This window comes from Drosophila bipectinata, chromosome 3R (genome assembly GCF_030179905.1).
Source record: "Drosophila bipectinata strain 14024-0381.07 chromosome 3R, DbipHiC1v2, whole genome shotgun sequence".
Classification (NCBI taxonomy): Eukaryota; Metazoa; Arthropoda; class Insecta; order Diptera; family Drosophilidae; genus Drosophila; species Drosophila bipectinata.
The window spans coordinates 21,541,339-21,670,302 of record NC_091739.1 but is presented as its reverse complement, the minus strand read 5'-3'; the positions used below and the strand labels follow the sequence as shown (position 1 = coordinate 21,670,302).

At 43.6% G+C, this 128,964-nt stretch overlaps 10 protein-coding genes, 1 long non-coding RNA gene and 6 other non-coding genes across 23 annotated transcripts; 8 read left to right on the top strand and 9 right to left on the bottom strand.

Moving 5' to 3' along the window:
* The first annotated feature begins 4,524 nt into the window (after positions 1 to 4,524).
* On the top strand, positions 4,525 to 21,682 carry opa (odd paired). Its single transcript, XM_017237379.3, has 3 exons — positions 4,525 to 5,852; positions 19,802 to 19,971; positions 20,072 to 21,682. The coding sequence occupies exons 1-3, from the start codon at positions 4,856 to 4,858 to the stop codon at positions 20,795 to 20,797; spliced, it is 1,893 nt and encodes a 630-aa protein (XP_017092868.2). The 5' UTR covers positions 4,525 to 4,855; the 3' UTR covers positions 20,798 to 21,682.
* A 283-nt stretch (positions 21,683 to 21,965) lies between these two features.
* Positions 21,966 to 23,214, bottom strand: LOC108122603 (uncharacterized). The gene is made up of 3 exons (XR_011443252.1): positions 23,057 to 23,214; positions 22,736 to 22,914; positions 21,966 to 22,179 (listed from the first exon to the last, which is right to left on the bottom strand). It is a non-coding gene; the product is annotated as an uncharacterized lncRNA (long non-coding RNA).
* Positions 23,215 to 26,970: 3,756 nt separating this feature from the next.
* Positions 26,971 to 30,193, bottom strand: laf (labial associated factor). Its single transcript, XM_017237207.3, has 2 exons — positions 30,083 to 30,193; positions 26,971 to 30,033 (listed from the first exon to the last, which is right to left on the bottom strand). Exons 1-2 carry the CDS (start codon positions 30,083 to 30,085, stop codon positions 27,049 to 27,051), a joined length of 2,988 nt encoding a protein of 995 aa, XP_017092696.2. The 5' UTR covers positions 30,086 to 30,193; the 3' UTR covers positions 26,971 to 27,048.
* A 17,291-nt stretch (positions 30,194 to 47,484) lies between these two features.
* On the top strand, positions 47,485 to 51,020 carry Gnf1 (germ line transcription factor 1). The gene is made up of 4 exons (XM_017237368.3): positions 47,485 to 47,681; positions 47,747 to 49,101; positions 49,158 to 50,000; positions 50,056 to 51,020. Exons 1-4 carry the CDS (start codon positions 47,673 to 47,675, stop codon positions 50,831 to 50,833), a joined length of 2,985 nt encoding a protein of 994 aa, XP_017092857.2. The 5' UTR covers positions 47,485 to 47,672; the 3' UTR covers positions 50,834 to 51,020.
* A 2,254-nt stretch (positions 51,021 to 53,274) lies between these two features.
* Cdep (Chondrocyte-derived ezrin-like domain containing protein) lies at positions 53,275 to 86,879 on the top strand. 6 transcript variants are annotated; one of them, XM_070280736.1, is made up of 13 exons: positions 53,282 to 53,878; positions 60,596 to 61,299; positions 66,637 to 66,869; positions 66,925 to 67,146; positions 67,207 to 67,450; positions 67,509 to 67,669; positions 67,732 to 67,806; positions 69,603 to 69,709; positions 69,949 to 70,064; positions 70,128 to 70,377; positions 84,281 to 85,555; positions 85,792 to 86,266; positions 86,326 to 86,879. In XM_070280736.1, the coding sequence occupies exons 2-13, from the start codon at positions 61,063 to 61,065 to the stop codon at positions 86,402 to 86,404; spliced, it is 3,474 nt and encodes a 1,157-aa protein (XP_070136837.1). In that variant the 5' UTR covers positions 53,282 to 53,878; positions 60,596 to 61,062; the 3' UTR covers positions 86,405 to 86,879. The 6 variants fall into 6 exon arrangements, with proteins under 6 accessions (XP_017092793.2, XP_070136834.1, XP_070136838.1 ...); XM_017237304.3 differs by lacking the exons at positions 84,281 to 85,555; positions 85,792 to 86,266; positions 86,326 to 86,879 and adding exons at positions 70,867 to 76,667; positions 76,725 to 84,037 and having other exon boundaries at positions 53,275 to 53,595; XM_070280733.1 differs by lacking the exons at positions 84,281 to 85,555; positions 85,792 to 86,266; positions 86,326 to 86,879 and adding exons at positions 70,867 to 76,667; positions 76,725 to 84,037 and having other exon boundaries at positions 53,275 to 53,878.
* Positions 86,880 to 87,040: 161 nt separating this feature from the next.
* LOC122321662 (U1 spliceosomal RNA) lies at positions 87,041 to 87,205 on the top strand. The gene has a single exon (XR_006246191.1). It is a non-coding gene; the product is annotated as a U1 spliceosomal RNA (small nuclear RNA).
* Positions 87,206 to 89,227: 2,022 nt separating this feature from the next.
* LOC108122602 (U2 spliceosomal RNA) lies at positions 89,228 to 89,423 on the bottom strand. Its single transcript, XR_006246199.1, has one exon. It is a non-coding gene; the product is annotated as a U2 spliceosomal RNA (small nuclear RNA).
* Positions 89,424 to 90,565: 1,142 nt separating this feature from the next.
* LOC108122569 (larval serum protein 1 beta chain) lies at positions 90,566 to 93,203 on the top strand. Its single transcript, XM_017237198.3, has 2 exons — positions 90,566 to 90,849; positions 90,917 to 93,203. The coding sequence occupies exons 1-2, from the start codon at positions 90,640 to 90,642 to the stop codon at positions 93,080 to 93,082; spliced, it is 2,376 nt and encodes a 791-aa protein (XP_017092687.2). The 5' UTR covers positions 90,566 to 90,639; the 3' UTR covers positions 93,083 to 93,203.
* Positions 93,204 to 93,330: 127 nt separating this feature from the next.
* LOC122321664 (U1 spliceosomal RNA) lies at positions 93,331 to 93,495 on the top strand. The gene has a single exon (XR_006246193.1). It is a non-coding gene; the product is annotated as a U1 spliceosomal RNA (small nuclear RNA).
* Positions 93,496 to 94,227: 732 nt separating this feature from the next.
* Positions 94,228 to 94,423, top strand: LOC122321667 (U2 spliceosomal RNA). The gene has a single exon (XR_006246196.1). It is a non-coding gene; the product is annotated as a U2 spliceosomal RNA (small nuclear RNA).
* Positions 94,424 to 98,598: 4,175 nt separating this feature from the next.
* On the bottom strand, positions 98,599 to 98,794 carry LOC122321669 (U2 spliceosomal RNA). Its single transcript, XR_006246198.1, has one exon. It is a non-coding gene; the product is annotated as a U2 spliceosomal RNA (small nuclear RNA).
* Positions 98,795 to 99,526: 732 nt separating this feature from the next.
* On the bottom strand, positions 99,527 to 99,691 carry LOC122321663 (U1 spliceosomal RNA). The gene has a single exon (XR_006246192.1). It is a non-coding gene; the product is annotated as a U1 spliceosomal RNA (small nuclear RNA).
* A 127-nt stretch (positions 99,692 to 99,818) lies between these two features.
* Positions 99,819 to 102,465, bottom strand: LOC108121531 (larval serum protein 1 beta chain-like). Its single transcript, XM_017235675.3, has 2 exons — positions 102,167 to 102,465; positions 99,819 to 102,105 (listed from the first exon to the last, which is right to left on the bottom strand). Exons 1-2 carry the CDS (start codon positions 102,374 to 102,376, stop codon positions 99,940 to 99,942), a joined length of 2,376 nt encoding a protein of 791 aa, XP_017091164.2. The 5' UTR covers positions 102,377 to 102,465; the 3' UTR covers positions 99,819 to 99,939.
* Positions 102,466 to 102,949: 484 nt separating this feature from the next.
* Positions 102,950 to 106,817, bottom strand: Ubc6 (ubiquitin conjugating enzyme 6). Its single transcript, XM_017235879.2, has 3 exons — positions 106,602 to 106,817; positions 104,667 to 104,952; positions 102,950 to 104,606 (listed from the first exon to the last, which is right to left on the bottom strand). The coding sequence occupies exons 1-3, from the start codon at positions 106,643 to 106,645 to the stop codon at positions 104,481 to 104,483; spliced, it is 456 nt and encodes a 151-aa protein (XP_017091368.1). The 5' UTR covers positions 106,646 to 106,817; the 3' UTR covers positions 102,950 to 104,480.
* Positions 106,818 to 107,272: 455 nt separating this feature from the next.
* Jhbp3 (Juvenile hormone binding protein 3) lies at positions 107,273 to 109,003 on the bottom strand. The gene is made up of 3 exons (XM_017235679.3): positions 108,852 to 109,003; positions 108,200 to 108,289; positions 107,273 to 108,138 (listed from the first exon to the last, which is right to left on the bottom strand). Exons 2-3 carry the CDS (start codon positions 108,267 to 108,269, stop codon positions 107,468 to 107,470), a joined length of 741 nt encoding a protein of 246 aa, XP_017091168.2. The 5' UTR covers positions 108,270 to 108,289; positions 108,852 to 109,003; the 3' UTR covers positions 107,273 to 107,467.
* A 1,426-nt stretch (positions 109,004 to 110,429) lies between these two features.
* Jhbp2 (Juvenile hormone binding protein 2) lies at positions 110,430 to 114,545 on the bottom strand. Of its 2 annotated transcripts, XM_017235664.3 has the most exons (7): positions 114,509 to 114,545; positions 114,032 to 114,110; positions 113,007 to 113,125; positions 112,824 to 112,945; positions 110,930 to 111,063; positions 110,715 to 110,867; positions 110,430 to 110,655 (listed from the first exon to the last, which is right to left on the bottom strand). In XM_017235664.3, exons 2-7 carry the CDS (start codon positions 114,096 to 114,098, stop codon positions 110,501 to 110,503), a joined length of 750 nt encoding a protein of 249 aa, XP_017091153.1. In that variant the 5' UTR covers positions 114,099 to 114,110; positions 114,509 to 114,545; the 3' UTR covers positions 110,430 to 110,500. The 2 variants fall into 2 exon arrangements, with proteins under 2 accessions (XP_017091153.1, XP_070137160.1); XM_070281059.1 differs by lacking the exon at positions 110,430 to 110,655 and having other exon boundaries at positions 110,740 to 110,865.
* Positions 114,546 to 117,624: 3,079 nt separating this feature from the next.
* On the top strand, positions 117,625 to 120,123 carry Jhbp1 (Juvenile hormone binding protein 1). The gene is made up of 4 exons (XM_017235885.3): positions 117,625 to 117,854; positions 119,001 to 119,110; positions 119,403 to 119,817; positions 119,877 to 120,123. The coding sequence occupies exons 1-4, from the start codon at positions 117,791 to 117,793 to the stop codon at positions 120,026 to 120,028; spliced, it is 741 nt and encodes a 246-aa protein (XP_017091374.1). The 5' UTR covers positions 117,625 to 117,790; the 3' UTR covers positions 120,029 to 120,123.
* Positions 120,124 to 128,964: the final 8,841 nt, after the last annotated feature.

Below are 128,964 nucleotides of genomic sequence, written 5' to 3'. Positions count from 1 at the left end.
TAAAAAATATTTATGAAAAATGTTTTACCGACGTTGTTTAGTACATGTTTCTGGGTACCTAATTAAATTTTTTCATAAAAAAATATTACATAACAAAAATGTTATAGCCGAATTCCCGAATCGTCTTTTTTCGATGGTGTCTTGCGGTGGACAGGATTTCTCGAAAACGGTTCATCCGAAATCCAAAATTCAAAAAAGTTTAGTTAGTATATTGTATTGTCTAGTCCGTGAACGAGGGATTTTTAAAAATTTTGATTAAAAAAAAAATGGCTACGTTTTTAACAAAAAATGTACTTTTTCAAGGTATAAGATTTTCGTTTTTTGTTCTTTAAAAAAGGAGTTTTCAAAAAAATGGAAAATCCCTCGTTCACGGACTAGCTAATATCATAATAAATAAGTGGTCAAAATTTGGTGTTGATCGGATTAGTATTTTTTTAGTAATCGTGTCCACCGCAAAGGTAATTTCCCAAAAAAAAGATTCTGAGATAATCGCGTTTAAAGTTTCAAGTTTGTTCAAGTTTTATATGCAGATAGTGCGCTATAAATAGCTACAGCTTCGGTTCTAATGCTCCGATCATTATGCATTTTTGTGAGAGTATTCCCAATAGAATATACTTTAAGAATATGCAATAAAAAAAAAATCGATTTTTTCATATATCACAACTGTATATAACCCCTTAAACCTTTGTTATAGTATCTAAATAAAAATACTCCTTAAACGAATACGAAAAAAACTATACATCACTAAAAACATAAAAATTAAACAGAATTTGTTAAGGCTTTGCCTTCATTTCAACGTTAAAGGCATAAAAATAGACCTCACCTTGAAAACAATTTTCCAAATACTCTAATCCTTTTACTCCTTTTTTTAAACAAAGTCAGGACATGAGCCCTAATGAAAACTAAACTATTTAACCAGAAGTGGTCAACATAATTGGCTCAAAAGAGTTAAGGACGGAGAAACTGTAACGCCCTACCTACGTGGATTGGAATGGTATGCGAGTTGGAATGCCAGCCCGTATCCGTGTCCCTGGCCAGGTAAAGGTGAGGTGTTTGTGCGGCCCAGAGAACAACGCCCACAATAACAACTTGACTCGGGCAACGGCATAATTTATGCTGGCGAAAAATGCCCGATGTTCGAGAAAACCTCGAAGCAAACAGAGACAATCGCAGTCGCAGTCACAATTCAAATGAAAATCCTGCCCATCCTGGCTAACAGCTCATAAATCACAAAGGGTATCCGAGTGTCCGGGATAGAAAGTTGACTGACTGCTTGACTTGGCCAAGGCACTTACCTGCCAAACTGCTAACTGCTAACGTTGGCAATAAAATTCGCCTCAAGGCCGATAGGTTTCCGTTTGCCTTTGTTTTTTGCTGTTCAATGGAAAACGCATTGCGGAAAAAGGATGTGAGCTGATCCTGGTTCTCCTCACCTTGAGGTTTATGACATGTAAATATTTATGGTTGACATGACCTTGTCATGTCAGGAGGCATCCCTGCCCGTATCCTTCGGTTTCGTACTCCTCCTGTCACGCATTTTTTTTATGGTTCCTCCGAAGCAAAACTGTTTCGTCCGCTCTCCAGATAAATCTTTATGAGGCATATAATTTTCCCAAATTTTATTTTTTTCCTCAGTCTGGGCCGTGTGTGTGTGCTGGTTATGTTGCCTTGTTCCGGTATCTCATGGCATGGTCATAAAAAAATTGACTTTCCTAAGCTATGTTTCCCAAGGCAATGGTTAATCCTTGTACTACCTTCCTCGATTTCTGGATTTTATCACGCCCCTCCACTAACAATGCAAATTCCTAATATTTTTTGCGGGTTTTGCGAATTTTCAGATTTTGCATTTTCCTACCTGATGGGTTCGGTTGTGCAATGGCCAGTAGGTGGATTAGGTTATGCAAATTATGGGTACTTGTTCACTTTTAAAAGGCAATATCCTTTTATTTATATAAATAAATAAATAAGTTGATTTTAATAGAGTCTTGTATAGGGTGGGGTAGGTCCTTCAAAAGGACCTTTCTATGTAATAATTTTTAATGAAAACACCATATTGTTGAATATTTGAATTCTATTTCCCCCATTTTCCTATAACAACCACACATCCATCAACACCATCATGGTATGGAAAAGAAAATGCCAGACACCTGAAGAAAACCAGTTGAATGAAAAACTCCCACGCTCCCACTTCACTTCTTTAACACTCTCTTCCCAGCTCTTTCTCCTTTTCTCTGCGAGAGTTCTCACTGTCTCTGCATTCACTTTGGAACACTTCAGTCTCGAGACTCGAGTGAACCCCAGGCAGAGGGACCTGTACAGTGCACACCGCTGTGATCGCGGCATGTGCCAAAGGCGTCCACGCCGGGTTACGGTTTGGATTTGATTTTTCCTCGGGCTTTCATGACACGGAATCTTGGCCATTTGGCAAGTCAACGCCCACTGTTTACCCATTTTGTTGTGGCCAAAATAATTAAGCACAGTCTTGCCACCTTGCTGGGGATCGTAAGATTGGAGATTTGGAGTTTAAACTAAGAAATCTTACTCCATTCCCCAGCAAGGTTCCCATTGGAGTTTAATTACGGGCAATAAAAACCAATTTGGTTTTTTGCTAATCTAGTAGACAAATAATTTCTAATAATTTTTTTTTTCAAGTAAACCATAGCAGGAAAAAGGAGAAAACATTTTAAAAATTTAAATGAGGTTAAATATATGTAAGTACTCCTTGTTTTTTAGCTTTACTGTATTTTTCTTTGGGAAACCACTTAAGTTTTCAAAACTCAAAACAACTGGTTCTGATACCTTGTTGTTCTTAATTTTTAGATTTTATGTTTGTAATTTTTTTGTTTGCTTTGCCTTTTGATTATTGTTGTTTTAGTTAGTCGTTGTTATTCTGTTAGTATAGAGTTTATTGCATTTTGCGCTTCCATTTTCAAGTGGCTCGAAATGCATTATTTATGGGAGTGGTTCTATGGCAATGTGCTAGAAATCCACTTCAGTCAAACTCCAGCCGACGTCTCCATCTTCATCATCATGGGGCGAAGACTTGGCCCCACCTCAGCCGCCCCTGTCCACCACATTCTTCCCCTTTCTCCATAAAAAAACATAAAGCTTTATATAGCCCAATGTGGAGCAATGGCTTCATTTCGAATGACATTTTGTTGTTGGATGCTCTGCGGGATGGGGGCCTCGCCAGTTTGGTGCAATTTTTTCAAGTTTTATGGTCTTTGCCGATCCCAAATATGGTATTGGGGTCGGTCCTGGCACTTCCATCATTGTCGATTGCCAATTGCCGCGGAGTTGTTTTGACATTTTAATAGCCGAAACGTTTGGCCACTGACATTTAATGTCACAATTAACGCCATGTTTTAATAGCCCCATGATTGGGGTTCTATAATCAGAAGAAACTATTAAGTTTTTTGGTCAAAGTGGTCCAACTTGGAAAGAAAACTTTGATGCTCTTCGAATAATGATTAGGAAAGTGTTTAATTTTTCAGTTTATATTTAAAGATTTATTGAATTGTATCTAAATATTGGCTTATAGACGTCATTGAAAATATTATTTGGTTTGTACTAACACCCTAAACTATCAAATTATGTGTGTTTAAACAAATTTTTTAGTTTTCTGAAACTACGAGCCAAAAGATCACTTCACAGATCGACGAAAAACCCAATTAAAACCACTTAACACTCAACAGAATCCAATCAAATCGAATCGATCCAAAAGTTTGGATTGTTTCGCAGGCTGCTTATTTAAAATTCCATAAATTAGTAAATGAAAAACAAGGGGTCGGCTAATGAAAATGTATGTCTTCATTGCGTAATATAAACAAAGCGGCGAGAAATCTCCGATGTCCGAGAACGGAATGTGCTTAATATCATTAAAATCAATAAAATAAACAACTAATTTGATAAACTGACAGCTGGGGCAGCCACTGTAGTATGTAGTAGCAATGGGGCGAGTGGTCTAAAAATAATGAAAAACATTTCAACCGTAGTGACAATGAAAAATAAACTCAAAGTCGCGGGGCGATGGTCGATGGGAAGAAATGCATCCCGCGTGGCTTCAATTGGTCGCCCGGCGGTCCAATCGGCTTGTGGGCCCCATGCACAGGCGCATGCTGCGAAAACGCCACCCACCACCCACCGGCCAACCACAGTGGGTGTTAATTTCCGAAAAACCAGTTTGGGTTTTTCAAAAGAACGAGCCGGCCATATGGGTGTCTCTATTCCAATTGGATTCCATCCATGTTGTTGGACTCTTCTTGCCTCTGGATAAAAAAGCAGCGGGTCGGCCATTTTCTACAGGCCATCTCGTTCGCTCCAGTGCCGTAAGCCTATCCCACCGAGTGGTGGTTTCCGGAAATACACCACACTAACCGTTATTCACCTCTGGGCTGGAGTATAGCCAGCCTGCTTGCTCTTAGGGGTTCGTGGCTTGGCTTTCGACTTGGCCGCTAGCCATCTTTGTTTCTTACCTGATCACAGCCACGCACAGCTGCGTGCTGCAGCGAGTTAGAATTTCAGGAGCCGCTGCTGGCATTTCAGTCCTGCTGCGCATCTTGAAACGTCAAGTCTTGCTGCGCGCGATTTCGACCGCTAGCGAAACGCTCTAACTTTGTGGCAAAACGCGCGCGAGTGTTACTATCATACAATTATAACTAAAAGCATTTGAAAATAGAAAACGCCAAACATATTGAGATCTAACGAAAAATAAATAAGTTGATAATACGAAAGCCTGGTGACGTGACCTCAGTGTGGAGTGATGGGCTTTCTGGCCTAGTGCAAAGAAAACTGAAAACAAAATATACTTTTTAAGAATTAACTAAAAAAACATAATTATAAACTATTTGTGACCATGATGATGAACGCCTTCATTGAGCCGGCCCAGCACCACCTGGCCAGCTACGGGCTCCGCATGTCGCCCAACACCACCTCCAGCGCCACCAACTCCCAGCAGCAACAGCAGCAGCAACAACTCGACATGACCGCCCAGCAGCAGCAGCAACAACAGCAACAGCAGCAGCAACAACAACAGCAGCAGCAACTGGAGGGCAGTGCGGACTCTGCCGCGGCCACCGCTGCCGCTTATCAAAACTCCGGATACGGGCACTTCAACAGCTATGCCTCCCGGGACTTTCTGCTGGGCAGGCGGGACACCGACTACGGGGTGACCGGCAGTGCCGGACAGGCCTCCTCCGCGGCAGACTCCATGCTCTTCTCCAGCTTTCCCGCCCAGGCGGCGGCCGCCGAGCTGAGCTCCGGCTTCGGGCAGCACCCGTTCCACAGCCATCACCATGCGGCGGCAGCTGCCCACCATCATCAGCACCAGATGCGGATGGGCATGGCAGACGCCTACGCCGGCCATCCGTACAATCACCACACCAACTTTCCGTCGGCGGCCGTCCACCATCCGGCAGTGCACCATCCAGCCCACCATGCCATGTCCGCCATGCATCCGGCCGGACCCGGAGCCTTTCTGCGCTACATGCGTCACCAGCCGGCATCCTCCGCCTCCAGCATCAAGCAGGAGATGCAGTGCCTCTGGATAGATCCCGACCAGCCCGGACTGGTGCAGGCTGGCGGGCGGAAGACCTGCAACAAGGTGTTCCACTCCATGCACGAGATCGTGACCCACCTGACGGTGGAGCACGTCGGTGGGCCGGAGTGCACCACCCACGCCTGCTTCTGGATCGGCTGTTCGCGCAACGGTCGTCCCTTTAAGGCCAAGTACAAGCTGGTCAACCACATCCGCGTCCACACCGGCGAGAAGCCCTTCGCCTGCCCGCATCCTGGCTGCGGCAAGGTGTTTGCCCGCAGCGAGAATCTCAAGATTCACAAGCGAACCCACACCGGTAAGTTAATCAAAACAAATGGGGTTCTGTTATTGAAGAAGGTGTTGAGTAAGAAGTGCTCCCAAGACATTTTAATTTTGGCAACAAGTTTGGTTAGAGTTCTGGATAGAGTTTACTGTCTTGCAAATAATACACTCGGAAAAACATCATATTTCTTCAAACATTCCAAAGGTGTATACAATTTCACCTTGCCGGCGGGTTTAACCCTTGCCCTTTGACGGGTAAATCCCGGACGTAGTCGAGGTGGGCGTGTTTCCGACGGCAAAAGTCGGTGCAACGCCCACTACCTGGCTTAGCCCGGCACTGGACGCTCGAGCCTCCTGTTTATGACACCTGTAAACCCGAAAATCATAACCTTAAGCCCTTCCCTCACCTCCGCAAATCCTCAACAAAGTTGTTGCCCTCACGGCAAGGATAATGCCTTGGACTTCAGCTTGACTTCGACTTTCCGATCCACAATATTTTCCTAAGCCTGTGAACCACTCTTGACTTTAGCTTTTGGTCGAACAGAGATATGATCTGGGTTTGGTGGCATAATTCCTAAAACCTATTGTTAACTTTAACAAAAAAAAAAAAAATACATAGTTCTGTATTAGGTAGACCTTAAATTATTTTAGAAATCTAATGGTCTAGTTTGGTATATTGACCCCTTCAGTCAGCTCTCGCTGTTCTAATGGCACCACTTAAGACCGATCTATATCGCTGGGATCCATAAACACATACTTGGCTGTCCTGCTAAGTTTTACTCACCCACTTATCAAATTCGGCCCACTCCCATCTCCCCAGTGGAACTGCCGAGTGGAAACCAGATCATAAATAACCTTTGCATAATCTAAATCAGGGGCTTAATGTACCATGGCGAGTAACCAGAACAGACCCAACCCAACCGAGTAAATAAAATAAAACTAGAGGAGCGGAATGTGTGCAAAACATCCAGGGCAGAGTGTTACCCCAATTTTGATGGCATTTCGATGGGTTTTGAGAGTGCCAGGTCCGGAGGAGAAGCATTTCCGAGCGATTGCAAACGGAAGTTCTGACACGTGTCAACACATGAGAGTGTGTGTGTGTTTGTTTGGTTATTGGTGTTGGTGTTGGTGTCAATGCAATAAAAACAAACACCAGCAGCCAAGGGACATTTAACCCAAGCAACGATGCTGATTGAATTTTTGATTTATGCCATAAGGGGAAGTGAGAGGGAGTTCAAGTACTCGGTGCTCGGTGCCCGCAAAGGTTAAAGGCCCCGATCGGAACTCTAATGAAGTTGTGCGTCGGCCACTTGAAAGTCAATCAGTATGTTTTCGGGTACCCCCAGCCAATTTGTAGCCCTAGCCAACCAATCATGGCCAGAGAAACAAATCAAAGACCGAAAAACAATCCCATTCTGCCGCATCATCGTGGCGGGAGGAGAAGAAATATGAAATTAGTCAAAAATGATCATCATATTGAACACAACACATAGAGAGAGACCCATAGAGATCATTATAATGCCACATGATTGTTCCAAAATCGAATACAATATGGCGGCGTCTCGGACATCGAAAATCAAAACGAAACATTTTAATTACCTTTCAATGAGTGTGCAAAAGGAAATTTTTCTGTTTGTCCGAACAACAATTTAGAAAAATTGCTTTTTTGTTGTCCAAATCGGCGGCTAATTTTGTGTTTTATGAATTTCTATGAAAGATTTATTTGGTCTGTGGGAGCAGCATTAAGTTCGAAATGCCTTTTCATAATGAAGCACCCCGCCAATAGGAGAAAGATCATATTTTAATTCAATTTATAAAAATATAAAGCCAAATAATCCCCAGTTTCGACCAAAAAAAAAAAAATGATGGGGAAAACTTGTTAAAGCCCACGCGTAAAGCAGAGAGAACAAAGAGGCCAAGAAAAAATATGGAAAGCCAAAATTAAAGCAAAACAAAATGTGTAAAATATGCCCAGCAATATAAAAACGCCATTTTCTGGATATTTCAGAATGTTGTTGGACGGCTCTTGTTGCTGTGGATGCTGGGATGTTGCTTTTGCTTTTCGTGTTGCTGTATTGCTGTTGCTGCTGTCTAGCTTTGCTCTACTCTGTATTCCTTTGTCCTGGCGGACGCAGTTTAATAAACGAAGGATGGTGCCAAACAAGGATAATGCTTCGACCAGAACAGCACCCATAGACCCTGCCATCCATTGATGCTGTGTCGGTGTCGGCATTTTCATTATGGCCCCGTTTATTGTTCTGTATGTTTTTGGGGCTTTATTAAATCGAGTGGCGCAATTTTAAAGCAATTATGCACAATTCTGGCTGTTGGATGTTGGCTGCTGGCTGGCAACTTTGTTATGTGCTTTTGCATTTAATGCTTGTTTTCCATGCGGCTTTCCCTCTGGTTAATTGATTTTAATGGCTGTGTTGTTGGGCGCCTCTAATGAGTCCTACATGCTCAGCCATAAACCTCAATGGAACAAGTTCAACAGCCACAAAAATCAAAGTCATTAATTTGCGTTAAGCTCTCGGGTTCTGCCACATAAAACTTCAACTTCTCATGCCGGCATAGATCATGTCAAGCCTCATACATAAATTGCGCTGTTAAACCCTGAGACAAAACAAATATAAAAATTCCATTTATTTCTGATTAATTTCGGCCAAAGGTGTTGATATTAAGCTCCGCTGATTTATAATCGAGAAAACACTTAAAAAAAAAACATCATAATTGAAAAGAGAAAGGCTTATCATCGGCTTGAGTAATGGTTGGAAATGGATGTTCATAAAATATGAAAGAACAAGTTATACAAATAGTAATACTTTCGAAAGTCCCATTTACAGAGGTTTCAGTCTCCCTTCCGCCAAGTCCAGTTTCCAAGTCCTGCCCAGAACGCATCCTTTATCTCCTAAAAAAAGGCAACCCCAACAATCAGTGATTGTCTGCCCTGTGGTTGTTGTGTTTGCTTCTCTTTTTCTGCTGGGGACCCAGTTGACACCTTGCTGTTTGGATCCGTGTCTGCAAGTCCGGATAGATGGCGTTTGTCATGGTGTGCGGTTTTTGTTCACTCACATACATACATACATACTTTTTTTTGTACACGATTCTTTCTCGTCGGGCTCCCCCTGGACCGGACCACAAACAACTTTATTCATTAACACCTACAACGAAGACCACAGGATCCGACTGCAGCAAGAGCATTCAACACAACTTTGTGGTTAGTTTTTATTCCCTCCATTCACATCCAGTGCAGCAGCAGCAGTAGCACTCCTTTCAAGCTCATTAAGTTGCCACTGGCGCTGCCCCCCAGCACCCGGCCGACCCCCCTTTTTTTCCATCCATTCTAAGTGCAGGCTCTCGTTTTCCCAGGCGCCTTGTTGTTGTGCAATTATGCTGCGGGGCCAAAGTTTAGCATCCAACATTGTCCTGGTGGCAGCGACCCTTGTTTGATTAGCCCCCTCACATTCTGATCCCCGGCTCCGGCTCTGGCTCCAGCTCGGCTCCTGCTCGACTCTCGACTCGATTTAATTGAGTGCAAGTGTTTTTTTAATGAGTCTTTTATGGACTTGTACGCTCTTTGCTCCTTTGATGCTGAAGTGTATTATGCAATTATATACACTTTTATAAGCACTTTTATTAAAAGCGGACTACGGGGACTGAGAACTTTTATTTGTTTTCCCAAATTCAATTGAATAATTACGTGAGGGCTAACCTGTCTTGGAATAATTATAAACAACAAATACGTAATGATTTGCATTGCAATTTGGTTTTGTACGCTCGGCGCCAATGAAATAATTTTTCAAAATACAAAATTCAACAAAACCGAAGCGCTGGCAAATGTCAATGATTGATGACTTTATTGCGGGTTCAACGGTTTTCACAAAAATACACACCAGACCCGGCACAGATACGGATACGAATTCAAATACTGCCAGCAGATACGGATACAGATACACATACTTGTATTCAGGCGAGGGCGAGAGACAGAATCACTTTTTATTTTTGCGCATAAACTGTGTGTTTTGGCTTCCCAGAATTTGACTGTTTGTCAGAACAATGGCCAGAAGAGTGGCCGGAGGAAGCAGCGGGAGGAGGCGAGGCTGCGAGGCGGTGGAAAAAACCTGCGATGTGCTCGAACTGATTACCTTAACTTCACTACCTGGACGGAGGTTTCTGCCAGGATCACCTCCCCGCCTCACTCCCGCTGTCTAACAAACAGAAAATCAATTAGTTACGCTCCCTAGGAGGAGGAGGAGGAGGATGAGGAGGACGAGTAGGGTTATGCCATTCCTAATGACAAATGCATTTCGAGGCCGGAGCTGCCAGCGAGGGAAATTCGTCATTTAATTAGCAGGACCCCCATGCCAAGTCCTGTGGAAGGACCTGCATTCGTTTCGCTCAATTTAAAGTGTCAAATACCGAACATGACACACGATCGCAATCTGCTAAAAACTTTGACAAGCCACAAAGTTGGCCTGCAGATTTATGTGGCAAAAGTAAAAAGTGTATAAATTTCTTTGAATGTAAGCCAAGTTCCACAATTTATTGACTAGACGGGAAATAAAATTAAAGTTTCTTTCGACTTTGAAGAAATTTATGGGGAACTTTGGGAAGAACTTAAAATGGTTTTCAATTACATGAGAGTGAAACAAGTCCTGAGCACCCAAGAATATTTATTCCTTCCCTTATAATCATTATAAAATAGCGCTTGCACCCATTCTAATTAGTGACAACCCCCGATTCTGAGCCCGGTTTATAGAACTCCTAACAAGTTACTAACAATGCCCATCGATCCACCCGTTCCGCTCGTGAACAGAGAGGGGGTTGCTTTGCATTCCTCCCCCTTGGCTCATGCATACTTCCCAAATGTCAAAACAATTCCATATATAAGTAGTACGCATATGTATCTACCTTAACCCCTGCCAGCATATGTGAGAGAAGGAATTATAATTTCATTTACCAAAAACCCAGAGACACCAACAAAAAAAAGCGCGAGCTGTAAACTCGGCAGGGGTTTGTCCTCCCAACCCTTTGGCTATTGTCATTGTTTTGCTCTTCCATTTGAATCTATTAGTTAAGTAGCCATTTTGTTGGGCTGTTGCATAACATTTGAATGGATGTGCTAACCCTCGGATGGCGTAGTGCCATGCCTGGATGGACATAAGCTGCTTACCCAGGCTAGTTAATAAATGAGGCTTATTTTTGATAAATTTCCTCCGTCTTCGGAGTTTTTGGTTAATTTTCGTTTTTCGGTTTTTGGTTTTCTGTTTCTGCAAGTTTTGCGTTCCAATTCCTAAGCCCTGGTCACGCCCACTTTGTCATTAGAAGTCGCGCTCAAATTAATTAAATTCCTCACCCAAAAGGAGCGAAAAGTAGCCACGTACCAGACTCCATTCGCATTCCTTCCGATCCTCGAAAGAGACGGCACAAGACCTCTCCTCTCCAAAAAAAGAGACAAAGAACCAAAGAGGAGCTCGGGTGCCGAGGAGCTGGAATAAGAATAAAATTTCAACGCATAAAGAACTGATCAGCAGCAGACAAACCATAAAATTAAACTGTCATCTTGCATATTTTTTATATCTGCACACAGCCACAACTCTGGGGAGAGCTGGGGCACAGGTAGAGGAAGCCATCCAGCTTGGACTGGACGTGGAGTTGGACTTGGAATCGGGACCGCGACTTGGGTTTCTGCTTTTCGAGAATTATGGAAAAGTAAGGCCTGACTAATCCTCTAAATCGCGCCAAGGGCCCCGCGCGCATTGCCCCACTTGTATAAATTAGCTGATGGGAAAAATGAAATCATTATTCATATGGGCAAAAATGTTAAACAGCCGAAAAAATAAAAAAATAAAGAAGGGAGAGACCGACAGACAGCCGGGCAGCAGAACCAGCAGAACACAAATGTATACCTCCATATGAAATCCATGAGTTAAGATTGCTTGGAATGCTGAGGAAGGCTAGCATTCTTTGAAAAAAAAAAACATGTATGGAATTCTATAATTGTTAAATATAGCAAAAAATAAACAAATAGATATTAATTTCCGCTTAAAAAGTAAACGATTGCCTTGTCAACTTGGCTTAGATGGGATTATATCTTCGAACTATTTGTCCCATTCGTTTAGTCGAATTTGTAACACACGAACGCCTCCAACTCGTTGACTTGGAGCATAAAATGTGATTGTTTAACCCAAATTGTAGCCACAGCCACGACTGGCACGCAATTTATTGTAAAAACATTGTCAATTGTAATTAGAAACAAAACTTACACAAATATTGTGTGACACTGCTGTCAAAAGCCGCGACAGGCAGCCGAGTTTTCGCCTAAAATTACCCACAACCGCCAACGCAATACCGGAATAATGTCGCAGTTCCGCAGATCGGTTTATATATTTCTATGACGCATTGCCGACGGCTACCGTGAAAAGTATCTTTCAGATACACACACGCGGTCTGGCAGTCTAACGATCTGCGTTTTGGTTTCTGCATTCTGGGTTCCCTATTCTCAGCATGATCAAATTTCTGTCCAGGATTCAGCCGAGTGTAAGCCACCGGGATATAGGCCACTGCGATGTGATACTTTCCCCTCGACTTTCGATATTCAGATCGAGTGTGTGTTTTGTTACTCGAGTGCTGCGAACATAAATGCAATTTTAGTTGATGTTTTGATGTGTTCATTAGGCAGTATATCGATAAGAGATACTTTCTGAAAGGTGTTCGAGTGCGAAAAAGGGTACAGAAAAAGGTGACAGATAATATGATACGAGAAGTCCGCTTCCAAAAATTGAAGTTACTAAAATCCAATATGGCCCAATACGAGAGTATATTTCTTAAATTCTCCTCAGTTCTTCCCAGCAAATTCCATAAGTCCCTATTCCACAAATATTTCTCGCCTGATGTCATTGATTGGTTTTATCATCGAAGCGAATCTTGTTAGAATTGACAACATTTAAACTTGAACAAGCCATTTGAGATAAGGAAACCAACCGAAGCCGGAGTCAAAGTAGAAATCGAACCCCGAATTTGGAGATCCAGCCTCCTTCGGTTGCCGGAGATGTCACATCGCATAACCCAACGATGACAATCTTGATGACATTTTAATTTCTGACAAACAGCCGAAGAGATTTTCTACTTGATGGAACTCGAAAAAATAAACAAACAGAAACGGAGATAAAGGGAAGGCCGAGTGGGCTGAGGAGATTAAGATCTTAAAGAGCGCTAAAGAGCAAAAAATCAGGCCGAGGAGATACCAAACAGATATAGACACCGATCCGTGACCGAGCCCAGACAAAGCGACACCTCTCCACTCTTTGATGGTGTTGAGCCTGCCGCCCTTTTGCTTCGGTTTTTGCTTTTGTTGTGGATTTTCAGCCCTCCACTACCACTGCCACTCCAGTAAGAGCATTTCCTTCTGCTTTCTTTCTGTTCTGGTTTTTATTTTTCGCAAACATATTTCCCTCACGTAAGCAGTTCATTCACGACGAGGTAGAGACATCAGCTGCTTCTTCCGAGCTAATCCTGGCCCGTACTTCGTCTTTGTCAACTGGGGTCCGACTTCAGTTACCATTCCCCTTCTCCCTCTCCCCCTACTCCAGCCAATGTTGGCCTTGTTTGTATGCATTTTGGGCTCACACAAAGGGCTTAGTGTTACTTTTACTTATTGTCTACGCTCTGTTTGTCATTCGAGTGCATTTTGAGCCGACTATCTAGGGTGGAGGGTCTACCATAACCGACACACTGAACTAATCAATTAACTTGGCCCAAAAACAAGCATAAAATTGGACTAAACATTGATCTGAAAAAAACTATTTCTTCTCATTTACGTTCCATTCCACTTATTCCTAACCCTACTTTTACATAACCTTTCATTTATTCCCGAATATGTTTTGTCCAACAGCTTGTTGTAAAACCGTTTTTGCCATTCCGTCTGCAAAACACACCCACCCGGACCAGGCTTACACACTTTTGTGTATAAATCCAACCCATAGATAGACAACTAGCAGAGCTATTAGTAAAACAATGACAGCAACAGCCTTGCTGTACACGAGTACAAGACCAAACATGGGCCGGCTCGTCTGGCTCTGACTTTGGTCTCTCCTTCTGGTGGTTTTGTTTTATCATTTTTTCAACCGAGGAACAAATTTTCGACAAGTTTGCTATGCAACTAACGCCTCAAACACACACAGTGTTACCCACATATATGCAAATGCTATGGTTATGCGTATGTATCTGAACCTACATAAGAGTGCTGCTTGCATTTAATGCATTCAAATTGCACATTCGACTGGGCCAGCAAGAAAAACTTTTCCAGACACCAGGCACAACTTGGCTGACTAAGAAAACGACATACGGACGTAATGGATAAACTTATGTGCTGGCATCTGTGGCTGGCAACCTTGTCTTACCGCAAAAAACAAATTTTGAGTCAAACATAAAATTTTGTGTTGGCATAAGGAAAAAAGTTTATGGATTGTGAAATTTGTAAGCTTAGTTTATGAAAATGTTGGGACTCAAAAATTTACTTTTATATAAAGTTTTAGGACACGTTTTTCCATAAGGAAACAATTCATAACCCTGATTTCCGTTCCTGAATAAAATGTATCTTCATTTTCTCATTAGCCGCAAGCCACCAACGATGTGTAAAATTTGGTGTGTTTTTGTTTAGAAACAATTTTCCAAAGTATCTCTGGCTGTGACTACCATAAACCACACACAGGCCGAGGCGGGGAAGGAAAATCCAGAAACCAAGAGACCGGCTAGTGACCCCAGTGTCAATTATTAACGTATCACTTGACAGCAAAGGCAAAGCTGCAAACAAATAGCGAAAATTACGAGAGGACCGGCGCTGCTTAGCCAAAAAAATAGTGGATGGGGTCACCATCACCATCATAATCATCAGCAGCATCAGCAGCGTCGTTAGGGAGGGATGCACAAATCATAAATCATCAACGAATTCACTCAACGATGGTTTTTGTCAAACAAATAAACAATGGACCGACTGTGTGGCAGACCCATAGGTAACGTCTCTGGTCTAGGGGTGCAGCATCCTCCCCATGAATGATAATAATGATGAGCTCGAGGATTTTGCATTCGGCCGTTGACAAGCGGCATTCATTGCACTTAAATTATGATTTTATTATTATTATTATCATGGAATGGAGCGGAATGGTTTGCCATTAATTTGGTCATCAAAAGCAGGCAATTGTTATAAATATTCAAATCGAGGAGTCTATGGGAAAATTTCCCTCGGCTGTTTGAAAGGGAAACTGGGGACTATAAATTATATGATGTAATTATTTCGTAATTTAGTTCGTGCCTGATACTCCTAAAAATCACCTGCCTAACCAGGACATCTCACTCTTGTCTCGGAATCTGAAACCGAACAATATTTCTGTCATCAACAGTCACTGCCCCCTAACAAATCCTTGGTAAAGGAGCTATTCGCCAGGAAGAAATAGGGGGAGCGAGGGAAAATTGCCCATTGAAATGTAAACCGCCAGGAAATCGGGGTTTGGCTTTTTCCGGCTTTAACCGTACGAACAAAGGGCACCATGGCTGAGGGAAAAAGAAGCGACAGCAGCGGAAAAAATGTATAGCAAACAAACAAACAGATACAGATACACAATGAGCTCAGGATTCTCAAATCCGAAGAATGTCAACAACCCAGACGGATAATACGTGTGGGTAAACGGGATGGCTACATCCAGATAGGGACAACACTAGGGACAGGACGAGGGCAAGCCAGGCAGGCAAAAAGTAGCAGTTTTGTTATTGTATTGTTAGATAATAATAATCATATCGCATTGCATGTTGTTGACACATGAGCGATGATGATGCTCATCCCTTGCTATCATTTGGCTCCCGCTCCCTCTCCCTCTGCCGTGTCCTTATGTAAAGGCGAGCGAGAGGGAAATAATCGGTTGAAATTCGGAATATATCCTTTGTTCCGACTTGAGGGCGAGTGCTGAGGGCTCCTTATAAGCAGGCAATAAATATTTACCAGGGCAATTATTTAGCAGCAATTAAGCCAACGAGGCGTATACGGATCGGATCTCTGTTAACGCTCTGTTAGCTCCCTCTGTTAGCTGGCGGATTTCCATTTTTTGTTGCGTTTTTTGTACTTGCGTTTTTTTTGCCTTTTTTTTTAAATTAATTCCATTTCGAAATGCTTTTAATAAGCAACTGTCACTCTGGCAGTCTGGACGGCTGAAAAAATGTTTTATTTGTGTTGCATTTTGTATTTTTAATATCTTCTGTTGTTTGTTGCTGAAAATTAAAAACCTGATTCACTTCAATTAATCAGCGACTGTCAATGATGCTTAATTTGCATCGCTTGGTTAGCACCGATCACGACCAGAGACAGGATACTATATAGGGGATACAGGGGAAGATGCGGTGGCTGCCGTACTCCTGTTGCTTCCTCAAAGCGGGTATTTATATCACTAAAGGGGGTTTGAATATGAATACAGTTTTGGATGGAATATTTTTTGTTCCTTACATTTTACTTTCCTCCCAAATCTATCCCAACCATCTTTCAAAATCCAAAGCATATTGTTTACCCTGCCACCCCCAAATAAAAAAATACATTTATCCAAAATATTCAAACGTATCTGCCAGGCCTAAAGAAAACACTTACTAGACATTTAGCCATTCTCTTTTTTTGTGGCCTGACTACGCCCAAAAACATCAGAACATCTTTGGGGGCACCCAAGTCCCCATCCCCAGAAGCAAAAAAAGAAACAACGCCCCATAATAGCCGCAACAAAAACAATTTCAGACGGGAAAATGGAAAGGCAGGGGGGCAGGGATGTGGGGCAAGGAAAGGAAAAAGCAAAAGCAGGGGGAGGAAAGGCCGTCGGCTCGGCACTCGTCTGCAAATGACAGCAAGCTTTGCAGCAGTTACATAAAAGCCGAAACATGTGCCATATATAACAACAAACAAAGCCGCACATATAGTAACGTATATACGTATATATTAATATATATATAGAGAAAACCATGTAAAAGTTTCTTGGCTGAACCCACGCACAGATACTGCCACACTTACACACACACACACAAAGTTCCAGAGAGGAGATTACAGAGCAACCCCAAAAATAAGAACCACCCCAAATAACAAACAACAACAACAACTTTGCAGCTGTACACAAACCGCCATGACAGGCCGTTCCACTTCCAATCGTTCCGCGCTCAAGAAGCGATTTTTTTTAGGAAATTAACCATTTCGGGGGCTTTCCGCCTCCAAAAGAAGAGGAAAAGTATAAACTCCCGCTAAATATGCAAATCACAAAGCAGGCGGCCTATTTCACAGTTACGCCTCAGACCCCGGACAAATATATATAAAATATACGCAGAGAGGCTTTGCCATTGGATTTACTTTATTGAAATATTTAAATAAGTTTGTCGATTCGCACAGCCTAAATGGGATTTACTGAGGGCACGGGCCGGGGCCTGGCGGGGGTGTTCACTGTACTTATGGCGCCTTGCCAGCCAGCCCCAAATAAAAAAGGGTGTGTGCCAAGGATGCCTTTCATGTCGGGTCGGGCTTCCTTATTCCGGTTCGTCGGAAGGAGTAGCCGAAAAACGTCCTCGACTGAAATTGACATTTTATAAATGGGCGACGATTTTTCGGTTACGGCTCTTCCATAGGATATCCCCCTCTCCTCCTCCTCCTCATCCATTCGGACTTGGACTCCCGAAACTTAAAGCAATAAAACATATTTAAATTTCAATTTTAATGCTCACCAGCTTTCGGTTTGGAATGTGAAAATTATGCGTATCCTGGCTGCACTTAGCCGGGACGCGAACCCTTTAATGTCCTCGGCCGCAGCGCGTGCCGCTTCGCCTCGCATCGCCGTCATTCTGCCTCTCCCCTGCTGAGTTTAGACCGCAGCTCACCGGGAGATGGATATGTGTGTGGATACACGTACCATGGAACAAGCATGCATATCTGGCGGCTACGCTTCGGATAGGGACACCGCTGGTGTGCCGCTGGGTTCCCCGAAACGAAGGTGATAAGACTGATAGCACGGATACTCGCCCAGCGGGTTATTGGCGGAACAAAGTCAGCTGGCTGTCCTATTTATGACTAATTAGTGTTTTTAAGATAGCATTTTCCACATTTGCTTGATAACTGAGTGTTAACGAGACAGAGGAAAATTTTAAGAACGTTTTTTGGATGCACACTGGTTACGTAAGACTCAAACTTCCCTGGCGCCAAAGAGACTTTTCAAGTCTATCAAAAAACACTCAGTCTCAGTCAAAGGTAAAGCCGACACTTGACGTTGTACCCTCCAAAAAATGAGAAATAAATAAATCCGTAGCGCATCGAACTGCATTTGAATCGCTTGTTCTGCCCTGGGGCCTCCGGATACCTGTCAAAATAATTGAGTCCCAGCCGTACCCTACGATGTTACCTTTGTAATGCATATTTATGAGTTTTAAATTTTGACAAATTAATAGAAACTACAACAACAATCACAATGCGACACGCCATTCGAATTGAACAGCATTTTGTCAGATTTCTGTTTGTCGATTCTCCCAGCTCTGTGACTTATTACGCATCAAAAAATAAAAACTTTATTCAAATTCGGATAATAAAGCACATAAATTAGTATTAAATTACATACAGATCGAGAGAGAGAAAAAAGCCAGCAGAAAACTTGTTGAGCTGGACTCGAAGTCACCGCTGGATGTCTTTTTATAAGGCAGACGCACAAAGCCCGGCCCCACATACCCCGGCCCCAAAAAAAAAACACAAAAATACCCCACCTGCAACCCAGCTGTGCAGCTTTTCTTTAACCCACGACACACACAACCACACACACCCTGTCCCTCTGATGGGTTTGTTCGCTTTAAGCTCGAGGTGTGAAAATGTTCGATTATTGTCATCGTCATCGTACCCCGCGTGGGTTTCTCTCCAGGACAGAAGACTTTCGGCGAGGGGGCGATGGGGTATCTGAGCCGAGATTGGGGGCTCTGAGCCGCTTAGCTGCAATTGTCATAAAGCTTGTGGTGCATGTAATGGCCGCTTATCTGCGACATAAATGCCATATGCTAAATGGGCTTAGTCCGCGCAGCTTCTATACACATTTTATTGAGTTTGTTTATGGTGCTTTGAATGCTAATGCGTCAAGTGATTGAAATTGATAGCTCGACTAAACAATCAATTAGATATTAACATTTAAAACTAACTCTTCCCTTTTCTTAGGGTATACCCTATTTAATCCATTGCCAAATTATAGGTTACGTTTTTCAAATCAAAATTTTTATTTATGCTGAACCCTGATTTTATCTGTTTAGGACTCTCGTTAGGATCTCAAGAGACCTGCCCTCTTCCCACCACTATCCGAAAAAGATAATTTTCTAATAAGCTATAAAATATCACTTCGTATTTCGAACTAAACAGTTTTATCCCTCGACTTTTGATGGAGAAAAAAAAGGTGTTGCACACACGAATCAAATAATAAACGTTAACCTTGTGACTTTTTCCCTTTACCCTTGCCGCTATTGTTCTTGTGCATCGCCAGAGACAGAGAGACATAGCGACAAATAACAAAAAGGACAATCGACATCGGCACAGGTGAAAATCGTATTCGGGTCGAAGGGTCTCTCTCTCTGAATGTCTTTGGAACAATGGGTGTCTTGATCCCGCATAATTTATATGATTTTTTTTCCTTCCAGTTGTATATCTTGTTGTTTTGTTATTGTTTTCCCTATAAAAATATTGGACACACGAGTTTTCCCACCTTTATTAAATTGTGTGTCCGCGGGCAGGGAAGTTCATAAAAAAATTGTGAGCCCATAAATGGTCATCGTCTCTGCTGGCTGGTGCTATTATTTATTTAATGCGTGTCCCATAAATAATGAAATTTATTGCCACACATACTCAACGTTTTAGTGTATACATACATATAAGAAAGGAACTCTTCATTTCTCATTTATTTATTGAGACTTATTGTGTTTTTTTTTCTTGCCTACTTTCAGGCGAGAAGCCGTTCAAGTGCGAGCATGAGGGCTGCGATCGCCGATTTGCCAACTCCTCGGACCGAAAGAAGCACTCCCATGTGCACACATCGGATAAGCCCTACAATTGTCGGATCAATGGCTGTGATAAGTCCTACACACACCCCTCCTCTCTGCGCAAGCACATGAAGGTGAGTTGAGCTTTAAAATAAATATAGAAATTACTTAATATTTGTTAAATAATTTTAAGAACCTTTCTAATACCTGTAATTATTTTCATCCTCTTTCCAGGTCCATGGCAACATCGACGAAAAGAGTCCTGAGCTCGGCTATGACAGCGAGGGCGAGGAGAGCTCCAGCTCGAGCATAATCACCGGCGGGGCACAGACACCACCCTCTACCCGACTGGACGGCAGCGCCGGCAGCAGCAGTGGCGTCAGCAGCCTGAGCGGTGGCAGCGGCATCAAGTCCTCGCCCCACTCCATCAAATCAGAACCGAATCCCATGCACAGCGTCCACCTGGGGGCCTCGAGCAGCGGCAGCAGCAGCACCACCAGCAGTAGTGCCTCCCACCTGTTGCAGCAACAGCAGCAGCAGCAACAACAACAGCAGCAACATCAGCAGCAGCAACAGCAACAGCAGCAGGCGCAGCAATTGGTGTCACATCAAAGTGACTCCAAGTCGTCGCCTGCTCTGCAACTGATGGCCGCTTCCGCCTCCGCCTATCTACCGCCGCCCCTGGGCCCGCCACCCTCGCACCACCACCACCCCCACCATCATCACCATCAGGCAGTGGCTGCGGCAGCTTCCCCCGGAGCAGCAGCCGCCTCCGCCTCCATGCTGCACCACAACCACCACTTGCTGTACCACCCGGCTGCCCAGCACCACCCGCCCAGCGACTGGTACCACACGGCAGCTCCTAGTGGCACCGCGGACGCGATGAACCCACTGAACCACTTCGGACACCACCACCATCATCACCATCTGATGCATCCTGGCGCGGCGACGGCGTATTGAGAGTGGGAGAACTGGTGGCCCGAGGAGCCACCGCCGCCACCACCGCCTCCGCCCCCGCCACCGTCTTCGTCCGCGCTCGAGGCGATACCACCACCGCTGTCGGTGGGCACCCCACAGGGCCCTCTGGAGGAGGGCTCCTCCCTGGACTGGATCTGCTGCCAGCGGCTGCAGAACTTGGCCCTTGTGGCGCAATGTGAAAACCAAATATTTCTGAAAGTTGAGGAAAATACTTTAAACTTTTTACCTGATAATTGAAAAATTGCTGTTGAAAAAAAAACGAAAAGAAAATCGAACTCCTTATATTTAAAATTTTGAATCGTCTTTGAATATGATTATTATTGTATTTTAAATATTAATATACAAAAAAACAAACACAAAAAGATAAGAAATTATGACAAGAAATCGCCTAATTTTTTGCTATTTAATGTTATGTAAACTTAAACGTAGTTTTCTAGTTGAAAAACAAAACAAACTAAAAATGATAAAAATCCATTAAGTGTAAATGTATAAAATATGAGTTAAATACCGCATAAATGTATAAATCGTACTCTTAACTCTACATTTAAAAAATACTTAAGCATATTTACTATTTAGCTGATAAGATTTAGCTAATTTTTTGTCGAAGCTGCTGTCACCCCTTCATTATCGTCCCGTTCCCAACCCTAAAGCTTTCTAGTACAAAAAAAAAACGCTAACTACACTGTAAAAAAAAGAGTCCAGCATCGAAAGGGGATTGGAAAGTGCATCGCATATACGTACATACATTTTCGGCCTTAGATTTCTTCAAGCTTAAGTATGCAGAATACAATTAAAGAGTTGTCATAAAAACCAACATCCAGAAAACCCACAAAAACCTTCAAGAAAAATAAAAAGAGAAAACTATAATTGAATGCTTTTTTATTTATGAATGGGTATAAAATAATTGGCTTTTATTAAATTTATAAAAGCTATCAAATTACACATTCGAAATGGCATCACTTTTTTGGGGGTTTGATTCGATTTCCTCGTTCGATTTGAATTTAATTTGAAACCTTGATCTGATTTCTAAAAAAATCGATATGGTTCCCACACGCTTTTAGTCCATTCCACTCGTTCCGATTAATTCAATATGCAAATGAAATTTGCAAATTTTTCCGATCTGTTAATTAAACTCATTTTTTACGAACGCTGCTGCACATTTTTATTTGACGGAATTCCGTCATGAATATTTATTGAAAATGTTTGTTAATTTGTTTTGATTGGTTTGGCGGACGTTGCCAAAAAAAACACATTTTTAATGGTGTGGTATGTGAGGGGGACGCAGATCAAGTTTCCAGAGGCGAAAAGTCATCAAAATGTCTTAATGGCCAGCGATTTACGGGCCCAGAGCGATGAACAGAGGGCTGCCAAAATAAATTATAAACAAAAGATTAGCCCTCGCGTAGCAGTGAGAAAAAGTGTCTAAAGTGAAATTATTTTCTGGCGAAAAGTGTGTGTGTGATTTATTTTACGAAAATTTCTTTGTTTGGGAATTCCAGTTGATGAAAGGGCCGTCAAAGACCTGCCACGGTTATTTAGTAGAAGACTCAAGGGTATGGAACCGGGGGAGAGGGTGAGTGAGTGTGGATAAAAAAGAATCAAACGATTTATGTTTTTTTAATTAACCCGACAATTTGTTACGTGCCTCAAACGGACACAGAGGCACACATACACCATGGGTCTAGGATAGCCGAAAGAGGGGGTCGGCACCGGGGCCATAACGAATTCATATTTTGATTTATTGAATAGAAATCGATTGGATTAATCGAAAGAAATTATATTGCCGCAGCCGGCTGTCGACAAAATTTGCTCTGCCTGTTGCGGCTTTCTACGAACAGCCCCTCTGAGCCCCCAAATGCCCCAAATGCCCCCTTGTAATCTGGCCCTGCCCGTCAAGACAGAGGCTTACCTGTGGCTTACCTGTGTGTGGAATTGAAATTAAAGGAAGAAATCAGCCAGAAAACTGTTGTGGCGTGCAATTAAATGTTGTATCTGGATTCCGCTGGCTAATGTTGGCCATAAAACGAGTTTGCCTTGGTTTGATTTCGGTTGGCTTACGTTTACGGCCAGAACAAGCGGGTCCCATATAAGATGTTTCTCTTTTGATTGGAAGAAATGGCAGCCAGAGTTAATTGCCAATGTCAAAAGTTGCATATGTCGGAAAGGTAGAAAATAATTATAATTTTTTAATCAATTTAAGCTAGAATTCTAAATTCCACAAATAGTTAGACAAAGCCATACCCCAGCCAGCTTCGTTCCCATGACTAAAGTCCAGAACCAGAAACCTTTAAACAAATCAAGCCACGACCACACAACAACCAAACAACGTCAACAACTGACACAAAACAAAAACCGAACAAACTAAAAAAAATCAAAAATAAAATGGCCAAAAGCGAGAAAGAAAAACTTGTTGACACAAAACCCAAAACCTACACCGACCATTGCTCTCCGGCCCCGTCTCTTTCTAGTCGAGCTGAGGCCCTCTCTTTCGCACAACCGGGCGACTGTTCGCCGGCTCGTTCACTTTCTGTGTCGGCACAATTTAAGTTTCAATAAGCGACTATTTGTTGCAATTTAAGCTGAACGCGTTTATAAATTGACGACGGAAACTGCCGTCGACTGCGACTCATAGACAAGGTAGGTGAATGGCACTGGGAGTGGGTGGGGTGGTCGGGGGCCGGCCATAGGAGTCAGGCGGCTGGGGAGGGGGTGAGGCTAACTGCAGCCAACTGGGGAAATAGGCAGGCAAAGACCCAACGAGTGACAGGGCCCCCGGGCGCTTAAATTGATCCAACGAACCAACTAACATTCATACATTCATGCCGCTCACATTGCTGTCTCTGGCTGCAGTTTGTGGGCCCAAATATGACCCGACATTTAAATTACATCAATTAATTTATACTTGTTATGATTTCTAAACTGATTTATAAACACTATTGTTTGTTTTATATTTTGTGTGGTTTCATTTTTTGCAGCCGCATTGGGTGGCGGTATTTGTGGTTGCCTATTTATAATGCAATTAATTTTCTAGGAGTCTGTCACAATTATTACAAACTGAATACATGAAGTCTTTAAAAAATCTATTTAATTAAATTTTAGTAACAATTGCACAGATATTTAATCCATTTTTATACCCGGTACTCGTTTTTACCTTAAACCTTTAACCATTTAAAATCTCTATTACTCTGCTTTGTCAAAAATTTTATTCGCTATACACTTAATCAAAATTTACAATAAAAAAAAACTCCATTAATTCCAACACTTTGATCGCCGCGCCCAAAGAATACAAAAGACTTTAATAATCTAGTCCGAAAATACAAAAAATCGATAAAAGGTGTTGGAACAGCTTGGATCTGGCCCAGACGCATTGGCACCACCACACACGCTCACCCAACACATTAACGATAATTTTTACACTTGGCTAATAGTTTTTTAATCAAAAATTTAACGCCACACTCGAGTTACAATAGTTTTCGCTGGGAACACACCCCAAGAAAATGCCCCAACCCCCCGACCACACGCAACTTGGGAGAAACCTTAATTACTTTTCGAAGTGCAACCAAAGATGATAAATTGCTGGCTGGGAAAGCCAGCCAGCCAGCCAGTCGATCTGGCGATCCGCTCTGATCCCAGACTGTCTGTCTGGCGAGGCTTATTGAGTTACGATGTCAGTGGAGGATCATTAAAATTACAGACGGTGCCAGGCCACAACAAAACTGGGTTCCCAAGAAATCTCAATGGACCACTAAAAAAAACCAGCTATATCCCTGTTTTCCCTACACCCCCACTTGCATCAAAACTTTTGTAATTTTTCAATATTCGCACACAAAACGAAATTAGCTCGGTTGGAGGAGGATTCGGATCGGGATCGGACTTGGGACTGCGATTGGTCTGGGATCGGGATCGGGATCGGGCTGGAATTGGTATCGGAATCATCCGAATGCATGCAAATTTCACAAGAATCAAAAGGTAAAAAGATGAGGCAAATACAAATAATAATAAAAAGGCTTATCCCCAGCTGAAAAGTCGTTGCGGCTTAGTGACTTATGGCTGAGCTCTTTCCAAGTCTTGGACACTGTTGCTTTCGTCTTGAGGTGGCACTGAGAGAACCACAACGGTTTATATTCTCATTCTTCAAATAATTATTTAGAGATATTATATAATTTTTTTTTATAATTTAGTAAGAAGGGTTTACAATATCTACTCTTACAGGAACTATTAGACTAGTAGAAACTGATAGAATAGTTAAAAAATAGTCCGGCATTTCTCATTGCCTTTTGTACTATATGTTTAAACTTGAAAGCTGCAATATAATATTATTTCTTTCAGTGCCGTTTCACCTTTATGGTGTGTCTCGTTCCGTTTGGAGCATGTGCAGACAGTTGTGAAATTATATTTGCGCACCGTCATGGCCATTGTGTTGTTGCATCGGCATCGGGACTGCAACTCTTGCCTGCACCTCGCCGCGACCGGGCTATATACTTCTTCTGGGGTCCCCAGCCCGATCCCAGCTCGATCCTGGTCCAGTCCAACTCTCGATTTGTCAGGGCAGACGAATAGCTTAACTGTTGGCCGAAAGGAGTCTCAGCTGCGGCAGGTTGTTGCATTGAAGCTGGGCCATCCATTGGCCATCGAAGGGCAAAAGTGGCTGGGGGGCTGTGGGAGCCGGAGCTATGGGAGCTAGCCGCGCATCATCGTCATCGTGCTATTCAAACAAATGATTTACAAAATGTTAAATGAATTATGCATTTTGCATATGCGCCTTTGCAGCGTCGTGCCATTTTTCATATCCAATAGGCCCCTAAACCAGGATAACCGTCGATTCGTAGAGAGCCTCGGTCCATCTTCCAGCATTTTCCTGGTGTTGGCTTTAATAAATTGGCGTGGGGTGCGCCTCGAGCGGTTCATACCCCGGCGTACCCCTCGCACCATCCACCATCGCGGCCAGAACTGGGTGTTGTTGTCGCAGCCTTGTTTAGACCATGTCCCTGGCCATGTCTTTTTAGCCATGCCAGTGTCATGGATCTGTGCGGCAGGCGGCGACTTAAGCAAACACTGCCATTCGCCAGCGTCTGGGCAAAAAAGGAAGGCAAATATAATCAAGTCATATAAATTGAGTGCATTTTTCACAATAAATGAAGGGAATTGTCTAAATTATGCCCCGTGTGCGTTCACCTGACGACCACAAAAGTCATAGTGGGCTCTTCGCAATTATGTGTGTGGGAAATAGGAACATGACTCATTTGATTGGATAACGTATTACATGAAATGTCTCAGCTATCTATGGAAAGTTTGGAAATCTCTGTCCCTAGAACCTAGAATGCATTGCATTGTATCGTAAATTATAAACATTTCCAGACACACATCATTACAAGAGAAAAGTAGGGAATGAATACAGCAACATCGCCTCCAAAAACAAGTCTAAACCTATACGAATCAGGCATTAGGCATTAGGCAGGTGAAATATGTTGATAGGCCTTAAAACAATATTTGCGCGATCTGCTCGGCTGCAGTTGTTTGGTTAGCAATTAGATGCATCCCCAGCATCCCGAGCATCTCCCAATCCAGAGCATCTTGATCATGAAGGCGAGCATAGGCCAGGGACCTGAGACCCGGGCCCTGATCGATCATGTAAACAACTCCAGCATATTTAGTATGTGTCAGGAAAATGAATGGCCACCGGGAGGCAGCGGGGCGTGGCAGCAAGTGCACCGCCTAGACTAACAGTAGCCATGGACTAATTATGCTCCGGATTGGAGTAGGGGGTTCCACTCTCGTCTCCCACTCGACAACTGCGCCCTTCAGCAAGATACTTGGCCAGCACTAAAGTTGATTTATGCACCTCGGCAGAGGACCCAGAACGTAGACACGGCCAAGGAGAACCAGCAGACTGCCAGGCGGCCCATCCAGGTCGCTGAAAGTTTCAAGTACTTAGTTTCCATAACCAAACCAAGTCGGTGAACTAAATTCAAACCAAGAACCATAGCCTTCAGAGGAAATGCTATGGCTTTTGTTTAAAGTTGGTTTCAGTTTTCTTTCTTTACGAATTATTTAAAATAATCTATACTCATACATTTTTTTTTTTGTATATTTGCTAGATAGATTCCCCTATACAGTAAGGACTCTCTGAAAAAATAACTATTTTTAAACAGCACTTAATTTTTTTTCGTAACAAATTACGAGTTATATTCAATATAGAATTGCTAATAAAAAATATATACATCCAAAACAATTCATTGAAAACTCTCCGCAACAATTTTCAGCTGGCGGTTAAACTTTTTTTGGAACTCCTCGGCCAGGATCTGGCGGTCAGCTTTGAGTCGCGAAGTGCCGTTCCATTCGTCTAAGGACAGCGTGTTGGGAACCCCCCTAATCTTCAAAGGCATCACGTTAGTATAATTCTGGGAGCAGTGCCTCAGGGTTTGCTCGGCCAGGAGGGCAATGCGACTTTTGGGGCGTGGCGGAGGATCCTCCTCGTCCTCCTCCGATCGGCGACTGAAGATGACACTTGGTCGGTAACTGCCAATGCTCGGCTGGATGGAATAGGGACTAGCACTGGTCTTGGGACTACTGGTGTAGGGGCTGCTGGAGCTACTGGTTCGTTTGGTGGTCAGAGCTGCCGCCATCAGCTTGGCCCGGATCTGCTCCTCATCATCGGTCAGTGATATGTCCAAAAACTCAGCATCATCATCTAGAATGATGGCAGGTCCTTTGTAATTCTCTGGCATTATCATCAGCGCCTCGTCAGCATTGTATATCCTGAGATTAAAGGCGCTTTTTGGCTTCGGTTGGACTACTTCTTGTGGCAGTTCTGATTTCACACTTTCTTCAGCACTTGTCACCTGATCATATTCGGAACAAACCGAGTTTGTGAGATCCTGTGAGGCCCCTTCATATCCGCTAATATTTTCGTCATAATCATCTTTGAATGATTCCTCTGGTTCATACGAATAGTCCTCCGTTTTATTTGGCATACTCATCACCTGATCGCATTCAGAATAAACCGAATTTGTGGGATTCTGTGAGGCCCCTTCATATCCGCAAATGTTTTCATCATAATCATCTTTTAATGATTCTTCTGGTTCATACAAATAGTCCTCCGTTTTATTTGGCATATTTATCACCTGATCACATTGGGAATAAACCGAATTTGTTGGATTCTTTAAGGACCCTTCATATGCGCTAATATTTTCGTCGTAATCACCTTTTACTGATAGTGGCAGTTCCGATTTCATACTTTCTTCAGTACTCATCACCTGATCATATTCGGAATAGACCGATTTTGTGGGGTTCTGTGAGGCCACTTCATAGGCGCTAATATTTTCTTCATAATCATCTTTTAATGATTCCGCTGGTTCATACGCGTAGTCCTCAGTTTTATTTGGCATACTCATCACCTGATCACATTCGGAATAACACGAATTTGTAGGATTCTGTGAAGCCCCGTCATAGGCGCTAATATTTTCGACATTATCATCTCTTAGTGATTCCGCTGGTTTATATGAAGAGTCCTCCGTTTTATTTGCCATTTGAGCTCCTTCATGTTTGGCTATAATATCCAATAATTTATATTTTTGCATTGTCAACTCCTCATTAAACATTCGAGTGACAACCTCGGCAATTATAGACTCTTGCTTTTCCTTTCTAGACCATGTTGGTTTTTCCTCATTACTTTCCTGATTTTCGGAAATATTACTTTCCATTTCCTCGGTATACCATGTGTTTGGGTTTTCCTCAAGATTTTCAGGCTGTTGGGAAATATAACTTTCCCCTCCCTCAGTATAGGGAGCCTCTCCTTCGTCCTCGCTGGGATACTGGACACCCACCGAAATACTTGATTTACCCATGGAACTGTCATGGAACTCAAGAGACCTACCCAACGAATTCTCACCCTCGTATTCAAAGTCTTCCTGAGGTTCCTGCATTTCGATAGAATGTCGCGATGTCTTGATGTTAATGGGACTATTTCCACGATCTTGATATGTCTTGGGCTCACCTTGTAGGCGACGATAATGATGATGATGACGATGGCGTGTGCTGCTGCTCGGAAGATAATCTTCTTCGCATTCGGATCGTAAAGAGGCACTTGTAGAAGAGCGTTGACTTTTGTAGTCTTCGTACTCAGTTCCATAAGTCTCTTCGGGAGGCAGGCTTACCGAGTTTGTTTTCATGGACCTGGTATAACCAGAACTTTTTCCTCGCTCTGAAGATACTTGTTGCCTCGAAGATGATTTTTCAGAATACTTATGGTCAGACTTGCGAAAACTAGATCCTCTCGATACTCTGTCTTTATCTGAGCTTCTAGAGCCCTGGCTTTCCTTCGTAGATCTCTGCGAGTCTCTTGAGTGCCGGGACACTCTGTTCGAAGAGGTCGCACTTGAGCGAACATCTATTTCTAGTTCATTATCCTCTGGAATAGATTCCTCCCATTCACTCGCGATCAATCTCTTAAAGGAGCTCCTTTCGCTGCGCGAGGATTCACGGTCCTGGTAGCCGACGATGCTTTGCTGTTGATCTCTCACAAAGCTCTCAAAATCCCGGTCTTCCATTGATCGGGATTCGTAGTCCCTGGACCTCCTGGCCGAATAACTGGAGTACTCGGAGCCCAAGCTGCCATTATTTCCCTCGTATGCCGCGCTGCCGGATTCCGATATATCTTGATTTCTGTGCAGTTTTGATTTGTTTATATGGTAGTTCCGACAAGCCCGCTCAGCCTTCTTCTCACGCTTCTTGGATTCCTCGTAGATTTCACTGTATATTTGGCTAAAGCTCATGGAGCCGTCGGTGGATCGCTGACTTTGATGGGAACGACTCTGGAGCACTTCAGGTTCATCCGATTTCAGATAGGATTGCCTGTCTTCGCGAATATCCCCTGGCCTGGCATCATGTACTTCTGAAGAAGAAAAGGATTCCCTGGAGTGTTTGCTTTGAGCCTCGGCCTTGTAGAAGAAACTTCTTTTTGAGACCTTATCCTTAGGCTCTCTGGACCGCTCTGTGGTATTGGAGCAGGCCGCTGCATCTCGATCCTTAAGGAAGCGGGATATCACATCAAGGTTTGACCCCTGTAGGCTCTTGCTTTTGGCTGACTTATTCCTGGTATGTCTCGAGAAAGGTCTGCTCAGATCTTCAAAAGAGCTGCCATCCTCCAATGAGCCAGTACTCGGACCCTTTGAAGACCTGTAGGAGCCTAGGCTGGGCGTACCTTCACGGGATGTGTCCTGAAAACGAAAAATTAGCCATACAGGTTGCCAGTTCAGGAACACTTACCATTTCGTGATCTCGTCGAGTGTAGCTGTAGGGGATATGTGGGAATCAAACTGATTTTTGCTTGACACAAATGGCACGGCAGCCTCCGATTAACTGCCAGACCTGTTCGGATTTCATCACTGCCAAGACCCTTGCTTTCAGCGGGCCCATCAATTTTCCGGGCCAAACCAACTTGGCAGCCGCAAGGGAGCCAAGTGGCCATGTGGAATGAAGCCCCAAAAAAGAAAGAAGAAGGGGAAGAAAACAAAACTCAATTAGCAAAACCAACGAAGACTCACTCACCAGTTTGAGTAGAGACTCCCATTGCCCACACACAACGAGGAATGGAGGCTGGAAAAGTGCAGCGGCCAGAACGGGGCGGATTTTTGGGGGCAGTGCAACTGCGGACCCATTAGTGTCACTTAGCAGCTAATTATGCTGCGCCCGAGAATTACTTTTTAATTTGTTGCTCTGCGCCCCGTTCGAAAATAAATAAACTCGCGCGCCAAGAGCCTCCAAGTGGCCAGGGCAGGAGGGCCGTGGGAGAGGTGGGGGGAGCTCCAACGAATCTCAAGTGGCAAATATTTTCACTGGAGTTTTGGCAGCCAGCTTGGCTGCTTATATTAGGTTCTTGCCTCTCGGCATTCCCGACATCACCTCCTTGGTTTTGTTTTCCCCTTTTTTCTTTGGACGGCGCGTGCTGTGGGCGTTCACCGCAATTTCTGCAAAGCCTAAGGGCTCCAAGAACCCTGGAACCTTTGCCACTTGGAGTCCTGGATGCCGCAAGTTTAGCAAATTCAGTGGAAGCCTGGTGGCAAAATGGGCGTGTGCAGACAAAGAAATTATGTTGTTGGTCCGGCTGAGCCAGAGTTTTAAATTAAAAGGATGAAAGAATGCAGGGACTATTTGATAATAAATTATTTGTTGACCTTTGAATGCCAAAGGAATTAAATGAAGAATACAGTGAGGAATTTTAGCTTAAAGTTTAGCTTCAAAGACATCCCATTTCATGGTCCACCGCAGTCGAAATGATTCCCCAGGCACTAAGATCGTCAAAGTAGTCCATGTCTACCTTTTGATCTTCACGCCTTTGGTGGCACACGACTCCAGTCGCTTTCGCCATGTTGCAAGTGTTAATTAGACAAAAACTAATTAAGCATTTTGCGCACACACGCTCTAAATGGTAACTGGGACTCGGGTGACTTGGATGCGGAGACCACATCATCGGCGCCACATCATCGGTGACAAAGTCGCCTCAATCAGTGGCAATGGTATGGGGCAGTGTGGACAAGCTGGAGTGGGGGAACTGGAGCCCAAATGCGGCAAAAGACACATTTATTAAAGTCGCTCGCTCGGGGCATAAATCGTTGGAATGACATGCGACAAACGTCCGAGTTACATTCTGTGCGGTGCGATTGATACGACAATCGATGGATGCCTTCGATTGCAGGGACCTCAATGATGATGATGACGATGATGGGTAATTAAAAATTGATCACGTTTAACAAACTGCTACCGAAACAATATATCACAAATAAAAAGGAGCAAGGAGCAAAAGCACCGGACCGAGGAGGAGGACTTGACAAAGTCACAAAACTTGAGCGAATCGATCGATTCGGTTGTATGGACATATCGATCTGGTTGAACTGCCACATTAAGTCAAAGCTCGGCCGAGCTCTGATTACATTTCATCTCTCGACTTCAGTTATTCTTTTTGTGAGTGTGTGATTTTTTTCATACCCTCCGATCGGTCGGACGATCAGTCCATCAATAATTCATTACGGTTGAGTGATCTATTCAGCAAAGGAGCCAATCCATCCATCGATCCATCGATTTCCTTGCCAGGTTCTGCGATCGATCGCGAGAAAAAAGATATTCCGCCTGTCAGTTGAGAGGCCCAAGGCACAAGTGTTTCTTTTTGTTCACCCCGGGCTTTGTTGGTTTTTTATGTTTTTTTTTTTTGTTTGTTTGAAAAGTAAAATTGTGCCATAAATATAATAAATACATATTTGGGCGACGGTGGAGGGGATGGCGGAGCCAGAACAATGAAACCGCTGTGGTTCCGCTCATTATTATTAGCCAAGAACTGAAGGACCCTTCAGTTGGAGTGTTGGTTTTTGTACAATTGCAGGCAACTTTTGATGGAACACCGCCGATGCTGCCACTGAGTCGGTTTATTCGAATGCTATTGATGAACCAGTCAGTGCAATGCGGTAGGGCGATGGATCACCCCAGTGGATGGGATCACCCACCCCCACGCCATCGGGGGGGAATTCCACGGGGCACTCGAAAATTTTGGCAAACTTTAACCCTTGAGAGATTTGTGCCGAGGTGTTGGATAAAACATAAAGTTCGTGTGAATGCCGACACGTTGTGACAATTGTTTGACAACAGCCGAGTCGGAGAACGAACAACCAGGGACATGGAGAACTATGAAAAGGTCGTCGCTGGGAGACCCAGCCAGCCGCATGACTCGCCCACACCATCATCGATAAAGTTTCCTTTCTGAAGGGGTTTCCCTTCCCCGCCCCCGCGCGAATTGCTATAAAACGTGCCACGAGTCGCCCGCGAACATTCAAAATATGCAAATGCCACAAAGGTAAGCAAACAAACAGCAGAAGTAAACACAAAAAGATACTGGCCCTGGGCTCGTAGTCGGTGTAGTAACTGAAGCAATCTAAGTAACCGAACCATCCAATCCGATCGTCCTCTGCCATCATCTGGATTCGGTGGAATTGTATTGCCATTTCATATTTTTTTTTTATTCGGCTGCAAACCTACTATAAATAGCCCAAAAATTATAACGATATATACAAATGTTAATCTGTCCAGTGAGTTTGACGAGCGAGACAAATTCGGCCAGACAGAGGGGCATTCTGAACCCGAATTATTGGCCGATTAGTCGTCATCAAAGGTGATTGTGTGCCTTCTTTTTAAGCTTTTTAAAAGGTGAGTAAGAGTATTAAATAAAATATAGATTTATATATAAAAATATCACCCTTACTTACTTTATTTTCAGGATACACAGATTAAAAGCTCTCATAAAGGGATAGTCAAAAAGTGTTATTATTATCAGAGCTTGGACTGGTTCCTCCTTCAAAATTTATGAATTATTTTAATTTTCTACACCCTCACCCACATTTATCAATCGGCCTGTTAACCCTCCGGTGCCCCACTGAAAATATGTTCGAATATCAGACCGACCAGCCGTGTTTTTTTTTTCTGTTCGAAAGCTGAAACAACACCAAGAGTATATTGATATCGTGCTTATTGATCTTGTTTGGCGATAAGTCTGAGCTCAAATACTTATATATATGTACAAATATTTTCATCGTCGGGCCTAAGCTGGCACTTCCTTGGAAGTGGATCGCATAAAAGCGGAGAGGGCAGGCAGAAACAAAGACTTTGGCACTGGCATTAGACTGGAGAGCTTCGGACTTGGCCAGTAGTTGAATTGGATTCTTTTAAATGTATTTCTCTGTTTTTTTTTTCTGTTTGGCTTTCTGCAGTTGATCCCGGGGTTGAGTCCGAGATCAGGACAAGGCAGAGAATGATGGCGAGGACGAGGACTGGGGCACATGTGCCCCAAACATTCTCACACGACCAGCTGTGGAATGGCAAGGAGAATCGCGGCTGAAAGCCTAAACTTAAACTGGAACTGGGACTCTAGCGATTGCGGTCTCTCCTCCTAGACCGCAACTATAAATTTCCTTAACAGTTTCGGCTGGCATTGCCTTTGGCTTTCGCCTGCCTTTTGGCCAAAGGTCTTTCTGCAGTTCTGCGAATTAATATTCGTGTGATTTTTTATCGTTATTTGATTTCGACCACATTTACTGGCCATACGAGTCAAAGTTCTGGTCGAAATTGTGGCAATGGCAGTGAAATAAAATAAATCGTATATTAAGTACACAACTAATTTGACCTTTAAAGTTTACTACTTAAGACCCGAACCATTAAGTTTACATTAATATCATTAAAGATAATGTTTATTATACTTATAGCTACCTAGCCCCTGACATATAAATACCTCTAATCCACCCACAATCCTTCTAAGATTTTCTATAAACTCAGCACCCCATTAACCGTCACAAGGATTCCCGCAAGCATGTGTCAACCCTCGGCCATAAATGTCCGAAAAATTAACATGAGCCCCAAGTCGCCCCGGAGTAGTCATTAAGCGACTGAGCCTCAACTTTAACCTTTTTAATGGCAGGCCGCATCGTAAAAGCCGCCCCTCCGCCCTCGGCTGCCCTCATCGACATACGAAATTAGCCAAAGTCATAAACGGGCCAACATAAACGGGCGAAGAGCTCTCTGCAATTATGCAAAACATTTCAATATGTGAGCCAACGAGGAGCGTTTGCAGAAATTAACTTATTAATTCTGCAAGTTGGAATTTCAATTTATCCCGATTCGTGGATCGATTTCGCTGGCTTCCCTTTTTTATGGGGCTGCTACGTTTTAGTTATTAATTTCGTCCGTTCGTTCGTTCGCCAAACGAAGCCAAAACACACACGGCGTATGTGGAATGTCTCCGCGCCTAATGAGGAAAGGGCCCTGGCGGTTGGAGCGGTGGGTAGGGGGAAGGGAATACGGGGTGATCGCAAACAGCAGCTCGTAATTTAATATTTCATGGCGCCAGCAGCACTATAAAAAACGCAGCAGCCTGGACGACCAGCTCCAAAATGAAATGACTTAAGCTGCACCATTCATTATGACAACACGACGTTGGTCGAGGATCTGGCCAAAAAGAACCTGGCCAGGCCCTGGACTCGGCCCAGACAGGCGAGGGGGGTTCGTACATTCCCCGGACTTTTTGCAGATTTGCTGCTGCTTCATCTTCATCATCTTTCGGTTATCTTCGCGGGTCCCCAGCACAGTAAAAAATGTCTGCGCCAAACACAAATTTTGTGTTGAGATTGTGATCATTTCACTGATATGGCCCCGCCCCCCATACCACCGACGCCCCTCTGCCGGCCCTGAGAAGTCCCGCATTTGGCATTCAGGCGTGTGCGCAGGCGCAATCCTCAATCCGCGAATCGATTGCTTCCCGCCTTCGCCGCCGACCTCGTCCTTCCAAAAACAAGGTGGAACAACGCGTGACGCAAAAATACCAAACACATAACATAGTGTGGTTGTTTTGGTTACCCTTTCATGTCACTGGACTACACTGGAAAAGCAGCTATACATAGTAGTGGGTGTACCTCTTGCTATTTATGTCCTACCTCTAGTAGATACTTTAACCATACCGTCCACACCATTTATTATTTGCCTGTTAAATAATGTACAAAATAAATGCCTCAATCATTAAATAATGTATTATTTTGTATAAAATTGTATTATCTTTTTAAAATATTGTTTATATATTTTTCCATTATCTATCAAATAATAAAACTAAACTTTCTTGGGGAGTATATCTGATACTCCTGATCTTCCAGCAACGATCCAGCATCTGAAATTGCATTATTTTGAATGAATGATATTTTATGCCTTAAAATCTGTGGGTTTTGTGTTGATTGTTTTTGTTTGGCTTTTTTTTGTTTGTAGGCTTCCAACTCGTTTCCCCCAAATACCCATAAACGTAATGTATACAAAATTGTGAACATGTGGGAACTTTTTCGCGTTTCAGCTTCGGCTTGAGCTTGAGTTTGGTTTTATTTTGATATTATTTCATATGCTGGTTGGCTGGTTGTTTGGCAGTTCGGTTGTTTCAGTTGGTGGCTGGCCGGGCTGCATTGGACAACATCGACGACTGCGATCTCCGCCAGCTCCTCGGACGCCTCGAACCTCATCTCCAACCCCATCTGGGTCCGGACTTTGAGGTTTTTGGTGTTGTTATGTCGTACTCATTTCGGTTTTGATTTATGCAGCATACCCTTTCTAAATAATAAATAAAATATGAAATATGTCGTATTTTTCGCCCAGGTTATTTTTTTGTATTGTGATTTTTTATTTGAATTTCAGGGAAGAGAACATCTTCGGTTCTGAGGAGGTACAGGCCCCACCTGAATGTTTTTGGGAGCCAGGACCTCGGACAGTTGGTGTCGTTTTGTTAAGTGTCCATCAAAATCATTTTTGTGTCTTCGCTACGCTCAAAATGTATACATCAAATGGCCAGTTATGCTTTTTTCGGTTAGCTCATAAATTATATTTTGAGTCTGCCAGCCCCGGGCTTGGTGGGATGGTGAGTTCTGATTTGAACGTATGTGTGTGGTTTGTGGCTTGAAGAAATTGAAAGTTGGGCCGGGACAAAAACTGACAAGTGAGCTTGGGGCATTCGATTCTTTTTCCATTGTATTCCCTGCCATCTTTGGGCATAAAAATATGTTGGTTCTGGCGCTAGTTGGCTGTCAAATTAGTTCGTTTTCACGGTAACCGATGGGGATTCTGGATCTGTGTGGGATGGGCTTTCCAAAAAGTCTCGCATTTTTAGTTCTTTCAAAGTCTTAGTCATTAGCCATATCCCTTTCCATTAGCTACCTTTTCCCTAGGCAATTACCATGACATAAATCAAAAGCATTTGCTTCGTTTAATTTTATTTTATATCCTTTTTTTGTGGGTTGTAAGGAAAGTGAACGCCAGCCGGATGAGCATAAAAATAGGCATTCAAATAAATAGACTCAACCGGATTTGCAGCAAACCCACTACCGAACTTTACCGCCTCCTCGCACACGCCGGCTCACACACACACCTCATCCGCATCCGCATTGGCATTCACGTACACATCCGCATCCGTCTATATGACGCATTTCCTTCGAGCAACATCAACACCGAAGCTGAAACAGAAACGGACTGCAAGTGATGTTTCCTAGTTTGAAGACCCGCCATTATCCTTTCACACGCAGTAGCACTTTTTGGCGGGGGGGACAACGGCAGCCAGCTCTCGGAAAAAGTCAATTAAAAAAGTTAAATAAATCATAAACTTGGCAGATGATTTGATTGCGGCGCAGGATTCCAGGATTCCAGCCAATGGGCCAACGATGTGTCTACGTATGTTTGTGTTTCGCAAAGGGGGTGATTTTTACACAGAAAAAAGAGGATACTTCTAATAAGAGAAACTTCTAATAAGAGATTATTATTGAATATTAAAGACTCTTTTCTCAGTGCATATGCGTCCTTTTGTTTGTTCGAGAGTCAGAAAGGCATTCAACCATCGAAGGGAAGTCTTCTGCCTTCGTCCTTCGTGTGTTTACTTTGCTGCGGTTTTCTTTTTGCGAGGCTTAGCTTCCGGATGGGCGGAGGGTTGGATCGGCGGACGGGCTGGAGGGGTGGCTGGGTGGATGGGCGGACATCCGCCGACGCCTCGTTCCCCTAGTTGACTTTCGGGCAATCATAACTGTAACTGTAAATGTTTGCCAACCCCCTGCCCCTCCGCAGGCGTAGGAAAATTTATGAAGTGTGGCGTACGCAAGGACAACTCCGGACACGTGTACAGAGTCCTGCATTTGAGTTCTGGGCGTGCTTTGGGGATTTTCATTATTAAACATTTTTTGGCTCTGGGTTCTGAGCTCTTTGGCAACTGCAAGTGATTTGCTTTGATTTTCTCGTCTGGCATTTATCATTCGTCCTGTAACTTCACTTCTTGGCAGTAAATGAATTTTAATCAAATATATTTTGCATAATTTATGATTTTTATGGGCGTTTGTCGCATTTTTCAAAAGACGCCTTTATTCGGTTTTTCGTGCATATATCTATTTTTGGCAGACGTTTTGAAATTGTCCATTCCCACATCCGTTTCCGGAGCAAGATAGTTGTACAGTTTATGGGTAACTTTTAGATACTTAAAAAAATTGGTTTAGAAATGGTAATAATAGGATCTATCAGACGTGGAAGGATTTAGGAGACCCTAGAGTATTACTTAACAAATAAATAAAAGAATCAGCTAAATATTTTCTACTATTTTAACAATTTTCAAATTTTGTCATTTATTTTATGTATCTGTTTATAACAAATCTTACCAAACATTTTCTTCTAAATCTCAAAACAATTCTCAGCCTTCTGCCACTTTGTCTGGCAGCCATTGCGAACTCCACTGCGCCAATACGTTTCCGTTTTCCTGTCTGCCCTGACATTTGCAGCATGTTGCTTGTCATTATCCTTGGCTCCTTTCAGCTTCCTCAATTTATTTCCTTTTTCTCTGTCTTGCTTTTTTCCCAATTTTTTTCGGGGTCCTTGCGAAATGATTTAATGACAACGAATGAAAAAATTTATTGTGCGTAAAGTTTCTTTTCGCTCAAGGGTCGCTGGAGAAAATTGGCATCGACATCTCGTCCAGATTTTCCCATTTGCTACCCTCGTTTAAATATATATTCATATATACACTTTGCATTTGAAGGGCCAGGACGAGGGAACAGGAGGGATGGGTGGGACAGATAGCAGGTCTTGTCAATGTCATAACTATGTGGGCGTGCCCCATTTTCCTTTGTCTGGCGGGTCCATAATTATGTTGTCATTTCCAACATGTCAATGATTAACCCTCCAGTGGGTGGACTAAGTTGGGATGCGGGTGGTTCTCAAATTACAAAACATTGCAGTTGAGTACAGCATTTGTGGTTTCGGGTCTTCGGTATGGGTATTCAAAGGTAAACGGTAAAGGAGTAAGGTCAGGGATGAACTGGCCAATTAAAAGGGGTAGTAGTCTAAGAAATGCCTTTCCTAAAGCAAGGAATCATTATTTGAGTAACTGATACAAAATATGATCTTTAATCATCATTTATTCCAGATTTTTAAATACCGCATTTCTCTCTGTGGCAAGTTCCCATCTTTAAAGCCATTCAAGACGTCAAAGGCACTGGCCCGGGCCATTAAAATTTCAATAGCTTCCCCTTTCGGCCATGGAGCTCTTTCTTGGGCTCCTCCGACCAATCGTTTGCCATCTTGTCTCTTGTCAATATTGGACAATTCATGCGCATTGCGTAAACATCCGTTAAAACTTTATTTTATGGCCGCCATTTTACGGACGTTTTGGTGTAAATACATTTCCGCCAAGAGGACAAGAGGACGCGAAGACAAGTGGACAGGCGGAGGAGCGACCCAGGTCCAGTAGCCAGAAAAGAACCAAAACCGAAATCGACAACTGGTCACTGAATGGAGCGGGCTGGATACTGGGACTGGGGCCAGGAAGTGAAGGGCAAAAAATGGCGACGCCACCAGACGACATCAGAGCATCGAATGAGATAAAAGGGAAAAATATCGGGAGTGGGAGCGGGATATGCAGGCATAAATTATGCACTGCAAAATAAACGACGAGCCACATAATAAAAATCGGCAAAAAATTGTGTACGCAATCAAAAGCATGAAATGGAGGGAAGAGGCAAAAAAACGTAGGACTAAGGACAAACCAGAGGGTATATGCACTAACTTGCAAGGGTATGATACATTTTCAGACCAACAAGACTATTCGAGTATTCGGTTAATGCTAAACTAAGGAAACTAGAGGAAACTAAAACTATAGCTCTTAAGAAAGAGCTACAGAGTATCCTACAGAGTTAGAGTATCTACAAAATACCCATAAGAAATATTATCAAAAACGTTTTCCTTCGCTGCCATACAAGAAAGCAATTTAAGGGAGCTATGGGCCAACAAAAATAAAAGAAAATCTGACAATTTTAATGAAAAATCTTTTACATTACAGGCCTTACAGGAAAAGTGAGGCATGGGGGTTGTGTTTTTGTGACAAGCATGTGACCCAATTATGTGCAATCATGGCGACAAGTTGGAGGAATCGTAGGAAACGTTTCGCATTCATTGGGGATCTGGATTTGGAGCACAAAAGACGGAGTGTCACAGGCAAGACACGAGTCCCGCTCGCACCCGCGTCGCAAGGATTTCAATTTCAATGAGGCTGACAGCGCCAGTCCGTCAGGACGCCGCCCGACCTTTTTCCATCAGAAATATTGTACAAATCAGGGGAGAGGACAGCACAGATGCTGATGATAAGGACGATGACGACAATCAACGGCAAACAAACAAGTTAATGTTCCTAAGGGGAGGCATACACCGAAGAAAAATGTTTAAGGTCAGAATAGATCTTTTCAGGGACCATATCTACTTTAGAAATGGTAGTTTTGGTTAGTGTAGAGGGAAATGCGCCGCTTATTGTATGTGTCGTGGAAGCCAAAAGCCTTTTGTCCTAACAAGTGGCCACAATTGAATAAATGAATGCACAACGAGTGGGCCATGGGAACAGGGACAGTGAAGCCCAGCCACGCAGTACAGTGGGCATGGGTCAGGTGAACACTTTGCTCATTATGCTCTTGAACGCTCCATCCAGATTGCAGGACACCCATAGCCAAACCACCAAAATTTCTAGTCTTTGTTCGCAAGGCTGCAATTTGCGCTCATTGTCTGCCGATTTGGGGGGCTATGCAAATAATTGCTTTAGCCTCTTGTTATGTCTGGTCATTATAAGCCATGGCAGAAGGAGCATGACAGCAGTTGTCATGACTTTCACCGCAAACAAAGTTAATTCAATTTCCCATAAACGTAATTGAACATCAATTACGACATTTGTTGAAATTATAGTGAGAGTTGGCATATCTGTTAAGAGAAACATCTCCTAAGTACCTTATACCAGCCTTAGTTTTCTTGTAAATATTACTTATAAGTACCTTAAATACCTGAATACCTTTCCACTACAATACCTTACATTTTAGAAGTGATAAGCGGGAAAATCTCCCACGTTCTATTAAGGAACCCGAACGAAACCAAATCAACAATTACCCAGCGAATTAAGTCGAGTCAAGTCAAGTGAACCCCGAGCCGAGAAAACAAGTAGAAAACTTCCAATTTCCACCATTTGCCTCATTAGGCATTCAAGAAGCGTCTGACAAAGCCATTGATAAAACTCTGGCCCCTAAAACCGAGGAACTGGGGAATTAAGGCACAAACGGCAGACCGTTTCTAAACAAAACAATTTACGTATAAATTAATTTACTTTCATTAATTAGTTGGGCATTAGAGTCTGACTTCCTCTGGTCGGGGTGACAGTGTGGAAAATTGAAATGTAAAAGTTTTCGTTTCACTTTTTGTTCTCCGGCTTGTTCATTTTTGGTGGTAAGCAGAGTGAAATTTGCATAGCCTTTTCGATGATTTGCAGGGCCAATTAAATGGAAAATAAGAGTTATTATTGTTCAAAACTTTTGGGTCAGAGCAAATGGGCAACAAAGGCACAAAAAACTTTCTTCAAATTACTTACTAATAATAATACAACTACTAGACTTTGTTTAATATTTTGTTCAAGATTGTAAAAAGGATCTCCAGAACTGATAAAAATCAATTTCAAATTTTTATTTGATCGAGTGGAGATCCCGCCTTTGAAGATATCAAAAGTCTAATCGTCTAATCGCAGCCGAGTGTTGTAACAAAATCTTTCACGGTTTGGACGATAATAGAGGATCCGACGACCCAGTCCAACGTCAACTAACCCATAAAATCTTTGATGGGTGTAAACTATAAAAACGTTGTTTGCTTATACGAGTATAGTCAAGTGGCATCGAAAAACTATTGTCCGATCGAGAACCGAAGCGCATGCGCCATAGAAACAGAATCACAAGCATTTAAAATGCACATAAATTAAAACGAAATGGAAATGAAAATAATGGAAAGGCTCGGCCGGGAAAACTCATAGGTATGATGCACTAAAAAATCCGTAGGTGTCGTTGTCACTGTCCGTCCGCCATTGGTGGGATATAAACCGATCGAAACTAACATTAGGGATCGAATAAAAGTCAGTCAAATATACGATCGAATTTATAATTTCATTAAAATTTCTCAAAAATGGCGCCAATCGTGCAACGACGCATAAAAACATTTATGGATCCACCCCATGGGGGAAGTATTAAAATAATTGCAAATTAATGGAAATCCTGACTCAATTACTAGTCATTTCCAAGCCATAAAACCAAATAAATAAATTATTGAAAATCGCCGACAAACTATGAGCAAATTTCCGCTGTCGTTAAGTTTGTTCTCCGTTTAATGTTTGCGATGAAAGTAATAATTTTTTTGTGATCGCATTTATAGCTCTTTAATGGTAAGACATCAAAATATTTACAAGGAGTGCTAGAGGATTTAATATGTTGAGAGATTCCTAAATAAAATGTCAAAAATCTACACAACGTTTATCTTTCATTAATGCTACTATTTTATAATTTTAAATTGGTCAGAACCGAAGAGGAAACCCGAGAATTAAAGGCCACTTCGAACGCCACAAAGAAATCGAATTTATAACCAAACAATAACCCGAAAGATATGGAAAGAGACTAAAAAAAACACAAAAAGTCGTGTAAGAGATATGAAAAGTTGAAAACCTATAAAAATTTAAATTGATTGTTCAATTAATCTTCACAAAATTGGACAGCCCCAAACCCATAATTAAGAATTCTGGCTTTTTAAGAAAGAACTGAAAAAAAGGTATGGAATGTATAAAAATAGTTTCTGATTTTTGTTTCATAACCCAAATATATTTTGCAAATATGATTGCAATTGAAAAGTACAAGATCAAAAGATCTTCAAAGATATAAACACTATAATCAAAAGACCCTGGACAATGCCATTCGAACCAAGAATCTCCGGCTATCACAAAGGGCTAAAGGCAAGTTACATAAAACCAGTTACATAAAAGAACCCAAAACGGGGAAGATACAAAAAGGGGACCCCATAAAGAAAACCCCTTTGCACCTCTCGACCAGACAATGCAATAATATTTTTCATAATTTTTTTCCCAGTCCCTCTTTCAGATTTTGTTGGTTGTTAACCTAGAGTCAATTAATGTCCCATAATTTTCAACTTCATATGGAGGCGATCGAAGGAAGGAGCAACGGTACCTAGACTCGACTTTCTTAACTTGTCATAAGTTCTTGTTGGTCGTTTTTTTTTCTGTCGACGTCTTTTAATTGCTAATAGGTATTTTGATCGGACGGAGCGAGGAATCGAGGGACCGAGGGTTCAGTTGGTTAATCAATATCAAAATGCCGCCAGATCGGAGCGCGTCAAATGAAAACCGATCCCGATACAGATGGCGAGGGAGATGGAGATCCTTGGCGTTCGTTTAACGATCGCATCTCCTGGCCATGGCAATCGTCAGCTAATTTCCATGTCTGAGTTTTGGTTCCATCTCGATCGGAGGGTCTTTTACGGCTGCCTCCGCTTTCGGCATCATTAACATTTTCGAGATTTAATCATCAAACATGGCGCTGTGTCGGATCTTAAGCTCAGTTCTCAGTTCTCGGCTCGACGGATCAGTTCTGTTCAGTTTAGTTCAGATCGGTTGGTGGTAATGATGGCATGTTCGGTCTCTTGTTTGGCTGCTTGTCGTACATGTGCTTTTATCGGCATTTAAAATATATCTATAAACAATTTCGTAGGCCCAGGGAGAGAGCTAGAGAGGAGGGTGCCAACATCCCAGGAGATTCCATCAAGTTGAGGCGCCGTGAGGAAAATCGGCTTAGAACAGTTCGGTGGCAAGTCTCAATGCGGTAATCCGATATATTCTGATCGTAAATGTCTTCAAGATAAAAGTATTCAATAAAAATGCAAGAGATTGTAATTATTAAAAATAAAAAAATGTGCTTAAAGAGTAGTATTACATTTTAGATTACTTTTATGTAACTTTAAGCTAATTAAGAGATAAAAAACCAGGAATGGTACAGTTACTATTATTACCATTATCATTGTAAGTATTAGTATTACAGATAGTAGTTTGAAATATTTTAAAGATATTATCCATTCTCTCAGCAAACCTAGTTATTCACAAATCTTAAGGATATCTTTACAACTTTGTACCCTTTAAGACCATTAAATTCTGTTAAATTTCTCCTCCCCAACTCGTCTTCCATGCAGTATCCCAGATTCAAGGAATACAGCATTTTCATTGATTTCAATTTGCCTGCGTTGCGACGCCATATTTCAATTTCTGACCGACGCACAATTTACAAGCCATAGCATGTGTCTCCAACTCCTCGTGCCCTCCATCCACCACCCATCTCTTTCTCATGCCATAGCGCCTTCTCTTTCGTATGTATGTGCACTTGGGGCTCAATGGGGAGGACCGATGCAGGAGGATCGGGGGCCAGAGGACATCGGACAGACAGCTTAATTGATGAACAAAGGCGTTTGGGCCAAAAGTTGTGCGTTTGTTTAAGAGATAGCCAAGCAGTGTCTGGGCCCTGGACTGTCTTTTGGCCAAGTCTGGTCGGGGTCTTCAGTTTGAGTTCGAAGTCGAAGTCGCAGTCGATGTCGAGGACTTGCAGAAGCCGTACAAAATATTTAACACCCGCTGAGCGTATTTATGGGAGAATGAACCTGTGTGTCCTGCTTCTCTCGTCATTCCCATTCTCAGTCCCCACCTCCACATCGATTTCCAGCCATGACTCCACCATTTTGTCTTAGACGGGAGACCAATGTGTGGGCAATATGTTGGTATGTATGTATATATGTCCACCATATATAGTAAAAGTATGTATATACAGGACCAGGACCAGGAGCGTCCTAGGCAGATTTAAGTGATTTAAATTAATAATTACCTACAAATTTTATTATTTTTACAATGAATCTGTATAGTACTTGAAAGTACATATGTTCTTTTTATTAAAGCTTCTAAAAGATTCTCTAATAAAATAGGAAAGAATTGAATAAAACCGCTCCTGATGCTCCAACATCCTTGTTAAAGCTCCTCGTTGTCTGTACCGCTCCTTCTTTTGCTGGAACACGTGTATCGCTCTCACTCCCACTCCCTGAAGATTTGCAATTCCAATTGGCGCGACGTCTACGTCGAGGTCTTCTCTTGCTCCCGCTCCCGGATGATTAGTTCTTGTCTCTAGGTCCCGTCCCGTAACGCCCCTGCCCCGGAGTCCCCCCAGAGGCCCCGCCTCTTGCCATAAACGTCGTCTAGGCGGCTTCTATGGCCGCGACTTGGGCCGCGTTTAACCTTCTTTTTATTGCACACACGATGCAATTATTTGTTTTATTAACTGTTGAACATGTTTTCTCCGCACACATTGCGCCATGTTTTCCCACTGATATATAAGTCGCTTCCAAATTGTAAATTGCAAATTTTATTAATTTCTGCCCATGGGAAACTTGTTTCAGACTCTGTGTGGGGTTTCGTTTGGGTTCGGGGCTTGGTTATATTCGGTTCTGTTGAGTTGAACAGTTTCCAGCATCTGGTATGTTGGTAATTAACCTTTTAGGGCTCTTGTCTTGGGCTTGAAAAAATAATGCTGGATGATGCCAAGTTGAAGCTTCCATAAACAGGGAGGAAGAATAAGAAATTAAAATACCAAACTAAGGAATTAAGTTAATTTAGTTAATGTATTTTGCAACACTCACAACCCAAAGGAAATGCCAATTTTTCATTGGTTAAGCCCAAGTCAGGTTGGCTTGTATTAGCATATAAGCCAAAAACCAAAAAACAGTTAATACTCCCACCAAACAAGGGAGTGAAAGGTGGCCATAAAAAGTCAACTACATTAACATGAACCCGGCCCAAAGATTAATCAGTTGAGCAAACATAATAAAAGGCTAAGCACTATTTTGCGACATTTTGATAAATATCGAATCAAAATAATGCGTCAAAATAATTAATCACGATTAAACAGGGCCAGAGACGGCGAGGGCGAGGGTGTGGGGATTAGCCGGCGCTAATGATCGATAAATGAGACAGCCTGACCGCCGCCCGAAAAGGAGAACAAGTGTTTTCCATCACACGCCATTTTCGAATTAGTGTTTCCCCCTCTCTGTACCCTCGTAATTTTCACCCCATCATGAGTTGGCAGGAAAATGTCACATAATCGGGAAAATCAAATGCAAATGTAATAAATCCGTGTGAAAGGGGGCGGGCCTGGCCACCCCCCGATTTGTATTTATTTACTTGCCACTGGCGACTGGCGACTTTCGACGCATATTTTAACGTCCTGCCAAACGGAATCCACCCGAGGTCAATTTATATTCAAAGCCATCTGTTTTCTTTTGGGTGGGAACCTTGGCATGTGCTGCTCCAGCATCATCCAGCATCATCCAGCCAGTCAGTCAGTTAGTCACTTGGCCAGGGAAAGTCGTTCCAACCCTTTATATGTTTAATACATTTCACACACTGACTTTTCTCCCCAACAGAGTCGAAATTTTTCCTGATTCTTTTTGAGGTTTTCCAGTAAATAAACTTCACTTGTTGAATTTAAGGTTTTAATTTTATTTCCCACTTTCTTTTTTGAATTTTATTAAAGTTTTTAGTTTTAATATTCCAAAAATAGTGAGTTCTTTTCTTGAGGTTTAAGTATTTGAAACTTTTTCAAATCCTGATCTTTATAAAACGTGTTATATTTTTACATTAGATCCTATAAACTAAATTACTATTTCTAGAATATCAGGACTGACAGTTTTAGATTTTATCCAAAACATGGTACTTTTCGAAAACCGAGTTTAAACTAGTTTAAATACAAAATTTAATAAATTTAAATCAATAAATGAATAAGGTTTTTTGTAACTTTTTAGAAAAACAAAACTGTAATTAATTCCGAAAAACATCAACCACCAAGAACCTTGTAATCTGCGCTCCCTCGCGCCTGTTTGTTTATGTTGAATTTAATCAAAATCGGTGTTAAGCGGTGATCGTTCAAATCGGCCCCAAGGGTGACATTTGACGGCGTTTAGCACGTGCAACAGGCCGCAAGCAAGGTCGTTGCCAAGTGGCAGGCCATACCTTGTGGGTGGCGGTGGGGGTGGCTCGGCAGCCGCCGTATCCGCAACCCTTAATTGCGCGTGTAATCGGCTAGCCCAGAGGGTTGACAGCTACCAGGGCCAAAGGGAAAACTCGGGGAAAGACCGCCTAATGCCCTGTAATGCAACTAAACAGCTTTTGCAACGCTTCTGGGGCTAGAGAATGCCGCGGGGATTCGTCTTCAGGGCGGTGTAAAGTGGCGTTGATGATGTGATTGTGATTTGATTTGATTAGATTGCATTACATTAGCGGAAGATTGATGGAGCATACGTCAAATGGCACGGATTTGTATCGCCTTTCAATGCAAATTTAACAATTTGTTGCAACGATTAAGCTTAGCATTTTTGGTTTCTTTGTTACGAAATAATTTGTAAGTAATCAATCCTATTGCCATTTGGCACTAAACTAAACTAAAAAACTGTTAAAGAGGGGTGATAGGTAAAATAGAAAAAGATAATCTTAATATTAACGTCTTTTATATATATATTGGACATTAAACTTTTAATTTTCGTCAATATTTGAATTTTGAATTCGAAATTTATTAGCTTTAAATTGCTGATTGCTATGGCACATCTGTCATAACAGTCCATTTTCTAACAGTGTGCTGTTAACGCACTGCTCTGTTAAGCTAAAGTTGCCATACTTCTCATTATAAATGAGGTCTTTTTGGGGTTCTATATTTTATATTCTATTTTTCTACTGACACATAAAAGTTATCTTAAAGATCTTGAAAAAATACGGTTATTATAGTACCTGCATCTTAGGTTCAGATAATCAAAAAATAGGATAATATCGGTTATTTTTTGGGAGCACATTGGTATATCGATATTTTGATACATGTTCGACCTCAGTCGCGACATTCAGCTCCATCAAAACATTTAAATTTAATAAATAATGCAGCGGGTATGTTGATGACAGTTGGTCAGGGATAAAGATGAAACCCTATTTAACCTTAACCACTATTCCAGGGCATCGACAGTTTCTTCAAACGCATTCCAAGCAAAGCCAAAGAAGTCAAGGATGACAATGGGAACGAAGAGACGCCGTCAAAGGCGCCAAAACGCAGAAAGGCTTTGATAATCTCCAGTGATGAGGACGAGGTTCCACCCACTCCGCACGACACTAAGAGACGAAAGACCTCCAAGGTTGTGTCCAGCGAAGATGAAAAGATTGAAGCCACCCCCGAGCCGGATTCGAAAAAGAAAAAATCGAGCCACACAAATGGCAAGAAACCTTCGCTCACAAAGCTCAAGAAGCCTGTGGACCCCACAGAGCTTTTCGGTGGGGAAACCAAGCGCGTGGTGGTGCCCAAGCCGAAGACGAAGGCGGTTCTGGAATTCGAGAACGAAGATATAGACAAGAGTCTCATGGAAGTGGATATGGAGGAGAGCCTTCGAGTGGAGGAGGAACGCCATCCGGCTGAAAAGGAGTCTGTTCCACCACCAAAGTCTCCCACTCCCAAAAAAGCCAAGAAGTCCAGCCCAGATGCTCCATTTGTTAAGGAGTCCAAATCCAAGTCCTCCACTCCACGGGCAAAGAAGGAGAAACCGCATGCAGATCTAGAAACAAGCGTGCTTACAGATGAGGAGCGCCACGAGCGGAAACGCATGTCCGCCGTGCTTTACCAGAAGTACAAGAACCGCAGTAGTTGCCTAAATCCAGGCAGCAAGGAAATACCCAAGGGAACTCCCAACTGTCTCAGCGGACTTACGTTTGTAGTCACTGGAGTTTTGGAATCCATGGAGCGCGAGGAAGCAGAGTCGGTGATCAAGGAGCTCGGTGGTCGAGTGATGACTGTCGTGGGCAAGAAGCTCCAGTATTTGGTGGTGGGCGAAGAGGCGGGTCCTAAAAAACTGGCAGTTGCAGAAGAGCTTAACATCCCCATCCTTAGTGAGGATGGGCTGTTCGATCTAATAAGAGAGAAATCAGGACTATCCAAGCTTGTAAAAGAGGAGAAAAAGAGTCCCAAAAAGGAGCAGAGCTCTCGGGAAGTAAAGAAGGAAAATAGCCACTCCGGCTCAAAGGAAGAGAAAACATCTACAAAATCCAAAGTCAAAGAGGAAAAGGGGGTCACGAAGCATAAAGTAAAAGAAGAGCCTGTTTCTCCCAAGGCAAAGAAGGCTAAGCTTGAGGACAACGTTCCGGCCGTAACCATGAAGGTAAAGAAGGAGGAGCCCAGCTCCCAAGAGCAAAAAGTGTTTGTAAATGGAGCCGCAGAGGCGAAACCCCAGGACCTGCTCGGCATGGCCTGGGTGGACAAACACAAGCCTTCGAACATTAAGGAGATTGTGGGACAGGCAGGAGCCGCCAGCAACGTGACTAAGTAAGTAGACGTGTCCTGAGGTGTACCATTTCTAATTTTATAAAATATTTTTCTAGACTAATGAACTGGCTTTCCAAATGGTATGTGAACCACGATGGAAAAAAGAAGCCTCAGCGACCAAACCCCTGGGCCAAAAACGACGATGGCAGCTTCTTCAAAGCAGCATTACTGTCTGGACCTCCGGGTATAGGAAAGACCACAACTGCCACTTTAGTTGCTAAAGAGCTCGGTTTTGACGCTGTGGAGTTCAATGCCTCGGACACGCGAAGCAAGCGCTTACTGAAGGAAGAAGTGGCTACTCTACTGGGCAACAAATCCCTGGCCGGCTACTTCAATGGCCAGGGGCAGGCAGTGTCCCGGAAGCACGTGCTTCTAATGGACGAGGTGGACGGAATGGCTGGAAATGAGGATCGTGGCGGCATGCAAGAGCTGATCGCTCTGATCAAGGATAGCTCCATTCCCATCATCTGTATGTGTAACGATCGTAACCACCCGAAGATACGTTCTCTGGTCAACTACTGCTACGACTTGCGATTCCAGCGACCTCGCCTCGAACAGATCAAGGGCAAGATAATGAGCATTTGCTTCAAAGAGAAGGTCAAGATTTCACCCGCAAAGGTGGAGGAAATCATTGCAGCCACTAACAACGACATCCGACAATCCATCAATCACATCGCCCTGCTCAGCGCCAAGGAGGACTCCGTGGGTAAAGCAGGACAACAGGTGGCCACCAAGGATCTTAAACTAGGACCTTGGGAAGTCGTACGCAAAGTGTTTACGGCCGAAGAACACAAAAACATGTCCCTGGCCGACAAGTCTGATCTCTTCTTCCACGACTACAGTCTTGCTCCGCTATTTGTTCAGCAGAATTACCTCCAGGTCACTCCCCAAGGAAACAAGTAAGGTCAATATAATGATATTATGTTTATTATTTATCCATTTATTTTATTTAAGGAATGATGTTCTCGCCAAAGTGGCTGCCACGGCAGATGCTCTCAGTCTTGGCGACCTGATTGACAAGAAAATCCGCACAAATAACGCCTGGAGTCTGTTACCTACACAGGCCTTCTTCAGCTCCATACTGCCTGGTGAGCACATGTGCGGCCACTTCACCGGACAGATCAACTTCCCCGGCTGGCTGGGCAAGAACTCGAGGGCCGGAAAGCGCGCTAGACTAGCACAGGAGTTGCACGACCACACCAGGTCCTGCACCTCTGGCTCTAGGCTCTCCGTTCGCTTGGACTACGCCCCTTTCCTGCTGGACAATATTGTGCGGCCTCTTGCAAAGGACGGTCAAGAAGGTGTGTCCTCTGCCCTCGATGTTATGAAAGATTACCATCTGTTGCGCGAGGATCTGGACTCGCTGCTCGAGCTTACCTCCTGGCCTGGCAAGAAGTCACTGTTTGAGTCTGTTGATGGACGCGTGAAGGCTGCTCTCACCCGCTCGTACAACAAGGAGGTGATGGCCTATTCTTACTCTGCCCAGGCCGGCATAAAGAAGAAAAAGGCGGAGGCGGCCGGCGGGGATGAGGATTACCCAGGTCTCGATGAGGGCGAGGAAGATGGTGGTGGTGGTGGAGCCGGCTCTGAGGACGACGAAGACAAGGACAACCTGGAGCTAGATGGCTTGATTAAGGCCAAAAAGAAGCCAGCTGCCAGCACATCCAAGGCGGCTTCAAAGAAAGCTTCTTCTTCTACGGCAGCAAAGCCCAAAGCGAAAGCTAAAAAATAGATCTTAGAAATGGATTTTTTTCAATTTTTTTTATAGCATGTCCCACATGAAATCAAGAATGAAATGCGAATTATTCCTAAAGCCCGTTTCTGCCATTTAGTTTACTTCATTGTTTAAATTTTCTATTGTATACCAATAAATTGTTTAAGAGGTCCATCCACTACTTGAATTTCATTTTCCCCACTAACTAGATCCATTATAATTTGTATTATTCAGCTTATTGGGAATATTTGCAATGCTTGAAACCCCTTGATATGTCAGCATATTCATGCGGCCTTGCATGAGGATCTCGTCTATGCCTTTTTTCGCAAAAAGCTGCTGCTCCTTTGATAAGTGCTTGAACATGGCAGCCCAACCTTCAGCATATATGTCAGCTTCACACCTTTGTTGCTTTGCGCTAATGTTGTCGAAGTGCGGTGCTGCTTTCTGTAGGAACTCTGTAGGAGATTCATCCGATTTTCGTTTCGGCTAAAAAACAAAATAAATGACGAATTTCATTAATTAATTAACGAAGTATTTATTAAAATACTTACTATGTAATTTTCTGGGCCGTCATCAAAACTGTTGATTCCATCAACCGAGGATTCTGTTTCATACAGAAAAGACAGGTCACTGAAGTACCACAAGCTCGGCTGGTAAACATCGTCCGCTCCAGCTCCTGGTTTTTCACTTCTATGTACCTTTTGTAGTTCTCGTCTATATGACGCACGCAACGAATTAACCTTTTTCTTCACGGTGTCTACTGTGGCGTCCTCATCGAATTCTTTATATTTTTCGAGTAGCACTTTCCATGCATTATTACGCAAATGCTTGTTTTTGTATGCATCGCTTTTGGCGTGCCATAACGCAGGCTCATTTTTTAGGCAATAAATAAAATCTAGCAGGAACTTTTTATTCATTTTGCTCTACCAAAACGTTTTTCCAACTGACGTTGGTGCCAACATTGCCATCCGTTGGCGAGCAATCCACAGGAAAAACATGTCGTCGAGCACAACATGTTCGCCCAACATGCTCGCCTGTGGATGGGACCGATTAAACGATTTATGGACCGATTTCCCACCATTCTGCATCAAAATCCTGAGACAAAATATTTTTTAGATTTTTTGTCCATTTTTCATGATGGGATCCCTTGAAAATGGGGTTTTCCCCTATAGGGCCCACTGCGATGGCTATATCTTGCCCAATTCTCATCCGATTCTCAAGCGGAGTACCTTAAACGATTTCTGGATCGATTCTCCACCCTTCTGCATCAAAATCTTGAGACAAAATATTTTTTAGATTTTTTGTCCATTTTTCTTGATGGGATCTCTTGAAAATGGGGTTTTCTCTTATATGGTTCACTGTGATGGCTATATCTTCCCCAGTTCTCATCCGATTCTCAAGCGGAGTACCTTAAACGATTTCTGGATCGATTCTCCACCGTTCTTCATCAAAATCCCGAGACAAAATATTTTTGAGATTTTATGTCCATTTTTCGTGATGGGATCCCTTGAAAATGGGGTTTTCCCCTATAGGGTCCACAGTGATGGCTATATCTTCCCCAATTCTCATCCGATTCTCAAGCGGAGTACCTTAAACGATTTCTGGATCGATTCTCCACCATTCTGCATCAAAATCGTGAGACAAAATATTTTTTAGATTTTTTGTCCATTTTTCGTGATGGGATCCCTTGAAAATGGGGTTTTTCCCTATAGGGTCCACAGTGATGGCTATATCTGTCCCAATTCTCATCCGATTCTCAAGCGGAGTACCTTAAACGATTTCTGGATCGATTGCCCACCATTCTACATCAAAATCCTGAGACAAAATATTTTTTAGATTTTTTGTCCATTTTTCGTGATGGGATCCCTTGAAAATGGGGTTTTCCCCTATAGGGTCCACAGTGATGGCAATATCTTCCCCAATTCTCATCCGATTCCCAAGCGAAGTACCTTAAACGATTTCTGGATCGATTGCCCACCATTCTACATCATAATCCTGAGACAAAATATTTTTTAGATTTTTCGTCCATTTTTGGTGATGGGATCCCTTGAAAATGGGGTTTTCCCCTATAGGGTCCACAGTGATGGCTATATCTTCCCCAATTCTGCTCCGATTCCCAAGCGAAGTACCTTAAACGATTTCTGGATCGATTGCCCACCATTCTACATCAAAATCCTGAGACAAAATATTTTTTAGATTTTTTGTCCATTTTTGGTAATGAAAGATAAATTTGAAACTGTGAGATTATGCTTATATCAACTTAGAAGGTGTGCGTTGCAACTGCAACGGCGTTGCACAATGTTGAACAAAATTATAATACCCTCTGCAAGAGTATAAAAATTACCACCCGGTTCGTGCATTTCCGGCCGGTTCGCGAGAGAGTGGCCACCTCGCTGATTTTCAGTGTGGCCAGATGGGGAAGATCTTCGATATCTTATCGATACAGATACAGTATCTCACCGCTATTCAGATAGTCCGTGGCCCCAGAACCCCAAAAGAAAATTCAAAATAAAAAAAACTCCCCACTGTGCGGACGTGCGTGATTGTCGGAGCGGACGCGGACAAACTTGAGCAGTGGAAAATGCAGTGAAATCGTTTGGCTCAGCGCGTTTTTCCGTGGAAAACTGTGGAAATCATGTGCGAGAGGTCCGCAAGAACCGATTGAGAACAGAAAACCGCTCCATTATCGGGTAACAAGTGCTTTTGTGCCAATTACATCGGCAGTTGTGAATTTTTTCGCACCTCAGATCCGGAGTTGGGCGTTCTGAGCGTACGCGAGTGTGAGTGTGTATCTGTATCTGTATCCGTATCCGTGTGCGAAGGGCGCAGCTTGAGAGATACAACGCTCTGAAGTGATGCGAAATTCCTGGCTGCTGCTGGCCCGCTTTTAATTAAATCGAAATTAATTATAGTTCAAAGCTACAAGCTCGGGACTGGCTTTTGTTTTTGCGCAACTCGCTGTGCTGAAAATTCAATAAGCACGTAAATTCCATCACACACGCACACCACCACAGCCTGAGCTGCGAGAGCAGAGCCACTACGGAGAACGGTGCAGAGAGTGAGGCAAGTAGACTTCGACAACAGTAAAACGGGTGGCCCTTGGCCAGGCCCGAACGCCCCCACTCGCCCCATTCGCTCCACGCCCTCAAAGACCCGTTGTGCCAGGCACAAGGACACACAGCCTCTCAGCCCAACGCAGCTGGGGAGCGCCAACAACAATTGCACAGGCTGCGATTTTCGTAAACACTTGTCGCCTGCGTCGAAAGGTGCCGCGCCTTGTAATATTTTTTTTTTTCGTCGTTCGTTTGGGTTCGGGCCTGTGCTTTATGTTTTGGCAACACATGTTTACCTTTTCAGCATTCGCAGAGCTGGCTTAAATACAGCCATAAGCGAGGGGGTGCGCCTCCCGTTCGGGAGAGTGGGTGACGTGTTGTGAATAAGAGATTAAAACGAAAATAACTGATAATATAGGTACTGTTTAAAAGGCTTTTATGAATGAAATTAAAATACATACATATATTTCAAAGATTCATACAAAAATTGTAGAAACTTTCTTAGAGTAACTGAAAACCATTACTAAAAGCTACTACTTATAGTGTTGTTTTTGTTTCCTTTTTCCTAAAACCAAATTCTTGTGTTTTCCGGTTCACATCTTGCTTTTAGTCCTCATCATATACTTATCGTCCTTTTCCACATTTCTCTGCACAAAATGCTCCGAATTCAGGTCATTGCATTTGTTTGACTCGCCACCCATACCGCCCCACTCAACACCCCCAGTTTACACCTCCCACACTTTCATTTCGCTGGCTCTGGCTTAGTTCCTGCGTGCCACAGTGTATTTTTCAATAGATTTTCACTTTTATTTCACGCAAAAGAAATGAATTGTTAAGATACTCTAGTGCGTTCTGCAAGATATCCCCTTATCTTATGGAACCATCGCATTTTCGTACTTTGTTTCTCGTATCTGTATTTGAATAATGACGGAACTCGTCCACAATCTTGCTCTGCGAAAAGAAAGGAAAACAGGACCGAATCGATAAGTGGTAAAAGATCGATGATAAAACACACTCACATGCCATACAGTTACACGCTTCACATAACGGACCCAGTATCTATGATATATGTATCTATCCTGTATACTGCAGCAGCAGCAGCAGCAACAGTCAGCAATCAAATAGATAAACGATGAGCAAAGGGAGCCACCCTAGGGTAGTTCTTGCCACAGTCTTGCCTCAATAGATAAGAATTTCTTTGAAAACAAACTAATTATAATATATAAAAACGATAAATACTTGATTTTCTTTGAAAAAGAGTTCTTTACCTCTAATTTTTATATATTTAAAATTTGTTTAGTAACTTGTTTTATGGTCATGGGCTTCACTGTATTTTCTACACTCAGTCCACTTACATGCTTCGTTATCAGTGGCGACAGTGTTCGTGTGTGCGAGTGCGGTGAGTGTCGTGTGAAGGGGGTGTGGGGGGTGTTGGGGGGACAGATAAGCCAGCGACGACAACACACTTGACTGAACCGAATGAAACCGAAGTTGTTAAAAATACCCGTTTGTTAGCATAGCTGTTGGCTTCAGCGACACGAATAAATTTCGTTCTTCCCTTTGTTAAAGTTTTCATTTATTTACGATTATTTACTTTATTTTGGCAACTCTGCCCCACCTCTGACATCATCAGTTTTGGGGATTGAACCGAAGATCTCATCATGTTGTGAGTTAGAGATCAACATACAAAGTACTTACAAATACTTACATATATGAACATAAATTTGTACTTAAAACTTCTTCTAACCTTGCCTCTAACAAGTATTCCTCATTCATGTAATATCATATCATAGTATCTTAATATATTTTAGAATTATTCGTCGTAAAAGCTTATGATTTGAGTAAAAATTTTTTCTTTAAAGTGGTTGCTATTAGTCTTTTCCATTTTTGATTTATTTCTAGTAATACCACAATTTTTTTCTATTTACAAACTCTACCTGTCTTCTGACATCATCATATTTGGCATTGATATTAAGACCTCAACAAGTTCCTGATAGAAAGCTTAGGATCAACATAGTCTTCTAACCTTGTTACCAAAATCATAAATAGAATGCAATAAGATACATACATCATAGAAATACAAGCCTTCAAGATATAGAATTCTTCAGAAATATGATTATTAATAAAAAGTTAAGATTCTGTCTTTAAGTTGTCTGAGCCTTTTCTTTTTCCAAAAATATAACTTTAATTGAAATTCGTGCCTTGATGCTTTCTACTATTTGCCTTTTACAAGGCGTCGCGTGTTTGCCATGAGTACACATGTCCATATACAGATTATATAGATATATATAAATATATATATATGTACATATGGCAAATGTCGAAGCCAAGACACGGATGCCGACTGCAAACACACAAAAATAGAGGCTGAAATAAAACTCGACTTGGCTTGTTGACCAAAAGAGAACGAACGAGTTAATCGTGCAGATGAAATGGGTCAACATTGGCCAGCGACTGGCCGGCGGACGGACGGACTGACTAAATGTCGCTGTTCTGTTCACGGCGTATCTGTGAGATACACAGATAGAACACACTCGGGTTCGCCGACAGCCCCAATGGGCCCGGCTAAATTAAGTTGCCAGCCAACTCTCGGCCTATACATATTTTATTTGCGATCTCAATACGCTTTGTTGGCTTTCTGGGCTTCTTTCAGCTGCGTTGCATGTAAGCAGGAAGGGGGGGCAACAAATGACAGAGGAAGCGAGGCATGGGGCAGGCTTTGGGGGTGGTCGTTCCTGGCGCTCACTCAATTTGCTGTATGCCATTGTTTCCTTTTGTTTTTCAGTGGGTTAATTGAATTTTTTTGTTTTCTCGGCCTCTCGGCAGTGATTTACACTCGATAGCAGGTTTTCTGGTTTTGGTCAAAGCATAAAACGATTTCCATTTCCGTTTGGAGTGGCATAAAATCATACCTAGCCATGAGTTGCATATAAATTCAAGCTCAAGTGCTTATGTATGGATACAGTCACCTCTAGCTAAGCTGTACACAGAGGACTTTGACTCTTGAGAGTTCAAATATATAGAAAGTGTTTCTATTGTACCTGGTTCGGATGTCCTTCAAAGTCCCTTAAAGTATCTTTTATTTCTTGCCAGTGCTGCGACAAAGCTATTAGATATCTCTGCCATCTTTTCTATAGTTTTTATCTATTTCTTTTCAACCAATTGCCGCAATTTGTTGTAATTTCCATCCAAGTTCCCCCACAGAAGGGGTTGGGGAAAGTCGGGGGATTAATGTACGAGGGGTAGTACAAAAGTTGCTGTCTAATCAATACCCATAGCCACTTGTTTGTTCAGTCAAAGTGTTGTCCAGCTGTCACTTGGTGTGTTTGTCAACGAGTTTTATTTTCCACTTCGTACTGTGACTGTGCCGGTGCCCGTGCATGGGTGTATCTTTGTATCTTTGAGCTACCTTCGACAATACTAATTGATTTCCACACACACACAAACTATATTTCAGAGACTTTCAGCTTTTTGATTGCGGTTTGTTTTCATTTTTTCCTAATCATAATTCCCCTGAGTGCGTGGATCGAGTTTCATATTAGCAAACAATTTATTATAAGCTTCGACGTAAGGTATCATGTGAAAATATTTATCAGTCTTTGACATAATAGATACAGAGTATCTTTAACAACGCAGTCTAGCTAGAAACTTGTAGAAATTAAACAATATGCACGTTCTAACTTATGCCTTGAAATAATTATAATAAAGATCATAAAACTCGCAGGAGAACAAAGGTTTCTATGGGACACCCGTTCGCAACCAGTGCAGATAGCAATTAAGAGATTCTGAGGGTTCTGAAGAATATTATCTGCTGACAAGTACAAAACGAGACGTGGAAGGGCTGGGTCAGGCAAAAATTTTGCCACACACATGTGCCCCCAGCTCCTCCCTGGATGTACTACCATCAGCGCCCCTATATCTGGTATCTGGGTGTCTGGGTGTGTGCACCATAAAGTATAGTCGTATATAATGAAATGATAAACAAAGAGCCGAGTCATATAAAAGAGCAACTGCCCGTGGTTGTGGCATGTAGTTGGACGTGAGCTGGACTGGGTAGGGGGGGACTTTAAATAAATATTTTAATGAACTGCACTAAAGGCTGTGCCGACTCCTAAAAAGAGTTGACTTTGAAACGCAATGACTTGCTGCCAGTAGCAACAACAAGAAGTCTGCCTGACTGACAGACGGAGCGGAGTGCATCCTTTTATACGCACACACATCACTTGGTGTTTGTGCATTTTATTTTTAAACCAGTATATGGTATTATGGTATATGGTGGAGCGTAAAAAAACCAGGCAGGAGTAGGAGGAGAAAGCCATGCACCATGCACCATGTGGGATGTAAAAAAGATTTTTTCGTTGAAGTTTTAATTTTTCTTTCCTTGGCCTGGCCCTATACAAACATTCAACTTCAATTGTTGTTTCTGGGGCTTTGGCCTGCTCCGCATTTGTGTGCCTCGTTTTCTGAAGAAATCCCAAAGTGATTCATCTTTCTTAAAGGGGAGCAGCCGCTGCTGAATTATGAAAGATGCTGAAGATACATTTTAATTGAGATGCCTTGGGATGCCTTTCTCTTCTACCAGATAGATCGATTCAGATTTCATAAAATTATAGCTGACATGGTTAATAAATAAAAAGGAAAATATTAATTAAAATTGATAGGAAAAGAAAACCAATTGAAAAGAAAAACTGATTCTGTCACTTAATCTTTGAAGAAGAGTTGAGAGTTGTGTGTATTTCAAAGACTAGCATTCAAGGTTTTATTTGAGAGTTTCAAGTTACAGCCACGCCCCATTCCTGACCTTTTTCCAGCACACCTAGAATGCGATGCGAAACTTAATTAATAAACCATGAGTTTATGTCACTCCACAGCATATAAAAGTCATAAAACTTTGATGGGTTACGAGCACACAACTTTTTGTGGGTCACACATACAGAAGATACAGATGCACAGGCCTGGCTGGAGCTAGAGAGATTCTGGGGAAAACTTGTTAAACTTTACTTGACAAACAACAAACTCCGGAGTGCTCAAGTTTGGATGGCAGTGATTAAAACCGGCAGGTTCACTGCAGATGGGACACATCATTCGCCAATTTGAGCCTCGGAATGCGGAGAGCTATGCGGCCAATAAAGCCTCGGCCAATAAAGCCTTATGGCTCGAATAAACGGCTACTTGCTGGCCAGAACCAAACTTGGCACTAGCGGTACTTCATCCCCATTCACCGACTTGTCAGTCGGAGAGTCAAGCCCCAGAAGCAACTCCCATAAATTGCAAACATCGTGATTAATATCGTGAGCTCGTCCGATCTGTGTCCTTATAAGGGGTTTTATGCATTAGGATCCCAGAAAGTGGGTCTCGTTCGATTGAGAGCAAATGCCTAGTTGTTTGTTGAGGCTTCTATTGATTGAATTGTAAAATGGAGATAGTAATGAGTGTGTTTATGAGCTAAACAAAAGCAATGCATTAGTAATAAACCCTTTTGAATTATAAAGCGGATGCCACACAAGATAACTGACTGGAAAGACAGCCGTAGGTCTTTTCGGACTGGAAATAATAAATGACACGATGCAAGTGGGCGACAATCTCTATTTTTCGTAAGCCGGGCCATGAAAAATTAAAAACACATAAAACCCAAACAATGACCCAAATAAATGACCGACTGTGGCTGGAAATGGGGAATAGAAAGAAGAAATTAGTGAGGCACCTGTGAAAATAAATAAGCTTATCAAAATCGACCCACGGGGCATAAACAGAAGATATGCCCTGTGGGGTGGAGGGGAAAAGGCGGCAAATCAAATAGAACTACCTCTTGGCTGCCGCTTGTCTTGGCCGATCGAGTTTGACGGGCCCCGAAAAGCCTACCCACGTGTCTGGCCCACGCTCACCAAGCACACCAAGGAGGAGAACAACAACCAATAATGGTGGAACAAATAATGCTCCCAAGCTTGAATCTAAAGCCGTGGCCATCCAACCTACATAGAAGTAGACTGGAAGAGGGAAAAGCTTGGCGCCTATTATGCTGTGGGCAGGCCTTAAAGAGAGGCACAAAATAATAATAAAATATGGAAAAATTATGAAGAAACCGACGCTCAGTTCACTCGGCCCCTTAGTCAGAAGCATTTATTTATGTCTTGGCTCGTAAATTTGAATGCGAACGTGGCCGGCTGGCTGTCAATTTGCAAGATACAGATACAGGATGCCGGCCCCATCCATGAGGTTGAATGGGGCGTGAAATGTGTGAATTTACGATGCGATTCGAGTATCTTGTATGCATAGTCAGGTTGGGAAAGAGACACTATAAGGCCTGGGTTGATAACCAAACTTGACGGCGTTCAATGAACCGCAGACTTTTCGGCCCATCATCCATCCATCCATTCATTTGAGGAACAATACCCTTATCTGTGCTGCAGTTCTTTCTCATATGCATGTGACAAGTCCATAAAACCGAGACAGAGTTTCTGTTTGGTTCCCCGATTCGCACAAGTCACGTTTCGTCATAAATAACACAAATGATTAGCATGTGCTCATAAAGAACATAGTGGCTAGAAATGCATGTCTGTGAGCCATTTGTCTCTGCTAATTGCGGTATGATTAATAGAACTAGACCGAACGAGTTCCCTAGAAATGGGAACTCGATAGAGTTCGATTGTTGCAATCCTTTTAAGCTATTATCTCTCAACTTTTAATTTCTTTTAATGACATGCTTCTCTTCTTGTTGTGTTTTTAGGAAAACGATACCCAGTCCAGAGGAACTACGATGAGGAAACCAAGTGCCACACATGCGTGTTGTAAGAGTTATCGTGCACAGACAGTTTCACAAGCGAACCAATAAACCCATTTGACCAAGAAGAAATATGCCAGAAATCCACCAAGAAACTTAGAAAGCGGCGAATGTGAAACACATGTGCGGTCCGCAGCTTCCCCATTTTTTCGTTATTGTTCTTCTCCGGCAACGAAATGAAATTGAATTAAGCCCGAACCGACTATAGAGGAAAACAAACAGAGACAGCTGGAAAATTCAATTAACGACACAAAACGATTCAAACCCAGTACCATTCCAAGTTATCGCATTTACCAGAAACCTCAACGAAGACAACAGCGCCCCAAGACAGCAATTAGGAATCAATTGTCACGATCTATGCCAGATCCTGAAAGCTTTACTAGCCGGAGGTAACCAAGATACTCGTCTACAAAATGTCTCTGGCCGACATGGGCACTGCCTCGCGGTCCGCCGGCGGCGGAGGAGGTGGTCGCCACTATGACCTGGCCAGCGGCGGTGGTGGCGGTCTGCCCGGCGGGCGGATGACACACTCCCTGAGCACACCCTCCGGCGTGGATGGCACTCCCTCGACGCCCAGACACCGGGGAGGCAAGAAGCTGACGGTTCGCATACAAATGCTGGATGATTCGGTGACCATGTTTCAAGTTCAGGTAAGAGGACCCCACAAACTAGGCAATATAAAGTTATTTAAGATATTGTAGGTAATGGTAATTAGTACTATTAAATAGCTAATATTTATAAGAAAGTATATCCAAGTGCCTTACGACAGGCCCTCTCTGCCTGCCCCAATTTAAGAAATATCTTTCTCCGGAAGCACCTGCCGAAACGGAAGCCATCCGTTAAAAGGGAATTGCATAAATGCACCTCTATATGTACACAACAGCATATGAATGGAGGGCACTGCCCTGCCCCAAACAATTTCACGTGCAAATGGAAAAATATATGAGAATCTACTTTTAATTAAATGTGGACTCGAAAGACTCGAGGGAAAAAGGACCAGGAGCTGGAAAGAGAATGGTGGGGATAGCTGCAACTGGGATTTATGCGACAAGAGGCCTTAGGTTTTCGGTGGGCGTGGCACCCTACTCCTGTTTGGCATCGGGCCAGCTAACGAAAAGTTCTTTCGTTGTATTTCCCGTGGCAAACAAGCGCGGAGCAGCAGAGCGGCAGAAATCAACAGAAGCGGCAGGAAAAGTGGGCTGGGAGGCACTGCTTGTTACAGTGCAGATGCAGTACATCCGTTCCATCCCCGCCCCATCGCCACTGGCCCCGCGTAAAACACGGAAAACTCAACAACTTGGCATAGATTTGGCCCGATGCTGGGACGTTTTCCTCTATTTTTTTTTGTTTTTGGCCAGAAGTTCATTTGGGGTCTACGAACTGTTGTCTGCTGGGGCTGCACATGTCTGATTGTTGACCACAAATCGCATTAATGCAAACCGAATTGCCAGCCCGATGAATGCCCCAAAAATGCTCAGACACAGCTCCTTTTTCCTGCTGCCTGCTCCTTGTTGCACAACTGCCTTCCTCGTTCCCGTTCACGTTCTCCATTTCCCAGTTGTCAGCCACTTTGTGTTGGTTAATGGATTTTGTCGTAGTTTGCTCTTCATGTTTCTGTTGTTCTTGCGCCACTTCCTGGCTCCATTAGCCCGGCCTAGTGAAAGGCTTAGGCATTTTTGTTTCGCAGTTGAAGTGGCCACGCCCAAAAGGATACACTTTTAGAAATGATCTCTCTTTAATTTAAAATCTAAATGTTAGATGGGTAAAACACTATTTGCTTTGTTAGTTTAGTTATTTTTTGCTAAAAATCAAAGTTTATTGCCTAATATCTAGGTATTTATTTTAAAAATATATATTTCTTCATGTGCATCCCCAGCTTAGACACATTTTAAAGGCTTCAACAAACCGGCAGTGGAATAGAGCCAGCGGGAAGTGGAAATGTTTCAGGGCAACAGCAAAATGGTTGCCATTGTTTGGGTGGTTTTCTGTTGGGGTTTCGGCAGCCAAGCGGGTGGCTTGTGGTTTATTTGGTTAGGATCGGGGGTTGGATGGTTGTTGGTTTCGGTTGTTGTAGTTCTTGTTGACGTAGGGCATTCTGGCCTAACCTTTTCATAAACCAGTTGCACTTGAGGCGATGCCCCAGCTTAGTAAACGCTGCAAAGTGCTCGACTCAGAAAACTATTTTTATGCGAGATTCAAACATTCGTTGTCTGCATGCATTCTATGGAATTTTATTCCTCTGAATTGGCTCGTAGTGGGTTTTCCATTTTGCCCAAAATACTTCAGGACTTTTCGCATTTTGTCAGCCAAATACGAATGTAAATACGTTGGAATTTTACTATTGTATACGACTATTTTTCAAGCTAGACTGTATCACAGTTCTCTCTCCGCATTAAAAATTCAATCGTGTTACATTTTCGCTGTGAACTGAAATTCTTGCTTACCACTGCGTATACGTAACTCACAATATATTGACATGGTTGCATTTTTAAAAAATAGAAGCCTTGAGGTGCCCCCACGGCACCCACCCCTTTCACAGTGATTCCGCAAACATGGGCAGCGTTTTCCGGCAAGTGTGGGTTTCCTGGGCCCCCATCTCTATAGTGTATGGCCCCTGGCTGGAAACGAATATTGTTGCATGGTCGGTCAACTGCATTATTAATCAAGGCTTGTAATGGATTTTGTGGCTGGCAAACGATAATGTGGTTGTATATGAGGATGCGGCATGGCACGAGAACGATGAAGACGTGGTACTAGTGGGTTGTGGTCAGGCCAGGCTACCGGGCCAGGTATTTCCAGGAAAAATCTCGCAAATACCCACTCAAAGCGAATTTTACCTTCTCCGGCTGCCGAAAGCTGCCCAAAATGCCTGAATGGAAATATTTTGTACCCAAGAGAGCGTGTGGAATGTGAAGCAGGCAGGTGGCAGCACTGCACCCAGAAAATCTTCCATCTTATACGAGGTTTTTCCATTTGCAAAGTTTTCACTTTGCGCCATTTCGCCATTTATTTATCTTAGAGAAGAATTCCGTTGTTTGCCGAATTTTATTTGCCGTTGAGCGCGAAAAAGCGTTAAAAGCTTATCTCTGTGTAGTGTGGCAATTTTGCTGATAATGCAGAATAATGGAAAGCCATTCGAGGAGTCCATAAACGTGTGACGCAAGCAATCGCAATTCGCGTATTTTGAAGGTTGTGTGGGATATAATTTTTGTGGAAAAACAAGCAATGATTGACAGGAAAATCAATATTATATCCATCGAAGTTATTCATGTATGATACAAGGAACTTTATTGATTAAAGAACTCAAATCCTATATACTTTTATTACGATACTAGCTCCATTACAAAACCAGAGGGTCTCCTTCCTTTCAATTACCACCATATCTCACCAAAAGTTAAAGACAATTATTTCATTTCGAACATATTTTCTTGAAAACTTTGGTTATTATGGTGTCTTTTGTGAAATTCGAAACTTTTCTGGCCAAAGTTTCGCAGTAGCTTGCCACGGAGGACAGCCCGCAGATTTGGCAGCAGCATCAATGGGGTTAGGAGGGCTTTTCAATAGACAAGGACAATGCAAGTGGAACGATATGAGTGGGGCCTCAGTCACCTTGCCTCGACCTATTGCCTCCACTTTTATGCACTGGAAAAAAGTTAACTTTTCTTAACAAAATCAATGAAAAAGTGAGAAAATTGTAAAGCAATTATATTCTGCTATTTGTTATTCAGTTTCCCCAAGTGTTGAGATGGCATCTGCAGTTGCCAATGGTTCTTGTCCCGCTTCTGACTCTCGGTAGCGACAAATTGAACAACCAACAATTGATGGCCAACTTTCCTATTGGCGTGCATGTGTCTCGTTGTGTGTGTGTGGGGGCGGGAAAGTGGCGTAAAAGGGTTGTGTTTGCATTGAAAAGCTTTCTGTCGGTCGCCCACTTCCGTTCTGGCCGCCTGCAAAAGTCGCCAAAGTTAATTGGTTTGTTTTGTAGTTGGAGAAGATCAGAGAATTGGCCTAAAAAGATAAATGGCTCTGGGAGCAGCAAGCCATTCCCAATGAATGGCCACTACAAGTATATTTGCCTATGTTTGTGTTGGTTAGGAAAATGTCACAGCTTGGGCGTGGCTGTTGGCTCATTGTGGATCCTCCCGGCTGGAAAAAAGCAAACAAAAGAACTGCAGTCGCGAGGGAAGGAGACTCGAGCCGGGATTCCCTGGAGAACTCTCGGCACACATTCATCTCGGCTTCTGCAGTCTGCATTCCGCTTTTGTTGGCCAAATTAATTAAAATATCCTGAAATGGGGGCAACAATTGTTCCAAACTTGTGCAAATAACATTTTAGTTAGCCCCCAGTTGGAAATATATTTCCTTCCAATTTTCGTAACTTTTGTTGCGTCTGAAAATTATATTTGTGTTATGCAGGGAAAAGTGAAAAGTGCCATAAATAACATTACAAAAACCACAAAAACTTTTCACAGGCTTATGCAGCTGATTCAAAAGGCGAAAATAAAATAAACGTTTATTTATGGTACTAGTTAGGACACGCCTTTAATCGCATGTTGGCTTTGAGGTTTTAAATTTAATTAAAACCCAATTTTTCAATAACTAACCCAAGGATTCAACATCCTGTGGCCACAAATACCTCAATTTCCATTAAATGAAAATTTATTTTAAGACTGTTTAAGCCAAATAAGAGTCTTAAGTTCTCTAAATAAAAATAGGAAGTTTGAGCTTACAAAGAGCTTAGAAGATAAAACAGGTCGAGGCATTCCATTTTATATGTTTACTCTGGATGTTTATTTTTGCGGATATATCAAATTTAAAACGGAAACTGAGAAAATGGCACATAGACCTCAATTTTATCATTTGTTTTTGCATTTAATATGCTGACCAGCCACACCCGATTCGATTTATGCGCTAAAAAGCCGCAAAAGCATTTTGGATGTTGGCCAGCGAATTTGTTGCGTTTTAGATATAGGCTTATGTACAATTTAGGACATAAAATATTCAAATATCCCACACACACACACGAACACACACTCGGGAAGGAGAGAGTTTAATAACGTTTTGGCACGCCTTGCAAAACATTTCACACTCTGATAGATTGTAGCCTGCTTTTGGGGGTCTGGCAGCCGAATGGTCCTGACAAAGCACTCTGTTTGATTGCCATTCGAATCCCTTTATTTGCCAGATGTCGTAGCATACGCCCTGGATTGTACTCTGATCCCAAATTAATGTATGCCAGACATCACACCTCCAGGTGGGATTTGCAAATTGAAATTGGAATCTTAATAGGTGCGATGCCAAGGTCGTGTGTTCCGAAATTAATAGATTTTTGGGAGTTGGCTGGCTAATTTGCTAATCGATAAAAGCAATTAGGCAAATGCATTAAAGGAGCAATGTCGAAAGCGATTAAGGAGATGATTTCATTATTTTTTTAATAAAGAATTCAAAAGCTTTTAATTTCATTCCGTCCATGTCTCCGTGAATTTTCAAATATTTTTGCCCACTTTGGTGTGGAGACCCATCTTTTATATAACTTAATTGCAGCCCGAGACAAAGTGGCCCAGTTTAGATGGACTGAAAGTTGAAGAAGGGGAAAAGCAGGCGTCAACTCAATTGAAATTTATTCAAATGCAATCAGACGCAACACCCACCATTTGGCGTCTGGCGTCATCTGGGATGAGCCACAAACTGCATGCCAGATTAGATTTTAACAAGCTTAACGAGTCCGAGCGTCTTAAGCCCGCCCAGTTTCCACTTTGCTGCGAGAACTGGGAAAACTCATTTTCCTGTCGCCCCCATAAATCCTCTTTCATTATGCGGTTGCGCCACTTTGGACTAAAATTGATTGGGTTTTACTCTGAGCGAAAGCAGCCACTTAATTACTGATTTAACCTTGACAGGCAGCTTGGGACCACAACGGCTAATGTTTTCTAAAGCTAAGCAGTTAATTCTGATCTCATTTACGTTTGAATTATCTACTCTTTCAGGCAAAAGCATTGGGCAAAGTCCTGTTCGAGCAAGTGTGTCGCCAGCTTAATCTTCTCGAGGCCGACTACTTTGGCTTGGAGTACCAGGAGGTCTCCACTCATACCAAATACTGGCTGGATCTGGAGAAGCCAATGAACCGTCAGGTGGGCCTGTCCCTCATCGATCCAGTGCTGCGATTCTGCATTAAATTCTATACCCCGGACCCAGCCCAGCTGGAGGAGGAGTACACCAGGTAAGGCATTAGCACTAATAGCATAAATGCATTACTCACAAATGCCATTTCACAGGTATCTATTCTGCCTGCAAATCAAACGAGACCTGGCCACCGGCAGCCTGCAGTGCAACGACAATACGGCGGCCCTGATGGCCAGCTACATTGTTCAGGCCTCGTGCGGGGACTTTGTGCCCGAGGACTATCCCGACCACACGTATCTGTCGTCGTACCGCTTTGTGCCCCATCAGGACGCCACCATGCAGCGCAAGATAATGGAGAACCACAAGAAGCACGTGTAAGTAAACCGCATTATCCCATTGTTGCAGTCTCCAAAGAGATGTGTCCTCTTTTGTAGTGGTCAGTCCCCGGCGGAGGCGGATCTCAACCTGCTGGAGACGGCACGGCGGTGTGAGCTTTATGGCATGAAAATGCATCCCGCCAAGGACGTGGAGGGGGTTCCCCTGAACCTGGCAGTTGCCCACATGGGCATCACGGTCTTCCAGAACATCACGCGCATCAATACCTTCTCCTGGGCCAAGATACGGAAGATTTCCTTCAAGCGCAAACGCTTTCTGGTCAAGCTGCACCCCGAGGGTTACGTAAGTGGCTATGATAGCCTCGGTGCTCATCAGATATTGAAAAGTTTCCATATTTTAGGGCTACTACAAGGACACTGTGGAATTCTTCTTCGAAGGCCGCAACGAGTGCAAGAACTTTTGGAAGAAGTGCGTCGAGAACCACGGCTTCTTCCGCTGTACGGCTGTGCAAAATACGCCCCGTCGCAAGACCCGGGTGCTGTCCCGCGGCAGCTCGTTCCGGTAAACTTTCCCATTTCGACTACGGTTTATGCCATGATTTTATATTTTTATTTCCCCCACAGATACAGCGGCAAAACGCAAAAGCAGATTATTGAATTTGTGCGCGAGAATTATGTAAAGAGGCAGAACTTCCAAAGGTAAGCCGCGATTTAGGCTAAGAGTGGCTAACTTTTTTTTAACCAGCCTTAAAAGCGAAGCTTTACCAGTTTTCGTACTTCTTTTTTTTTAAATCCAGTTCTGGTAAAGTTGCGTGAGTTCCTTCAAATGTTTTGTTTTGCTTTGATTGTTGAGAAAGAAATTTATGAAGCTTTGGCTTTAACAGCTTTTACTTCTCCAAAAAATTAAAAAACGAATCAAAATTTATACAGTTTTCTTAAGAGCATTTTATCAAAATAATATCTATATACTTCTACATATATTTATATTTTAAGCAAATAAAATATTATACTTATCATCAGCCTACATTGCCAAATCATCAAGACTTCGTTCTCATCAAACTCGACTCGTTCGTTTGTTGTTTCTTTACACTTTTTACGACACATTTGTATTATGGCTTTGGTTTTTTGTTATTTTTGAAATGAAGAAAAATGTTTTTTTGTTTTTTTTTACCCAACCACCCACAACAAATTCCCAAAAATGATACACATTATGAAAGTACCTTGACTAGGTCGAAATGAAGCGCCTTAGAAAAGAAAAGAGGATTTTAAAAACCAATTGGTATAAACAGACAAAACTTCAAAAACTTATGTAGCACAAAAACTTAAAAAACGTCCAATAAAAAATATAAAGAAAACCCCAAAAACAAAAACCAAAATCTAGCCAAATGTACAGCAAAGAATGACAAGCATCTCAATTACAACCATACTTCAGTTCAACTTAGTTTCCAATATTTAACTTTTGTGTTTCCATTATTGGTTTATTTCACTAACCAACTAACCAGTACCTACCAGTGTGTGCATATGTATCCATAAGTGAGACCTCCAATCTAGACAATCATTACTAACCATTTAGAGAACCCAAATAAAACAATTTAATTGGCAAACCCTTATATGTTCACCTTCTCGTTAGCATTCTGATTTGATTCTGATTACCATTCATTCAAACCACCTCTGACCTTCATGAATATTTGAACCATTGCCACTCATTGGATCGAACTGGGGAAGAGTCATTCATAGTTTGCCTTTCACCCATAACTTTTGTTTTCCAATAATCATAAACAAGTATAAATTTTCCTGCGCTGCTTTTGTCATACGTTTGTGTGTGTGTCACCTTAGTTCCCTAACCGAGCCACAAGCATAACGTTGATGGTAAGCCAGCTAATCATGTTTTAAACACCTTCCCCCCTGCTCCCACTAAATGTGTAGTAAATTAGTCGTGTGCCCCCCAAAAGTAAACCCCATCAGAGCTTGAGCTATCTTGTTTGTGATGTTATGTACGACAACTTCATGGGGCAATCCCAAACCCCATAGATATAATCATAGACTTGTAAATAAATATTTGAATTGCTCAATATTTGAGCTGAGTAAGGTTTGGTGTCGTTTAAGTAGAAACCGATAGAAACGTGCCCCGTAGTGCCTATGATATTGAATATTTTTTGTTCTGTATTATACTTTCTACCATAGTTGTATACTAACCAGTTCTTAAGACCTAAGTTCCTTTTCCGTTGGTTATACTTTCAACTGAAATGTCTTCGCTACTTTAAGCAATGCTCTCTAAACCTTAAACTGGAAACCTTTCCACTAACTTGTGCTAAACAAACTAAACTCTAAACTAAACAAAAAACAAATCCTAAAGCAAACGCTAAACTAAAACCTAAGACAAAATGAGAAATTAAACAAATTAAAAAGAAAAATTAAACCGCAAAAACCAAAAAAAAAACTGAGCATGTGAAAATATAAAACGTGGTATCCTCTTGTCTTTTCTTTTGCTGCAGGTCTCAGTCATTCCGGCAAGGGCCACTGAATGCTAGTAGCCGAAGTCAATCGCATACGTATGTGAATTCCAGCATTTCAGCCAATCCCCTACTCCCAATTGACACTGGTTTGTATTTATTTCGTTACTCGTTTTGAAGAATATGTGTATTCGATTCGATTTCATTTGGTTTGTCTTGATTTGACTTTTGAGTTGGAGCTTCATTTGTCGGCTGTTTTCGGTTTTGCTAGCTGAAGATGATGATCGTGAATGATGAATCATGAATGATGATTGAATGAATGTCTAGTCGAGTCGAGAGTTGTCTAGCGTATGCGATTTGATTTGTAATTTTGGATTCTCTGCTACAGCGGCATGGGACTATCGCAATCAATGCAGCGACTCGATGACCCCTTCTCTGACGAAGAAGGCAGCGGATACCTTGGATCGCCGACGCGACAATCCTACCGACCACATGCGTTCTCAAGTAAGTTTCCCATCCTCAATTGATCCGATGTTACTTTACTCACTTCCTCATATCCTCATAAAGGTCACAGCAGCCCAGGTGGAGATCTATCAGACGAAGAACTATGCACCGGACTCGCCAACCTCGCCGGAGGAAGCGGGATGCTCGGCGGCGGAACGGCAACACCACTCGGCAGCGGCTATGGACCAAATGAATTCGAACCGCTCGCTTTCACCACAGGGTCCGCAGTCGTGGACTTCGCCCAGCCACAGCAGCAGCCTCCACCAGCGCGCTCCCGATCAGGCTCGTGTGCATCCAGGAGATCACAATTTAGGTAAGTCAGTCAGGATCCTTCAACTGCAGATCCATGAGTTGTTTAGATTTCAATTCATTTTATTTTATTCAATTTTTATTCAAATTTAAATACAAAAGGGTATAGCCGACCCATTTTTAAAGAAAACTTATCTATAGGTTTAGTTTAGTTGAATAAACTTTGTTAATATTATTTAAGTTAAATGTTAAGTTTACTTTATAGAAAAATACCTTAAATTATTTTACTTTAAATCATTTAGTCCTTAAGTCTAGTCTTTTTATATTTTAATGGCCGTTTTAAATAATTTTAGAACCCAAATGGGTGATTCTTAATGCGATGATTTCTAGTTTCAGTGTTCAGAGTTTCGTTTGTGATCTAATCAGTTCTCGATATGATTTCGGTTTGGTTCCGTTTCCGTTTCAATTACCGTTCCCGTTTGCGTTTCAAGAAAAATTTCCTTTAGGCCTTCAGTTGCTAAAATCGATTTGTTATTCCCTCCGACGCGTCCAGGTCTGAGCCACTTGTCCCACTTGTACAGCAGCAGCACCCATCGTCGAGTCTCAGTGGGATCCCAAGCGTATGTCCCTGCGTCGCCGCAGCTCATCAGCATCAACACGCACAGCAGCAGCACCAACAACAACATCATCAACACTATGCTCAGCACCCACACACCGGTTCGTTCGGTGGATCTCAACAGCTCCATGGAATTGGAGGAGGAGCCGGGGCCTGCGGACACGGAGGAGGAGGGGGAGCCTATGGGGGAGGAGGAGGAGGAGGAGTTGGTCGAGGAGGAAGCGGATTCGGACTTGACGGCATCTACCACCAATCGGGAGACTATGGTGGCAGCCTCAGTGGCGGGAGCATCGGCCTCGGGCTTGGCATCGGGCTCGGGCTTGGCCAGTGCCCATCGTCAGCAGCTTCGGTCACAGGAGTCCCAGTCGCAAACTGTCACCCCAGTCCATTATAGCAGTACGAACTATTCGATGTCTAAGCAGTGCATGCTGAACAACGCCAATGCCAACTCGACCGAAACGGAGACCGACAACATCATCTACACCGACATCAACGACATGGGCCACTACAAGTACCCGGACTTTCACAGCGCCGCCCACCAGGAGCACAAGATCTCGAACAGTGAGCACTTGAATCTCAACGAACGCAACGATATTTACGCCACGGTCAACCGCAAGGCCAAGTCCAAGACGCGCGAGAAGCACTTCAGCGACGAGTTCATCGACCAGTCCATTCTCCAGTACACCAGAGCCAAGCAAATGGGTCTCAGCCATGTGCCACTTCTGCAGCAGCCCAGCACTTCCGCCTACGCGGCCGCTGTCCAGGAGAGGAGCTATAACACCGGCAGTTACCAGTACCACAATGATCTCAATCACCCTTCCGAATCATCGTCCTCGTCCTACTTTGGCACGGGCTTCGGTACGAAAAGATACGGTCAAGGGGAGCGGGTGAAGCTGGCACAATCGGAGAACTACCTGACCCCCTCCGTGGACTCCCAAAGCTCCCGGCACACTCACTCGCTACCTCGGAACTCGGAGCTTTCTGGAGTGGATTCGGTGGACTCGTATGACAGTCACTACATTACACATCACTCGGTGGGCAACTTACCACCCGTACGCCAATCCTCTTCCTCAGAGAAACTCGAATACCACTTGACCCCGGGCAGTCTCTACTCGACAACCCAGTTCGTGAAGCCAGAAGAGGCCGCTGCCCATTATATGGACGATGAAGAGGAGGAAGATGAAGGCGAAGATGGAGAAAATATCTACGATCAGGTGGAGCGCGAGTCTTGGTTGAAGAGCAGCTCGTGCAAGGATCTGTTCGAACGATACAGCAGTACCTACTACGACCGGGAGCTGCCCAAGCCGATGACGGCTTTCGACAAGGAGTTCCTCTCCTCGAACCGCATCGACTCGCCGGTGACCCGGTACGACGATTCGCGACATTCTCTATACGTGACCAAGAACCACTCGATCGACGCGCACCAGGACTTCTCCCCACTTCCACAGAGCAAGGTGTACTCCTCCAGCTATCCGGGCAGCACCTACAACACCCAGGAGCACAAGCGTCAGCATGGCCATCACCTGGATTATTCCGGTTCGCAGGACGACATCTCCCAGGACAGCTATGAGCTTCTTGAGAAGTACGACATTGACTTCTTTGGAGGTCGCCATCGGTCTGAGGACCACATGCGCTCTTGCTCCCTCGACTCGGGCAACTACATACCCAGCGACGACGAGTCTGTATCGGAGGGACAGCAACAGCCCAAGTACCGCTCCGCCATCGACGTCAAGTCCAAGTCGGCGGCCGACATCATGAACGAGATCTGGGACGCCGAAGACCCGCGCTATCTGCCGCGTGAGAAGCTTTCGGTAAAGTCTGACGGTAATTTCTACAAGAAGATACAAGAGTCTCTGGCCCTAACACGCACCTCCAGCCAGGAGAGCCAGAGCGAGCTGTTCGAGACGAAGATTTCACGGAGTTCGGACTCCAGCAAAAAGTCCCGCGACAGTCTCTACCACACGGATAGCAAAAAGTCAAGGGAGACCACGAAGAGCAAGACCTCAGTGGCCTCTAGCCAGGACTCGAAGGAGTCCCTGGTGGGTGACTGCTTCGGCAGAAACTACGAGATGCCCACAACCACCGGCAAGAAGGTCAAGCAGTTTACCAAGAAAGAGCTCTACGAGAAGTTCGCCCAATCCAGTCAGGAGTCAAAGAGTGACTATTACGATGCAGTGGAAACCGGAGTGGAGCCGCCACCCGAAGGACTGTATTCGCGGCCCAAGGTGAAGAGCCATGATTGCCTTCTCTCGGACACTCACAGTTCCACAGCAAATAGCTCCTTCTATGACAGCAGGGACACCTATTCCACCTTCCCCAGCAACAAAAACCACAAGACCTCCAAGGTGCACTCCATCAGTCTGCAAAACGTTGAAATCGAACGAAACGCCAAGTCGTTTGGCAGCAAGTCCCCGGAGTCTGTGTCGACTCCCGCGTCGGGCAAACGATGCCGCGAGAAGGACATTCAAACTGGTGACTCTCTGGATAAGATGGCGCCCATGAAACGGGGAAATTCGCAATCCTGCAAGATCTCTGCTTTCCGCCGCCGATCCGACAGCGAGAATATCTTCAGCTTCGACCAGGACCGCATCGAGTGCATCCAAAAGTATACGAAACAATGGGAAGGCCAGCAGCAGAAGGACGAGAAGAGCAAGCAGAGTCCAGAGTATCCCCTCACACCGGAGCTTGTATCAGAGTTCGAGAAGCAGCAGGCACGTCTGATGGCTCACCAGAAAATCACCCGAAAGGAGGAGCTCATAGCCAAGACACACTTTGAGGAGTATAATCCCATTATGGTGCCACTGAACTACTCTTCCCATGCGACAGTGGAGCGCACCAAGAGTGACCCCAACTCACTGGCCAATCGTGCCCGCTTGGGGAGCAATTCCCGACGCCACGTACTTATGCATCAGAAGTCCATAGATCTGACGCCGGCTGATTCAAACTCCAGCGACGAGGACTACATGTACAAGCAGATTCCAAGTGCTCCTCCGCTCTGCAAGGCCCATGGCAACTTTGAGATCCCCAAGTGCTACGATGGAACTTCGTCTGCGCAACTAGCACAGGAGCTTCCAAAGACAGGGTTCGAGCTACCAAAGAGCTTCTTCCGGGATTACGAGAGACGGTTCACCAAAGTTCTCAAGGAGGACATCCCCTATGTGCTGCACAAGAGACACATCATGAACGGAACGGCACCCTCGCCCAGCGAGAAGAAACATAACAAGCCCAAGTCTCCAAAGTCACCCAAGTCACCAAAGTCCCCCAAATCGCCGAAATCGCCGAAATCTCCCAAGGCCAGTGTGGCCCTACCGGGAGCTGGTCCTGCTGACTTTCTTCCCGACATTCTGGACAGCCTGCTTCCCGCAGAAACGAAGGAGTTTCTGTTCACCCAGAACATTGACCTTTCGAAGGTCGATCCCATCACCTTGGAGATCGACAAGACGATTCCAATCATCCAGCTGTCATCGCCCAAGAGGGACATAACCAAGCAGATGGACGCCTGCACCCTGGAGAAACTGAACAAGAAACTAAGCCAGATCGAGAGTGATTCGGCCACTAGTTCCCGTACGGAGAGCATGCAGCAGCAAAAGCTGGAGCAGAAGCAGATGGAGCTCATCCAAAGCCTTCGCAAGGAGTTGCAGTTGAACGCACGAAAGGCCAACAAAACTCGAGTCATTCCCAAGACCAAATCCACTGGAAAGTCCAAGAAGGGAAAGACTCGCATTACTTCGTTCTCCTCCGATGATGAGAGCCTCGACTCGGATGACGTGTTTGGATCAGCGGAGGCTATTCCCGATCGTTTAGAGTTCTCGCCGCCGCAGTCACGCAAGGAAATCGAGTCGATCTTGCGCATCGAACAGAGTCGTCTCATTTCAGCTGCCTGGGGCCGTGGGCAGACGATGAGTTCCACGGAAATCGAGGGATCTCCGCCCCAATGCAGAAGGCTGGCGGAATTGGAGAGTCGCTATCATCCTCAAAAGTTGGACCCGCAGTACGCTAATGCTAGCGAACTACGGCGTATTTCAGAACGGTCTATTTCCATACCGTCTTCGGAGGATGAGCCGCATGTTCCGATGCGCGGCCGAATGGATGAGTGCACGAACGATTATCAGAGGAACGAGAACATCCCCTCGCCCATTCTGGAGCACGCCGAGTTCTTCCGCAGCAACGACGACATTTACGAGACTTGCCACGAGGAGAAGATCACCGGTTCTGACATCGACTATACGCTCAAGAAGCAGACGGCCAGCGGAGCCAAGTCCAAGGTGAAGCTGATTGAGGAGATCATCGACTCATCGATTGTCCTGCGCTCCAAAGGACACGCTCCCATCCTCTTTGCCCATGCTCGTCTGAATCTCTCAGAGGGGTCTGTCTCGCTGCAACGCCAGAAGGCCACCCAGCAACAATCTCCAACCACGGAGCGGCGCACGAAGAGTCTGGACACGCCGGTGATTTCGTTGCATCGCCTGCCCCCCATGAACGCATTCTCCTCGAAGGACGACACTGTGGGCTTTGAGGAGGAGGCTGAGATTCTTGAAGAGAAATCCTTGGAGCGGGCCAACCAGTCTGCCGCCCAGGATGACGACAACGCCGATAGCGTCCACTCGTGCGCAGGCTCCATTCCCACGCAGGGTAGTAACCAGACCAATGGCAGGGATTCGCTGATAAGCGCGATTACCATCGACAGTGAGGAAGCTGAGCTGCTCAACCAGTTGAAGTACATCGAGAAGATCGCTCTTCAAGGCGTCAAGATCAAGGATAAGAAGAAGTCCAAGATGAAGCTGAGAAGCGGAGACCACCTGATTCTGAATATACCCAAGTACCGATTCACGGACTGGTCACCTTACAGTTCGGCCAATAGCTCCCGCAAGACTTCTCCGGGCGTCTCGAGGGCCAGTAGCATCGAAAGCACCGGCAAGGGAAAACTGAAGACTTCTGAGCCTTTCAAAGGAAAAGTTTCTCGAAGCCGTCCAGAGTCGCGGCGCACCAGTGCAGATGATATCAAGGCTCGAGATGGAAGGGGCAGCAAAAAGTCGAGTCCAAAGGAACGCCCTCGCTCCATCGAAATGCGACGTCTGAGCAAGGACAAGAGCAAATCCCAGGAGGAGACCGAGGCGGACATAGCCAAGCGAAAGGAGCGCCAGCAGAAGCTGTACGAGTCGGCCATGAAGCAGACCATCACTATGCTGAGTCCTGTGAAAGACACTTTGCCAGCATTCCCCGCTCCCGAGGACAAGATTCTAGTAAAAACAGACGGCGACAAAATAATCATTGAAACGGAGTTCAAGTCCAAGGCAGAGGATCACGTCCTTATTGCCAAGAGCCCCAGAAAACTGGACAACTCGTTGGTGAAGTTCAGCCGCAGCTTTGATGAGGGACGCAGCCCCGACAAGCTGGACAAGGCCAACCGCAGCTTTGAGGATCGTAACAAGTCCTTCGAGGACTCCGAGAAGTCCGAGGCACTCGAGGACATGCTGATCAAGTCGCCGAAGAAGATTGCCAAGGCCCAAGAGGTGAAGCAGAGGATCGAAGGCAGTGTTGTTCACAAGAAAATTGATGGAAAGTCCAGCAGCCTGGAGAAACCAGCCGAGCATCACTATCTTGGTGCTGACGTCAAAGCCCGGAGTCTGGACGACAAGAAGAACGAGGCTAAGAAGAGCGAGGAGAAACCAGCACCAGCAGCCAGAAGTGCTGTCGGGGATCGCAGGATGTTTGCCCACCAATACCAAGTACAAGAGGTAGGTCTAACTCTAATTCTTTTGATCGTTTTCTTGACTAATCCATCTTTCCCGCAGCCCCTTCAGGAGGATATAGACATGCAGGCGGTGATTATGGAACGCCGATCCCTGGAGATTCTGAAGCGATCACTACCCTCCGAGGATGCCCGCGACAGCGAGGGCGGCATCAGCCGAAAAGCTTCCACCGCCGAGAGCCTGGACTCGTTCGTCTCCGTCGACAACAGCCACTCGCCGGCCAGTAAATCACCCGTTCCAGGATCCGGAGGAGGAGCTGAGGGCTACCCTCACCGAGTGCCAACCATCGAGTGCGAGGAGCCCTCCATCGAGGAGGACGATAACTCGCTCGAGAGACGACATCTTAGGGTTGGCCGGCAGGACACAAACCGCCTGAGCTTGGATCGCAGCCGCAGCGATGAGACGGGCTCCTGGATGACTGTGGAGTGCGATGAGTTCATCGGATCGGACACTTCCGAAAACGAACCGCGTACTCTGGAACCAGATCGAAATATTCTAGAGACTCAGGCCACCCTGGAAGATGCCAACCCCCTTGAGTACTCGAACTGCGCCACGCCTACCTCCGACCTGAATATTCTAGTAACACCGCCGAACGCCAGTCCTCAGATCGAGAAGTCCATTTTGGAGACCTTCGAGAAATACACCTCGGATAGCTCCAAGAAGAAGCACAGCTTGGACAAGCAGAGCGATCGCTCGAAGAGCTCAGATTCCTGGACCAGTGGGGAGAAAGATACCAGCCCTCAAAGACAACCAGATTCCAGCCTGTCGGTGGGCAAGGAAAAGAGCTCGGTGGAAGAGGAGTCGAGTGTCAGCTGCTCCATCGCCCGACCCCTCGGCATCTCCCAGGAGTTTGGCAACGAGGAGGCGCGGCAGTGCCATGAGTTAAAGCTGCGGATGCTTCAATTGGATGTCGGAAAAGAGGATATCTCGCCCACGGGCTCCAATAACCAGACGCCCACCAACGAGCCAAAGACGACGATGCTGAGCAGGAAGCCAAGCACACCAACTTTGGAGAAGCAGAGTCCCATAGATCTGGGAACCAGCACCGAGTCTTACCTGGACCCGATTGAGGAGCGCATCTCAAAGATCTTGGAGCGCGGAACTATACGGACAGAGGACAGCGAGTCGAGTTCAGGTGGTTCCCGGAAACCAGCCAGAATTGAAAAGCCAGCTAGAGCCAATGCGGGAAAGAAGCTGTCAGTGACCAGGGAACCTGGAAAATCGGGCAGCGATCGAAGTTCCCAGGAGTCCAAGTCCAGTTTCGATTCAAAAGGATCACTCAGTGTGGAGTCTCGAGGCTCCTTTGAGACGGAAAGCAGTTCTGGATCGTTGGGAGCTGCCCAAAGACGAGGGGACTTGGCGCAGAAGGAACAGCAGAGCACCTGGCGTCCGTTTCCTATTGAGAGTTCCAACAGCTCCAGCACAGACGATCCCTGGCACCATTTGGAGACGGACGGGGGATATGAGCGATATGATGCCCAAAATCCCTTGCGTGACTCCTCGGATAGTGACGTCAAAGAGGTCTCCCCAGACGAGCAAAAGGATGCCAGCGACACCAGTTACCAGGACGAGTTGAATGACTTCCCGGCCACGTTTGGCTATCCAGCAATGACAAGCAACTTGAGTGGAATTGGTGTGAATCCCACGGACATCATAGGCTACAGCACGGGCTTCACCTTGGGCAGGACCCTCTCAAGGATCTCGGAGCGCAGCACAGCCTCTGAGAAGTCTAGCATGGAGGACGATATCAGCAAGGCCTCCACCCACTCGGTGAGCATGCGGGACGAGTCCATAGGCTCCACGGATCATCAGCCCAGCTTGAGTTCCGATTCAAGGAGTAACACAAACTTGGCTTACATTTCGGATGCCGATCGGCGAACCTCAGCCGAAATGCCGGAAATTCCCTGCGATTCAGCCACCGGCGATCGTCTGTCCAGCTTTGGCAGTGCCAACGATCCAAAATCACCGACCATGGTCACCGGTCGCTTCTCTGTGACCCATGTGGATGAGCACACTGGAGAAGATGCAGACAGGCACACACTTATGTGCCTTTCGAACGCTGGCAGCCAGGATTCCGAGGACTGGCCCCTGCCAGAGATTCCCTTTGATCACGTTCCGATAAAACCAGCCGATTCCTTGTATGGAATGCCTGATCTGGACAAGCCCGTGCCGAAATCATTCTGCTGGAAGGCCAGCTTGGCGTTCCAACAGTCACAGGAATCGATCGACTGGCCTTCGCCTCCCTCCAGCACAGTTGGAGGCCCCGTCATTGTGGAAAACATCGAAACCTACTACGCGAGCGAAGCCCAGAGTGCCGATCAGGTGGTTCTGGATGAGGAAATGGCGATGGGACCGCCAGATGTGGCCAAAGTACTGCCCTACGAGGACACTGCCTACCTGATGTCAGCCGCCTTCGAGGATAAGGACTTTGGCAGCGAGCAACTGCAGCCAGATCCGGTCAGTTGCCTGAGCTCCACTTTGAGTGCAGCTTCCTGCTTGTCCTCGTCGCTGAATGTGTCCTGCACCACTTCCTCCACTCAAGCCACCGCTCGGGTGCAGCGCAAGAACTCCAGTCCCGAAGTGATCATGGCCCAACCCACAAGATCCCCGGCTCCCCGCAGTCCTCTTTCGGAGGAGGAGATGTTCTCCAGTGACGAAGTCTTTATGCCCGGAACCATCAAGGTGCAGCTGTCCCCGGATGCGCAGCTCCGAAAGCTCTCACGTGGCTCCAATAACTCCGATACTTCTATTGATGACATTCTGTCGGGCAGTGGCACCTACGACCAGACCACGGTGCGTAGGAATTATGAATCGCGGCTCAGCAGTGGAGGAGGAGCAGCTGGAGGCTGCAAGAAGTGTAGTCACTCCAGTCACTCAGAGGAGGAGACCAGCTCCATGGGAACCGACATTGACGGCACAGTGCGCATGGGCGGGATGGCCCAAAGGAAGTGTACCCACAGCTCCCACTCAGAAGACACGTCAATAGGTTTGAGCATCTCAGAGTGGTCTACCGGAACCAATACTGTCAGGCAGTATGCCAACCTCTCCGGCTCGGACAGCCTTTCGGCAGTGTCCACGCAGTCCTGCGCCAAAAGCGAGAAGTCAAATCAGACCAAGTCGAGCATCAGTTCCATCAACAAGTCGGCGGAGAGCCTGAACGAGGGCAGTGGAGGCAGTAGCTTCTCCCACAAGTTTAGTGGCGACAACGGCTCATCTGACGGATTGCGGTACGACATGCTTTCCAACTCGGACACCGATAAGCTGAGCGAGCCGACTTCCGCCACGCGAAGCGACGACACCACTCTGACTCTCACGGAGATGGCTCAGACCATTAGCGAGTGGTCCACCTCCAGCAGTCGCACTCTAGTCGGCGCTGCTCCTGGAGAGTATATGCCTCTGAAGCAATCTCGGGTGGGAACAAAGACCAGCCTCAGTTCTCCAAGTGAGGAGAAGCGCTGCTCACTGCCCCAGGTACATCGAAGAAGCGGCAGTAACGGCAATCAGGGAAGATCCAGCCAGGAACAGGTGGACCCCACCCCAGGGCCAGAGACCAGTGCCGCCGCTCGGAAACGCCGATCCCTAGAGATGATGTCCAAGCTGTACCAGAGCCAGGAAATATGCTCGGAGTCCGAGTCCCCGTTCGTGGAGCGGTTGTATGCCCACACCGAGAAGCTGACCGAACGCTATCAGAGCCAGGAGTTTGTGCCGCTCCACGGAGCCACATCCTCGACAGCTCCTGCACCCCAGCCAGCAGCAAAGCCGACGCAAGCCCAGCAGCCGCAGCAGGTGCGCCAGAAGCCGAGGGCGCCCCAACCACCTGTGGCCCCCAAGCCGTCGGTTACCAGACCCATCATGCAGGCCTTGCTGAACAAAATGAAGAAACCGGGCTTTGCGGAGGAGGCAGCCGCCGCTGCTGAAGCAGATGAACAAGTTAAAGCTAAGGGTCCAGCTCCTGCTCCGCCCCAAGCGGTGGTGAAGCCTCCGCCGCCACCCGTGCCCACTATACCACCCATAGTGACGCCCAGTGACCTGCCAGGGGAAGTGGTGGCTCCGCCTCCCAAGCCCCTGGCCAAGCACCACAGCTACGACGACAGGACGATGTCCAAGACGCAGATCCGCGAGTTCAAAACCACCAGCAAGCAGCTGCGACAGTCAAGCTCCTTCCACGAGCACATGCTCAGCAAGTCGCAACAGTCATCCCAGGAGCTCCCAATGCGGATCGACGAAGAACGGGATCCGCAATCCACATCCTCGGCCACTAACACCACCACCACCACCAACACCCTGAACAGCGAGAGCACAGAGCCCAACTCCCCGCAAATGCCGCAGAGGGCGGACAAGCTGGTTCGATGCTCGCCGTATTATTCCAGCAGCCTCAGCTCGGAGTCGCCCCCCAATCAGTTGATGCAAAAGCCGCCGAGGAAGGTGGCCAGTCAGCTGTGTGCCGGAGCTGTTGCCACAGCCTTGAAGAGTCCGCCGAGCGGAAACGACACGGACAGTTCCCTGGATGTGCGTGGTCAGGAGGCAAAGATGCGGAGCAGGGGCTACCGCAAGAAGCGGCAGTTGCCCGCCAAACGGATGAGGGCCAATCTGACGGCAGCTGCCCTGCTGGAGCAGGCGGAGAGCTCCGAGTGCTCGGAGGGCTACGTGCCAGAGATGGATTCTGGCAGCTCGGAGTATTCGTCCTGCCAGCGTGATGACCAGTATTTGGAATTCGATGAGGAACTGGAGCGGGATCAGGAGCAAACGGATGAGTACGACGACTATCCGCAGTACAGTGGCAAGTTCGAGAGCTTGGACATGAGCGACAACGTGGACGAGATGGGCTTCCCGCGGTACGACCGTCTAGGTCACATCACCAAGCCCATGTATCACCAGGCCCTTGCCATGGATCGTCCTGCTGTCGTCCAGGTTCCAGCTGCGGCCAATCATCCCATGCCACCGGCCACTGGACAGCCAGTGAAGCCAGCTCGCACCAAAAAGCGGCAGTTGAAGCGTGAAGACTCCATGGCGGCAGGAACTTCTGGAGGAATGGGGAGCGTTCCGGTGCAGCCGTACCATGGACGGAACTACTGCAATCCCGAGGAGAGCGAGTACGAAACTCGGGGTGGGGGTCTCTCTGATGAGATGGCCAATTCCAGCGAGGATAGCTGCAGCGGGTTCGGAGGGGAAGCCGGAGCAACTGGGTCTGGGACCATACGCCGTGGAGCGGCCAGAGGAAGTGGTCAAGATCAGCAGGCAGCGGGCGGAGGAGCTGCCGCTGGATCTGGGGCCCAATCTCGACAGCAGCTGCCCTATCCAGACTTCCTCTCCGACTACGAAACGGAACCCATTGAGTACGAGCGTTATGCCTGCGGTCTGGACATCCGCGTGGATCCGCCGCCCAAGTTCCACGACTCGGATGATCTGAGCGACCAGTAAGAGCATACATCCTCCGGAGAATAAGGATGGTGTAACCCAAGTACCCTTTGTATGCGCTTATCGAATGCAGCCTTTTGATTTGTTCCGTTGCCTTGGAAATTTTTAGAACAACTCTACGACTTTTACACATGATCCAAAGTACTTATAACCAACTTATTTGTAATTGAGACTGATTTACGACAAAGAACAAATCCGAAACGGGAGACCCACGAATCTTACAAGCTGCATACACAAAAGTATTGACACTATAGACAATTAAAAATCTCCTTGAAGCGTTAGAAAATCAAATCAAATTCAGATTAACAAATTTTAATCAAACATTAACAAACATAACAAATCAAATACCTTAAATAATCGAGATGGCAACTGATGTCGGTAGGTCGGAGTAGATCGATTTGCCCAAGAGCGGCATCTACATATATATGATAATGTTATAGATAAATTTAACATTCAAGAATATATATATATATATGGGGAATATTGAGCGGAAACGTTAAACGAGTTGAACAAATTTTAATGCACTGTTTAATCATCGAATAATGGAATACCAGATACATGAATACAAATGTTTAATTGTTATTTAGCTAATACAACACGAATCGAGACATAATGTTTAAGATTGCAGTTATTACATGAATATATTACACGATTCCTTCAAGTTGCCAAGACGACTCTTCCAAAGCACACCCAGGTTCTGTGTTTGGTCAGTATTGGTTGTCCTATCCAACTGAGTTCCAATCCAAGTGCCAAAGCCAGGCACACCTATATAACTATTTGCGGAACCACTATACACCTACGATCTAAGTCCAGTAATCTCAGTTGAAGATGCGACAAATCAGCCAATTGCTTTGAAACGCCAAGCCAAATGCATTTGGAGTTCCTCACCTCAGATCCTTGCTCTTGAATGTTCCCAACCAGGAGAACTCGGTGTAATCACAGTATATTGAAGCATTTACTCCATGCCACAAAGCGATTTTCTAGCCATATATGTATTTTATATAGCTCCCGGGCTATATGGGTTTTTAATTTTTATGCCAAACGTTTTAGACGCCAATTAAATATTTAAAAATTACTTACGAATCTCATAAGCGATCAAATGTTGTCTTAGCCATTAGTCCTACTTAGTACATGAATGTGCCAAATGGAAATCCCTATACCAAAAGTATTATACATCCATATATGTATGTATGTAGTGAGTAATTTTAATGAAAGAGCAAAAGGAATTAATCGAGACCCTGTTAAGTTTTAAATCCAATTGGAGGCCCATCTTCCTGCATGGGATGTGGGGATATTTGTTTGGTCTTTAAGTTTACGATGAATGGAAAGTATTTAAATGTTGTTAGAAAGTCTAAAAGAATGGGTAACTAAAGGAGGATTAGGCAATGTAAGGTTTGAAGAGCGTACAATAATTTCAGTAATTTAATCCAGATCAAAAGTATTCGAATCAAAATATCTCTATGATTTAAGCTAAAGATCGAAAATTGGTTGTTGTGAACCCAAAATGGAAATAAGTTAATCAAACAATTATTTTTAATTCGATGGACCCGGTTTTTTAGTTAGGGAAAACTATTTTTAATGGAAAGCGGTTCTTTTTAGTGGTATATAAAATCCCTCGAGTGCAAAACTAAATGTTTCTTTAAAATTAAAATGGTATTTACTTAGAAAACACGAATCACGAAATTACTAGCTGAATTTTAAAACAAGTTAAGACACAAAGGAACTAAAAAGGTCACATATTTCTTTGCAACACAAATGAATAATGAAATAACGTTTTATTTTAACGGATATCTTTTTCTCACAAGTTAAAAAATATTGAAAAACAGAAATGTGACAAAAGTCGAACAAAAAATAAAAACATGAAATGTACACGAGCAATCGATTTAACGAGCATTAAATTATAATTATATAGAAACGAAACTAAATAAATAAAACTTCATTAATCAAAAACATTAAGGAGTTTGGCATTATGCGAAGTAAATTCTTTTATATTATATTTATTTAATTATTTTATGCTTAATAGAATATTTAGTTAAATATTTGTAAGATATATAAGTTCTAAACATTAAGTTGTTTTAAAAGGAAATAATTTTTTTGTATACCTTTTTACTTCTTAACTATTTTTTTCCTTTTCATTTCTTTCATTTTTTCCATTATTATTTTTTTTCTGGACATTTCAGATGTTTATCATGGCATCAATGGAAACATGTCGCTGGACAGGCGCGGTGAGATCACCACTCCTCCGAATCGCTATGACCTCACCCTGGGATCGGATAAGTCCTCTTCTCTTTCCCGCTCCGAGGCCGGCACCTACGACGTCATCCAGGCAGAGATACAGCACGCGAAGCGCCAGGAACTGGCCACTGGTGTGGCCACCGCATCGCACCAAAATGGCCACAATGGAAACGGAAATGCCCATGGCCACCCAATGACCACCCAGCTGGACATCGAGGCGGAGGTGAAGAAGCGAAAGTGGCCCACCGAGCCCAGCTACTTCCTGGCCAAGGAGCTGTTGATGACGGAGCGCACATATAAAAAGGACCTGGATGTGCTGAACACCGCGTTTCGACAGGTTCTGAGTCTGGAGGATGTGGAGCAACTGCAGCCGCTTTTCGAGCTGCTCGACTCGCTGGCCCAGCACCACAATCTCTTCCTGCGAGACATCGAGCACCGCATGGTGTTGTGGGAGGGTCGTGGCGGACACGACGCCCATCGCATCGGCGATGTCATGATGAAACATATGGCAGCCCTGCCCATCTATGATGAATACGTGCAGACGCACCTAGACATCCTGCACTGCCTGAATGACATGTACGAGGGCGACGAGCGTTTCCGCCAGCTGTACAAGGAGTTTGAGCAGCAGAAGGTGTGCTACCTGCCGGTGGGTGAGCTCCTGCTGAAGCCCCTAAACCGCCTGTTGCACTACCAGCTGCTGTTGGAGAGGCTCTGTGACTACTATGCCGAGGAGCACATCGACTATGGCGACTGTCAGGCGGTGCACCACCTCTTGGTCCGCAGCACCAAGCAGATCCGTGCCCATCTGGCAGACTCAGCCAACTTTGTGGAGCTGTGCGAGTTGCAACGCGACATCAGCTTCGAGCAGCTTGTACAGCCCCATCGCCGGCTCATCCGCCAGGGCTGCCTGCTGAAGCACTCGAAACGCGGCTTGCAGCAGCGCATGTTTTTCCTGTTCTCGGACCTCCTTCTATACGGTTCCAAGTCGCCACTAGACCAGAGTTTCCGCATCCTAGGCCACGTTCCGGTACGGTCGCTCCTTACCGAAAATGCCGAGCACAACACCTTCTCGATCTTCGGGGGCCAGTGCGCCATTACGGTGAGTGCGGGCACCACCGCCGAGAAGACCCTCTGGCTGGCCGAACTCTCCAAGGCGGCGGCGGACATCAAGAACCGTCCGCCCAATATGCAGCTCCAGTTGACGACGCTCAAGAATTGCAGTAAGTATGCAGAGGCAGATTTAAAGGGCCAGGTCATAAGATGTTTGTGCCCTGAACTTGATTGGATTCTGAAATTTCGTGGGGTTTTCTTTTAACATTTCATTTATTTTCTTCACACTTTCGGCTGCCAAGAAAAGCAAGCTACTCGCCCTTGTAAGCAAAAAAATGTCCCCTGAATCCAAAGAATCATTTCCTACCTCGAGTAAACCCACTAATGTTTTGTTCATCCATGGCAGGCTCATCAGAGGAGGGTCTGGATCTGTTCGGCCTGACTAACGGCAACAACAGCAGCCTGAACAGCAGCGTGAACGGCGGTGGTCCTCTAACGCCACAGCAAATCCATCTCCAGCAGCAGCAGAAGACGCAGCCATCGCGCAGCAACACCGCCCTGCACGTTTGCTGGCATCGTGGCGCCACCGTTGGATTGGGCGACCACCTGATAGCCGCTGAGCACCAGCTATCCGGCTATCTGCTGCGAAAATTTAAAAACAGCTCCGGCTGGCAGAAGCTCTGGGTGGTGTTCACCTCCTTTTGTCTGTACTTCTACAAGAGCTACCAGGACGAGTTTGCACTGGCCAGCCTGCCCCTGCTGGGCTATACGGTGGGACCTCCTGGTCACCAGGATGCCGTGCAGAAGGAGTTCGTCTTTAAGCTCTCCTTCAAGAATCACGTATACTTCTTCCGGGCAGAGAGCGCTCACACATACAACAGGTAAGATGAAGTTTATAACAAAGCTATACAATTATTAAAACCACTTTTTTTTTGGATAGATGGCTGGAGGTCTTGCGCAGCACCACCCAAACCCAGGACTTTAAGAACATCCACAGCCATGCAGCTTTGGGAAACTGAGATGAAATACATTTTGATGGCTCCCCTATATAATTCTTGTGCAATTCCACGGAGGGATCACTCGAGCAACCAGACACGCATAGAGACGCCCTTTAGTATTTTATTTTTATACAACGTATACACCACAAATATTTCCATTTTATATATGTATGCTTACTCTGTCCTCAACCCTAAATATTCAATGTATCCTTTTTTATCCTTCAAAGGTAGCTGTACGATCCGTGTAAATAACTTGTATTTTGTCTTTTTTCTGTTTTGTTTATTTTTGAAATTATTGTAAACATCTTGTATTTGTGTCTTTCGATTTTTAAATAGAAAAAGTGCTTGCAATGGCAATGAAATTGATGAAAATATCTGCGGTATCAAAATTGTATTTTCACACGTAATTTATAGAATCATTTAATATTAAGAGTAAGTCATTAACTTTAATAGATTTTAAAAAATTAAAAACTAATAAAAATATTTTAACGAATAACGCAGAATTATGGAGGTTGTGGAAAACGACCAGAAAACGACTCGCCATTCTAGCTCATATTGTAGCATACTTACGGGGGTGGCTGCTGTTGCACTCACTATAATTCCCAACTGATTCAGCCCTCGGTCAGATGGAACGCCCGGCCGAGTGCCGGAGAAAGCATACTTACCTGGCGTAGAGGTTAACCGTGATCACGAAGGCGGTTCCTCCGGAGTGAGACTTGGCCATTGCACTTCGGCTGAGTTGACCTCTGCGATTATTCCTAATGTGAATAACTCGTGCGTGTAATTTTTGGTAGCCGGGAATGGCGTTCGCGCCGTCCCGACATAAATAATACATTTCATATATTATAAATTAAAAATATTAAGATTGAGAAAATTGAGTTCGTGTTGCAAATATGTATTTGCGTGTTCACTTGTGTTATAAATTTTTCGATGGTGGGGCTACAACGCAGTGAAAGCTTATTGTTGTTGCAGACCAATCCCAAGTTTCTACTCCCTCTTGTTGGTTGCTACTCCACATTCGTTGGGGTCGCTTTATCGCCCTCCTGTGGGTGCGGGCCTGCCTCTGCCGCCACTTTCCTCGGACCGGCGGAGAGCTGGGGTTGCTGCTGTAGCGACCCAATTGGGTTCCGGTTCGCAGAAGGTCAGCATGCCAGTAGGCGCCCAGTTGGTCGGCCGTCCTTGACCGCTGCTGCACTCCCGCTATCCTCAGCCCATGCCTTTGGGATAAACTTATACGACAAAGCCGAACATATGCGAAAAAAATATTTGGCAGTCATTCGATCTTTTCGTAAGAATAAAAACTGAGATTTAGTAATTTCCGGAAACATGAGTTACACGGGGTGTGTATTGTTCTGTGTTGCCAACTATTTTCTGGCCTCCAGATTTCTTCCTCCACTCTATGACTTTTTTACCAGTTGGCGATGGGTACAATAAATAAATTTTAAAAGAAAAAGCCTATTTCCAAATATTATTATTGTGGCCAAAAATTCTACATTCACACCTGATGTTGCCAGTTCCCCCCAGCCTTAAAAAAGGTGTTGTTAAAAATAGAATTTAATAAGATAGCATACATAGAAATTTCTGGAAACATGACACATTAGTTTCCCGGTTGTTCTTGACGGAAAAGGCGACCACGAGATTTAAAAACAATATTTGGTAACGTACCAGAAGAAACAATCCGCTAACTAAATCGGAACATTATTTCTCTAGGTTTGGAGACCCGCCGGACTTGCGGAGAGCTGTGGTAGAACGACCGAACCGGAGGTCGGCAGCCAGTAAAGCGCCCTTGCGCGTGACAAACTGCGTCTTTAGGTCGTTTGTTGGCCACCGCGGCTCCCAGCTGAGCATCCTACTCCTGTTACTGAACTCCTTGTTGTAAATAAACTTATTCAAAAGGCGGACGTGCTTGTATGAATAATGGTGGTTGGAGTCTCTTTTGGCTCAAGCCAAAAACTTACACTGGCCCCGCCCAATGTAGAAGCACAGCAAGCCTGAGAAGCCATTGCTTAAGGGGTTATATACCTTTTTTATTTTCAAAAAAACGAAAATTTTTTTAGTGGTTTATCTTGAAGAACAACTCCTTGAGAACATTCTCCCAAATTTTCATAGAGATTGCAGCAGTAGAAAAAAAGTTACAGCGCTCCTAATCGCACGCCTCGTTGCGGCTTTGAACGGAACTTGAAACTTTAAACGCGAATATCTCGAAATGGTGTTTCTTGAAAAATGACTTTGCGGTGACATGGATTGGCGGAAAACTACTGAACCGATTTACTTCAAATTTTTTTTAAAATGTTCGTAATGAAATTCTTCTGTGCTTGAACGATCGACTTTTCACGCGCAAACTTTTTTTTCGGCGAAATAAATTTTTTAGTGAAATTTCTAGAGACCAAAACGTTCATTTTTAGCATAAAACGCTGCCATATCCAAACAAAAACAAAAAATTTTAAAATCGATCGTTCAAGCACAAGAGATTACTCTAAACTAATGAAATATTTTTACTTTTATGGTTTAAGTTGACCTGTTTGACCTGGGGAACTGTCACCGCAAGGCTCTAAAAAAAAAAAGGCCTCTGAGGGAAACAGCCACCCCTTAAAAACTATTTAATATTTTTCCACCAAATTGTGCACAAACATTGTTAATAAAGTGTACTATCAAAAAATTAAAACATCCGTGTAATTAAATAATTGCTACATACCTAAAAAAAAATCCGAACTTTGCTCATTTTCTTCGACAAAGAAGGTAATATAACCCCTTAAATTAAATAGGCAAAGTCAAATATTTTCTAGTCAAATACAGAAACAGAATAATTTACTCTGATCTTAAGTTTTAAGTGACAATTTATTATTCAGTTGGGCCGAAATCCCGGCGGTACTGCAATACCGGGCCAACCCGCGACAGAGGTGGAGCAAGCTCCTAGCACTCCGTCAGATTCCAAAAATCAGTTTAACATTTGTTGTCCTCCAATGGAGGAACTATCAGATGTTAAGCTGATAAGAACAGATACTACACTTTGATCTTAGCCATGAGGCCGAGAAGCGATACCTGAACTAGCTAAGCAGTAGCCAGTTCATGCACGCGCGACTAGAACCGGTTGCGAATTACAACTTCAAGCGAACGAAAAGTACACATACATATTCGTGCGGCATACTTTGGGGGTTCAGGGTGTTCACAGTGGGTTCAGTGATAAGGGGTGTTTACGAAGAAAGGAAAGAGAGAGCTAAGCATCTGTGCGAAGGCATTATGTGAACTTTTTATGTTATATTTTATTCTTTATGTTTATTTTTAATTTTTAGTTGTATGCGAAATAAATCATTGCAGAAAACAATTGGCCCTTATGAATATTAGCTTTTTGCTTCGGCCAGCTTTGGTATTTGTATTATTAGTTGGCTAATAATAAGATTTATTGTTTAATGGTTCATCAAATGTTTGTTTCGAGTAAAATTATAATATTTTAAGTAGAATAATATAAATGTATAAATTTAAATTTTATTTGCTAATAGATCGTAGTGAACTACAATTATTATATGTTATATATATGAATTATTTAAATATTTTATATAAGTTATTACTATAAATTATATAATAATTTGTAAGGGCTTTCCGTAAGCACAGATCAGATTGGTTCGGAGTATACTCAACAATAGAAATCGGATGTTTGAGTTTAATTTTGAGTCTAAAGTTTAGATACATGGTTCATTCAGGCGATAAATATTTTTAATATTAAGTTGCCATATTTTAAAGAAATCTCTTTACCATTTTACATCATCTACCATTTTACATCACCTAATATGAACATACATTGTATGAAAATACAAAGTATAAAAAAGATTATCAATACTTTAATTCGCCGCATTTTAATTATGATGTCTGGACCCGGATTTTTTGTTGCTTGACCTAATTTAATTATTTTCTAGATGGCAATTGCATTTGGCACTTGGCGACAAGCAGATCAAAATTTGCGACTCGATAAGTACAGACCAGGCCAACGATAAGGAATTCTGACGCCAGATGCGCCGAAAAACAGAAAAAGAAAAACAGATGGTGCGACTGGCACCTGTAGATACACCCGTGACCCTGAACCTGCGCCCCAACTGCACCAAGGTATCAACACTGGATCCGAGCTCCTAGGTATTGCTCGGAGGGTATAAAATCGCTCCGTTGTAGGTGGAAAAGCAACAGTCTTTAGGCATTGGATCCACTGAGTGAATCTGATCCGGAGCAGTTGGAAGTCTAGAGTCCCTGAAGAAGTAGTCAACATGAAGATTGCCATCGCATTGCTGGCCTGCCTGGGCCTGGTCGCTGCGGCCAGTTTCCACAAGATGCACGAGGTTAAGATCGCCGACAAGTCCTTCCTTGCCAATCAGAAGTTTCTTTTCGAGATTGTCTACCGTGTTGAGGATCCCCTGATGTTCGAGGAGTACATCAAGATGGGAGAAGCCTTCGAGTTTAACGAGTCCAATTACATGGTGAGCCTTTTAAAATTCTTTCATAGACGAAAATTTCTAAAGATTTGAAATACTTTCAATGTGGCAGCATTTCGATAAGTACATGAAGACCTTCTACGAGGCCTACAAGGTTGGAGCCCTCCTTCCTAAGGGTGAATTCTTTGGAGCTTTAGTGACGTCGCACGCCAAGCAGGCTCGCGGCTTGTTCAACTTCTTCTACTATGCCAAGGACTGGGAGACCTTCATGCACAACGTGGCCTGGGCCCGCATGCACGTCAACGAGGGCATGTTCGTCTACGCCCTGACCCTGGCCGTGATCCACCGCGAGGACTTCCACGGATTGATGCTCCCATCGATCTACGAGATCTTCCCTCAGTTCTTCTTCAACAGCAAGTTCGTGTACGAGGCCGAGAAGTTCGACTACGAGATGTGGATGAAGATGACCATGTACGAGAAGGAGTACATGGACGTCTACTACAAGAACCATGCCCACGGCTATGGCTACGGAAACATGTACCAGAGCAGCGACTACATGTACATGAAGGACTTCAAGATGTGGCAGTGGTGGAAACTGATGGGTCTGGGAGAGCACTGGTACAGCGAGGACAAGTACATTCTGCGTGAGAACATCTACGAATTCAACCAGGACAGCAAGTGGCTCTCGATGATGAAGGACGTCAAGGTCTGGTGGATGCCCGTCGACTACACCCGCGACCTCAACATGTACAACGAGGAGTCGATGCTCTCCTACTTCACTGAGGATCTCGGCTGGAATGCCTATTGGTACTACCTGAACATGGACTACTCCTTCTTCCTCGACGGCACCACATTCGACCTGAAGAACGACCGCCGCGGTGAGTGGTGGCTGTACAACGTGCACCAGCTGCTGAGCCGTTACTACATGGAGCGTCTGTCGCACGGATTCGGCGCCATCCCCGAATTCTCCTGGTACCACCAAATCGAAATGGGCTACGATCCCCAGATGATCTACTACAATGGCATCGGCTACAGCTACCGCAAGAACTACTACGAGATGGAGACCTACGGCAACTTCGAGATGCTCGACAAAATCACCAGCTTCATGAAGCGCATTCAGATGATCGTCGACATGGGCTACTACAAGACCATGGACGGGCACATGATTGACCTCCGCAAACCCGAGTCTATCGAGTACATCGGAAACATGATGCAGGGCAACGTGGATGCCATGGACAAGATGTTCTTCCAGTTCTGGTACATGCTCGCCCATATGTACTTCGCCGACGTCGACTTCCACCAGATGGAGGTCTACCCCAACGTCATGCTCAACTTCGAGACCATGATGCGCGACCCCATGTACTACATGTTCTACAAGTCGATCGCCCAGGTCTACTTCAAGTTCATGCACTACCTGCCCAAGTACACCAAGGAGCAGCTGCTGATGCCTGGAGTCTCCATGAAGCACGTGGAAGTCAGCGAGCTGACCACCTACTTCGATCTGGTGGACTTTGACGTGACCAACATGCTCAACGACAAGATGGTCTTCCACGATGGCAAGTTCGTGTGGGACAAGTCTCTCTATGCCCGTCAGATGCGTCTGAACCACAAGCCCTTCTCCTACACTTACACCATCGAGTCCGACAAGGTCGAGAAGGTGGTTGTGCGTGCCTACCTGGGACCCAAATTCGACGAGTTCGGAAAGATCATCTCCCTGGCGGAGAACCGCATGAACTTTATGGAAATTGACGAGTTCTTCTACGAGCTGAAGGCTGGCACCAACATGATCAAGCGCAACTCTAACGAATTCTACTGGACCGTCAAGGACCGCACCACCTACACCGAACTGTACTACTATGTGATGATGGCCTTCGACGGAAAGTACGACTTCCCTCTGGACATCAGTGAGCCCCACTGTGGCTTCCCCGACCGTCTCGTCCTGCCCATGGGCTGGAAGAAGGGTATGCCCATGCAGATGTTCTTCATGGTGATGCCATACTCCGCCCCGACTCACGAGCAGTTCTCCACCTTCGACTACACCTACTCCTGTGGTATCGGATCGGGAGCCCGCTTCGTCGATAACATGCCCTTCGGCTATCCCTTCGACCGCGAGATCGATGAATACGAGTTCTTCGTCCCCAACATGTACTTCAAGGATGTGATGATCTACCACGCCGACACCATGGAGCCTTACTACAAGTACAAGGGTTACTCCAACTACGGACATTTCGACTACACCTTCTTCAGCGACTACTACACCAAGTACTTCAAGTTTTAGGTCTCCTCGTTGTCCCGAAAAAAGACTTAATCACGGTACGAACCCCATTGAGTGGATGCATTTATGACTTTAGTCTTAAGTTGAGCAAAAAGTAAAATAAACTTTCGAAAATCCAAAGAAATGTTTTAGCTGCTTCCTTTTTTCAGGAGTTGATAATGGAAAAAGATTTCAAACAAAAATGGGATTAAAATTCCAAACTGGTTCTGTCTACAGACACAGGAAAACCCCTGTAGAGAGCCGAAGAAAGCATACTTACCTGGCGTAGAGGTTAACCGTGATCACGAAGGCGGTTCCTCCGGAGTGAGACTTGGCCATTGCACCTCGGTTGAGTTGACCTCTGCGATTATTCCTAATGTGAATAACTCGTGCGTGTAATTTTTGGTAGCCGGGAATGGCGTTCGCGCCGTCCCGACATATAAAATACATTTTAAATTCTCTCCCATCTATTAACAAATCAGTTTCCAAGTAACAAATTTCAAAAAATCCCTAATCTAATTCCAAGGAAAAACCTGAATTCGGTGAAGAAGATACATCTTTGTTGTATCGATTTATTTGAGAACACCTATTTTCTTAGTAAGTTTCTATGGAATGAGATTATCCTTTGCAAAATTACTCAAGCGGGTTCAAAATCTCCAGGCATAATTTATTACCTACCCTTTTGGGGTCGGTCGGTCCCCTGATCCAAAGTCAAGAACAAACATAGTTTTCGCGTTACTGAACCTAATTCATTTTAATAAATATTCAACTTTTGGGTTAAAAGCGAATTAATATACTTTATAAATTTTATAAATTAAAGTGAATTAAATATACGCGATATAGCCATAAAATTAGAAATATTAAGAGATTAATTATTTTTATTAATTCTTATGTAAATATTTGAACTCATTCATTCTAATATACATATGTAGCTTTTCAAAGGATTTATGATCATCATTATTGTCTTCAATTTTAATGTCAGGAAGCAAGCAATAGGGCTCTTTAAACTATTTTCACTCCATAAATGATGATGGATGAAAGGTATACTAGGTATAGCCTCGAAACTACCCCTAGATACCTATTTCAACGAAAGATATACTTTTTTTTGTAATTCTCAACCAGTTTAAGCCGTAGAAATATTGACTCGTTGCTTCCTTCCATTCTCAGGTATCGCTTCTCGGCCTTATGGCTAAGATCAAAGTGTAGTATCTGTTCTTATCAGCTTAACATCTGATAGTTCCTCCATTGGAGGACAACAAATGTTAAACTGATTTTTGGAATCTGACGGAGTGCTAGGAGCTTGCTCCACCTCTGTCGCGGGTTGGCCCGGTATTGCAGTACCGCCGGGATTTCGGCCCAACATCAATAATAAATTGTCATTAGAAAGTTTTAAAAAACATAGATTCAAACATTTAAAAAATGCAGGAGAAGGAAAAAGTGATTCACAGCGATGCCTACATCTTTGCCGATTCTTCAGCGGAATACCTTAATTGTACGAATTGAATTGTGCGTAGATTCTCCACCAATCTGCATTAAAATCCTGAAAAAAAATATTTTTTATATCTTTTGTCCGGTTTTCGTGATTGGGATCCCTTGAAAATGGGATTTTCCCCTATAGGGTCCATAGTGATGGGTATATCTTCCCCAATTTTCATCCGATTCTCAAGCGGAGTACCTTAAAGGATTTATAGAACGTTTCTCCACCATTCTGCATCAAAATCCTGAGACAAAATATTTTTTAGATTTTTTGTCCAATTTTCGTGATGGGATCCCTTGAAAATGGGGTTTTCCCCTTTAGGGACCACAGTGATGGCTATATCTTCCCCAATTCTCATCGGATTCTCAAGCGGAGTACCTTAAACGATTTATGGATCGATTCTCCACCATTCTGCATCAAAATCCTGAGACAAAATATTTTTTAGATTTTTTGTCCAATTTTCGTGATGGGATCCCTTGAAAATGGGGTTTTCCCCTTTAGGGACCACAGTGATGGCTATATCTTCCCCAATTCTCATCGGATTCTCAAGCGGAGTACCTTAAACGATTTGTGGATCGATTCTCCACCATTCTGCATCAAAATCCTGAGACAAAATATTTTTTAGATTTTTCGTCCATTTTTCGTGATGGGATCCCTTGATAATGGGGTTTTCCCCTATAGGATCCACAGTGATGGGTATATCTTCCCCAATTTTCATCCGATTCTCAAGCGGAGCACCTTAAACGATTTCTAGATCGATTCTCAACCATTCTGCATTAAAATCCCGAGACAAAATATTTTTTAGATTTTTTGTCCAATTCCGCGATGGGATCCCTTGAAAATGGGGTTTTCCCCTATAGGGTCCACAGTGATGGCTATATCTTCCCCAATTTTCATCCGATTCTTAAGCGGAGTACCTTAAACGATTTCTAGATCGATTCTCCACCATTCTGCATCAAAATCCTGAGACAAAATATTTTTTAGATTTTTCGTCCATTTTTCGTGATGGGATCCCTTGATAATGGGGTTTTCCCCTATAGTGTCCACAGTGATGGGTATATCTTCCCCAATTTTCATCCGATTCTCAAGCGGAGTACCTTAAACGATTTCTAGATCAATTCTCAACCATTCTGCATTAAAATCCCGAGACAAAATATTTTTTAGATTTTTTGTCCAATTCCGCGATGGGATCCCTTGAAAATGGGGTTTTCCCCTATAGGGTCCACAGTGATGGCTATATCTTCCCCAATTTTCATCCGATTCTTAAGCGGAGTACCTTAAACGATTTCTAGATCGATTCTCCACCATTCTGCATCAAAATCCTGAGACAAAATATTTTTTAGATTTTTCGTCCATTTTTCGTGATGGGATCCCTTGATAATGGGGTTTTCCCCTATAGGATCCACAGTGATGGGTATATCTTCCCCAATTTTCATCCGATTCTCAAGCGGAGCACCTTAAACGATTTCTAGATCGATTCTCAACCATTCTGCATTAAAATCCCGAGACAAAATATTTTTTAGATTTTTTGTCCAATTCCGCGATGGGATCCCTTGAAAATGGGGTTTTCCCCTATAGGGTCCACAGTGATGGCTATATCTTCCCCAATTTTCATCCGATTCTTAAGCGGAGTACCTTAAACGATTTCTAGATCGATTCTCCACCATTCTGCATCAAAATCCTGAGACAAAATATTTTTTAGATTTTTCGTCCATTTTTCGTGATGGGATCCCTTGATAATGGGGTTTTCCCCTATAGTGTCCACAGTGATGGGTATATCTTCCCCAATTTTCATCCGATTCTCAAGCGGAGTACCTTAAACGATTTCTAGATCAATTCTCAACCATTCTGCATTAAAATCCCGAGACAAAATATTTTTTAGATTTTTTGTCCAATTCCGCGATGGGATCCCTTGAAAATGGGGTTTTCCCCTATAGGGTCCACAGTGATGGCTATATCTTCCCCAATTTTCATCCGATTCTTAAGCGGAGTACCTTAAACGATTTCTAGATCGATTCTCCACCATTCTGCATCAAAATCCTGAGACAAAATATTTTTTAGATTTTTCGTCCATTTTTCGTGATGGGATCCCTTGATAATGGGGTTTTCCCCTATAGGATCCACAGTGATGGGTATATCTTCCCCAATTTTCATCCGATTCTCAAGCGGAGCACCTTAAACGATTTCTAGATCGATTCTCAACCATTCTGCATTAAAATCCCGAGACAAAATATTTTTTAGATTTTTTGTCCAATTCCGCGATGGGATCCCTTGAAAATGGGGTTTTCCCCTATAGGGTCCACAGTGATGGCTATATCTTCCCCAATTTTCATCCGATTCTTAAGCGGAGTACCTTAAACGATTTCTAGATCGATTCTCCACCATTCTGCATCAAAATCCTGAGACAAAATATTTTTTAGATTTTTCGTCCATTTTTCGTGATGGGATCCCTTGATAATGGGGTTTTCCCCTATAGGATCCACAGTGATGGGTACATCTTCCCCAATTTTCATCCGATTCTCAAGCGGAGCACCTTAAACGATTTCTAGATCGATTCTCAACCATTCTGCATTAAAATCCCGAGACAAAATATTTTTTAGATTTTTTGTCCAATTCCGCGATGGGATCCCTTGAAAATGGGATTTTCCCCTATAGGGTCCATAGTGATGGGTATATCTTCCCCAATTTTCATCCGATTCTCAAGCGGAGTACCTTAAAGGATTTATAGAACGTTTCTCCACCATTCTGCATCAAAATCCTGAGACAAAATATTTTTTAGATTTTTTGTCCAATTTTCGTGATGGGATCCCTTGAAAATGGGGTTTTCCCCTTTAGGGACCACAGTGATGGCTATATCTTCCCCAATTCTCATCGGATTCTCAAGCGGAGTACCTTAAACGATTTATGGATCGATTCTCCACCATTCTGCATCAAAATCCTGAGACAAAATATTTTTTAGATTTTTTGTCCAATTTTCGTGATGGGATCCCTTGAAAATGGGGTTTTCCCCTTTAGGGACCACAGTGATGGCTATATCTTCCCCAATTCTCATCGGATTCTCAAGCGGAGTACCTTAAACGATTTGTGGATCGATTCTCCACCATTCTGCATCAAAATCCTGAGATAAAATATTTTTTAGATTTTTTGTCCAATTTTCGTGATGGGATCCCTTGAAAATGGGGTTTTCCCCTTTAGGGACCACAGTGATGGCTACATCTTCCCCAATTCTCATCGGATTCTCAAGCGGAGTACCTTAAACGATTTGTGGATCGATTCTCCACCATTCTGCATCAAAATCCTGAGACAAAATATTTTTTAGATTTTTTGTCCAATTTTCGTGATGGGATCCCTTGAAAATGGGGTTTTCCCCTTTAGGGACCACAGTGATGGCTATATCTTCCCCAATTCTCATCGGATTCTCAAGCGGAGTACCTTAAACGATTTGTGGATCGATTCTCCACCATTCTGCATCAAAATCCTGAGACAAAATATTTTTTAGATTTTTTGTCCATTTTTCGTGATGGGACCCCTTGAAAATGGGGTTTTCCCCTTTAGGGACCACAGTGATGGCTATATCTTCCCCAATTCTCATCAGATTCTCAAGCGGAGTACCTTAAACTATTTGTGGATCGATTCTCCGCCATTCTACATCAAAATTCTGAGAAAAAATATTTTTTAGATTTTTTGTCCAATTTTCGTGATGGGATCCCTTGAATGGGGTTTTCTCCTATAGGGTCCAAAGTGATGTATTTATTTTTCCCAATTCTCATTCGCGCACTCCCTAAATTTTAGTTTACGAGGCACCTTACATAATGTGTAGTCGTCCACCCTTTATAATTTTGTTTCTTTAATCCTAAAAGGTTTATTTTAAAAAAGATTTCAGCTTTTCCTGAGTTAAGGATTCGGAATAAAAAATGATTTTGAGAAAAATGAATCGCATATAATTTATATATTTGTTGGATCAACGCATCTTTGCTACTGTTAGAAAATCATCCTTTGAGTTCAAATAATCGAAGGAGGGATTTACTCTTGTATAACTTTTCTTAATGTGATAATTTATTAATCAAGTTGGGCCGAAATCCCGGCGGTACTGCAATACCGGGCCAACCCGCGACAGAGGTGGAGCAAGCTCCTAGCACTCCGTCAGATTCCAAAAATCAGTTTAACATTTGTTGTCCTCCAATGGAGGAACTATCAGATGTTAAGCTGATAAGAACAGATACTACACTTTGATCTTAGCCATAAGGCCGAGAAGCGATACCTGAGAATGGAAGGAAGCAACGAGTCAATATTTCTACGGCTTAAACTGGTTGAGAATTACAAGAAAAAGTATATCTTTCGTTGAAATAGGTATCTAGGGGTAGTTTCGAGGGTATACCTAGTATACCTTTCATCCATCATCATTTATGGAGTGAAAATAGTTTAAAGAGCCCTATTGCTTGCTTCCTGACATTAAAATTGAAGACAATAATGATGATCATAAATCCTTTGAAAAGCTACATATGTATATTAGAATGAATGAGTTCAAATATTTACATAAGAATTAATAAAATTAATTAATCTCTTAATATTTCTAATTTTATGGCTATATCGCGTATATTTAATTCACTTTAATTTATAAAATTTATAAAGTATATTAATTCGCTTTTAACCCAAAAGTTGAATATTTATTAAAATGAATTAGGTTCAGTAACGCGAAAACTATGTTTGTTCTTGACTTTGGATCAGGGGACCGACCGACCCCAAAAGGGTAGGTAATAAATTATGCCTGGAGATTTTGAACCCGCTTGAGTAATTTTGCAAAGGATAATCTCATTCCATAGAAACTTACTAAGAAAATAGGTGTTCTCAAATAAATCGATACAACAAAGATGTATCTTCTTCACCGAATTCAGGTTTTTCCTTGGAATTAGATTAGGGATTTTTTGAAATTTGTTACTTGGAAACTGATTTGTTAATAGATGGGAGAGAATTTAAAATGTATTTTATATGTCGGGACGGCGCGAACGCCATTCCCGGCTACCAAAAATTACACGCACGAGTTATTCACATTAGGAATAATCGCAGAGGTCAACTCAACCGAGGTGCAATGGCCAAGTCTCACTCCGGAGGAACCGCCTTCGTGATCACGGTTAACCTCTACGCCAGGTAAGTATGCTTTCTTCGGCTCTCTACAGGGGTTTTCCTGTGTCTGTAGACAGAACCAGTTTGGAATTTTAATCCCATTTTTGTTTGAAATCTTTTTCCATTATCAACTCCTGAAAAAAGGAAGCAGCTAAAACATTTCTTTGGATTTTCGAAAGTTTATTTTACTTTTTGCTCAACTTAAGACTAAAGTCATAAATGCATCCACTCAATGGGGTTCGTACCGTGATTAAGTCTTTTTTCGGGACAACGAGGAGACCTAAAACTTGAAGTACTTGGTGTAGTAGTCGCTGAAGAAGGTGTAGTCGAAATGTCCGTAGTTGGAGTAACCCTTGTACTTGTAGTAAGGCTCCATGGTGTCGGCGTGGTAGATCATCACATCCTTGAAGTACATGTTGGGGACGAAGAACTCGTATTCATCGATCTCGCGGTCGAAGGGATAGCCGAAGGGCATGTTATCGACGAAGCGGGCTCCCGATCCGATACCACAGGAGTAGGTGTAGTCGAAGGTGGAGAACTGCTCGTGAGTCGGGGCGGAGTATGGCATCACCATGAAGAACATCTGCATGGGCATACCCTTCTTCCAGCCCATGGGCAGGACGAGACGGTCGGGGAAGCCACAGTGGGGCTCACTGATGTCCAGAGGGAAGTCGTACTTTCCGTCGAAGGCCATCATCACATAGTAGTACAGTTCGGTGTAGGTGGTGCGGTCCTTGACGGTCCAGTAGAATTCGTTAGAGTTGCGCTTGATCATGTTGGTGCCAGCCTTCAGCTCGTAGAAGAACTCGTCAATTTCCATAAAGTTCATGCGGTTCTCCGCCAGGGAGATGATCTTTCCGAACTCGTCGAATTTGGGTCCCAGGTAGGCACGCACAACCACCTTCTCGACCTTGTCGGACTCGATGGTGTAAGTGTAGGAGAAGGGCTTGTGGTTCAGACGCATCTGACGGGCATAGAGAGACTTGTCCCACACGAACTTGCCATCGTGGAAGACCATCTTGTCGTTGAGCATGTTGGTCACGTCAAAGTCCACCAGATCGAAGTAGGTGGTCAGCTCGCTGACTTCCACGTGCTTCATGGAGACTCCAGGCATCAGCAGCTGCTCCTTGGTGTACTTGGGCAGGTAGTGCATGAACTTGAAGTAGACCTGGGCGATCGACTTGTAGAACATGTAGTACATGGGGTCGCGCATCATGGTCTCGAAGTTGAGCATGACGTTGGGGTAAACCTCCATCTGGTGGAAGTCGACGTCGGCGAAGTACATATGGGCGAGCATGTACCAGAACTGGAAGAACATCTTGTCCATGGCATCCACGTTGCCCTGCATCATGTTTCCGATGTACTCGATAGACTCGGGTTTGCGGAGGTCAATCATGTGCCCGTCCATGGTCTTGTAGTAGCCCATGTCGACGATCATCTGAATGCGCTTCATGAAGCTGGTGATTTTGTCGAGCATCTCGAAGTTGCCGTAGGTCTCCATCTCGTAGTAGTTCTTGCGGTAGCTGTAGCCGATGCCATTGTAGTAGATCATCTGGGGATCGTAGCCCATTTCGATTTGGTGGTACCAGGAGAATTCGGGGATGGCGCCGAATCCGTGCGACAGACGCTCCATGTAGTAACGGCTCAGCAGCTGGTGCACGTTGTACAGCCACCACTCACCGCGGCGGTCGTTCTTCAGGTCGAATGTGGTGCCGTCGAGGAAGAAGGAGTAGTCCATGTTCAGGTAGTACCAATAGGCATTCCAGCCTAGATCCTCAGTGAAGTAGGAGAGCACCGACTCCTCGTTGTACATGTTGAGGTCGCGGGTGTAGTCGACGGGCATCCACCAGACCTTGACGTCCTTCATCATCGAGAGCCACTTGCTGTCCTGGTTGAATTCGTAGATGTTCTCACGCAGGATGTACTTGTCCTCGCTGTACCAGTGCTCTCCCAGACCCATCAGTTTCCACCACTGCCACATCTTGAAGTCCTTCATGTACATGTAGTCGCTGCTCTGGTACATGTTTCCGTAGCCATAGCCGTGGGCATGGTTCTTGTAGTAGACGTCCATGTACTCCTTCTCGTACATGGTCATCTTCATCCACATCTCGTAGTCGAACTTCTCGGCCTCGTACACGAACTTGCTGTTGAAGAAGAACTGAGGGAAGATCTCGTAGATCGATGGAAGCATCAATCCGTGGAAGTCCTCGCGGTGGATCACGGCCAGGGTCAGGGCGTAGACGAACATGCCCTCGTTGACGTGCATGCGGGCCCAGGCCACGTTGTGCATGAAGGTCTCCCAGTCCTTGGCATAGTAGAAGAAGTTGAACAAGCCGCGAGCCTGCTTGGCGTGGCTCTTAACCAGAGCGCCAAAGAACTCGCCTTTAGGAAGCAGTGCGCCTACTTTGTAGGCGTCGTAGAAGATCTCCATGTACTTGTCGTAGAACTGCGATGGAAATATTATAATTTTTGGGTCATATATTCATGAAGCATCCAATTCCACTCACCGTGTAGTAGGTCTTTTCGTGGTAAAGAGAGCTTCCCATCTTGAAGTACTCCTCGAACATCAGGGGATCCTCGACACGGTAAACCATCTCGAAAAGAAACTTCTGATTGGCAAGGAAGGACTTGTCAGCGATCTTAACCTCCTGCATTTTGTGGAAACTGGTCGCGGCGACCAGGCCCAGGCAGGCCAGCAATGCGATGGCAATCTTCATGTTGACTACTTCTTCAAGGACTCTGGACTTCCAACTGCTCCGGATCAGATGCACTCAGTGGATCCAATGCCTAAAGACTGTTGCTTTTCCACCTACAACGGAGCGACTTTATACCCTCCGAGAAACACCTTGGAGCTCGGATCCAGTGGTGATACCATGGTGCAGTTGGGGTTCAGGTTGAGGGTCACGGGTGTATCTCAGGTGCCAGTCGCACCATCTGCCATTGTTTTTGGTGCGCATCTGTCGTCAGTGCTCCGCTTATCTGCCTTGGTCCGTACTTATCGAGTCCCGAAATAAGATCCGCTTGTTGTCAAGTGTGATCTGCAATTGCAATCATAAAAAAAGTAATAAAAAAATCCGGATCCATAAATCTAGTAAAGTTCGGTACGCTTTGGATTAGCCTAACCTAAGGATCTTTTTCATATTTGCTTAGAATGTTAGCAACATCATCGAGCTGCAATAATACATATTTAAGCATAGACTAAATATGGGCCAATTTTAGAACTACTTCTTGAGATTTATAGTCAAGTAGAATATTTAATAGCCAAACTACAAGAGTGAAAAACAAACACATATTGTGGTATTTTCATTTATTGATATTTGAAATCTTATACTTTATTAATTATAATAATGTTAATTACAGTAAGGTAATTTGAAATTCCACTGAATTGTAATTGTTGCTTAATCGTCACATGCTCTTCCAGTTTTTATCTTTTTTGCTGAGTGTACTTTTTGGGATTACTTCCATCTTCTGGTTGAATTGGTTCATAATTAAATAAACAATAGGCTGCTATATGATAGATTATTCGTATATAAGATTAACATGATGCTCAGAGCATCACCATGGATCGCATCTTCGTTCGTCGTTCGCTTCCAACACAAAGTGCCAAAAAGTGGAGGGTTCATAGCAAAAGGAACAGCAATTCGCATTCAACAGAAAACATGATCAAGACTCGATTGTAAACGCTTAATAACTAACTAAATCAATTGCCGCAGCCAAGACACAGTGGAACCTAGAGAGTACATGTACATAGCGTGGCAAATGGCAGTTTATGAGGTTTTCCATCCGACTATACACTTAAGAAAGCCCCGCACTTTCTTCGATTCTGCGTGGTTAACGTTTCGGGCCAAACCAGGAGGGGACCAAATCTTGAATCTTGGAGGAAAACAGAGACTAATGCCTGTTGCCCAGGCTAGCGAAAAAAGGTTGGTCACTGGACGCTACGGAGCTATACATTTAGTATTCCCAACGTGGAGAATTCTTCTCACATACCATGTTTAGATTGGTTTATATTGCTAACAACTAACATTTAATTCTCAATTTCTAGTAGTTTCACAATTTGTAGCCAATAAACTTATGAATCGATCTAGGTAGCATGTGTATGGGGGTATGGGGGTATGCGGGGGGTTGGATAGTTATCTTTGACACTGGGATTTTGGGCGGATCAAACATTGCCAATTAACTGTGCATTTCTGCTACGATAAAATTACTACAATTATTCGTTTTTTTTTGTGTTTTTGGTATATAGTTTTTATGTTAGTTGCTTTGCGCACATCTAAAATGAAACTATTTTGGGTTTTGCAATTGTTTGACGTTGGTTTTATAATTTTTTTTTTTATTATTAATATTAATAATTTTTTTTTTGCCGCTCCTCTATGAATTATAACATTTGAGTTGTTAGCTTATAAGAGACTTTTGACTGCCACCTACTTCTAGGGGCTAATTCTACAGTGGATACCGCAATTCTTGCATTATTTTCGTCTCTATTTCGGGTATAAAGGGTTCAAGGACAAAACGAAACTATCGGCCAAACAAATATAACTAAAAATTGCCCTGTGACAGTGGGTGTGCGCTGGTTTTTGCGAGCGGGTGAGGGTCTATATATGCTGATGTGCCGTGCCATTGGCGCTGTTACAATTTTATAGCATTACAATTATCATAAATATTTCTGTTATTATTTAATTTAAACTTCTTTATGGTATTGCATATTTTTGTTGCTGTAGTTTGCTGATGTTTTAAGCTGCATCGGCCCACGCAGCTTCGGCTACTATTGTGGCTCCCGCTTATGCTGGTGCTCTTGCTGTTCCTAAAGTGGGCGCATGGCTAATCGATGAAACTCTGCTCCACGCAGGCTTTCACACGCTTCTCGTATTCGCGGCGATTCTCTTTATATAGCTGGGCGGCGGTGGAGTTAGCCGGTGAGTTGGGATTAGGATCGCTCAGCAGTGACTTGAATAGAAAAAAAAAGAGGTTAAAATATTTCCATCTTTAAAATTAGGTTTAGCTTACCTGTATAGATGTAAGTATGGCTGACACATCGTATGTGGGACTCCAGCGATTCTGCAATATGTCCAAGCATATGCCACCATCTGCATACACATTGGGATGAAATACTTTCGAAACAAATCGAACTGTTGGCGGTTTATTGGGATATTCTTCCGTAAATTCTATGGTTAACTTAAAGGTTCCGTCCTCAAATGGTGTGTCGTGTGGACCAAAAATCACAGCATTCCATATCATAATATTATTATCTGTTGGTGCACCCGAAACACCCGTTGGTGGATCCTCTTGAAGTCTAAAAAATACACAAAAAGACAGGGATATAGTAGCATTGTCATTTTTGTTTAATACTAGTGTTATCTCTTAATTTAATAAAAGTTCCATTTCATTCCAGTTTTGTTATGGTATTCGGAATGACTTGTTTTTCATTATTTCATCATTTTAGTTATGACTCACGAATAATATTATGATGACAAACTGAAGAAACTGTGTTTTTTTGTGGAATATTAATACTCATTGACAAAGAACAGCGTCAACAAAGTTTGGAATCACACATAAGGTTTAAATACTTATATATTTAGTTTTAAATAATGATAACCATTTTTTATCAAATTTCTAATCATTGCTTCCGTAAAAAAGCGATAAGGAGGGCAACCGGCAGTGTTGAAATTTGGAAATTAAATATCCCAAAGAAAATAAAGTTAGAATCATCATAATGATATTCATAAATTAGAAACCCAGACAGAGTCGAAAGGTATTCTGTCTAATTTTTCATAAACTATTTATAATTCCTACAAAGCTTTGTTTACATGAAATACCAAACCACTTCTAGGAGGCATGAAAATGGAAAGTTCTCTGGAACTGCCAATTGGCACGGTATCTGAACGGGATTAGATTTGCTGGAAATGTATGTAGGTCAACGCAACAAGCAGGCGGGAGCGTTCTAACCCGTTTAACCGCGCCCTTCAACCCGCTTCAATCGATACGTGGGCCCAATCCAAGTGAAATCATCATCGATTAAACAACTTTGCAGAATGGAGAGGGATAATGTGCCGTGATAACGAAACAAAATCAGCCATGGTGGTGGTGCAAGGGTGCAGTTAGTGCATTGGGGTAGGAAGTATTCATCCCGCCCACGCACATAGCCTTGGCGCAGCCTTGACATTTCGCTTTCCACTGCTACACCCCCCCCAACCCACGGCTGTATTCCGTGCAGCTTGCAATCTCGTGCTAGCGATCAAAATTCGCAAAATGATGAAAATTCCGAAATTCCAAATGGGGAGCTCTGTCTCTTTCGCGTGAGTCAACAAGGTTAAGTGGGGGGCGCGGGTGTGAGCGAGATGGGGCATTTGACCAGGATGCGAGCGATTCTGCAGCTGGCTGCTATTCTGACTCAACCAAAAACAACAAAAATGTTTCGCTCTCGGTCAGCCGTTTATTGTTATTGTTGTTAATGCTTCTGATGTCGGATGTCTGCGACGCAATTCGCCCCAACGGAAGACGGACAGAGGACGGAATTTGTTTTGTTTGCGCAGATTGAATTTTCGAATTTTCCTTTTCTCTTCGCTTTTGTTTTTCTCGCTTTCCTCGGCCACTAACCACATCAAAGTCAAGTGTCAAAGACAACCAGCACCATTGTTGTTGTTGTTGTTGTAAAAAGTAAAAAGCAGCGAAAATCAACCACTCATACACAGGAACACATACACCATACACTGGCACATTTTGGCTGCGCAAACTTTTCCACTACATATAGACGTGGTCCGTATGGGGGCTGCCTGTATATTTGCTCATATGTATTGGGCAGAGGCGGCCCCCAGGTTTCTCCAACGTTTCGAGTCCCCTCGGAAGGGGGCGGAGGACGAGGCGAAGTCCCCCGATGTGTGTACTTCGAGTTTCGCCTGGCTTTTGGCCTCCATTTCGCCCCGTTTCGACTCGATTTCTCACCTTTTAAAATCTCTCATAAGACGTCTGCGTGCGGGTGTTGACATGTTTTTACAACGTTAATTCCACTTGTATCGAGTGTAAATGTGAATGGCCGAGCGATGCGCAGATTTTAACAACGGTAACAATGAAATTTTGTAATTTTATTTATAATTGAGGGCAAACTCGGCAGCAGCGTAAGAAAATGTTTCGCCAGGGATGATTCGCAGGGTATGATACTAATCGTCATCGGTCCGAACGAGTGCCTTTCACATCTCTAGTATTTACGCCATCTACCGGAGTGTTATTGCAGTTGCATAAACGGAAACATTTATTTCTGTATAGCGCATACATTTTTAAGGCGAAACTTATATTTAATTTGGCATAAAAATGAAGATACTGAAGTATTAAATGTATTTCACAAGCCGAATACAAGTTTTCAATCGATAAGGCTATCGATAGACGGGAGCCTCTGAAACTGGCGCACAGTTTTAGAACTATGAAAGTCGTGTTTTGCAACACTTATGCAAATTTTAAATTTCGCGGCATTTTATACTGGTTGTGTTTTTAAAAGGTATAGCGACAAATCTCCACGCTGGCAGAGATATGTGGGCTAATGCTTCGAAATACCGAAATACCTATGTTGCCTTCAAAAATACCTTATAGGCATCTTACAATAAAATAATATAATGTGATTCGTTTAAGCAACAATATATTTTTTCTTCAAAACTTTATAAAGGGTACTAGGGTTTCTAGATCATCTATGATATAAGCTTAAGTTGATTAAGAATGTCACATTTGTAAAATTTAAGTTTATTAATTACTTTATGACTATTTATAACAATTCGAGTGTATCACAAGCTAAATTAAAGCTGAATTTCGAATACGGATTATAGGGGGAACAGCTCGCTGTAGGTGAAGTTCTCCAGAATCTTTGTCGTAATGACACGGAACTTTTCCTCCAAAGCGCGGGCAATGGGGGCGATCACCTCGTTTGTGAAGACCTCAAAGTTTTGGTTGATTGTGTCGTTGATGACATCCCCCAGAACCTTGTCTCCATTGAAAAGATTCTCCAGTTTAAGGCTTCCCTTGCCTGTGCGGATTTTCAAGGCGAACTCCTTCAGGTGCAGGTACTCCAAGTTGTTCACGTTCTTGATATCGTACTGGACCCTGACGTAGGCGATGAAGTTGGTAAAGTTTCCTGTGAAAGGTCCACTTCCCTTAAGGGGCAGCGCCAGGATGTTTCCGTTGAGTTCATATAGACCGTCACCGTGGAGATGGGGCAGGATAAGTTCGAAATCGAAGCGCTGCTTTTCCATAGAAGCGCGCAGCCTGGTGATTTCGAAGTTGGAGGCACCGATAATATTCAGTTTCTTGGCCTGGACTGTGAGGCCGTTAGATCCGTCCAGGATGTTAAGATCCCCAATATAGAGGGGCTCTAGTGGAGGAAGATTCAGCTCGGTGATGCCGTTAGCCAGATAGGGACGCAGGTTGTGGACACTGGTTTTCAGGCATTTAGACAGCTCGGGATCATTTCGGTGGCACACCTTGATGTAGTCAGCTAATTGGGTAATAAATATTTATTTACAAATTTCTACAGCTCATAAAGACATTCTACTTACGCATATTGCCTGCTGAGCTGAAGCCCAGGAAGCAGATCGTTAAGGCGGCTACAATGTATGCGGACTGCATTCTGATTTTTTCGGTTAGTTCTGTAAAGATATTTTTAGCTTATTTAATTACACAATTCATGGCTATAATCCACAACAGTTTAAGCCTAGTTCATAATATATACTGGCGTCATATCGTGACAGTAGACGTCCATTAACCTCTACAACTAAGTCTAGAAACCCTCCCCAAAATAAACCACCCTCTTATTTCAGCAACATCTCGGAATGGGTTTTGGTTATAGTCATTATTTCACTGCGACGCAGTCTAATAAGTGGGAGGAGTCTCTAAACCGGCTGATTACGGTCATCTGGAGCCCGTTTTATTAGCAGGCATGTAATTGATTTCGATCGGGAGCTCTTTACAATTATAATTGTAAATACTTGACGTTTTTATGAATGGACATAAAGTCAACAAACACGGTCGAAAATGTGCCATTAAAATAAAAATAAAAGCTGAGTTTTATGGAGGAAAAAAATCTGTGGGAAGTCCTTGTTGTACAATAAAGGACTAATCTTTTTTTCTTGTAACTTTCACAGTATATTTGATTTTTTAACCCTTTTCTCAAGGATACATCACATATTTGTTTCCACCGTACGAACTTACACAATTCAGAACTGTCGAACTTTAAATTAAAATTGCAATTATTTGTTTTGGCACTGGTTTAATATATTTTTGTGTCGAAGGCTGCTCAACGTTCTCGCTGCTGTACGAGCCGGGGTGATGCTTTAGTAACCGTCAACGGATCTTACTGAATGCAAAATTGTTGAGACCGGCGCGTTTTATAGCAAAAATGACACTACGATTTACATGAGAGCTTGGGCCAGCCAGTCGCGGAGTCAAGCACACGAGCTAGAACTCGTAGAACACCCCCTAACCCACGAAAATCACCAGGTAAGCATGTTGGCAGCGCTTAGACAACTAGACTCAGCTGTCCCCTCGGCTGAAAGCGAGAAAGAGAGGGCTCCAACGACACTAAGCAGTCGTTGTTAAATAATAATAATAATAATAAAGTCTGTGGCGATTGCGTCCACACAAATGTATCTCAGTGACACCAATGCCCAGATATAGACGGTCGGGAAAATTACACATTAGTCGGGGGAAAATGCAGACTGTAGGTCATACCGGAAACTAACCTCATGGTAAGAGTCTTTTAGTTCCAGATAATTTCCCAATATTTAAATATTGATGTTTAACCCAAGCTTTAGAAGAGAAATATATAAACTGTTGAGAGATACTTTAACTCATAATTGGGGAAACTTTAATTTTGATCTAATGAGCTGTCATGTTCTTCCTTGTGTTGAAAGTCAAGGGTCAGATTGTCACCAGAGCAGCGAAAACAGTGGCGTCGAGGGCAGAGGCTACTATAAACAGTGGAATGGGGGCCGGGCAGATCGTTCTAGTCGCTGTCGTGCCTGTCGCAATCACGCCACTCAAGCATCTTTTGGTGGGGGTCGTGTGATGATATTCTGCTAACTCTGGAGTTGTATAATATAATATTATCCGTCCGGTGGCGAAAAGCTTTCCCCGCCTTGAAACGACCCGGGATCAAGGCATTTACTGGCTATGGTTCGTTGCGGCGGCTGATTATGGATTTCGGAAAATTGCCAGAGTGCACGCAATTCGGATACAAAGTAAAGATCGTTTTCCAGACCTTGTCCCAGAGAGACGTACGCAATATGTGAGCTTAAATATGGCCCATTCACAGTTTAGTTACCCAATCTAGTGTGGTAAGAAAATGACAAGCCTATTCAGAATCTTCTATTTACCTGTGGAATTTCCAAGTGTGTGCTTTTTCTTCTGGGAGGGGAAGGCTCCATTGCTAAACTTAATCAAAATGAGAATCTCAAATTAGAGATTCATAAACTTTGAACAGTTGTATAGAATATGTAAATCTTTTTAAAACAAGTTAAATAACTTCAAATGATGACATTATAGAAATTACGACAGCGAGCACAATGAAGCTTCTGTGTCGCTTCCAAAAAGGCATGAATATATAAAATATCTTGGCAGATTTCCCACATTTTTCATTCATTCTGATGTCCAAGACCTTAAATTTGCATGCCGACCGAACGTGCATCTAATGATAACCCTGATTCCAGTTGCCTAATGCTCAAATCGGATTATATTCAACTATTTTTCTGGAGTTACGAGGTTCCAGGATTAAGTAAGACCCATAAATGATATTGTTTAAATAGTTTATTTAGCTTGAACTCTTTGTAATAAATTAGGGCTTATATTAGGGCGTCTACAATCTAGTTCAGGTTGATCCATTCATCCAGAGGGATTTTGGCGAAAATGCGATCCATAAAGTTGCGAATAACAAGGGTGAGCTTGGTTCTCAGCGCCGGCTTCATTTCCTTGAGCAACTCCTGGGAGTTGGAGTTGATGAAGAGATTCAGGGCAGCCTCTATAAGATAGAAAACATTATAAAATTGGTCTCATTTTGAAATAGTTTGATATACTCACGTATGACAGAATTGCCATTGGCGATGTTGTCCACTCCCATCTGAATTTCCTTAACATTGAAGTCCATTTTGACGGAATCGGTAGTTAGATAGGTACGACCATCAGCTCCCTCATTGGCCAGGGCCTTGAAGTAGATCTTGGCCTTGACGCCCTCTGCAATACCAAGGATTAGTAGTCTTGGCAGTGCATAGGAGGTATCTCTCCACAATACTCACCATACTCTCCCCAGTAGTCGCCGGCTCCGGAGGCCTTCACCAAGATCAGCACACCTGTAGACCTGTACTGAGCCTTGACGCGAATCCGCGGAATCTCGCACGTCAGCTGGAACTGAAGCGAGTCCAAGTCGGAGCTGCAGGTGACACAGAGATAAAGATATTAATGCGCACATTTAATGGCAATGACAGTGATAATGAGTTTTGCGTAAAACTGCCATTTCATTCATTTCAGTTGAGGATGAGCAGTCGCTTTTTTATACCATGTGTTTAACATTGAAAGTCTCTTAAATCAAAGATTTGATAAACAAGAGAACAGTTTAAATATAGTTGCAACTGGTTGACCTTCATTGGACATTTGGAAAATTGATAAAAGATAACGAATTATCAAATACACTCAAAGGAGTCTTAAGGTATAAGCTAAATTTCCTGAAAATTAACCTTTTTTTGAATTTAATTTATGCATCTACTACATTTGCTTTCGAGACCGACTAGCTATGTGCAATTTTCTTTTGGAATACCTTTTGCCAGGGTGTAATGCACAAGTGAAACCGAAACCGATGGGTAAAACCGGTCCAAAGACTGCTCTCCACTTCTAGAATCTAAAGTTGGCACACTTTTCTGGCTCGTTTCTTGGTCAACGATCTGTGGGCCCGTCGTTGCCACTTGTCTTGGCTTCTTTTATTTTTCGCCAATTGAGTGCCAAGAGTCTATAGTCGGCTGCCATTGGACGTTTCTGTTGTTCCAAATACCGGAAAGCTTAACTAAAAGTGTTCTTGGCTTTGGATGTTGCATAATCGTACAGTTAAAACGATCTGTGGACATCAATGACAATTGCTTTTGGGGCATGAAAACTGGGTTTCAATAACGGACAGAAGCTTAGACGATCTTTCAAATAAATTGTTCTTGAAATAAATATTTTATATCGATTTGTGGGAAACTTGGTGGGATGATATGATTCGAAGAACATCTACTTGACTTAATTTTCTCGTAAAACACTTAAATAATGAATTTATTTAGTTTAATAAATTCAATTAGAATTTTCCTGTAAACCACTTTATTTATTTATAAATTTCTTGAAAAGTCTATGACTTGCCCACAATCAGTGCTTCAACGAAATGGGCAAACACCTAGCTGGGGGCATTACGCGTTTATATTATAATTCAATAAAAATCCCGCAAGATTGCAAATCAAACTCGGCAAACATACTCGTAAAACGTTCAGCTTAGAATGGCCAACCATTGAAATGCAAATCGGTTATTGCTCAATCGATCGGAGCGTGTGCGAAACGTTTCGGTCGTAAATCAAAACAGTGAGCTTTGGGCCAAAGCCGAGGCTACGGCAAACCCCTTTACAACCGATCGGAAACTGAGCTCACTTAAACGCTCTTCCACAATGTTGACAAGCCGATTGACTCACTGACTCACTAAGCAGTCAATAAAACTATAATAAAGGTTATGGAATTGCAGATAAATAGGGAACTTGGATTGCTCTAAATGGCATCCAATAAAAATTAATAAATTCAATCAATTAATGTTGAATGATTTTCAACCTAATTTCATGTGCTATTCTAACCATAATGAACTATAAAAATCTTAAGAGAACTGATTGATAGTTCTAGGAAATGGAAGAAGAAATATTTAGGAATATAGAAATTTTTTTCTTTTTAATAGAGCCTAAAAATCGGAGGATCAATGAAAAAGTTCAACTGCAATGCTAAGCCAATTGTTCGGCCAACTCGTTTTAGCCCCAAGGTAGTCCACCACTCCTCAATCATGATGTATGGACACTTTAAGTGTGAGATGCGGTTCAAAGCCAACGTGACCCAAACACTCAACGTCTCAAACAATCTCAAAGGAAGGGCAAGGCACAATACTCGCAATTAGTTCTAACTTACCGGACATTTGTGACAGTAATGTTGCTCACTCCGTAGGCCTGGATGTTCCGGAAGAGGGCACGATATCCATCTGGGCCACTTCCCAGGACAATGCCGATTTCGTCGATCTGAACGGGTTCGATCTGTAAATGGGTGATCAAAATGATGTATTTTTATTCAAAATAAATGCAAGTTGAATCCCACCTCATAGATATCCAATTCGGGCACTCCCTTCTGCAAGTAATGGACCAATTTGTTGCCACTTTCCTTCAAACATTCGTTGATCTGGGCCTCGTCCCGGGGGCACTGTTGCAGGTAGTAGGCTGGAGGAGATCACATTGGTTGGTCAGACAATAGATGAGACAAATACTGCATGCAATGCTCCCTAATTGCTGAGATTTGCCTACTCATGGAGGCATTGTCTCCAGTCAGTGCAGTAGCAAGTGCATTGCTGAATTAATCAAAGGCTCACAATAAAGTTGAAGATTCGCTCGCCGGTTAATTGCGATTGCGATTCCCAGGTGAATGCGTGAGTTGATGTGGGGTTCAAGTTACAATTACCTGGCAGATCTCTCAACAGATAATAGCTGTGAACATGTTCAGCCTGCCATATGAGTCGCATATCTGCTACCGGTGACAGGTTTATTGCCGGGTTAATTAACAAACCTGACAATAGCGAGGATATGGCAATAGACTTTTGACTGAGCATTGGATTTTGGTTGAACTCAATTGCTTAGACAACTTTTTTAAAGAAATTATAAGCATCAAAACCACATTCTAAAGTTAATCTCACAGATATCTAACACGAGGCTTTGCAGAACTCTATTTATGATTTTATAGTACCAATAGTGGAATTTTTGGAAAAATTAAAAAATTTAATACCCGGCTTTCTGATAAATCTTTAGTTTTGATTGCAAAAACCGGGTAAAGAACCGCAGAACCTGAACTATTAACCTGCGATATGGCTTTTCTGGAAACTATTTCAGAGCCAGTTGTGACAATAGCCGACTTTCTTGTTGCCGAGGCACGTCTTTGGGGTGGCAATTAATTACTGCCAATTTAGAGGGCCACTTAGCCCTCTTCGCCTGGTCGGTTAGCCGGTTGGCTGTTTGGCCGGCGAACGTGTCTAAGGACTGGCTGGAAAGTGTGTGTTTCGTTTGATGTAACCCGTGGCCGAGAAAGCCACGGCCAAATCCGTCTGGCGATTATATAGTTTGATCACTACTTACGCTGCTCCTGGGCAATGGCCAGTCCCAGCATGGCGACGAGCACAATGAATCCGATTTTGCGAGACATTTTATGGTTCGTCTGCATGAAAGTACAAGTAACGAAATTATTGATTAGTGTTTCACTTTTGGCTAGTTTCGTAATTGATTAGCACGTTTTGGCCCACTCTCTTCCGTCCGTTGGTCAGTTCGTATTGATATATGCTAATTTCAGTTAGATGACGTAGCAGGTCCGTCTTTACGAGCGAAAGCGAAAACAGTTGGGAAAGAATTTTGAGCTCGGTATCGAAAATCAGCGCCCGGTTTCACTTTGGAGCGGAAATTCTTTCGTTTTGGAGTATGGAAGTGGGTCACAGCCCAGACCTACAACCAGTTCACTGTTTGTTCTTGAATAAAGTATCGGATTGTCTTCGGTCCTCGGTCGGTCTTGTGGGTACACCGTCTTCACCGTCTTCTGCTGCTTTCTTCGGGTGCGCTTACTTTGCGTCCAACTTTCTCGCGACTTGGCTGAGGAATGAGCTCGCCATGCCCTGGTCCAAGCCATTTTAACCAGCAAGAAGTCGGCTCGAAAGCGCCAACGAAAATGCAGCGAAAGAGCCAGAGAAAGAAAGACGAACAAAAGGCCCCTCTGCCACACCCCAGAAATCGGGGTGTACTTAGTAGACAGGTCGTCGTCGCTGCACAGGGAGGATTTTTTTGCAATTACCCATCCATATTATTTTATAAATATCATAAAACATAATAAAGAAAATAGTAATTCTCCCTGTGCAATCGTAAGCACGCACTGGGATGGGTACTCTGAAGGTTAAGTTAAAAGGGTCTGTGACTCGGAGCCCAGCCTCCCACTGCCTGGTAAAGACTGTAGCCTGGTAATAAGACAGTCTTAAATCATCCAAGCATCATTAGCGAGAGTCTACAAGCTGGGATTAGTCCCTCTGCCTGTTGTCTCACCTTTTTGTGTTGCAGATTCCTTTCTAGCTCGGTTCCACTTGTGGCCAAAAAGGTCAAGCCGTGTCATTAGAACCGAGCGCCATAATGGGCAGTCATTATCCAGCCACACATCCAAACAAGCAAACAGCCAGGGTCTTCATACCAGCCAGTGTGTTAACCCTAATAAATCAGAATTGTTTATTTGACGAGTTACTCACAACTCATTCATAAATCGAAGACAAGCCCTCAAAATGATATGCAATTGTCTTCGAAACTTTTCAGAGAACTTTATGCGCCGCTGTCGAGAATATTTTCATTTATTGGCTATTGTGCGTTTTGCATTTAAATTGTATATTTTCAAGAGGAAGTGTTGGCTGAGGTGTTTGTATATTATTAAACTGAGAAATACAAAAATGTAATAATTAATAAATTTAAAATAATTTTGAAATATTATTATTGGATAGGGGAGTGACATTTTTTTTGAATTGATGATTAAAAGGATTTCTTAATGAAAAGTTTACTATTATATTAAGTATTATTATATTTTAGAATATATAGTACCCCTATTATATATAGTCTTTATACCATTATCAATTATTCTTGCCGTCACTGTAAGTCTTACCCCTAAAAGTATGCCACGATAAATTAGCTTTCATCTTGAGTCAAAAGAGGTTTTTGAATGTAGAATAGGCGCATCGGTGTGAGTGTGTATCTGAGTGGTTGTGTATCTGGCCATTGACTCGGCTCAAGGTCAAGGTGGATGCAGTTGTGAATCCCTTTCAACATTGTTTGTATATCCGGATGGAACAACAAATTACTGGGTCACAGGGAAGTGGATGGCTTGACGAAGTGCGAATTAAATTATAAGGTCTGAGTTAAGATTGAAAGTGGTTCTTAATGGGAGAACTCGTTTTGCCAAAAAGATTTATTTTTCTAGGAAAATTACGTTTTTTTGCCCGTTTAGAGTGACTTTGAATTTGTAAATTTAATTATCCCAAAATACGTAGAAAGATTCCATTTGTTTTAATGGATAAAACTTGCCCATTTCCAAATTCATTTAGGTAATGTATTTTGTGTAATTCCTTTATATTTTCCTCAGAATTAGACAAACAATGATAGCTGATATGAAACAATAAGAGTTGAAAAATGTTTTCCGCAACGCATTTGCCATTATTCTCCGCCAACCTTTTGTGCAGATAGATATAGAAAATGAGATGTATTTAAAACCGTATTTACTCGCATTGTGCGGCAGACATTTCAACAGCCTTTAGAATCGGCGAAGAGGCTTTGGCTTTTGTATGACAAATAAGTGCTCGCCGCAGATACTTCCCCAAACTCTATTTGTTCGTGTTCAGGGCCATTGTAAACAGTTTAAGAGTTCAGTTCGTTCCGTTCACAGGGCAAAGAGTAAGTACTTTAGTTTTCCCACCAAATTCTACGAAAAAGAATCTGAAAGTTCTCACCTAGACCTTTAATTGTGTTTATTAATTCGGTTGCCAGGTCTTTTAGACTTTCGCTTACTCACTGTCGGCAAATTATATAATTTTATAGATACTGGTCTAGCAGGAATCTTCCCAGAACCATAGATCTCTGCTCCCAACCTGTTCGATCCATGAATAATTCATTCGCCACACTGCGTGAGGAAATGATTGCGAAGATCTCGGAGTAAAAGTTAGTGAATCTCTAAAGCAAGTATGCAGTTTTAATTGAGTGATAATAAACAAGCATATAAATTGTTTAATTGTAAATATGAGTCAGTAGTGACAGGGATGTTGGCAATCACCTTTAAAATGCCAAGCTAATCATTACAAAAAATGATCTTACTTCTTACAACTATAAAATACCTACCTTAGAGTATTCAGAAGTTCTATTCAGATCTTGTCTATTGAAGCCTACCTCAAAAGCAAACACTGTATTATAACGTACTCTAATGGGCAATTAAGTGCCGCATAGACTCGCAAACTTTTAATTAGAGCCGCAATGGAGGTGGCGATATTGTCACTACCACAGGTAACGAGCTTACTCGGCCAGCTTACCTTGTTCCGGTTCCAAGAAGATACAGATTCTGTTCAGTGTATCAAGGTTTTTGACGGTCATGCCCAGAATAAAAGGAAGCAGTACAAATTTTTAAGATTATGGCTGTTTTTGAAGACATATTTCAAGCTTGTTAAGATGTCACTTATAATTACGAATCGAGATTTAAGATTGCATCTTTTAGTCGTTAATGATTATTCTCCTTCGACCACAACTATGAGTTGTAGCCAGGGCTTTTCTGTGGTCAGTTTGTAGAAGGTTGGCCACGTGTGAAGATGCGCTGACCGACAATTCTTGCAGTTGCAGGTTGCAGGTTGCAGGCAGTAAACTGCATCTCAATAGGCAGGCGATTGCGAAAATAGAATTGCTTAATTATTACTTTTTACGGCACTCGACAAATGGGCAAACAAGCCAAAATATTGCACAGAAGCAAAAGAAACCGAAAAAGCCAAGAAGTCAGCTGGGCATTCGGTCAGTCAGTCACTGAGCCACTCGGACCCATCCGCTATACCCCCCAGATCGGCAAAGTTGAAGTTCTCTGCCGACTTTGGCGTCGGGACTTGAGCTCCGACTTGGTTTGCATCTCGTTTTATTTTCCCCAACGGGCCTTTAAAATCGCTGATCGACCGGCGACTGGCTCGCAGTTTGCGTTCTCAGCTTCGCGTTAACGGACGTTGGACCAACTACCAAGACCCCAAAGTGCACAAATAAGTTTCACAAAAACATCTACCCATCCCCGTGGCGTTTAAAGTTTCAACTCCTATCTAAGCCGATCAATTGTGATATTAAATAGCCGCAATGCTGAGATCCGTGTGCCTTATTCTTGTTCTGCAGACCCTGTTGTTGGTTCAGGCTGAGACCCGTAAGTTTTCAAATAAATCTTAATTAAAGGATTTAGGACTAGCTATTTAAAAAATGACTTACAGTCAAGCTAGTCGTATTTGCTTTTTCTTAGAGGTTTTCAGACAATTATAAATTATTTTCACGCTTATGGAATCACTTGTTATCTAATTTGTTGATATTTTCACAAATTTTATCACCTGCGATGAACTGTTGATCTCTAAAGTAAACAAGCCATTAGTTTTGCAGGTTTATCTCACACTAAAATTACTCTATGCTAGAAAGATCGATTATATCTAAATGTTAACTAATGGATAGTTTCAAGGCATCCAAGATTCGGTGTTCAGTAAACTCTTAATTAGCGCTTTTATTAGCTTTTCACACTTGTTGTGTACAAAGAATGCATTGGCAGCTTCGGGAATATGTCAAATGTCAAGTTTATCGCCAGATACTTAAGTCTGGCCACTTATCAAGCCAACAAAAATATGAAACATAGTGCTAATTGCGATCGGCGACACGGTTTTGTTTGATAAATGACTGAAAAGGGGGACAACCCCGGCTGGGGGCTCCGTCGAATGTCAACAAAGATTCGCTTCCGCATCGCATCGCGCCGCATATCATCGCATATCAAGCCAAATGCCCAAATGTAAGCCCATCAAAATGCAGACTCTGAACCAAATCCATATTTAATTAACACGAACCGTGGCCGTTGAACAGCCTTCAACTTGAAATTTTTGCCTTGCCAGCGAATGGCACTAATCACACAGCCGAGAGCATAATGGTATTGATATTGATAAACCAGCTACTGACTGACGACAAAAACTGTGTCATGTGCCCCAGAATCGCGGCTACAACAGGTTCTAGAGCTGCACTTATCGGCCGAACGTGCGGCAGCAACCTTGCCATCGAAACCAAAACCGAAACGAAACTGAAACTGAAACCGAATCTGAAATCGAGATCTTGATTCCTATCTCGATCTTGATCTGGCTGGTTGGAGGCCATTCCAAGTCCAAGCTTATTATTTTTTATTTTCGATCTCGTCTTCAGAGTCGATGAACTTTACAGGAATTAAAACTGGCAGAGTTGCGGTTTCTGTTGATCTTCAATATTATTTGCACTTTTGAGTGATGAATAACAAAGAATATATATATTTTGTATTTATTTGCAGCTGCCTATATCAAACAGTGCCGTCGAGATGACCCAAAGCTGGTGGACTGCTTCATTGGGGCCATCGAACACCTGAAGCCCTACCTGGCCGAAGGCATTCCTGCAATCCAGGTGAGTGGCCTTCCCATTTGGTCCATTAGTTTTCGCACCTTTCCTTTCGACTTTCTTGCCCCGTTTTTCGTTTGCAAACGGGTTGCAGTTGCATAAGATGCAAATCAAATGGAAGTCACTGGGACTTTCGTACTTGCATAATTGTGTTTTTCGCGGGAAAAGCTAGGGAAATAGTCGACTGCCACAACAGTGGTATAAGAGTTGGGGAAAATCTGCCTATCAATGATTTTTAGACGGTGGAAGAAAGATAGAAATATTTTAATTCATACTCTGATACATTGATTTCTTCCAGCTTCCCTCTGTGGAACCCTTCAAGATGGACACTCTGGCTCTACAATTGACCGAAGGACCTCAGGGCTATAAGATTACCCTCAAGAACATGGAGGCCTTTGGAGCCAGCAACTTCCAGGTCAAGTCTCTGAAGCTGAGCGAAGGCAGCGAGCCCTTCAAGGCCAAGATTGTGATGCCCAAGCTGAAGATTGAGGCCAAGTACACCAGTTCGGGTGTCCTTCTGATCCTGCCGGCTTCCGGAGGCGGAGACTTCCATGCCGTGTTCGAGGGAGTGAGCGCTGACCTCACCGGAAAGACATCCGTGCACGCGGCCAAGGGAGGTAACTACCTGCACATCGATGGCCTGAGTCTGGTCCTGGATGTGAAGGATGTCAAGATGAGCATATCAGGTGCCTTCAACAACAATCGCATCCTGCGTAAGTTTATTTGCTTGTATGTTTGTGAACAAATAATAAATTTCTATTTGTTTCTGCAGTCGAGGCCACGAATCTGTTCCTGCGCGAAAACTCGCAAATCGTCTTGGAGGCCATGCAGGCCCAGTTGCAGAAGAAATTGGCCAGCGAGTTCGGAAAACTGGCCAACCAGCTCCTGAAGAACGTTCCTATCGAGCAATTCTACGTCGACTAGGCTTAGACCCATCAGATGCTAGAGAATAAGCCTAGTTTAAGGTCTATTTAATTGTTTTCGTTAATACAAGTATTAAAGTGCTATGTGGATAAAAATGTATCGTTTTGGGGGTTTGATTTTGAAGAGATTTGAATGTCAAGAGCCATTAAGGATGAGGTGTCACCAAGTCAAGTTAATTGATAATGGAAAAACATAATACTAAAATTAATAATAATTTCCATAGTATTTCCTTAAATAAATTTAAAAATAAAGTAAATTTCTTTAAAGAAAAATTTACTAAATAAAAATGTATTAGCAATTTTGAATATAAACAATTTATTAAAGTTTAAATTAGGAGGAAATTAATTTAGATAAATATTTGTTTTTAAATTTACCTCCATTTCCAGCTTCATCTACCGGCCACCGTTGAAACAGCGCCATCATGAATCGTGCGGAGGCGCCATCACGTGGTGGCTTTTCATTTAAACGGAAAATGTTAAAAATTTAACAGAGAAAAACTACTGTTAAAAATTAACAGAACAAATTATAAATTATACTTTTTGGAGCAGCAGATAATTTTTTTACAGCGGATTTTTCACTGTTAAAGCTCTGTTAAAAGGCTCAATCATTAACATTTTTTTTTCTGACTGTTATTTTTGCAATAAAAAGTTGGAAAATTTCAAAAATTTTAAAAGTGTTGTAAAATTGAAAAAGTGTTCTGTTAATTTTGGGATTTTTTATGTTTAAAATTTAACAGAGGACATTTCTGTTAAATACTAACAGAGCTTGAGCGGGCAAATTTGAATTGCGACAATCAAAATCACAATAGATGTGAAGGTTGATAAACCAACGGATGATGACTGATCGAACTATTTTCCAGAACTTGGATACTGGATTTCGAAGGCTTTTGATTATTCTGGGTCATTAAATTAGTCAACAGAAATGGTCTATTTTACGGCTTTGAAATTTTCGGGAATTATATTTTGCCAAATGCCTAAAAATGTTCTTTGAAAATAAATATAGAAAAAAAATTATTAAAATAAATAAATAAAGAAATAAATTATTAAAATAAAAAAACCTGGGAAGATGCCTCTTAGAAAGTAGCTTAAATACAAAATAAAAATGAATTGTCCATAAAAATCTTAGTTCTTGAATCTTAGCTCGTTTAAAATGTTTTCACTGTTAAACTCTGATGCTAATAAAAATAGTAAAAAATAGATAAAAAGTATAAAAATAGATAAAAGATTCCAAAAAAAACAGAAACCAATTCAAATGTGTGACATTGTTATTGCATGAGATATGTATAGAACATACATACTTGTAATCTTGGTACTTTTCTGGTAAGCGAGACAACCTTAAGGATAGTTTTTCATAGGAAGTTTCCCTCGGAAGATAAAAGTGTGCAAGTTTTGGCCACACAAGTGCAGATAACGGCTGAACCGAGCGGGTGTTTGCCAACTTTTGGGCGTTCCCGCATTCGGAAACAATTCGCTGTGTGAGTTTGTCTGTTTTCCTCGGGGCGCCAAGAAATCGGGCGACGAGAAGGAGCGGATGAATTCTAATGACATGGCTGCATCTGCTCCGAAGGATGCCGGAATAGGGAGTCGGGGAAAAGTGTCAGAAAGTGGCAGCAGTTGGAACTGCACATCTAAGTGAATTGTCGTGTTGACAATTCCGAACAGTGCGGACCGAGAGCAGAGTAAAAGTTAATATGCTCATGTGTTCGGCACTCAAGTATTTAAACATTTGCCCGCTTGTAATTTGAGCCGCATACAAGTGGAGATGCGCGCATCTAACCGAGCGATTGCTAAGTATCTGAGCGATGCAGAAACGTCCTGGGAGATGGCATGTTCGGCATGCGTGCGCCAATGCTCGCATCTTGTTTGTATCTTTAAGATACTTTTGCTGTTCGGGGCGCAGACCCACCGCTCCACACACTCGCGCATTTTATTTATTGTATAAACAATTTCGTGACTTTGTTGTTTATTTTTCCCTCGCATTTTGTTGCACCGCCCGTTCGACACACATAATGGATGTCTGGGGCAGCCAAAAGATACACCGACGAAAACGGAACCATATCGTATCACCATACTTTCAGTGATATGATGGAATAATATTCTCATAAAGGAACCGAAATGATTTAACTTTAGGTACAACATCTGTAACTTAAAATATATATTAAAACTTTAAATTAATTTAAATAGTTTTTCCAAGTGCCGAAAACATTGTATGGAAGATCGGGAACTCCGATTGACTCTAGAAACCTCGACCTTTTCGAATGCATTGCTGGCTTTGGTAAAATGGCTGGGCAAATATGTAGGAAACTTCACTTCACTTTCTTGGGACTTTTATGCTCGGCCTGGCTATTACTAATTTGTGTTTGGCACTTGGCTGTATCGCTTTTTGAAGTCTCCTCGCTGGCCGTGATGGAACCAGCCTAAAATAACACGGCACGCATCTTCGCTTTGTGTAAATACTCGGCGATGGCAGAGCAATAAGCTGAAGACCGAAGAAGTCTGAAGACTGAACTCCAGGGGAAAGAAGAGCTCGCAAACGATGCTCGAGTGTTTTCTTTATAAACAGAAAACTTAATGATGTTGATTTAGTAGAACAGACAACCCCCGACCGCTCTCTGGCCCTCGATCGTCCCCCGCCGTATTTTCATAATATGCATGGCACAATATGATTGGGTGTTTGTACTCTACGCTCAACACTTTTTCAAATTTTGCCTGGCCAAAGTAAATGTCGGAGGGGTCCCAAGCCCAGGCCCAGGCCCAAGCCCATGCTCCAGGCCCCAGGTCTCCGCACTCTGCACATCACGATGTTCCTCGTCAGTCAACATGATTTGCAAGTTATACAAATTCATTCAGCGCCGACGACATCGCCGGCCCAAAAAAGCAAGACGATGACGAGGACCACGACTCAGCTCTTGGGGTTCTGGGCCGCATGTCTGCTTCATTAACACGTCTTTAGAGCCAGGCTACTCTTCTTGGCTCCTCATCAATACCCTGTTTTTTTGTTATGCGACTTGCATGGGTTTGTATTCTATGGCTTGTGAACTAATCAAGTAGGAAGTACCTTCATATAATGCATGATTTAGTGCACGGTATCCATACGTCGAACCTTGTCAACATCTCAGCTTGCTTTACAATACTTTGTGAGTTTACAGATCTCAGGTGTAAATTGCTCTACCCCTGTCCTACCTGCGTCCTTACCACATCTTTTCTCCAGTGTGGGGTTGTGTGTGTCAATAGCCGGGGAAACGGGCGTTTAAAGCCCCGTCCGCAATTAGTTGGACCGCACTAAAATATGATTAGTACCCAACAGTCCGGGTTCTCCTTCCTCAGATGCCGGGAATGCCGCTGAACCTGAGCCCCGCAACAATAATGCCATCGCAAACAAGTCGACGCCCCAGCAACACTTGAGGAATTCCTGAGGGCTGTGGCAGGAGGTAACTGCGTTAATTAGAACGAGGAAAGCCCTAAAAAGACCTCAACAATGGGTCGTTGAAGATGAGAAATTGATGCAACGCGTGGGATTATGCATTCCGCTGTTACCGTAATCGCACCGGTAATCCAGTTAGGGATCTCCAGCTGTCCCGTCCAGCGAAGGGTAACCTCCATTGAGAGAAATTACTTTAAACTTTAAACTAAAACATTCCTCAATTAAAAGTCCCAACTACTTTCTGTACTTTCCAAGCAATGTAAGCTTTTCAGAACTGTAGTATAAGTTACCTGCTTTTAATCCAGAATTTTAAATTGTTTTTCTCAAAGCAAAGCTCACACAGCCAAGGATCTCCGTCGTCCTTCGTCTATTTCCGCCCGCTCGTCGTCCTTCGCCCGGCCATGTCGGTGGCATGGAAATAATTTCGCATCCCCATTGAGCCGAAGAAATTCCAGCACTTGCATTCGCAGTCTAAAAAGCTTTTGTGCCAGGAAGTTTGCCTTGGCTACCTTTTGTTGACTGCCTGCAAGTGACATTAGTCGTGCAATAAGCAGACAGGCCCCAGTGACACATGTTTCCCAGGCAAGGGCCGTGGCCCGAAGTCCGTGACTGCTCCTGCTCCTTTTTCTTTCCGGCTCCCGGTTCTTGGAGCCCCGCCCTCGGCCATCTTCTTACTGGGAAACAGGCAAACTTTTTCAACTTGGCATGCCAGACACGTTGACAAAAGACGACAACGTTGCCAGCAACGACATAGACGAATTTATGCTAATCAGCTTGGATGCCATGCCTCCTGCCTCCTGTCTCCTACCTCTTGGCCCAGAACTCGAGTTGTCTGTCTGGAAGTCGTCCTGCCACGAGGGTTGTTCGGCCGTTTCGTGGCAAACTGGGGCATGGCAAATTAATTTGATTGCCAGGCATGATGGGATTACACAGATAGCCGGGCTCACCTACAGACGAAAGGATTGCGAATGCTTTCTCCGGCAACAAATTTCAGTTCCCCTATTGCGGCGGACGATAAAACATCCGACCATGTGGGGAACAATTACAACAATTAGCCACGCTCTGATGGCATCAAATGTGTACTTACTTGCCAAAACTTCTGTTGCAGCATCAGCACCTGGGGCGACTTGGACATTTGTCCATTACATTGTTTTCATCCCAACGACCATTTTTTTGATTTTAAATTTTAATTGGGGCTCATACTGGCAATTAATTTTCTCTGATGTTGGGGCTTATGTCTTTGATGAAAAAGAGATTTCCAAGAATATAGACTTCCAGATTTCTAGATAAAAGAATGGCACCCCCTTCTAATAGACTTCCGGGTATGATAAGTATTTCACATTAAGTATCACAACCATACGTTTGTTAATTAAAATGCAGGGCCTCTGTCAAAACAGGAATTCATTTTGTCCTATTTTAATTTGATCCTTTTTATGAATAACAAGGTTAGACATTAAGTTCGTTCCCACAATAAAAAGGGTTCCTTCCGGCAGTTTTTCTTTAAATTCCGCCCTCGTTTTTGGCGGCTCTTGTCCAATTCCATAGCTTCCTCTGCTCGTCGACTGGCAAATTATAATGAGGCCAGGTGAATGGGCTTAGAGGGCGGCTGGAATCGAAGAGGCAGCGGCGCAGTGGGTGCTGACAAATTTGCAGCCCGACTACAATAGTTGCCTGGCTGCCATCAAATCCACTCAGTGCACACTTCACGCACCAATTAAGTTCAATTTTCGATAGAACAACAAAGCGCTACTCTGCCATATCCGAAGCCATTTCCTTCTGGGGAGAGTTCGCCGAGGACCTAGGAGGTCCTGTCCTCCCGTCCTTGGCGGGCATGAAAATTGACATCATTTGCTGTTAAAAATGTGTCGAGGGGTGTGTGTGTGTGCTGCCTGCGTGTGTGGCGTATCCGATTCGAATTGGAATCGGTATCGGGATCGGAATGAGGATGAGGATGGGTGTGGGGATTTAGCTGGAGTGAGGACTGCATCTGTTTATGGCAAGGAGCCAGCGGGCGGTATTATAAGCACATTAAATTCTGAAGGCACAGCCGGAGCATGTCTGAAATGTTGACGACTTTGGGCGGTAAGCGGTGGGTCGCAAGTGGTTTTTATGCGCATGTATTATTATTGAATATCATTAGGGTGCACACCCTTATCTCCGTTAAACGTGAGGTCCTGCCCTTGGGGTCGTTTCATGAAGTCAAATCAATCGGGGAAGGCGGACGAAAAGTTGGGGGCGGAGGCGATGCCAAGGGAACTTAAAAGTCAGGGACGATGCCTGGACTTGAGGCGGTCGGGCGCGTTTGGTCTGCGTTTAGTGGTTTAATTTTTATTTTTATGCTGCAATTTTATGGCAGCCCTTTACGTTGCACAAAGCAAATGTTTCTTTGTCCTATATGACAAGGCTACACTGGGAAAACTATAGCTTTTTTCTATAGCTATAGCTTTGCTCGTAAAATCAGTAATCATAAGCCCCAAACTCAATTTCAACTTCCATTTCTTATAAATCAATTATTGCTTATTCTTTGTTTTTCCCCCTATGGAAACCAGGTTATTACCAATCTGTCCTTCTTGGATTACAAATGTAACCACAACCCTGGCGAAATCTAATTTTTTTGCAGTGCCTGGGAGGTAAAAAAAATAGAATGTCGGCGGTGGGGTAAGCAGTTGCCTTTCAAGTGCGGCCCCGGCACAATGTGTTTTTTATGGGCTTCTGGGGCTCCGTTTTATGTTTCATCTTTTAAGTGCCCCTCGTTTGTTGCGGGTCTTAAGCAGACTCTCCTCATGCGCCGAGTACTTGGCTGGCTTTTGTCATTAATGTGAATTTTTCTCCGGTCCGCCCCATAATTGCTACATTTTGTGTTTTTGTGAGCCGTTTTTGTTTTTTGTTTCGCTCGACAGCAGTTCTGGTAGGGCTCATTAGTCCCAACTCGACGAAACGCAACTCAAATCATCTCAACTTAACATAAATGCGACTGAAGTCTCAAGGATACAAGTGCGTCTGATCGGAGCTGAATAGATTTGTGTGCGGATTTCATATTCATAAGGCTCATCCATTCGCCCGGGCTAATTAAACTTTTGCTGCTTCGCCGTTTTCCTGGGAACCAGCCAACTGTTTAAATATTCCCCAGGCAAGCTAACTACACTCCATGAATGGCTAATTAGCAGTCGGGAGACAAAACCAGGACCGCAGACCATTCCAGCATCAGACAGCCACCATCCAGCAGCCAACATCTAACATCCGGCATCCTGAATTCAGCATCTAGCATCGGGGAAATTGCCTAATCATGATTTTTGCATAATTTTTTAAAAGCTTTTTTGGCAGGCGACCGCACAGTTGAAAGGCTTCCAACCCTTGAAGGACCAAAATGAAAGTGCTTTCACATCCTGTCCACTCACTTTGTTCTGGGAAAATCCTTTGTCTGTCCATCAAAGCCGTGTGGCATTATAATTATTAATCCGAGTCCCTGTCTCATCATCAGTTCCCCAGTGCCAGCATAAAGCCGATATCAATCCGTAACAAAATCAGACAAGCTGCAGAATTTATAAAAATTAATTTATGACACACCGCGGCACATTTTCCATTCTACGTTTTCCATTTTCGATGCGCACACAAAACGTGCTACGATTTTTATCTGAACCCGCTTTTCCCGCCTCTCCCTTTTGCTGGAAACACATACCTATTATTTTTAATCCATTAAACAAATGCCACGTTTCGAGGCCGTTCCTTCGTGTCCGTTATCAGGCGGGAAACGGGCAGAAGGGTCTTTGATTTCATAGCCAGAACAATGGGGTTTCCCGGGTCTCTGCTTTCGAGGGTAGATAGCAACGCCTCCGCTCCGGGCCATGCAATCTCGGAGTCAGAATCGGAATCGGACAGTTTCTCGCAGCCTTTCAGCCTTCAGTGCCTTCACGCCGAGCCATCATTCTCGGTCTGACGTAAAGGTACAAAACAACTTAATGGCATTTGCTGCAAATCATTAATATCAATCGCGACAGATACGAGTGCGAGAGCGCGCGGACAAGTATCGATCCGGTATCGGTCCCCATGTGGGTTTGTCCAGATGCACTCAGCCGTGACACTCGTCTAGGGTTTCCCTCCTATCATACTTGCACTTGAGATAATAATAAAACCAGCTCTCTTATTTCTGTCACCAGTGAAGTGTACACTATACAGATGTTGTGTAGGGTTTCCCATCTTCTGGGAACATCGCGCAATGCACTCGAGATCTCATCGCATGATGGAATAGTTTTCGGTTACTTCATCAGCAATCTGGCAGAGCCCTAATTAGTTTTGGGAGATGGATTTAATATTCTGCGAAGCCCTGCTTGTCTCACAAGTCACTCGATCAGCTAAACTATGCATCATCTAGTTGAGGTCTTTGTGAAAGGAATTTATTTGTCTCAAAAGGATAGGACTAGATGTGAAACATTCCAAGCAGGATTCTGTAGAATTCACTTAGGAATTACCTTCCCCTCAATAGCAACCCTAAACTCGTTTTAATTCCCACACACGCCCACACTCAGGCTGGCTATCAAAGCATTTTCCTTGGATTTAAGACTCATAACCATTCACAGCTCAGTGACCAAAGCGCTCTGGCAAAGAAGCTACACAAAAGCCACTCGGCGGCACTTCCGTCCCAACCCTTCCGCCCCGTCACCCCCACCCTTGCCAACCCCCAACCCCGCATGACACCTCCCCCTATACGCCGGCAGCCTCCCTCGGAGCGAAAAAATCCGGGCGAACAAAGCAATTTTGTGGAATTACAAGAGCGTCTCTAATTGTTAAGTAAGCATAATGTGTGCAACATATGGCCGAGTCTTGGCCGGACTTTGACTGCGTCCCGGATCCACTTCCCCTGTCCCCTCGCCAGTCTCTGCTCTCCTCCCCTGAACGGTGCTCCGTCTCCGTCTCTCAATGTTTCAGCTTGGATGTGCCTGGGAAATTATGGCAGCGACAGCCTGCAGGGCACCAAACAAGCCAAACTGGAAAGAGGGGCGCACAAATAAATTGGCAAAAACGCTCGCAAAAAATATATCTCTGTCGGTGTGTCAGGGGCGTCTCTGTGTGCGTATATTAAAAGATATGTCAGCCATAAAAAGTGCTTACAAAAAATATTTTATTGTGCATGTGGCAAGTCAACAAACTGTGCACTGTATCGCCGGATACAGTCCGGATCCCTTGGAAGGGCAAATGCCTTTCTGAAAACTGTGTCCACAATGGGGCGCATTCAGATGAAGTGCCTTTCGCCGTCGTCGCAAAACTGGGGCTCATTAAAGCTAAATAAAAGCATTGAACTGTGCAAACTTCCCCAGCGAGCTGCAAAGAGATGAGTCTGGGCCATCAGTGGTTGCAAAGCGGAATAAACAAGTAAGAACCTGATGAGATAGTCTTCCCCTGCTGGATGATTTTTATTCAGAAGAAAACCACAAAAACTATATTAATGATTTGAAAGAAGCAAATGTATAAGGCTTCATCAATAAAAGAAACTTGATTATTATATGGCATCTTAA

What these genes read in the sequence shown, in the direction of transcription:
- opa (XM_017237379.3), top strand. Translation starts at nt 4,856, where the DNA reads ATGATGATGAACGCCTTCATTGAGCCGGCCCAGCACCACCTGGCCAGC. An exon ending in TCACAAGCGAACCCACACCG is followed by an intron (nt 5,853 to 19,801) that starts GTAAGTTAATCA and finishes GCCTACTTTCAG; the next exon opens with GCGAGAAGCCGTTCAAGTGC. An exon ending in CTCTGCGCAAGCACATGAAG is followed by an intron (nt 19,972 to 20,071) that starts GTGAGTTGAGCT and finishes TCCTCTTTCCAG; the next exon opens with GTCCATGGCAACATCGACGA.
- LOC108122569 (XM_017237198.3), top strand. Translation starts at nt 90,640, where the DNA reads ATGAAGATTGCCATCGCATTGCTGGCCTGCCTGGGCCTGGTCGCTGCG. An exon ending in TTAACGAGTCCAATTACATG is followed by an intron (nt 90,850 to 90,916) that starts GTGAGCCTTTTA and finishes TCAATGTGGCAG; the next exon opens with CATTTCGATAAGTACATGAA.
- Jhbp1 (XM_017235885.3), top strand. Translation starts at nt 117,791, where the DNA reads ATGCTGAGATCCGTGTGCCTTATTCTTGTTCTGCAGACCCTGTTGTTG. An exon ending in GTTGGTTCAGGCTGAGACCC is followed by an intron (nt 117,855 to 119,000) that starts GTAAGTTTTCAA and finishes ATTTATTTGCAG; the next exon opens with CTGCCTATATCAAACAGTGC. An exon ending in CAACAACAATCGCATCCTGC is followed by an intron (nt 119,818 to 119,876) that starts GTAAGTTTATTT and finishes TTGTTTCTGCAG; the next exon opens with TCGAGGCCACGAATCTGTTC.
- Jhbp2 (XM_017235664.3), bottom strand. Translation starts at nt 114,098, where the DNA reads ATGTCTCGCAAAATCGGATTCATTGTGCTCGTCGCCATGCTGGGACTG. An exon ending in CCGAATTGGATATCTATGAG is followed by an intron (nt 112,946 to 113,006) that starts GTGGGATTCAAC and finishes ACCCATTTACAG; the next exon opens with ATCGAACCCGTTCAGATCGA. An exon ending in CGACTACTGGGGAGAGTATG is followed by an intron (nt 110,868 to 110,929) that starts GTGAGTATTGTG and finishes TTGGTATTGCAG; the next exon opens with AGGGCGTCAAGGCCAAGATC.
- Gnf1 (XM_017237368.3), top strand. An exon ending in GCCGCCAGCAACGTGACTAA is followed by an intron (nt 49,102 to 49,157) that starts GTAAGTAGACGT and finishes ATATTTTTCTAG; the next exon opens with ACTAATGAACTGGCTTTCCA. An exon ending in GTCACTCCCCAAGGAAACAA is followed by an intron (nt 50,001 to 50,055) that starts GTAAGGTCAATA and finishes ATTTTATTTAAG; the next exon opens with GAATGATGTTCTCGCCAAAG.
- Cdep (XM_017237304.3), top strand. Translation starts at nt 61,063, where the DNA reads ATGTCTCTGGCCGACATGGGCACTGCCTCGCGGTCCGCCGGCGGCGGA. An exon ending in GAGAACCACAAGAAGCACGT is followed by an intron (nt 67,147 to 67,206) that starts GTAAGTAAACCG and finishes CCTCTTTTGTAG; the next exon opens with TGGTCAGTCCCCGGCGGAGG. An exon ending in AGCTGCACCCCGAGGGTTAC is followed by an intron (nt 67,451 to 67,508) that starts GTAAGTGGCTAT and finishes TCCATATTTTAG; the next exon opens with GGCTACTACAAGGACACTGT.
- Ubc6 (XM_017235879.2), bottom strand. Translation starts at nt 106,645, where the DNA reads ATGTCAACACCCGCACGCAGACGTCTTATGAGAGATTTTAAAAG. An exon ending in CTTATGAGAGATTTTAAAAG is followed by an intron (nt 104,953 to 106,601) that starts GTGAGAAATCGA and finishes TGTATTTTTTAG; the next exon opens with ACTTCAAGAGGATCCACCAA. An exon ending in CCATACTTACATCTATACAG is followed by an intron (nt 104,607 to 104,666) that starts GTAAGCTAAACC and finishes TTTCTATTCAAG; the next exon opens with TCACTGCTGAGCGATCCTAA.
- Jhbp3 (XM_017235679.3), bottom strand. Translation starts at nt 108,269, where the DNA reads ATGCAGTCCGCATACATTGTAGCCGCCTTAACGATCTGCTTCCTGGGC. An exon ending in CAGCTCAGCAGGCAATATGC is followed by an intron (nt 108,139 to 108,199) that starts GTAAGTAGAATG and finishes TTACCCAATTAG; the next exon opens with CTGACTACATCAAGGTGTGC.
- LOC108121531 (XM_017235675.3), bottom strand. Translation starts at nt 102,376, where the DNA reads ATGAAGATTGCCATCGCATTGCTGGCCTGCCTGGGCCTGGTCGCCGCG. An exon ending in ACGAAAAGACCTACTACACG is followed by an intron (nt 102,106 to 102,166) that starts GTGAGTGGAATT and finishes TTTCCATCGCAG; the next exon opens with TTCTACGACAAGTACATGGA.